Raw genomic sequence first — 121,808 nt, forward strand, 5'->3', positions numbered from 1 at the left:
AAATGCATTCACATGTAATCATAGTGTAACCTATCTTTCCCTAAAACTTTTCTTTGATCTTTACTTTCCAATTCGAGTAAGGTTGGATTTGTAGTACTTCTCTGCGCACGATCCATGCACACACATTGGCCTCACTAGACAGGCTCGTATACGTACCCCTTGGAGCATGACTATCGGCTAGCACATGCTCATGCTGCTGGAAGCCACAGAGGAAAGGAGCGCGTATAATATCATGGTGTCCACGACTGTACTAATCATAACGAAAAAGTATCCTTATGCATGTGACATATAAATGCATGAGATTCTATAGTATCAAATTATAGGTTTACATGTCATATCTTTCATGGTTAACAAACATGAATTTTAAATGTCTCATCAGCATAGTGTGAACATGCTAACATAAAATATATGGTGTGACATGTGAAAGTACATGAGTCATATAACATTCGTCATATAACACTCAGTTTAAGAAGTGAACATCTTTCTGAGTCGCAGGGGTCGGGGAAAGAATAGGAAAGACAATTTCACTGTATTTCTGACCAAGAACGGGTCCTATCACAAGAATATTTTTTTTAGTGGGACGATAGCTCTGTCACTTTAGTTTATTGCAAGATTTCATTTCAATGTAAGGTTCTGACACTTCATTTGAGTGCAAGGTTTCGGTTTGATGCAATGCTATGTACAAATAAGTGATAGATGATATGGATGATTACACGTTATGTTGCACCATATATCGATAAAACGTTGATTTTGATGAATAAAAAAATATTTTAATTAAGATATAAACATTTCACCCTAAAAAAATGAAATTTATTATGATTAATAATAGTTCCATATTAGGTATTTAAATTTTATTTTATCAAAATTCTTAGACAGGTAGAAATGCCAAAATGTGTGATTTTTGCCACTTTTAAAAACTAAGGTATACACGGTTTTCATTTAAGGAAATTTCATCCCATTATTAATTTGATTTATGTTTTGCTAATAGATTTATATTACATTTTATTTCTATTTTAATTGATAATTTTTTGAAACATGTTTTAATTATTACACCTAATATTTTTAATTATGACCTCATAATATTAAATATATCATTTCATTTAAGGAAATATATGCATAGAGAGATGTTCACGAGGTGGGACGGAGATGAAAAACATTCTCTAAAGAAATATATGCATGGAGAGATGTTCACGAGATGGGACGGAGATGAGAAACATTCTCCTTTCCAGTCCACGCTTTCTATTTCAATCTGATCGAGTACGAGACAAGAAAATCTAAAACCGTCGAAGAGACGAGATTTTATGGCAAGTTTGAAAGAAATGCAACATCCCCATTTGGGGAGAAGATTTTGATAGAATCCCATTTTAGAAGCAATTAAACGTATGCAAGCAATTATGGGAGCCCGTGGGGTCCTCTATTGCTTCTCAAATTGGAGATTTTGTGTGTGCATTGTTGAGCGGATGACATTAGCGAGAGGTATGTATGTAAGTCGGGATGTCTTTTCCTTCTTGTTTATCTTTTTGGTTTCATCTTTTTCTCGTCTTTGATCTTATGTGAGAATATTTGCTAAAATCATTTTATCTAAAGGATAGTGAGAGTTTTCTATTTATAATCAATCGAATAAGACCAAATAGATTACGAAGGAAATGAAAAGAGTAATAAACGCATACAAGATATTAGACTATAATCAAGGGTCATATATGATGCATATGGTAAATCGTACTGGAATGCTAAATATCCTGAACATTCCCGCAAGTGAGTATCGGATTTGAATAAGCGTGAAGTTTGGATCTGAAAAATTCAAAGAGAGGTCGAGTTGGTAAAGATATCAGAAACTTGGAGATGGTAGGGTTAGTTTGTCAACAACAAGAAGTTCTCAAAGGAAATGATAATCTAATTCAACATGCTTGGTCCGATTGGGAGAAATGAGATTGGAGTTCAAAAAACTACACTTTTGTTGTCATATAAGAGCATGGACTGCTGTCGAATGGGGACCTTGAGGTCATGCAGGAGTTCAAAAAAAGATGTGTAAGCCAAAGAAGTTCAGCAATAGTCGTGGCAAGAGCACGATACTCATATTCATAACTGGAGCATGAGACAACAGGTTGCTTTTTGGCACTACCTGAAACAATATTGTTACAAAGATAAATAGAATAATCAGATATAGAATGACGAGTATCAAGACAGCCAACCCAGTCAGCATTCGAATAAGCCACTATCGCACTAGGAACAGTGGATTGACGAAAGGTAAAATCAAAGTGGAGTGTGCACTTAACATAGCGAAGAATACGCTTGACAACAGAAAGTAATCTGTAGTAGGGGCATGCAAAAATTGAGTAACAGAATTAACAACATGGGCAATATCTGGGCGCGTAATAGTCAAGCAATGAAGGGTGCCAACAAGAGATTGATATAGACCATCAGGAGTGGGTGAAATTTTAAGACTAAGAAAATAACTGAAAGAGCCCAAATCTTTGGTAGCAAATTCAAAATGAAGTTTGTGAGTAAAGCCATCAAGAGATGAGTTGTTGTCATTAACAACAATGTCATCAACATAATAGACGTTCAGCGCGACTGCAAAAAAAAAAAAAAAAAAAAAAAAAAAAAAAAAAAAAAAAAAAAAAAAAAAAAAAAAAANTGAAAAAATGAGAATCAATATACTCAAGAGGTTGTTCCATGTGAACATGTCTAATAAGAGTGTCATTGAGAAAAACATTCTTGACATCAAGTTGCTAAAGAGACAATTTATTTGTGACAGCAAGAGAAAGCAAAATACGGAAGGTAGTAGCTTTGACAACCCGACTGAAAGTATTAGTGTAGTCAAGACTAGAAACCTGAATATAATCTTTGGAAACAAGACGAGCCTTGAAACGTTCGACATATCCATTAGAAAAATATTGAGTGCGAAACACTGATTTAGAGCCCACGATGTTAGTGTTGGTAGGACAAGGATGTTAGGAGTCCCTAGTTTAGTTTTTTGTTTCAAATATAGTTCTAATCTCTATGGAGTCCTATTCTTTGGGACTCTTAGGATTTTTCCGCTGATATTTTTATGTTCAACTACTTTACGTTATTTCTAGTTCATATCTTTTTATAAAGGCTATATAATGTCATGCTTAGAACTAATAAAACCGCACTTGAGATCAATTTGTTTATGTTCTCTGCTCTAACAATCTGCTGCTAAACTCATCAATTGGTATCACAGCCAGCTGGAAAGAAGTTGCAAACTTCAAATGATTGAACACTGAGAGAATGAGTGACGACAAAACATTAACAAAAATTAGAGTCAAGGATCATCAGGTAAGGCATTACCTGTACCAGGCGATTGATCGAACTGTCTTTGAACAAATCTTGGACCGTCGCACATCCAAGATTGTTTGGGACTCAATGAAGAGAAAGTTTGTTGGAAACCAAAGAGTGAAGAAATCACTCATTAATGCATTAAGAAGAGAGTTTGAGGTTCTGGAGATGAGAAAGGATGAAACCATCACTGAGTATTTTGCAAAAGTGATGCAGGTTGCTAATAAGATGAGAAGCAACAGAGAGGAAATGTCAGAAAAGAAAATTGTAGAAAAAATCCATATGCACCCTAATGACAAATTTACATACGTTGTAGTATCCACTGAAGAATCAAAAGATACTGATACTATGTTCATTGATGAGTTACAAAGTTCGTTAGTGACGCATGAAGAGAAATTTCGACGCCTCAGCAACAATGATGAAGAACAGGTGCTAAATGTTGTAGGTCGATCAAGTACAAACAACAGAGGGAGAGGAACGTACAGAGGAAGAGGGCGTGGAAGAGGGAGAATAAATTTCAATAAAGCAACTGTTGAATGTTATAAATGTCACAACTTAGGACATTTTCAGTATGAATGTCCAAAGTGGAAGAATGAAGCAAATTATGCTGAGCTTGACAAAGAAGATGTGGGGCTGCTCATGACCTATGTAGAACTTCATGGACCAAAGAGAAGTGCACCTGGTTCTTAGACTTGGGTTGCTCAAATCACATGTGTGGTAATGAAAACATGTTTTCAAGCTTAGATAAAACTTTTACTTACCGTGTCAAGCTTGGAAATAATACCAGAATGAAAGTGTCTGGGAAAGGTATTGTAAAATTGTTTTTGCAAGAAAATCGTTATACCATTGGAGAAGTATAATGGGCACCTGAACTCAAAAAAAATCTTTTGAGCGTTGGACAACTTCAAGAGAAGGGAGTAGATGTACGGTTAAAAAATGGAGCATGCAGTATTTATCATTCACAAAAGGGGAAAATAACATAATCAATTATGAGTGCAAACCCAATGTTCATTTTGCTTGCAGAGTCATCAATCACAACAACTGAAGGGAGCTGCCTCCAAGTCTCTAATACAGATCAATCAACACTTTGGCACTATCGTTTATGGTCATCTCAGCTACAAAGGCCTTCGTATTTTGAAACATAAAAACATGGTGGAAGGTTTGCCGCAAATTGTTGATCCAAGCATCACTTGCGAAGCATGTATAAAGGGCAACCAACATCGGACTCCAATTCCAAAATACAGTCAATGGAGAGCAACAAAAAAATTGGGACTTGTTCATGCTGATTTGTGTGGTCCAATTACTCTGCCTTCAAGCAGCGAGAAAAGGTATGTGTTGTGTTTTATAGATGATTTTTCTAGGAAGGCATGAATGTACTTTCTCCCAGAAAAATGAGAAACATTTTACCATTTTAAATGTCTCAAAATTATGGTGGAAAAAGAAGTTGGAATGCCCATAGCCCGAGAATAGATAGAGGAGAAGAATTCAATTCGGCAGAATTTAATGACTTTTGCAAGCAGCATGGAGTGAAGAGACAACTGACCACAGCTTATACTCCACAACAAAATGGCATAGCTGAACGCAAAAATCATACAATGATGAACATGGTAGGAGCTGTGTTAACAGAAAAGAAAGTACCAAAGAAATTCTAGCCTGAAGCTGTTATATGGGTGAATCATGTCTTAAATCGATCACCAACTCTTGCAGTAAAAGATGTGACACCAGAAGAGGCTTGGAGTGGAGTAAAACCATCAGTTGACTATTTTCGAGTTTTCGGATGTGTGAGATATGGTCATATTTCAGATGCTAAGAGGAAAAAGCTTGAAGATAAAAGTGTAAGTTGTGTTTCATTTAGAATCAGTGGTGAATCCAAAGAGTACATAATGTTTGATACTGTTGCAAACAAAATCACAGTTAGCCGCGATGTAATTTTTTATGAGGATCGTGAATGGGATTGGAAAAATTCTAAAAATGAAACTGATTTAGATGGGGGAGAAAGCATTGAAATTTCAACTGCAACTAAAGAAGACACCGAACAACACACAGGTTCAACTTCATCGATTAACTCATATGGTGAAATTGAACCTACTGCTGCACCTGCTACTGAAATCGAACCAGGTTTGGCTATAAGGGAGGGTAGAAGTCGACGTCCACCTATATGGTCAATTGATTATGTTTCTGGTGAAGGTTTGTCCGAAAAAGACGATGTTAGCATGACATTTTTTACAATTTAGATCCTGTAAAGTATGAGGAAGCAGTCAAAACTTGAAGTGGAGGAGTGCCATCATGGATGAGGAGATTAAATCCATTGAAAAAATCAGATCTAGCTACCTGCTGGTGCTAAGAAAATTGGGGTAAAATAGATTTATAAAACTAAGCTAAATAAGCTTGGAGAGGTTGACAAATACAAGACAAGATTGGTGGTAAAAGGATACACACAAGAGCATGGAATTGATTACACTAAAGTTTTTGTGTCGGTAGCTAGAATGGATACTGTGAAGATAATCATAGCTTTGCAGCTTAGAAAGGCTGGAAACTTTATCAGTTAGATGTAAAATCAGCTTTTCTACGCCGAGAATTGAAAGAAGATATCTTTGTAGCACAACCAAGAGGCTATGAAAAAAGGAGAGTGAACATATCACTATAAGCTCAACAAAGCACTCTACGAGTTAAAACAAGCACCTAAAGCATGGTTCAACCGAATCGAATTCTACTTCATCAAAGAAGGTTTTGAAAGCCGTTCTAGTGAGCATACACTCTTTTGTTTACTAGCAATGATGAAACATTATTGGGAGAATTTAAATGTTCTATGAAAAAGGAGTTTGATATGACTGATCTAGGCCACATGAGGTTCTTTCTAGGGATTGAAGTAATACAACGATCAGATGACATTTTTATATGTCAAAGGAAGTATACAGCTAAGGTTTTGAAGCGATTTGAGATAGAAAATTACAACTCTGTCTGTAATCCCATTGTTCCAAGACAAAAAATTGGTAAAGATGAAAATCGCATTAAAATGGATGCAACTTTTTTCAAATAGATAGTAGGAAGCTTGATGTATCTCATTGTCACTCGTCCTGATCTTATGTTTGTTGTTAGTCTAATAAGTCGTTTTATGGCTTGTCCAACTCAACAACATTTTGCAGTAGCAAAAAGAGGTTTGAGGTACTTGAAAAGTACAGGTAACTATGGTATATTCTACAAAAGGGGAGGAGTGAGTGAGCTGATCGATTTTACTGATAGTGACTATGCCGGCGACATAGAAGACCGCAAAAGCACTTCAGGCTATGTGTTTATGATGAGTGAAGGAGCAGTGGCTTGATCATCAAGAAAGCAACCTATAGTCACTTTATCAACCACAAACGTGGAGTTTGTTGTTGCTGTTGCATGTGCATGTCAAGCTATTTGGATGAGAAGAATACTCAAGGAGATCGGTTCTTTACAGATAGAAGGAACCAAACTCATGTGCGATAATGCTTCAACTATTAAGCTGTCAAAGAATCTAGTTCTGTTAGTGAAAGACTGAGTTATTGAATGGTTGATGAGATTATTAAATTATGAAGAGCAAGAATGCTCTATATATATACACAGAATACAAGGAGATATCTAGAAAATCTACCTAAAAATCTGGTAACAAACTAGTAAACAAATCAAAACAAAATCTAATCAAATCAAAACTAAATCAAATCAAAAACTAAATCTAACTCCTAACTATAACGGAGATTTAGTTAGATACTAACTGACAGCAATTTAAACAAATACGTGATCTTTAACACTCCTCCTTGTTTAGATGCTATGAACTCCAAGCTTTTTTTTTAACACCCATCTTGCTCCAGTTATCTTTCTGTTTAGAGGTCGATCAACCAACTACCAGATTTTATTTTTCTCGATCACCGAAAGCTCCTCCTCTAACAGGTGCATCATTAACCAAAGCATCTTGTCGTTCATCTTCAGACTCCTTTTGTCGTTCATCTTCAGACTCTTCTAATATGCTACCAAAGGTTAAATTGTTTGGTGCATTAGAAATCTGATTCATCTTCGTCAATTCTTCCCAATTTCATTGTTCATTTTCAGCAAAATGAACATCTCGGCTCACAATAACACAACTAATGTGTGGTTGAAAAACTCTGTAAGCTTTTGATATAATGCTATACCCAACAAAAATGACAGCTTATGCCTTTTTGTCAAGCTTGTCAAACTTGACCTTGTCAAGCTTATCAAACTTGACCTATGGAATGTAAGTGAAGCAAAGACACCCCAATACTCTAAGAAACTTTAAAGAATGTTTGTAACCATACCAAACTTCAAATGGTGTAAGTCCTTCACAGCTTTTGTTGAAATTCGAGTTTGCAAACACACAACAGTGTTTGCTGTTTTTTCCCACAAACGTTTTGGAAGATCCTTCTCATGAAGCATGCATCTCGTCATCTTCATTATGAATCTATTCCTCCTTTCACTGATGTTATTCTGTTGAGGAGTGTATGGTGCTGTCAATTGATGTTCAATTTCAGCCTCTTCACAAACCTGTTAAAAGTTTCTGAAGTGTACTCTTTGCCATAATCTAATCTTATAGTCTGAATCAAGCATGCACTTTCATTCTCAACTCTGGCTTTGAATTTCCAAAATACACCCGCAACTTCTGTTAGATCATCAATAAAAATAGTGTAATAAAGATTACCATTTAATGATGGTGTTCGCTGAGGACTACAAAGCTCAGTATGAACCAGCTGCAATTTTTTCGAACCTCTCCATGCCGGTTTAGGAAAGGGTTACCTATGTTGCTTCCTAAAATTACAAGTACGGCAAGGAGGCATGTCCTCATCAGTGTTAGTGAGTTCTTCTACCAGTTTCTTTGATTGCATCTGAATCAAACCTTGATGATGAAAGTGTCTAAGTCTTTTGTGCCAAATCTCAATGGTACTAACTCTGGATATAAAGGCCGTCGGATTTAGAGCAAAGTTTTCTCCTTCCATTTTGACATTGAACAAGTCTTTGCCACTAGCATCTTTGATCAAGCACTGCTTATTCTCAAACAACACTTTATAGCCTTTATCAAGTAACTGACCAACGCTTAACAGATTTTGATCAATTTTAGGTCCAAATAAAACATCTGGAATAAATTTTGTACCTTCATAGTTGTTATAGCTACTGTGCCTTTTCCCTTGACTTCCAAGTGTTCACCATTGTCAATCCTCACTCTCTTAACTTCAGTGTCTCTTAATTTCTCAAAAGACTCCTTGTCATATGTCATGCGATTTGTGCACCCACGTCAATCAACCAGCTCTCGCTTGATTCTTTGCTTGAGGAAGAAGTGACCATACACAATTGATCTTCTTCTCCTTCTTGATCAACTACCTGTGCATCTACTTCTTTCACCAGATCTTTGGCTTTGCAGATCACAGCTTCATGTCCAAGTTGATTGCATTTGGAGCAGAAGGCGTCAGGTCTTCTCCAACACTTGTATGGTGGATGACCTTTCTTCTCACAATGGCGGCAAGGTGGATAGGATTTTTTGAAACCTCCTTCTTTTGTCTTCTGATAATTGGCAGATGAATCTCCATACGTCAATTGATTTTTGAAATTTTTATTGTTTTTATACCTGCTGCTGTCTTGATGCTTAACACGTAAGGCACCTTCAATCACCCCTTCTTGCCTCATAGACCTCCTTTGCTCTTGTGCTTGTAAAGCATTCAAGAGCTCTGTAAGAGAAATCTTTGACAAGTCTTTGGTGTTCTCCAGAGTAGTAATGGTGGCTTCAAACTTCTCTGGAACAGTGACTAGCAGCTTTTCAACGATCCTTGAATCATTTAAAACAGAACCAAGCAATCTCACCTTGTTGGCAATACTGAGAAGTCTGTCAGAGTACTCTTTCACCGACTCCGACTCCTTCATCTTCTGCAACTCGAAATCCCTAATCAAATTTAGGGCTTTCATTCCACGAATCCTCTCATCTCCTTCATATTCGGCCTTGAGATAATCCCAGATTTCCTTTGCTGTTTTGAGGGACATTATTCGCATGAAGATCATTTGAGATACAGCGGCAAATAGGCAAGCTTTCGCCTTTGATTTCCTTGTCTTCTTTTCCTTGTGTAATTTGATTTGTGCTACAGTAGGATTTGCTGGAAGCGGAGGGACCTCGTAATCCTCTTCTATTGCTTCCCAAAGATCCAAGGCCTCCAAATAAGTCGTCATACGAACTGCCCACATTTGATAATTGTCTCCATCAAAGGCTGGTGGTGCAACAGCGAAAAAACTAGATTCTCCTTCCATCTTGATCTCACATATCCCTTAAGAAGATAGCTCTGATACCAATTGTTAGTGAAAGACTGAGTTATTGAATGGTTGATGAGTTTATTAAATTATGAAGAGCAAGAATGCTCTATATATATACACACACCAGTAAACAAAGAGATATCTAGAAAATCTACCTAAAAATCTGCAGAAAATCTGGTAACAAACCAGTAAACAAATCAAAACTAAATCTAATCAAATCAAAACTAAATCTAACTCCTAACTATAACTATAATAGAGATTTAGTTAGATACTAACTGACAGCAATCTAAACAAATACGTGATCTTTAACAAGTTCTACATGGTCGTTCTAAGCACATAAGCGTGAGATTTCATTTTCTTAGAGATCTTACAAAAGAAGGCACTGTCAACTTAGTGTTCTATGGTACTCGAGATCAACTTGCTGATTTGTTGACAAACCCTCTCAAGTTGGAAGCATTTCAGAAACTGCGTAAAGAGATTGGTGTATGTGATATTTCAGACTTAAACCAATTCTTGTAAAAAAAAACACTGGAATAAGTTTAAGGGAGGGAATGTTAGGAGTCACGGGTCTAGTTTTCTATTTTAAATATAGTTCTAGTTTTTAAGGAGTCCTATTCTTTGGGACTCTTAGGATGTTTATGCTGATATTTTTATGTTCAACTACTTTAAGTTATTTGTGGTTTCTATCTTTTTGTATCTTTATGTAAAGGCTATATAATGTCATGCTTAGAATTAATAAAACCGCACTTAAGATCCAATTGTTTATGTTTTCTGCTCTAACAATCTGCAGCTGAACTTATCAGAGGAACCAGAATCCAAATGTCATTTTGTTATAAAGCTCGCATTTTCTCATCCATGGCAGCAAGCTAAGCAAGATTCTTAACCGTAGATTTGAATCCTCTTGGCTCCGTGGATGCAAAAAGAGCAAAAAAAAAAAAAAAAAAAAAAAAAAANGATTTGTTGGATGACGAGTCTTGAAAATAATAGATTTGGCTTGTGTGATCACAAGATGAAAGCCCAAAAAGAAGAAGAATCAACCACAGGTTCAATAGAGGGCAGATCAGAAGCCAAGGGTGGCAAAGAGGGACCTCCAAGATAAGTATAAACCTGCATAGACTCATCCACAAGGTCAAAACAAATATCACACAGAGAGGAGTTGGATCGAGTAATGTGTGGTAAAGAAGCGGTAGGGGGAATTGATCAATATGGTAAAGACGCAATTCCAAGAAATTTGAAATATGAGAAGAGAAAATAGGTTGGGCCTGGGAGCTAGGGACAACGTGAAAGTGAGTCTCATTAAATTGAGTGTGGCGGGTGATGTATAGCCTAGAGACGGTGGGATCAAGAGAACAAAATCCTTTATGAGGAGAACTATAACCCATGAAAATGCATAGAATGTTGCAAGGAGAAAGTTTGTTAGACATATAATCACACATGGAACGATAAACACGACAACCAAATGTATGGAAATTGTCATAATGTGAAGAGTAGCCTTAGAGAAATTCAAACGGCGACTTATCTCCAAGAAGTGGAGTAGACAACGATTGAGGATATAAGTTGCGTTACACTTCCATTTGTACTACTCAGTACTCTTTATGAACTCTTCGTCTCTCGCCATTACATTTTCTTCTTCTTCTTCTTTATGCGTTTGTTCGTCTGGTTTTTGTATTGTATCTCACTCTCGTCGATGTCAGTTTGGTTCTTTGTTTTTTATTGCAAGGTCTGTGTCTCACTCTCGTCGGCGTCAGTTTGGTTCTTTATTTTCGATTGTAAGGTCTTCGACTCCTCAACTTGATGTTCAGGTTTAGATCTCTATTCTCACTCTCGACTCCTCAGCTTGTGGTTCAAGTTTGTTCAAGTTTGTATCTCTATTCACAGTCTTGTTGGCGTCAGTTGGTTCTCGATTAAGCACTCGTCCTAATTCCCTTAAGATCTTACATACTTACCCTTAATATCATAAACAAGTCTCATATAAATTTGCATAATATTTTGAGTCGGGTAGGATCTTGAACACATCTTAGAATTTTCATAAGGGTATTTTGGTCATTACCACCCCAAATCTTGGTTTAAATCCTCAACAAATTCTAATGGTCTTGTAACTTTGTACAATCCTTTTAAAACATGAAATAAGACTCCTCATCAAGTTTCATGTCATTTAGGGGTCACTTTGGTCATAAGCCAATAATACATAATTATAAGGGCATTTTAGTCATTTTACACCTACCATTGGTTTAGTCCTTATCATAATCTAATGATCACCAAATTTCATACCTAACCTTATCATGTCATATTGAGTTTTCTCCTCAAATATCACGAGCAACATAATTCATTTAGTAAGTTTATGGCTCAGGCGCTTCTTGAATTCAATACTCGTGTGGACACTAATGTTGGAAAACCTTAAATACTTAACTCAATCTTAGGGTTTTTTCTTTCAAATCCTTTGTAACATTAAGAAGAAAACGTAACAAGACCCCTTTAAAAACTGGTATCGCATAAGCATAATGAGTATCCTTAAACTGGTATCACATAAGCATATTGAGTATTCTTAAACTGGTATAACATAAGCATAATGAGTATTCTTAAATTGGTATCACATAAGCATAATGGGTATCCTTACATGTAAGTACTTACAAATCAAGCTTCATATAAGAATCTTGAAACGTTAACTACATGGCTAGGAAATCCAACGTTAAAGTACTATAACATTTAGTTCATATTACACTACTGAAATCTTCACATTCCATGCAAGGTAAAACATAGTATAACAAAACAACATTATTTATTATCTTTTGTAAGGCATACCTACCGTCGGTAGGAGATCTGTTGAAGGACCATGGAAGTATGTTGGGCCTACATTGTAGCCCGATCTACAGGATCTAAAAACCTAAGGCTCTGATACCAACTGTAACGCCCTTAATTTCATTGCCTAAATTAGTGACATCACCACATACATGTCTTTAATAACATATGCGAATATTTAAAATAAAACATTTTAAAAATGAAACCATGGACTTACAAGTCTAATTTGAAACAAGAAAATAAAAATAACATAGTATTTGAATACGAAAATGAAAAGCCACCTATCAACTACTAAATGAAAATCAATGCATACCACTGCCTTATCTTGACTTCCATGGTCATTCTAGCATTCACCGTCATCCGTGCAGAGATGCTTTACCTTTACCTGAAAAATACAAGGGTAGCATGTGGCTTGAGTATTTTACGAAATACTCGGTAAGTCATCCCACAATTGGAGTTAGTAATGCAATCACACACATAACATGATTGGAACCTATCCTTTAAAATCGTAACATGACCTTAGGCTCTTTCCAATTTCGTGCAGTGTTGGATGTGTGGTACTTCCCCACACACGGCCCACTCACCAGGCGGAATCGTATACATACTCGCTAGGCCTAACTTGGTCGGGCACAACACGCTAACATGTCACCGAAAGCCATAGGAAAGGAAAGACCCGCATAATATTATGGCGAACATAAATATTGAAGGTACGTGTCCATACTAGCATAACATAATGGGGAAGCATTCTGATGCACATGATATACATACATGCATGAGGTCTCCATGATTTTCATTCATAGCATAACATTAACATCATTCTTTTTTTTTTTTTTCTTTCATCCATGACATAGTACATATATGCATCATGTATACATGACAATCATCAAATAATCCATCACATAGCTTACATGACAACATATAACATGACGTACATAGTGTTTCATTTCATTTACTATATGGCGTAATGGATATCATATACATACATATAATAGCATCATATGTCATTACATAGAACACAATCACATAACATAAATAATATGATGCATGCAGAGCCCACGAGGCATGCGCCATCATAACAGACATTTGGATTTCAAAGGACATAATAGAACTTTCACTGAGGGGAGTGTAATGCTCCGGTACCTGTTACTCCCAAAGAGTAACTACGCAGTCGCAGCCTGAAAAATCGTCTCTCCTCAATTCCTTCATGAAACTTAAAGATGGTGTTACGGGGAAGAGCTAAAGATTAATTTCATACATTCTCGTGGATTATAGCCTAAGTTATTCACCTCCAAAGTTTGCCAAAAATTATTTTCCTCGTTGTAGCTCAACCCATAAAATTTCTATTGGACAGTCAATTCTAGAGCTATTCAAGGCTCGATTTTTTCATGAAATTTCTTCTTTATTCTTCCATCTAGCTAAAGAAATTATTTTGGAGGAACGTCTTTAAGCGTGTGGTCTTAATTTTTTATTTGTTTCCTCGGTCTACAACTCACCCAAAATACCAAATTTTCGTTTTCTTGGATAGCTTGTTTTATGGCGTATTAACTAAAGGAATGCTCAATTTTAAGAAAAATGGATTGCATATAGGAATTCAATCTTTACCCTCAATTTGAGCCCGTGGGCACCCTCCATGACTTGTTAGTCTTTGCGGTTTTCTATGGAAATGTTCCTTGAAAGTGTAGAAACCGAATGAGATTGGCCTCTCTCGGTGAATTTGCTTGTAGGCTCGGATTGAAATTTGAAGCTTAGCCTCTTCTCGTTAATGGCAGGCTAGATTGGGAATTGATATTTGAGGCTTCTTCAGCACTCGACTCCTTCATCGAACTTGTGGGTAATCTTATTTAGAAGGTGTAAGAACAAGTTTAAAGGGAAATGGTGGACTATAACTCTCAAATTTGAAAGAAGTAGAGTAGGAAACTCAAAATCTCAAAGGCTATAACTTGAAATTGGAGGCTCGAGTTAGCTCGATTCTTGTTCCAAATGAAAGCCCCTACTTCATACTTTATAGAGGGAGCTTAAACCGACGTTAAAACCTCTAGAATCATCATGAATTGAAGTTTGAGTTTTCTAGATTTTTCGTCGAGAATATCCTCTTCAGTTATCGAGCAATTTATCTCCAATTTAAATTTTAGCTGTTGGATATAATGAGGTTCGGAACATACTCAAATTTGGTGAAAATCCAAAGGTTGAAAGCTAAGATAGTGTGGATTTTCTAAAAACTGCTCACCGCCACGGATTTGATTTCCTAATCCATGGCGTTTTGGTAAATTTGTTGAAGTTCAAGGGTATTTTGGTTATTTTTCTTTAAAATCCAAATTTCTTATAAACATTATGTACGATTTGTTGATCATTTTTAGGTTCTTGAGTACCTTAATAAGAGATTAAAAATCGAGGAAGGTATTGAAATGACTTGGTTAGAGTCCTTGTTCCGGCTTGAATCTCTTTAATTCATTTCCCTTAATCCTTTAGAACTCACATGGGCGGCTTAATCTTACTTGAGTTACTTTATTCTTACTTCAGGTATTATACCGTCAAATGGATCAACTCTAAAATCTATCAATCCTTGAGCTTCCACTGCTCCGTGGTCATGGAATTCAGTTTCACCCTGAACAAGGGCTTGTGAATATCTTTCTAGTACAGATAATCTTCAACCTACACCTTCCAAAAATCAATATCGAAGCTATCAAGCTTCTCGATCCTAATTTTCAAACTTGACATCTTCACAGATCGGGGTGAATCTCTTTAACTCTAATACTAGTTGTTAAAGATCGCAGAACTTACACACTCGATCCAGATGAAGAATATGAAGAACAAAATAGAGAAGACACAGGAAGAAATATACATCGTAACACCAAGATGGAACCTAATCTAAAAAAAAAAAAAATTGTATTAAATTTTAATACGTAGAACCTGTTTTTTCTAGCTCATCCATAACTTAAATTTTGTTCTCGAAGAAGTTCTTGTTAAATGGGATGAATGGACGATAAGATCATTACCCCTATTAGAAACGGACCAAAAATAAATCACTGATCCATTACAACGCTTCGTGTATCATGTATAATTACATAAATGCCCTTGCATAATAATTTTTTCAGAAAAAAATGTAGTTTTTGACCTACTTGAAATTATGGGTTGGTTGAGTGGGTGACTCGAGCAACTTCAATAGAGTTTACAACCCAACCTAACACTCTATTTTCGCGTTTGGTTGATTGGGTTGTCGGGTTTTTTTAATTATTTAAAAAAATTATATTTATTCACAATACAAGTATATTAATAACTAAAATATCATAAAGTTCAAATATCAAACATTTACAAATATCATAAAGTTCAAATATCAAACATTTACAAGTTACAACGCATCACTAACATTAGTTATAAACGTTAAATATTTTTAAGCCTTTTAAAAGTAAATAGGGCTACCTTAAATTTTTAATCCTATTTTTGCCAAAAATATCAACCCGTAAACTGAATCGGTTCTATCAAATTTTTTCAGAATACAATCGATTTCATAGTTGATGTGGTAATAGACGCGTCCCTCTCCAACGACTTTTATAACCGTTACAAAACATGACTACACGAAGAAAAAATTGGTATATCTTTTACGGATTTGGTCGGTGTTTAAAATTAGTTTTTAGATATTATATAAAAATAAGTAAAATTTACACAAAATGAAGTGGGGTAAGCATGAGCAATAGGAGTGATTGGTTGGCCACAAAACCCTAAAAATTAAAACCTAATAACTCAATGGCATGTGATTTTCTCTTCTTTCAAAATATTTGCTTCTTTGCCATTTCTATTCTATGTGCATTGCATCTTACCTCACCCACTCCTCTTCCAAATTTTATTAAAGATTGTTGTCCCAGTTCACGGTTTGAACTAAGATTTGGAATTTGAACTCGGGTTATGATAGTCCCGACGCATCTCCACAATATGACTACATTATCTACTTGGTAAAAATTGTTTTCGACGGGAAAAGGTATTTCCACCGACCACCACAGATTATTTTAACATGTTTTATGCTCACTGAAAAAGTTTTTCGATTTTTAAACTATGATTCCTTTTTTTATAAAAAATTGACGTTTACCGTTTTTTATTTTTCACCAACAACTCTTTATCCCATATAGAAATCGAGTCAAAATTTATGAATCATAGAATAATTAGTCGATTCTTTTTACTCTTTGGATGGATCATAATTCAATTAAAAAAATTCTAGAATTACCCAATCTCTAAGATAAATAAAATTCTTTTTTTTCTTCAACTTTGCTGAAATCGGAATAGTTCTCTTTACTGTGATCCTACTGCATTTGGATGAAATTTCACCGAATCAAAAAGAAACAATTTGAATATTGAATGGGATTTTTTAATGAATCCGTTTTTACGTTATTTCGTACTATGTAATTCCTTTGTGTATTTTGTGAATGATAGTTTTCACTCTTAAAAGTTGTTCAAGTGAATAGCGGGAACATGTCGTAGAGGATGTAAGAGAATGCGGACTGTCAAATGTCAAATCCGAATTCAAAATCTTAATATGAATACGACGTTACAACTTTTAAATATATTTTTCAAACCTTATAATATCAATAATGAAACTGTTATGTTGTATACATGTTTTTGTATATGAATTATTCTTATATAATTATCATTATTTTTTTTTTGGTATAATTTAATTTAAATATGTTATCTTATTAAGATAATAATTGAATGAAGTAAATGAAAAACATTAAAATAAAAGAGAGGTCTGAATCATTCTGTATAGAATACAATTTTAAAAAAGAAAATAAATAGACAAAGAAATTCCTTAATTTTTTTTTCTTTTTTTTTTTTTTTTTTTAAATTGTTGGAGAAGATCTCATACTAGTCGGTGTATATAAAATAACATGTTATATTAGGTGTGTTTGTTCAATAAATAATTTGGTTTCTTAATGAACTAAATTAATTGTGAGAGTGGGACCCGACAACGAAACACCCTTTATATTAAGATGTTACAAATGGTATTAAAGCAAGACATCAGGCGATGTGCCAACGAGGAGGCTATTCCCCGAAGGGGTAGACACGAGGTGGTGTGCTAGTAAGGACGTTGGGCCCCAAAGAGGGGTGAATTGTGAGAGTAGAGAACAAAACACCCTTTTATAAAGGTGCGGAAACCTTTAAAGTCTTGACGGTAAGTCCGAAAGACAAATTACATCCAAAAACATCCCTAAAAAAAGAATTAGTATAAAAGAACTAAAACTTAATCCGCATTCATTCATATTCCATTGGCACAAAAATGAACAATTTGTTTGAAAAATGAAGGTATGATATGAAGACCACAAATTTGCAGCGTTTCCTAATATACAAAACTTGGGAAGTAGAGAAATTATACAATGAAATTGACCACAAAAATTGTCTGCTCAGCATCTGAAACACATGCCCGCCCCAAACTCATTCTGTACCTGGTGAAGATAATGTGAGATTCAACAGGAAACCTGCCATGATCCCAATGATCCCCACGAAGATCGCGAACGTAAACGAGAACCCAGGATCCCCCTTCCGATATTTTCGTCTCTTCAGCATCCCCTATTCCACAGTATTTCGTATCAATATACATTATTCTATCACCTACTAACTAACACCTCAATGCTAACTTGAATCAAAGTTGGTGGTGTTCTTTAACTCACCAGTTCTTGTTGTAATTGATGAGTTTGCCTTATAGCCATGTCTCTTTCATCCTTTAGACGTTGTACAGCCTGCTGATTTTGGGACAAGACGGTAAATGAGACAACAATCTATACTCGTTTTAATTTTCTTTGCCTACTCTCACGAGACAATCATCTCACGCTTCTACGTTATCAGAATAACTCATAGCATATGAATAACTAAATAGGTGATTACCAGGGTTTGACTTCATTTCCTCGACCCTTATTGACCACTAGCCAACCTATGGTGGTTTATAAGGGTGTGGAAACCTCTTCTTAGCGTTTTAAAAACTTTGAGAGGAAGTCTGAAACGGAAAGCTCAAAGAGGACAATATATGCTAGAGGTGGGCTTGGACCGTTACAAATGGTATCAAAGCCAGACATCAGTCAATATGCGAGCGAGGAGACTGAGCCCCAAGGGGGTGGACATAAGGCGATGCGCCAGCGAGAACGCTAGGCCCCGAAGGGGGGTGGATTTGGTGGGGGTCCCACATGGATTGGAGAAAGGAATGAGTGTCAGCGTCCTCGCTAGGCCCTAAAGAGGGGTGGATTGTGGATCCCACATCGATTGGAGAGGAGAACGAAACACCCTTTATAAGGGTGTGGAAACCTCTCCCTAGCAGAGACATTGTAAAAACTTTGAGGGAAAGCCCAAGAGGAAAAGCCCAAAGAGGACAATATCGGTTATCGGTAGGCTTGGGCCGTTGCATTTATACTAGTTTAAAATTTACGAGCCATAAAGGCTTTATGTCTACAAATAATCAGTAAGGCAAACAACTTATGAATATGCAGACAACTATGGACAAAGGGCATTTCAAAACAAGCATTATTTATATACGAAAGGGACAAAAAGGAGAATTTGAGCACTCACAGTGGAGTTTTGAGAATTCTTTTCATCTTCTGGGTTCCCCATAGCTGAATTAGGAAACATATAGATAACCTTAAGCTTGCATTCCTCGATTGTCCTTCCACTCTCCTTATTGAACTGAAAATAAGATCATAACACTTAAATGGAGCTTATTATAATGAAATGCTATGTTCATTCAAACGAACGAACGCCCGAGTCAAAATTCTTACAGCATCAGACGGAAGCTCATCGACATCAGTATTTGGAGGGACGATTGTACTTTGTAAGAGAAACTTATCTTTGCAATGCATATCTGCAGGATACTCTCGCTGGGCTTGGAGAGTCACTGTCGATCCACGAGCAACTTCGACGTTATTTTAACAGATAAAGATAAAGCTCGACGAATCAAGAGAAAACTCGAGGGCAAATAATGGTAAGGTTAGCAGAAAACTCCTTTATCATTGCAATAGATAAGAATAAAATGGTTATAACAATTAAGACCTCTTATGATGCAAGAATCCCAAGGCTGTACAACACCTGTGTTGGGACGCACAAAGTACTTCTTGGGCGAGGTCGTTTTGACCTATAGCACGAGTGATAGAGAAATATACATTTAAAGTTAACCAAATACAAAATATGCAAAATTCGTTCGGTAATCGATAGTCAAGGTCGATTATAACAATCAAACTATTTATTACCTTAAAGGCAACATGATGTTCTGTGTTGTTTGCAACTTTAAGATCACAAAAGCTCTGCTTTTCCAACTCAACTGATGATATTGGCCCGACGTTCATAAGTTCAAAACACAAAAAATGTTAACCAGGAAACCAGTCATATGAATACACTCATGAACAAACAAAACCACTGAATGAACATCCTTTATCGTTTCTTCGATACAATATGTTGGTGTCATAACACATTGGATATCGTAGAGCGATATTTCAAAAGATAATAGAACTACACGATAACTCCCCTAGTATTCGAGTTACTTGGAACTTGCCCTTTCGTGATACACTCGAGCCTAAACCGCTAAACAATTGCCTAGCGTTCTTCTTTCAAACTTCATCTATTTATAACCAAACACTATAACAACATCCTTAACAGCAAAGTAAGCATTCAGTCAATGATCAAACACAAAACATTGGACCATGAAAACTGTATCCAGTCTTCTTTAAGATCCATTCAACCAGCTCCAAAATGTTCATCACAAATATGATGATGCCACCAAACAATCTATCGTAACCGGTCGTCTCAAGACGACACACAAATTTTAGATCAGGGCTTAACCCTTCTTTTCATTTACAAGAGGCATATGTCTCTCTTAGAAAACGCCTCCACCTCCATGAAAATGGCTTGAAGCTAGGAGGCTTTGTCCCCTATAGCATACTACAACACTCAAATCTCAACACTCAATACAAGGAAATTGAAAATGCTACATGATTATTGAGTATTTTGGCAGATTCCAGAAAAGTTTCCTTGGAATGATAACAATAAGGACCTGAAAAACGCTCACAATCACAGAATTTCCCCACATAAATCCATACCCTAATCCTCATATAACAACGTTTTCCTCCTCCCATGACAAGAATGAGCAAAATCAATCAATTCCAAGCAAAAACAACACAAAAATTAAACGAACAACCACTGAAGATTCAAGAACATACATAAGAACAAGAAGATATAAGAAACTAAAACAAATCCGAAACATCGAAACAAAATTACATACTCTGAAACTTCAACTCATCCGGTTGAACGGAGATTAAGCGATTTCCACCTCCAGCACTCATGACGGCACAAACCGAGATCAAAAACAAAACGAAAAACAGAGTTCAACCCAGTTACCGAGTTCCACTCCAGCGGCCAATCATTAAAGAACACAACACACAAACAAAAACAAAAACAAAATCCAAAAATCCAGAAATCCAAGAACCCCGGAATGGGTGTGCCCGAAAACAGAGAGAAGGAAATAGAAGGATGAGGGAGATTTTGCGATATGAATGAGATAGAGCGAGAAAAGTTGTGGTGAAATGAATGGAGAAGAAAGGGTACGGATTGCTCGGTCCAAATTGAATCGAAAAAGAACACAGAAGAAGCTTCGAAAATTAAGGCACGGAAGAAGGATCGAGTTGGAAGATGGCCAAATAGAGAGCGAAAAAGGAGGTTTAGCGAAAGATTATTGGGCAACCTCTGCGATGCCTACCGAACAACTTCACTGAAACTAGAGAGAGAGAGAGAGAGAGAGAGAGAGAAAAAAAAAAAGTGACACGTGTCAAGAGACAATGGGAAGGAAGGGGGTTTTCGTCTACCAGACTGTAAAATGGCCCACTCACGTGCCACCTCATTCAATATGAATGTTGACGTGTCATCTCTATTTCCTTTTTATTTCTTTTTTTTAAATATTGATAAAATTATATTTTTAGTTCTTAATATATATATATATATATATATATTATTTTTTTTTTTTTTTTAGAATTAATATTTAGTTTAACCTAGATTGCTACCTCGGTGACCATGCAGCTCGATTTCCATCCTTTCGAACTCTCTCTCTTTGCCCTTTTTTCATTCATCCCGACGACACCACTGCTCGCAGCGTCTCTTCTTCATTTAACTAAGGTTTTTTTTTTTTATCTTTCCATCTCCATTTTATCTGAGTTGATTCTGTCGTTTCGAATTTTCAAACCAAATTCCTTCCAAACTCTTCTCAAATCATTCGAGTTGGCTAATACGTGTTTATTGGATCAAAAGAACCGACTAGAGAAATCAAGAATGAAATAAGGCAAAAAAAAAAAAAAAAGTCTAATACAAAGTGAAACATGAAGGAAACTCGACCACAAAGCAGGAGAGAGAAGGAAAACTTATAGACTAAAACCTAGGTTTCATGTTCGGTCTCTTAACCGACACACACCCAATGAAGCCACGATGAGGTTGACCTACACTTTCAAGTGACCCTAACCAACGCATAAAGATCCTAAATCAACTAACTCGTACTTCTTATCAGTTCCCAAACACCATTTAGTCTCAGGCGGTTGGCTTTTTGGCTCTTAATCTCAAATTAATTAATTAATATTTTGATGATAACAAACCTACCTTCAATTATTAACCATTATTAGTATTTTGTCTACCATGTAAGGTTGGAAATAACGATTTCAACGTCTATTTTGGTTCACTCAAATTAGAGATAAAACGAAGAAGTTTCAGTCAAAACAAGATACCCGACGTGATGATGTGGCGGCAAAATTGACATCAATGATCAATCAAATTCAAAACAAGATACCTGTCGTGATGATGTGGTGACAAAATTGATATCATACATTTATAACTTTGATAGAGTAACAAATGGTAGAGTTTTCAATTACATTCATAAAAGTTTTCCGTTACTTTTCAATGGAAAGAAATTATAATAATTTCATTTACATATTTGAATTATAAAATCATTTCAATTACATTTATAATGATTTCAATTAAATTTATAAAACTTTTCAACTACCGTCCTCATTTTCATTAACATTTTTTTATTATATTATTACATTTAAATATGTCATATATATACGGTTGTCATATCGATCCAACAGAGTCAACATACACCAGTAAAAAAAGTCAACCTCAACTTAGCAACTAAGGTTTATTTTTGCTCTTTCTTTTTTTTCGTTTTGACGTTACCAGTTATGTATATATATATTTTGGTATGGAAAACTTTATTCGCTTATATTATTAAAGCTTTAGAAAAAAGTATACCCATAATATGTGACCATCGTGCAAAAACCATTATAGTTATAAAAAAAAGAATATATAGATAATATAAAATTAGAAAGCTAACGAGTCATATCCACGAATCAACCACCTAACTTTTTTAAATGAAAAAAAAATTAATTCGAGACAACGAGATAAAGTGGATATAATAATTTAATTTATTATATATATATATATATTTATAATATAGATGTGAGGCATATGGGATCATAATGACTCAAAGATCTAACCCATTTACTTTAATGATTAATGTAGTTATTGAAGGGAGCAAAATTTGCTGGTTTCCCTCTCCAAAGGGATTTTTTTTTTTTTTTTTTTTTTTTTGTCTTTTTTNATCATAAAATATATACAAATAAATAAATTTCAATTATTATTTTTAAAATAATATTTTATTATTTATGACACTTTATCCATAATTTCTTTTAATAATTAAATAGTTTCTTTTCAAAACCAAAATTTTATTATTATAAAAGTATTAAAAGTAATGATCATTTGACTTTTAACAAGATTCTTTCCAAAAGTCGTCAATATATAATAATATTTTTAATTATTATTTTTTTTTTTTGTATGGTAAAATTAAAATAGAGAATGTTTCCAATAATTGAATTAATTATAAATTTTTTTTATTAAATAATAAATTTAACCCAATTTATTGAATCGTATGGAATGTTAATTCTTAAAATATCTATTTATTTATTTTAATAAGGAAAAAGAGATACGAGAAAATGGAGAATTTGGTGGCATGGCAACGAGTGGGTCTAGTCTTTGTCGAGTGTGTTCGCCTTCTTTGCTAAGTTTCAGCGTTCAACGTTGGCCTACCACCTTGAAAGTTCTCCCTTTTTTTGACCTACAATTCGAAACATTTAATAATGTTTACGGTTTAATTTAAATATAATTTTGAAAAATTATCTTTCACATGATTTATTTCTTCGTCTCGTAATTAATTATTTAATTTTGATAATTTGTTAATGGAAAAGATTAATATTTCATACGATTATCATATGCGACTCGAACATAATCCTAAGTGAGTTATAAACTCTTGTTTGTCTGCATTTATCCTTTGATTTGAATGAGTGAGAATAACCTTTGTAGCCGATTCAATATGCCTACCATTATGGAGACTTGACCGAATAAGAAATAAGAAATATAATTTTACCAGATAGAATTCACTTTTTACCATATACGATTATCATGAGCATTTTATAGCATTTGAGATGAGTTATGCTGCTAAAAAATCACCGACTCAAATAAGTTGGTGATGTGTTCAAAAACTCTAATTACCTAAAAACTCGTACAATTTGAATTAGGTTATAAATTTATTTAAATTTAATTAGTTTTCATGCACGGAGTAAAATTGAATTAGTTTCTTAACAAATGTTGTCCTCTTGAACTTTTCTCTCAGATTTCTTCTCATGATTCTTAAAACGCATCTGCTGAGGAGATGTTTTCACACCCTTATGAATAATGTTTCGTTCTCCTCCCCCAATAGATGTAGCATCTCACAAAATTCATGTATTACAATCTAATATTTAAAAACAAAAATTTGAATAAACCGACCCATTAACCCAAACCAACCCAACCTAAAAAGATTTATGGTTGAATTAGGTTGGGTTCATTATTTAAAAGTATTGTTTGGGTTAAAAAAATTTACAACTGAAAAAATTGAATTGAGTCTATAAAATGTCTCAACCAACGGACCCAAGTGATCCTCCACAAGTTTAAGACCATCTAAAAACAACACTAAGAACAAAGATAAACAAGAACTGACCTTTGATGGCGTCAAATGACATCTAGATCATGTCAATCGCCCCCAATTCTCCACGAAGCCAAAGCAAAAAAATAAAAAAAATAAAAAAAATAACTTTCCCATAATTCATCAAAAGATGCAGATAGTATATACTACGAGCATAGAAAGTAACTAAAAGGGAGGGTCTAGAAGTAAACGACTCTCCACAATGGTATGATATTGTCCACTTTGAGCATAAGCTCTTGTGGCTTTGCTTTGGGCTTCCCCAAAAGGCCTCACACCAATGGAGTTAGTATTCCTCACATGATCATTCCCTAAATTAGCCGATTCCCACCTCCAACAAAGACATCATAAGGATGCAAAGCCCAAACCTTCCTGTCTTCCAAGATTTATAGGGTAGAGCCATTGCTAATTTGTGACAAAGCAGAAAGAACTCGAGATGCCCCACAGAATCTTCATAAATTTAGAGTTCAAGAGGAGATATAACAACTGAGAAGAAGCCAAGATAATGGCATCAGCATGGCAAAGAAGCTTGGGAACATGGTGCGAGCTAGCGAATCCAAGACAATATCTTTCATTACACCCCTGCTGCTCATATATCATTAGACTACTAAATGTTAATGAAGGAGGGGAATAGCGTCAATACACAAAAATGAATTATAACAACATACAACACATCCACGTTCAATGAAAAAACAGGGAAGGGAAAAGTGTAAGGAGATGCCATTGGGGTGTTTCACTTGAAAGTAGAGAGTCTTGGTAGTTTGTCTCTCAAATAATATAACCTTGCCCTCCTCACCTTCCTGTGGCTTACCACTTTAAGTTCTTTGATGTTTGGTGAGTACCTGCAGAAGAAGTTCATCATGAGCTCAAATCCATACTTGCAGATCCAATCACACACAAGTAATCAAGCAGGTTATAATATATCAATCAGGCATCCAACTGTCATATTCTTTGCATAGCGACCCACGAGAGCTTCAAGCACAAGTTTTGAGTTGCTCGGGATATAATTTTGGATGTTTATCATTTCATAAGTTACGCGAACAACCACAGCCCACTTTTCAGCAAGCCAAGAGGGAGCTGTCAAATCTTTGGCAGGTGTTCTGATTTCATCTAACTTTGATGGATGTGGTGATTCTTCTTCTTCTTCCTATTTTTAGTTTGTTTGGTGGGGGGGCTTTACTATTATGGAAACAGGAATTTGAGAGCAACATATGTAACAAGGTTTGAGTTTCCTCAAGTCATTCAAACCAAAGCTAGTCTTGCTTGATTACTAAATCAGCACGTGAGATTGTTCTAAAGCACACTCAATTTTATGTTGAAAATGAACAAAAGATTCTGGGAATAAGTCAAGTTTTAGAACTATGAGACCTCAAAACTGTGAGATCCCACATCGGTTGGGGAGGAAAACAAAACATTCTTTATAAGGGTGTGGAAATCTCTCCCCAGCAAACGCGTTTTAAAACGCGTGGGGAAGCCCAACAGGGAAAGCCCAAAGAGAACAATATCTGCTAGCGGTGGGCTTGGGCTGTTACAAATGGTATCAAAGTCAGCACCGGGCGATGTGCTAGCGAGGAGGCTGAGCCCCGAATGGAGGTGGACACCGGGCGGTGTGCGAGGGAGGACGCAGGGCCCCAAAGGGGGTGGATCGAGGGGTCCCACATCGATTGGAGAGAGGAACGAGTGCCAACGAGAACGTTGGGCTGCGAAGCGGGGTGGATTGTGAGATCCCACATCGGTTGGGGAGGAGAACGAAACATTTTTTATAAGTGTGTGGAAACCTCTCCCTAGCAAACGCATTTTAAAAACCTTGAGGAGGAAACCTCTCCCTAGCAAACGCATTTTAAAAACCTTGAGGAGAATCTCGAAAGGAAAAGCCCAAAGAGGACAATATATGCTAGCAATGGACTTGGGCGAAATCCAGATAGTTCCAACACAACTATTTAAAAGAAATGGGAATAGAAAGATAGAGAAGCAAAATTTTGTGTAGTGCATAATGACTATATTAGCAAGTTAGAATGAAATGAAGCACATTCATATTCTATTGACTTCAAATATTAGATTGTAGAAAGAAATCAACATGAACTCAATACTTACAGTGGAAATACAATCTCCACACCTACACCAGCAATAATTCTTCGAATTCTAATCGTTGTGTGGATGCCAGCATTTTGTTTTGATATCACAATTCCTCTATAAACAGAAAGCCTACGCCTATTTTCTGGAACTTCCTGTGGTGGAAATAACATTTTTATTCAAAAGAAAGTTAAGATAAACCTTACATCTTCACAAGAGTTTAAATTATAAAGATTAACAATGAGATTTACCAGTTTAATTTCCACAATATCACCAGTTCTAATGTCTGGAATCGGCCTTTCCTTCTCTGATGCCTCAACTGCCCGCTTATTAAGTATCTACAGAAGAGAAACAATGAACAAAACTAAAACCAAATTCAAACTATCCCATCACATGTTCGACTGTCACCTGCAATCTAAAATTTCACCATTGATAGCTGAAATCTTATACTAAACTGAACTGTAATGAGCTTCTAAAAAGCACAGAATTCAAGAGAACCAGTAACAAAACTACACTTCCAGTTGCAAGAATGGATAGAACAATTACCCCCATTACATCCCCAAGCTTAACTCGAGGTTTTCTCGGCGGTTTCACCTCCTCAGGCTGAGCATCAGATTCCACTACTCCTTCTACTTCAACTTCGGGAGCTTCTTCCGCCGCTTCCGCTTCAGAATTTGCCTCAGCTCTCACAACAAAAGTCCGTTTCACCGGCCCCGCAACGGCATGGTGAAAATGGCAGCCGATTGAACTCGAGGAAAGAGTAGAAAACGAAAGCCGGTTACCATAAATTGCGGAACAAAACCCTAATTTCCTCGGCGCGCATTGGTTGGGGGTTCTCGGAATGGAAAACACGGCCTAGAAACAAGAAGAAAATTGAGAAGGAAAATGAAGTAGAGAAGGGGAGAATTGAGAGAAAGGAAAAGGCGAAAGGAGGAAGTGTACCTGAGGGAGAATCTTGGAGGCCATTGATGAAGGAGTTGGAACTTCTGAAGTGGAGAAATGGAACAGAATTAGAGATGAAGGGAGAGAATCATGGCAGGAAGAGTGTGTCTGTTGTGTTCTTCATCCAAGAAGAATTTGAAGCTGATCCCTTATCCACTGTGATACCACCATCACCATCTCTCGGGTTCAAATGATGCGGGTCGGTACTGGGTCGGGTCAGACCGGGTTGTCCACCTTAAAATGTTTTTTACCATGTCTATAATAGTTGTGAATGATATCTACTATAGCCAAATTGCTTCCTATTTTCTCTGCTACTTGATTAACACTATTTGGTGGTTTAGGTCGGACCTAGTAGTATCCCTCCCGAGTGATAGGTATTCAAGAACCTGTACATCGAACTTAACCTAGATCGGTCAAATGGGATAGCTCGTCGTTACAACATAGGTGCCCTTATCACGCCTGAAAATGTGTCAATGGTCTTCTTAATAAGGTTGCGGGTCCGTAAATCTATCTTGAGAGGGGATGAGGGACCATACAAGTAAATTTAGTAGTTGGTCGACACATGGGGTCACTCCCCTAGACTATTTGACTTTATGATTTTTGTAGAAGGGTTGCTAGTTAACCTTATTCAAGGATGTTTAGAAGGTCGCACCTACAGATCCAAATAACGATGATTCACTTATGTGGCAAATCAAGGTAGTTAAAGTTTGAGGAATAGAAAAGTTGGTTTACTCCAGGGATTAGTTACGTCGTCTAGTAGATTTATAGTGCCAAAAAAGGTGCACAATCCCAAAACCTCAATTGAGCACGAGTGAAATGAGCGATTGACTATGTCTCGACTCTATCCAATTTTTAGATCAATTCTTTAAAATCGGAATACGCAAAATCATAAAAAAGGGTAAAAAAGTAAATGTAGGTCATGAAAAAAATGTGTATACGTGGAAGTGTACAAGCATGGTAGCATGGAAAATTCAATGCACTCGTAAGTAACATTTACCCTCAAAGCGTCTCTCTTCTTCCCCATTGTATGTAATCATCTTCTTCCACCTTTCTCCCTCGCTTCAATCTCTCTTTCTCTTCTTTCTTGGAGCTATGGCGACCGCACGTGCCATGCTCGTGCTCGCCCTCTCTTTTCTTGCTCTTTCCTCCTCCGCCATTGCTCAAGGGTCCCTCCCCTGCTCCTCTTCCCGCTGCCGCCGCACCGCGTCCATCAACCCCACCTCCGGTTGCACCCCCCGCCATGTCCCCACCGGCTGCCTCACCTCCACTAATCATCTCATCTCCCCGTATGGCGGCTTCTCCGCCGTCCATGGATATGAACCCAGTCTCAGTCCCAATGCCCGACAGCCCACCATCGCTTCCAAGCCCAGGCCCAAGCGCGGGATTTTCCATATACCACGGCGGCTACAAGGCGGGTGTTGCGGCGGTGTTGGGTGGCATGGCCGTCGTCCTTACTCATTTGTGCATTCCTTTTTCTTTCCTTTACTTTCATTAGCACCACGAGTGATTTGTAGGATATGTAACAATTTATTTGTCACCATTTTAGTTTTTTTTTTTTTTTTTTTTTTTTTTTTTTTTTTTTTTTTTTTTTTTTTTTTTTTTTTTTTTTTTTTTTTTTTTTTTTTTTTTTTTTTTTTTTTTTNATGTATATGTATATGTATATGTATGTATGTATGTACGTACGAATGTACATATATGTATGTATATATATGTGGGATAAAGAACAGTAAAAAGAACAGAAAGGGCTTATCTACAACTACAACTGCTGCAGGACAACCTTCCCGTGAATGCCTTTATGTGGGGGTAATTAATCCACCCAAACTACACAAAAGCTTGAAATCTATCAGAAGATTGAATTTAATACCTGGGTTGCCCTGGAGCTGGAAGACACCCAGTTTTAAGAACAAACAATCCAATCTAGTCTGGTAAAAGAAAGATCAAGGATCCAAGGAAGAAGACATGAGAGTTCAAGTGAGATTCTACATCCACAATGCAACCACAACCAATTTCCCTGATCAAAGAACAGAGGCCAAGAATATACACTTGAAATCACTCCTCTCTCTCTCATTGAACACATACTAACATCAGTTTCATAGCTGTACAATTATCGAGTAAACTACGGTTTTAATGGTTAGTCACACGAGGATAACAAACCGACATGATGAGATGTTCGTTTTAACATAAGTAATAGAAGCAAAGTAAGCCTATCATTCAAAAGAAAGGTCACTAATGGAGACTATTTTAAAGTGACATCTTATGCCTGCATACTTACTGAGCATAGGCTTTATTGTCCTCTTGTTCAGTATACCATTCATCAAGATCACATACTTTGCTTCAAGTAGCTGACCATTCCAGTAAGGTCTCCGAAGAAACAGCTCTGTCTATATTTGTTGACCTACACAGAAGATAGATTCATAGACCATAAACAATCCTGAAAGTAACAAACACTGCTAATGACTTTGATGCTTCATATTGAACACCTAAATTCATGGTTTTTCAACGGTTCATGAACATATCCATGTAAACTTACTATGACATTCCCACTTATTTTCCTTGTAATAGAACCACCACTCAAGTCAGAGAAGAAAACGAATGTGCTCTTCGAGTGTCCTCTTAGTTCTTACTATGCCACATAAAGACTTATCTAAATCCTAAGAACATCTCATAAAAGGGTGACTTTACTAGCTGGCATGCTAGCTAAGGAGGAAAACAATTCTAAAATAGAATGATGGGTTAGTATCATACGACAACGCACACACTCGATCTAGATGAACAGGACAAAGAAAATGTAAGGAGAAATATTGATTAAAGGTTTATGACTCCAATGAACACAAACAAGAGAGAGAAAATGCAAGTAGGAAAATTGACATGAAAATAACCCTCTACTATATATATCTCATTTTTTTTCAACAAAGAGTCATTTACTATATATGACCATTTTCCATATATAGTTTTAGTAGGTATAACAATTAAATAAGCTATAGATAAGCAGCAGACTCCATAACCCAATATGATGCTATCTAAAGTAGTGTTTGTCTACTCGAGTTCTAATACCCTTTAAGCATTTTTAATTAGCTAAGTCTCAAACTGTTGTTCCTGCCCAATAAGATGCTATCTAAAGTAGTGACTGTCTACTCGAGTTCTAAGACCCTTTAAGCATTTTTAATTAGCTAAGACTCAAACTGCTGTTCCTAGATGAATACAGGAGGTTTAGATTTTTACATTCACTAATTTGATAATGAAAAGTGAGACCAGTACAAGGCTTCTTAATTATACTATCACTAAGGTCACAAGTAGTAGAATATATAAAATCTACACAAACAGAACATGCACGCATCTACCATCTTGATGGAGTAAAACATTATGAATATTTGAATAAACTCAACAAGCGGATCATTGACTGCATTGAGCAAGCTCAGAAACCCCAACAAATAAATGGCAGAAGCTAAACAGTTTACAGTCCCGATAATCACATTACCTTTATCATTTAGCTTTAAATTATACAATGAAATTCTACTTGAACAACAGAAGAATAGTAACTGTTAACCAGGGAATACTCAATTCATGTATCCTTTTACTTGCATCATACAATATCCGATCATTTAAGTTTAAGAGATACCAAGTTAACGACATGATATTAGAGAGCAATGCATTCACAGGAAAGCTCTGCAATCCAAAGTTTATATGCACACACTATCATTCGAAAATTTCTTAGCTACATAGAGACAACATGCTCAATTGATTCCAACTCCAAACTTCACAAGTACTACGCTAGGACGGTGACTAATCTTTAATTTATACTGATAAATCCTTATTCTAAAGTCCTTCAACGGTTTTCCATAAGCCATCACAACAACTTCCCCAACAATCCCCGTTCCTTCTGTTCAACACCCAACCATTTCCAATATCAAAACAACAAGCCGCATAAATGGAGACAAGGACGACAATAAGGCCATTGATTTTAAGCACTCTGATTGCTCGTGTTAATCGATAATCCATTGCAATCCCTAACGATATATTACAGGACGGGCAGCAATAACTTTGGGGAAAATATTATATTTCTTAATTCCTCGCCGTCTTTAATATCAAATAGTCGATCTTGATCTACGAGAATCTTTCACTCTAGTAATTTCAGTACCTGGATCAGAGAAGAACCAGAGAACGACGGCGCAGAAGACAACGACGACGGGAATGAAGTGGATGAAGATCTTGGCAAGCTTAAGACGGCGACGTTCTTTTTCAGCCGCGTGAGAGAACGGATTGTACGTCGGTAGGTAAAGCTCTGAGTCCAAGCCGGAACTCACACTCGAAGATCTAAAGACTGCGGATTGCGACGACGACGACGACGACGACGACGGCGAACTCAATAACACCTTATCGGAGACTCTGGAAGCACTCACCGATCTCTTCATCTTCTTCGTTTTCCAATTGCCGGAAAAATCAAGGCGAAGGGAAGACAGAAACCTCAAATGTTTGAGCTACGAGAGAGAATGCGAGCCGATGACCGAATCCCGAGTCGCAGGCCACGAGAAAATGCTTTACGTTTAAACTTCAATTAAAATTAAATTTTACTGTTAAACTTAAATTTGTTAATTTTAAAATATATATATATATATATATATATATATTTTTTTTTTTTTTACTATACAATTATATTTATTTATTTATTTACTTACTTTATTTTTATATAATTTCATAATTTTTTATTTATTTATTCTCTAATCACTTATTAAAATAATTTTAACAAAATATTTATTGAAATTGATGTTTAAATTTAATTTACGAATTAAAAATAAAAATAAAAATTTGAATCCATCAGATTTAGATTAGATTAATTATTACTTTTAATTTCACTCAAAATATTTTTAACTAGTGAAGATAAATGGAACAAGCTATTTAAGTTGTCGGGGTCGAGCTTAAACATCTCTTCAAGCTACCATCTTTAGACAGATGGAAAAACTAAAAGGTTTAATAGCATGCTTGAAGAGTTCTTATGTCATTTCATCGATGTGCAACAAAAGAATTGGGTCCAAATGCTCGACGTTGCTTAGTTTAGCTTCAATTATCAGCAAAGTTTGTCGACAGGGAAGGCCCCCTTTGAGATAGTATGTGGCAGACAGTCACTCATGTCTCATGTCATTGACTACCCTTATGTCGGGAAAAGCCCACAAGCTTATAACTTCATCAAGGAGTGGAAGCAAAACTCAAAGTGGCACGTGCATACTTAGAGAAAGTTTCGCGACGAATGAAGAATTTGGCAGACCTGAAATGCAGACCATTAGAATTTCAAGTCGGTGACCAAGTTCTGATCAAGCTGAGATTAGAGAAATTTCGATTATGAGGGAATAGGAGATCAAAGACTAGTGTGGAAGTATGAAGGACCAGCCAAAGTCATCGAAAAATTTGGGAGGACCTCATACCGTCTTCAACTACCAACATGGATGAAGATTCATCTTGTCATCCATGTCAGTAACTTGAAACCATACCATCCAGACGATGACGATCATCAACATAACGAAGTGACACCCTACTTGGTCAAGTCCGCATATTGAATCGACCAAAAGAATCATTCTCAGCCATGTAAATTAAAGGACAAGCCCTCATAGGCAGGAGTTCATAACTCATTCAAGATTAAGATCGAGTCGCATATGATCATCATATGAAATACTAATCTTCTCAATTAACGAATTTCTAAAGAGAGATTAAATATTTCTTGATCTAGTATTATACAAACTCATTGTATAAGATACCCCACTTACATGTCTCTACATGAACAATTTGGATTAAATGATTTGTAACTATTACAAAGTGGGTCGTATCAACAGTGTTACCAGTATAAGGCACCCAACCTTATCCATATACTATAGACTCTTTAAATTATTACTTAAACACGATACTCGTGTATGTCAACCACATATTCTTAAAGATTATATTAATAACTTTGGATTTTCATACTATAGATAATAATTAAATTACAAAAATTATGGTAGAAACTAAATAATTAATTTTATTTTATTGTTATTTATATATTTATTTTATTTCTTATTTATTTTTTTGATTATTTATTATCTAGCCAACTCATTAAAATAATTTTAATTATTTGTAATATATTTTTTTGAAATTGAATTATAAATTTTAATTAAAGGTCTAAAAAATGAAAAAATAAATATTTTATGAACTAATTTTTATTTTATTTTATTAAAATAAAATTGTGAATGTGATGTCCCACACTGGTTGAGGAGGAGAACAAAACGCTCTTTCTAACGATGTAGAAATCTTCCCGTAACATACGCATTTTAAAGCCTTGAGGGGAAGCCTGAAAGGGAAAGCCTAAGGAGAACAATATCTGCTAGCGGTGGATCTGAGGTATTACAAATGGTATTAGAGCCACACACTGACGATGTGTCAGCCTTCTCGCTGTTCCCTAGAAGGGGGTAGACACAAGGCGGTGTGCCTGTAAGGACACTGGGTGTCGCAATCGCACTTTTGATGACAGCGGACTTGCGATTGTGCGACACTCACTTTCCAACGACAAGTGAGCAAAGCCAATTCGTTTTTGCGTCACCTACGACCAAGCAACGTATGCTTGAGTCTCTGGCCTCGATTTTAAGAGAAGGTTTTAGAAAACGAGGGCATGGAGAGATTTTCGAAATAGAGATTTTTGAAAGAGACGTTATATAAGCAAGCAAGAGAGAAATAACAACGGCTCACAGTATATAATCTTGGGTAGGGAGAAGTTGGCAACTAGTCGTATCCTCCTATAGTACATTCTGAGGCATTTCATGTCTTACAGGCCTAGATATGATATTTCTGAAACGTCATATTTCCTAGAAATACAAAAGTAAAACACTAGAATATGAAAAGACATAAAGGGTTAGGCTTGTCATGGGCATGCGGCCATGGGCAACACGCCTTGGACGAGCATGACCGTGACATCGGGCCCCCAGGGGTGGACAGTGGTGGATCTGGGTCGTTATAGTGAATAAATGACTCGATCAACTCGAACTAACCTAATCCAAGAAATGAATATAATCTCGTCCTCGACCCTATTTAAATAATGAAAAAAAATTTCTTTGCACGCCCTCGTTCCCTAATTACATCTCTAATAAATAACTCTTAAATTACTTAAATTAAAAGCTCTATGTTATAGGATTTTGAATTAATATAAACCTTACTTGACTTAGCTTCCTTATCATTAAATATTTTGACTTGGACAAAATCGTAAATTAATAGCCAACACGTGGCAACATCCAAAAGGCTTATGCTACGTCATTACGGAATTTCTATTTTCAAATTTATTGCGCTGCAGATTTCTAGGTTCTTCAGAAACGCAAATCCAAGTCATTCTCCTTGTTCTTCTTTCACTTTCATTCAACAAATCCGTCTTCTCCGGTGAATTCCTCCGCATTCCGATCGCAACTCGCCGGGAAAATTCACGCCTCTCCAGTACTGTGGTGAATTCTCTCTGATTCCATCGATCTCCGCTTCTCATCGCCATGACTCCTGAATAGTAAGCTCGAATTCGTTTCTTCTGATGATGTTGATCTTTTGAAAATTCTTCGATTTCGATTTAGTTTTCGGAACTTCTGCGTTTTTTTTTTTTTTTTTTAATCATTAGCCTAGATCTGGTACGTGGTAGAGAGGTTGTGAGTTTTCTGCGTCTTATCTAGTTTTACCTTCTTAATTTTATTGTCTATAGTCTGGTAAGTCTGAGTATCGATGATTCGTCGTGCTCTTGGTTGATTAATTGGTGTAGATCTTTTCTATTACGAATCAGATCCATACGAGTCAATCAACTTCGGTTACGGGTGCTAGATAGCGGATGTTTCTGTGACAACGTTTGAAAATAAACAACGCGTTCTCGATCCTTATATTAAGGCTGTACCTCATCGTCGAATGAATTTCATTTTTTTTCTTTTTTAATATCTTCGAAGGTAATTCCATAATTTATGGAATTGCTTAATTAAGTCTCTCTTGTTTTGTAAATTTTGCTGAAATCGATTCAAGTCAAAGTTCCATTGTGTTTTATATCTCTGTTACTTCCTATAACCAGCGGTCACTTTGTTTTTAGTACTGAATTAAGTTTTTGGATTTACGCTCTTTGGCATCGTTTGGTCCACAACGATGGGAAACCAGTGAATAATTTGTTTGAACATAGAAGAAACTGTAACGTGTTGATCTGCTTGGCTGGGTTTCCACAGACAAGGATAGATTGTAGAAGATGCTTGCTTGTAGCATACACAAAGTGATTTAGTTCATCACCATCATCTTTCATGTTTCAACTTTTCAACCAATATATTCGCTTGAGATGTATCTCTCATGATTTATGAGAATGCCATATAATATCTGAATAACATTATTTACAATTGCTTTCACTTTTTTTGTTAAGCTCTGAGCAATTCTTGTTGGCTTCTTGCAGTGATTATTTGTTTAAGCTCTTGCTTATTGGTGACTCTGGTGTTGGAAAATCTTGTCTTCTTCTGAGGTTTGCAGTAAGTCCCCAGCGATTCTACCACCGTTTTGGTTATAATTCCCAGTTATTTTTTTTCCTTTTTTTTTTCTTTGAATTTAGTTTCAATACCTCATATTGATTCACCGTTCCAAGTCCAACCTCAATCACATGTTAGGTGGTTTTGATGTCAACTCTTTATTGTTGCAGACTTATAGTTGAACTAAGAATTACCATCTTATGTTTGCTGTAGTGTTCTGTATTCAGTTTTCTGTGTCTGGATGATGTTACAAAACGGCATTTATATGTTATTAGGCGCTGATATTTATTGGTATCTAATGTGCTGTACTTGTATTAATGGATATATTGTAGGGTTGAAATGTATTTTTAACTTTTTGATATTTTCTTGCCAAACAGGATGATTCATATTTGGATAGCTACATTAGCACCATCGGGGTTGACTTCGTAAGTAGTGATTTTCCACTCCTGGTATTTACCATTGGGTTCTTTGAAGAAATCCATTGTTCTAACACCTGTTGTGTTTCCATTGTTTTAGAAAATCCGCACAGTGGAACTCGATGGGAAGACTATTAAGCTCCAAATAGTAAGTTTAATCTCTCCTAGTTGTCTTCTTACGTAGGTACCATTTTCTTTTACTAAACTTTGGCGTTGACTATAGCAAATAAACATTACAGTAAAGGATTAGAGGTCTTAATCACATGCCTTCCAGTAAAGGTGGCTGATATGCAGCGTTGACTTTATATCTAACAAAATAAAATTTCCTTTGAAGTAATTATGAAGGTCGCATGTGTAGTTTTCTTTTATTTTCATATCCCTTCTCATGTGCTTTTAGTTGCACGTTAACAGCATTTTACTCTTTCATAATTTATATGGAAGTAACCAATTATTTACTTTTGAGATACGGTGGTCTGGGACTCTGGAAATTTTTTTTATAACCTTTTTATTCTTCTAATAAATAAATTAGTCTCGAGTTGTTCCCGAGATATGGACTTGTATAACAAATCAGATACTGGAACAGATTAATGGAGTGACAGTTTTAACTTTTAAATGCAAAATTACCTTTTTCTTGAACGTCACTAAAATTACGTGAAGCTTCTCCATTCAGCACAGTCCATTTTTGTCTTCTTTTCTTCATGTATTAAAATTTTCCATTTCCATCATCCTCGCCGTGAATTTGTATCTGCTCTAGTATGGCAAAAGATTAGTCGTACTGAAAATTCTGTCTCGCTTCTAATAGCACGTACCCTAAGAAAGAACAAGTCTATATGACACTTCTAAAGATAGAGTATAATATGTTACAGATATAATCATCAAGGTCAACCTTGAGCAATTCCTTTGCCCTGAAAGGATATCACTGCTTTATTTAATTTATATAATTTTCCTCGTCTCTGTTTCCTATCAGTACATGCAGAGAGCAAACATAACACGGATCATGACGATTAAATCCACACGGAATATTGTTGTCACAACTAAAACCACGAACTCAAACCTTCAGAATGTTATTCATCTATTTTTCTATCATAACACTTCTTGAGCCATACTTTTTCTTTGGTCTTGAAAAAAACCTATTCTAAATTTTACTGCCCAATGAACTCCGTCCTCCAAATTATGCATAACTGTTATTATATTGCTGTAAAGAGGACTAGACAAACTTTTTCTTACAATGTGCAGTGGGATACTGCTGGCCAAGAGCGTTTTAGAACAATAACCAGCAGCTACTACCGTGGTGCTCACGGCATTATTGTAAGAGCCACATACTCCCTAGAACCCCTGTATCTATCTTGTTGGTGGGATTAGTCGTGCATGTTAAATTATTCTGAATCTTGTGTAATTTTGGCAGGTTGTCTACGATGTCACAGACCAAGACAGTTTCAATAATGTCAAGCAATGGTTAAATGAAATTGATCGTTATGCAAGCGAAAACGTGAACAAGCTTCTTGTGGGCAATAAGTCTGACCTTACGGCAAACAAAGTTGTGTCCCATGAGACAGCGAAGGTATTATACTTTGTAGATTCATTCTTTATTAATTGAGTATTTACCTTTGGGCCCTGGAAAAACTTAGCGAAATGGGACTTTATGGTTTCTTATTCTAGGCATTCGCGGATGAAATTGGGATTCCCTTTATGGAAACAAGTGCTAAAAGTGCCACGAACGTTGAACAGGCCTTCATGGCCATGGCTGCTGAAATCAAGAATAGGTGAGTATGCCTAAATAATCAATATATACGTGTGTAGTTCAGGGGATGGATTTATGATCTACAGCTAAAAGCCTGCATCTTTTTCCAAATCATAAACTACAAACCGAACATAGATTAACGTCTCCATTCAATAACCATTTGGTTTTTGAAAATTAACCCTATAAATACTACTTAATCCTATGTGTTTCATGTTTATATATGTACTTTTTACATATGTTTTAAAAAATCAAGCCTAGTTTTGAAATAAACTAAAAAAGTAAGTTTCCAAAATCCTATTTTTGGTCTTGGAATTTGGCTAGAAACTCAAATCTTTCCTTAAGAAAGATGAAAGCTAGAGGAGATGAAAACATATTGTAGAGAAATTGGAAGAAAACAAGCATAGTTTTCAAAAATCGAATATTTATCCAATGGGGATTAAAGATCATGAGTTCATGAGTTCATACTTAGGTGTCCCATAAGTTTCTTGACATCATATGTTATTAGGTAATGAAGCTTTGTCCAAAGAAAAGGAACAAGGAGTGTGTTTATTAACTAACTGGCCACTTGCCCAATCCTTTCAATCAACTTGCTCTTAAAGTTAAAAAGTAAATTACGTGGAAAGCTTGTATGTTCTGACGTGCAAAACACAATTATTTATGCAGGATGGCGACTCAACCAATGAACAATGCGCGGCCGCCAACTGTGCAAATTCGAGGACAGCCTGTGAACCAAAAGTCTGGTTGCTGCTCATCTTAAAGAAAAAAGAGGAGAGATCTCTCTATGATTAGCACTGTAACCGTATGGTCTGGTCGGTCACGACGCGCATGTAAAACTCTTTGGATTAGCTTTTCTTCTAAAAAGCTTTGTTTTGTTTTCTTCTCTCCACCATTTACTTTCTTGATCAGCACTTTGTTTAAAATTCCCATTCTTTTCAATGTATTTGATTATCATAACCCAAAAAGAAAAAAAAGAAAAAAAAAAAGAAGAAACCATCTGTACAAATTAGAAAAACATTATTGGTGAATGGCACTATTTTCCCTCTTATCTTTCCCATTCCCTTGTGCCTCTTGGTGGAATTCATCAGGATCCAAACCGCTAATTTTGATGCAACATTTTACAGTGCAGATGGGCTAAACTATTAGTATTAATTCCATGGTCAAATTAGGTGGATAGTTTTAAGTTGACGAGCATTTGACAAACTCACACCATCTATTTTAAATGGGATTTGTCCCGTGGACACACGAGCAATCCAATCCAACCCGTAGGATTTCCTTTTCCTCTTCCCCTTCTGACTTTCGTAGGTCTTCTGGTAATAGGGAGATATGCAAGAACTTTGACCCATATTTTACCATTTCTTCGGAATTGTCCGCTCATAATAGCACGATGGAATTGTCCGATTATAGTCCTACGTACTGCTTCAATGGCTCGATATGAAAGACGACCAGCTCTACAACTTTGAGTGTCATATCTTCCAAAACGAAGTTGTGTATTGTCCGGTTTGCAACCCCTCCTACATCTGCCTCTACGAGATTTACTACATTTCGGACGTTTCGGATATACTTTATTTTTATTTTTATATGAAATCTGATGCGAATAGAAAGATAGTTAATGCGTTAACTAGTTGAATTATGCTTTAGTTTTACCTTTCATATAAAAACTAATCATATTTAGTTTCATATTTTACTAGTATTTTAGTTTATACTTCTACTTACTATCTCGATATTTGGGAAAGATTATGATCCAAAAATAAATGAGTCTGGAAAGATTATGATCCAAAAATAAATGAGATATTGAAGAACGGAGAAAATAAAAGGACAAAAAGAAATGATGAATTGTTAGTTTCTTTAATGAAAATGTAAATGAAAGACTTCCAGTGGAAAATCAATCCCAAAGAATGTTTGCAGAAGAACCACCTTCAATCCATTCATCTAATTTGAAAAAACGTGTGAATATCCGTCATTGAAATCTATGCGTGCTGCCCAAAAGACAACCAAAAATCTTGCTCATTTTCAGAAACAAGAAACAAGAAACAAGAAAGAAAGAAATAGGTTACCAGTAATCACCACAAGAGCAGATACCATTTCTAAAATGATGAAACCTTGTAGTGTCTCTCACAATAATCTCCCTTTTCTCAATCTCCGATATGAACTTTATTGCTCTGTGACAATCCCCACACACTCTCAAGTTTTTAAAAACTCGAATCGGAGTCCCGGGCGCTGTTTTTATCAATCCGAAAGCAATCGCCAGTTTTTCACTGTGCCATAGTAGTAGCTTCTCTTTGTGTTCTTCTTCTACATCATGCAGTACAAATTCAAGGTCTGGAACATACCCAGCCACCTTCATTTTCCCATCTAACTCATTTAGTTTGTTGTGTATTGATGTCAATTCTGGATGAATTCTGTCACCTGATCTGAATTCATGAGTTACACTCTTGATCTCGATCCAACTGTAACCCGGTATTTTAACTACATTGTGTTCTTTCATCATCTTCCTCACTTTAGCCACTCGATCCCATTTGTTCGTCGATGCGTAGATATTAGCAAGCTGTACGTATCCGGTGGCACTCTTGGGGTCAAGTTCTAACAAATTCTTGGCTGCAAATTCTGCCATATCCAGGTTTTTGTGGATTCTACAGGCACCCAAGAGAGTTCCAAAGATTGCAGCATGAGGCTTGAATGGCATCTCATTGATCATACTTACAGCTTCATCGAGCTTACCAGCTCGACCGAGAAGGTCTATTACACATGTGTAGTGGTCTGGTTTTGCTTCAATTCCAAACTCCTTCATCGACTTGAAATATCGAACCCCGAGATCAACAAATCCGGCATGGTTACAGGCTAATAGAACAGCAACGAATGTGATCCAATCTGGTTTCATTGCTCCGTGTCTCATCTCGTCGAACAAATGAAGGGCTTTTCGACCTGCACCGTGTTGAGCATAACCAGAAATCATGGCATTCCATGTAATCACATCCTTTAGTGGCATCTCTACAAACAACTTCCAGGCACTATCCAGATCTCCACACTTGCAGTACATGCTAATCAATGAAGTACAAGCAGTTATGTCTTTGGATAGTGGAGATTTACTCACCATATTATGTACTTGCCTTCCCATAGGCAAAGAAGACAAGTTGCTACAGCAAAGAAGAACACTGCTCATACTCGAAGGATTCGGCCTCGCCCGAGATTCAATCATTGCCTTGAAGAGCTTCAAACCATCCTCCGCGCGACAGTTCTCAACATAACCTGCTATCATAGAGTTCCATGTGACCAAATTCCTCACAGCCATCCTTTGAAATATCCTTTCAGCTAACTCCACCTTCCCAAACTTCATATACCCTGTAAGCATTGCAGTCTCCACAACCACGCTCTTGATAAACGCATTCTTATACAACTCCTCAGCTGCCTCCAAATCTCCATATTCCACATATCCAGAAATCATGGCACTCCATGAGACACCATTTTTCTCCGGCATTACCGAAAACAAGTCAAACGCTTCTTTCATTTGCCCATTCCGGGCAAACCCAGATATCAATGTATTCCAAGAGGCAATATCCTTGACAGGCATCGTGTTAAAGAAGGCCAAAGCAGCCTCAACACCACAGTTTCTCAAATAACAAGCCAACATGATGTTATAAGATACAGAATCTGGTTCAGGAATTTTATCAAACACTTCACGGGCTTCCTTCATTTTCCCAGCGACTTTCGTATATCCCGACAGAATTGAATTCCATGTAACCGTGGTTCTAACAGGCATTTTGTCGAACACTTTGTGGGCAGATTCTAAATCCCCAGCCCTAACAAAGTTGGTGATTGATTTATTCAACGAAACAACGTCAGAAGTGGGTTGAGCATGAACTTTTGGGGTCATGTTATTGGGGGAAACCAAATGGGTTCTTCGTGGTGAGTGGTTGGAAGAAGAAATGGGAGACCATTCTTCATTCGAATTGACATGAAGGTTCTGGATACGGCGGAATAGAGATGGGGAAAATTGGGCGTATGCCCTTGAGTTTCTAAGATTGATGATCATTTGTCATGGTTGAGATGGAAAAGTGAATATTACCATTTCCAGAGCTCAGTTTCGAGCTTTAATGGCGGATCACGGCAGAAGCTGAGGATTCAAATGTATAGCAGAACCCGTTAGAGAGAGAGAGACTGAGACACCACTCTCCCCTCCTATTTCAATTTTTCATTTCCACTAAATCACCATTTTTTTTCTATCTTTTTATGTATATATATATATATATATATATATATATATATATATATATATATATATATATTTTTTTTTTTTTTTTTTNATTAATTTTTTAATTGATAATTACTATTTTCAATATAAATTTTAATTCATAATATTATATAATTAAATAAATATTTAGATGAATTTTAAATTTTATTAAAATTATTGAATTAAAATTAAATATTTGAAAGTTTAGAATCACCTGTACTTTAATTTTTTTTTTTAAATTTGGAAAGTTTTATTTATAACATAAAATTAATTATACAAATGATTTTAATAATATATTTTAAAATAAATAAATGATAACGATAATTTAGTCTTATATATGGTTGTAAATAATTTTGCATATACTTTCTAATTAGTATGTCAATTTTCATCAATTTTAATAAAAATATCGTTAAATTGAAAAGTTACGTTAAATCATTTATAAATTAATTTAAATATATAAAACAATATGAATATTGCTGATAATTTAGGATTATTTTATATAAATTAGACTAAATAAAAATTTAAAAGAAGAAATAAGCTTTTGTTACAAAAAAAAAAAAAAAATTATTAAAAAAATACAACGGATTTGTGAAATTCAAATAAAACCAATTATCTTAATAAAAAAAATGAGATTTGTTAAAAAAAAAAAAAACAAAACAAAATTATTTCCGTTGCCGGGACTTGAACCCGGGTCTTTCGGGTGAGAGCCGAATATCCTGACCAACTAGACTACAACGGATTTGTGATTTTAATTTGAAACAAAAAAGTTAATAAATAATAAGATTTGTTAAAAACAAAAAAAAAAAACCAAAACATTTCCGTTGCCGGGATTTGAACCCGGGTCTTTCGGGTGAGAGCCGAATATCCTGACCAACTAGACTACAACGGATTCATGGATGACAAACAGTGCTTATATAAATTATTATCTTAGAGTACATAATTATTGGGTCGTGATCTAATAATTAGCATTTTATCTAACGAGTTATCTTAGGATTGCACATTAATAATTATTTTAATAATATACCCTCTTTTAAATTACTTAAGATAAAAACGCATCTTATTAATATAAGTAGTAACTATTAATTCTTTTAAACTTTTACCGATCATAATTTTGTATCGTTAGAATCACCCTCTTTTGATTCGTTCATGTACACTCTTTTATTTTAGCGTCACAAGTTCAATATTATTGAAAATATTATCTTGCTATATATTATAGATTTGAATTTAACTCATATATTATCTAGAGGTGGATGAGTTATTGACTCCGAGTCCTACTCTATTAACTTTTTTTTATGTTTGCTATGTTGCCAGTGAGTTGAATGCACGTGTAACCTCCATATGGTAAGTTAATGTTGGAATATGATAACCTATGTGAGTTAAAATAAAACATATTTAACTCTCAAATTAAAATTAGATAAACAAATATTAAAATTATAATAAAAAAATAATGCAATAAAAGAAATGTGCTGTCTAATAACTTACTTAAGTTCTATCAATCCAACTATGAGGTATTTAAATGTGTTTAATGCATTTTAATTTTGAAGCGCAGTTTTGCATAACATGTACATTAAGACCCTAACATCAACTTCGTTTGACGATCTCACATAGCTTGAATATAAATGATTAAAATTCGTTGTAGTTTTTTGGCTCTCAACCTTTTAATTGGACCTTGAGGTATGACACCAATATAAATTTCAAGGAAAATGTGAAGAAAATGTTGTTCAAATTAACACAATATGTTACAATTCACGTCAGATTAAAAAATAACCGAACTTCATTTATTATTAGATAACTACAAATTTTGAGTTAAAAATTTAGTGTTATGGTATTTCTTATTTACTATAAGGTTACATTTAGTGACTCATTTCAGCTATAAAATATGAAAGCTATAACTCTTGGGATGTTTTACGAAATCTTAAGAGTTTTAATTTCAAGAGTATATAAATCTATATATGTTGTCTTTGTAGACGAGACTTAAAAATGCAGTAAAAAGATCATTTGTTTGGTTTTTTTAGTCATTGACTAAATTTCTTTGCAATTATATATAGTTTCAATTATATATAGTTTGGATTGCATGTATGTTTAGAATCGTTCAAAATTGGTTGTTTAGAATTTGAATTTCAAACAAGTATTCTAAGATCTATTGTTTTTTATTTAATTTATTTTTTTTATGTTATCTTATTATTATTATTGTGTATTATTTCTTCTTCTACTTATTTACTTTTTTTATCGATCCTTTTACATTAAAAAAAAAAAAAAAAAAAAAAAAAAAAAAAAAAAAAAAAAAAAANAAAAAAAAAAAAAAAAAACATTTCCGTTGCCGGGACTTGAACCCGGGTCTTTCAGGTGAGAGCTGAATATCCTGACCAACTAGACTACAACGGATGTTTAAAAATCAAGTGAACCCAAACATATTAAGAAGAAATAATATTTGTTAAAAACAAAAAGAAAACGAAAATATTTCCGTTGCCGGGATTTGAACCCGGGTCTTTCGGGTGAGAGCCGAATATCCTAACCAACTAGACTACAACGGATTTTTGAGAAAGTACAGTGTAAACTATTTCAATTGTATATTAATTGTTTTCTAATAATTCAAAAATATTGTGGATGGAAGACAAAAAAATAATAATTATATATATATATAATGTTATTACACTAAAACTTGATTTATTACTTAGGTTATTGGTTCATTTCTATAATGGCTTATGTCTTGGATTGGAATCAAAATATGGAATTAGGATTCAACACCAGATGATTCTGACATTCACGTGTGTCATGATGAAAACTATTTCCACAAACTAATATGAGTTATTTTAACATGTTTTGTTCATAGTCACATATTTATCGAAAAAATTCTTAGAAGCTCACCCAACATAAAATTACTCGAAACTTCTGGATTCTTAATATTGAGTTGTAAAAGAAAGGTGTATCTTGGCATAGGTAGTAATTATAATATTTTTATTTTTTCTTAATTATAATTTATTTATTTAAGATCACTTCCATTCGACTCATTATGTGTCCTTTTTTTACTTAGTGGTCACAGTTTCAATATTATTGAATATCTTATCTCGCTTTTAGAGATAGATGGCTTCATGACTCGATTTTACTCCGATTAACTTATTTTTATGCTTACTATGTAGTCCCATCAATTATGCACAACAACACAAAATTTCTGATGATCTATAATCAAGACAATGATGGTTGCTCAATGATGACAATTCAAAATCGAGATCAAAACTGTCATCATATATGTACAAAAACACTAAAAACCTACATTAAACTTAATGTCATCCTAACTATACGGCGATGGTTTGCAATGATAATTGTAAATTGGCATTGAACCCATTGCCTTCGTACATTTACGATGATGGGTTACAACGATATAGTGTTTAACACATATTCGGTCTAATTAATGCATAAATCTAATAGTTCTTGTATAAAAGGTTTTTTTAGTTCGACTACACCCGATTATAAATTATGTCGGTCTATATAAGTTAATGTAGTTAGACTAATATTTGATTTTGGGATACGGAGAAAATAACACATTAAAATATCAAAAACATAATTTCGACATTAGGAGTAAAAAGTGTTTACAAAATTAGACATGTCTTCAACTAGAAAAAGATACTCCAAAGTTAAGGGTGTATACAAATTGAGTTGGATGCTACAAGCTTTGTTGAAGTTGTGCACGCGTGAACAAGCTTGGGCCTATGCACCATGCAAACGGGCTAGACTTTAGGAGGTTGGGTCGGATTGAGTCAAATATTTGATGGACCTTGTCTCGGGCATATTCGGGTTAAATATTGAGCAGGTTGGTTGAATCATCTCATTTTTCGTTGCATCGTTTTCACCGACATTTGTATTCTCTTTTCCTTCGATGGTCGATCGACAACGATGGTGGTCGTTTTTCAAGTGTTGGCGAGCTTATTTCTTTGAAAAACATACCAAAAAAATTAGGGGTGTACATGGTCCGGGTTGGGAGATTTTTTTGACCCAATCCAAAAGTTTGTGTTGGTTGGATTGGTAACCCAACCCAACCCGAAACTTTTCACAACCCAACCTAACCCAACCCTCTATTTTCGGATTGGGTTAGGGTTGAGTTGTCATTTTTTTTTTAAATTTTATTTACACACAATTTATAATTATTCAAAAGTTCACAAACACAAATTAATCTGTAATTATTGACAAATAATAATAATAATAATAATAATAATAATAATAAATTTAATAAAAGATAACGAGCGAAAATTATAACATATTAACATAATTCAACATTGTCATAAAATTAAAGACAATTAAATACCGACATTTTTTTAGAATTGGTTAAAATAACAAAAATACAAGGATGGATCATAAAATTAAATAAACAATAAAAATGATTAGTTTAAGAATATTGTATATAACAAAAATAAAAAATATATAAAAATATTTTAATTGAAATATACTTATTACTTTAAACTATTAGAAAAAAATGTATATAAATTGTGATGTAATGTTACAATAAATGGATAATAAATATATTATAATTTAGAATATATTTTTAAATTATATGTACATATTTGATCTAAATAATTTAAACATAAGTTATATATTATTTTATTCTAAAGTGTTTAATATCTTAAATATAAATATAAATCATAGTTTATTCTAAAATGTTTAATAACTTAAACATAGATATAAATCTATATCTATCATAAATATTGTCTTTAAATCATAATTAATAAATATTTGTATTATAGGTATAAAATATATTAATAAAACTAGTTATATGTTAGTTTTTCTAAAGGGTTTAATTAAAAATAATAAAATAATATAGAAATTGAAAATAAAAACAGACATATGTATTTGGCTAGCGTCAAACTCGGGCATGAATGCTCTGGACTCAGTACCACCCTGACAAACCCACTAAAAAAAATTATTAAAATATTTTATATATTTTAATTTGGTTTGGATCAACTCGAAGGTTTTGCCCATGAACCCAAAACCGAACCGATTCAGTTCGGGTTCAGAAAAATGAACCCAAACCTACCCGAAATGTTAATCCAACCCAACCCAACCCTTGTAGTTCGGGTTTGATTGGTCCGGATTATCGGGTTGAATGTACACCCATAAATAAAACCCTGAAAATATCATTGAAAATTTATGTTAAACCTCAAATATCTTATTTCTTTTTAATAAAAATAAATGAAACCTAAAAAAATGAGAGAAGAAAATAATAATTAAGAGTTTGTTAGTGAAAAAAGCAAAAAAGAAAATGGAGGGAGAAAAAGAGAGAAAAAAAAAATGATAGAAATAGAAATATGGGTTGGAACCCAATTTTTATGGTTTGAGTACGTGACACCTGAATAAAGATAAGGTACATGAATGAATCGAGATCATATTAGAATGAGAGTGAACCTGAGAATAGAATGACTATCATGGTTCTCCTTCATTTTCGGTGGCTCAGTCATAGAAATAGCAAAGTAGAAGTGTGAACAATTCCTAAGAATTTTCGTGAGATGCATGTGAGTGAATACAAAACATGCTAGAATGACTCATATTGGTCTGTCGGAATAGTTTCATTCTTAATAAGTGAGGAGTAGGTACGTATCGTGACCATGTCGCAGATGAATGTTGGGACCATCAAATACCGAATCTAAATTTTAAGTCTTGATTCGAATATTTGACATGAGACGTTGCATGTATAATCTAAGTTGGTCGAATTCTTAGATTTGAACACTCCTAACAATATGATTGTTAAAAACGGGAAACAATAACAAAGAAAACATGAAATAGGAACATTATAGAATCCTAAATAAATAATATAATCATTGTGTGACATTTAAAAGATTATTCGATAAACTTTTTCCCATTCAACTTAATGATAATAACAAAATTGATTTTTATTAAAGGTGTTTACTTAAATCAAGAAATAAAATTAATGGGTGGACCAATTTGAGAATCCAACTTTATACAAAGAGTAATTTCATTTCTCTTTCTAAATCATAATCATTTTGAAAAAAAAAAAAAAAAAAAAAAATAATTTTTCATGTTATATTAACATTTAATACTTTAATTTCATCCATATTCAAAATAGATAAATGCATTAATAATTTTATCATATAATAAAAAATATTATCATGGGTATTTAATAAGTTACAAACTAGGGGTGTACATTCAACCCGACAACTCGGACCAACCCAACCCAAACTATAAGGGTTAGGTTGGATTGGATTAGCATTTCGGGTAGGGTTGGATTCATTTTTCTGAACTAGAACTGAATCGGTTCGGTTTTGAGTTCATGAGCAGAACCTTCGAGTTGATCAAAGCCAAATAAAAATATATAGAATATATTAAGAATCTTTCCAATGGGTTTGCTTACTGAGTCCAGTCCAAGATGCCCGAGTTCATTTATTTTTATATATTTTTTTATTTTTGTTCATTTATTTATTTTTGTTATATACAATACCTTTAAACTAATCAATTTTATTTCATAATCTATCCTGTATTTTTGTTACTTTAACCAACTCTCAACAAATGTCAGTATTTAGTTCTCTCTAGCCTTATGACAATGTTGAACTATGTTAATAGGTTACAATTTGTTTTTTTTATGCCTTATGACAATGTTGAACTATGTTAATAGGTTACAATTTATTTTTTTTATTGTATTTTATTAAGATTTATTGGAATAGTTATAAATGGTGGATAAATAAAACTTAAAAAAAAAATTTAACAACTCAACCGGAAAATAGAGGGTTGGGTTGGGTTATGAAAAGTTTCGAGTTGGGTTGGGTTACCAATCCAACCAACCCGAACTTTGGTTGTGTAAAAAAAATTCCCAACTCGATCCAACCCAGATCATGTAGACCCTATAACAAAACATTGGTAGGAAATTTATTAAATTAAAAAAAAAACAACAACATTAGAGATAAAACTTTGTTTAAATTAAAAAATTGAGATAAAGTTATTTAATGGTTATTATATTCATCGATCAAATTTAATTAAGTTGATTTTTTGAAATTAATAAATTTAAGGAAGATTTTAAAATTAGTGTGTGAATTAGTAAAATAAATATATTATATAATTATAATTTCATATTTAAAGTTATTTTAACCATTCTTATTTTGTTTTATCTGCAGTGATTTTGAAAGTTTTTATTTGGCGACGCGTCGTCGATCAGCTACCGGAAGAACATAAATTTTGGAGGGAGAATCGTTTCCAATCTCCCCTTCTGGTTTCGACATAACAACCAATTTCTTCTACTCTTCAACCACTCTGCAATTCTGAAACCCATACTTTTTTCCTCGGAATTTCCAACTAGTTTGCCCGCCGGTTCCATTGTTTCTGGTAAGGTTAATAGGCTAGCCTTCTTTTATCGCTTTCTCTGTTTGGTTCTCCTGTCGTTGTTCATAATTTGTTCCTCTCCAACCTCACTGGGATAGAAGTTTATTCATCTTTTGTGTTTTGCTATGGAATTCTGAGTACAAGTTTTATTTGGTGGGTGTTAGTTTTCGTCTCGTTCTCTTGATTGGAGATGTTGAAGTTGGGCATAATCTAGTCTCAATCGGTGTAGAAGTGATTAAATCTGGTTGACATTTGCTAGTTTTGAATAATTACTTGTTTTGGTATGTGTTTCGTGTAAACGTTTCTACTAAAATCAGGATTAAGAACTTTCGGAGTTATCTTTAAGATCGTTCTTCTCCTTGTTGCGGGGCTCAGTAAATGGTTCATTCATTGGCTTAGGGTTGTTTTTGATTTTGATCCCTCTTTATAAGCTTGGCACAGACGCTGATTTCTTCTTTAGAAGTTGCGGATCAACTGGGTCAACGTTGTTAGTACTGATCTTCTACACATTGTATTGATCTGGATTCCTTTGAAACGCTGACCGATAGGCCTGATCTAAATTAACCAGTGCCTATGAATTAAGTTATTGGAGGAATATCATTGAAGGGAAGCAACTTTTGGGTTTTTATTTATTTTTGTAATTTAGGAGATGAATACCTCATGAAAGCCTTGGAAATTGATTATCTTATCCTCGATTGAAGTAGAATTCCACCATCTATGCAAAAGGAGTCTTGAAGCAAGGGAGTTGAAGAATCTATTTTTCTATCATATATCGTGAGAAAAGCTGTGAGAATATTTATGAAGGATCCTCTTGTGATATGAAGGTTCTTGGTTGGGAAGTCAATGGACAAAGTCTAGCAGGAAATATTGGTGAAAAAGAAACGACATAGAATTTTTGGCCGAGTGTTGCATTGTGATGGATAAATGTAACAGTCCAAGCCCACCGTTAGTAAATATTGTCCTCTTTGGGTTTTCCCTCAATATTTTTGAAATGTGTCTGCTAGGGGAGGTTTCCACACTCTTATAAAGAATGCCTCGTTCTCCTCCCCAACCGATGTGGGATCTCACAATCTACCCCCCTGTGAGGCTCAGTGTCCTCACTGGTACTCGTTCCCTTCTCTAATCAATGTGGGACCCTTAGTCTACCCCCTTTGGGGCCCAGTGTCCTTGTTGGCACACTGCCTGTTGTCCACTCTCCCTTCGGGTTTCAGCCTCCTTGTTGGCACATTGCCTGATGTCTGGCTCTGATACCATTTATAACAACCCAAGCCCACCGCTAGCAGATATTGCCCTTTTTGGGCTTTCCCTTTCGGGTTCCCTTCAAGGTTTTTTAAAACGCGTCTGCTAGGAAGAGGTTTCCACACTCTTATAAAGAATGCTTTGTTCTCCTTCCCAACTGATATGGGACCTCACAGTAAATGAAGGTATATAGATCAATCGTGAAATTAGTGTGAGGTTCTGGTTGGTCAAAAGGCGAGTCTAGGCTTACAATGTTGTGGGATGAAGGGAAGATTAAAGTGCTAGAGGTAAGTGCACATTCTCTCTCTCAGTAAAGTTACAATTGAGAGATGAGCTGGATACATGGATTAATCAACATCTATAGTTTGTTTAACCATTGAGATATGGGAGAATTATGAGAAGCATATACGGCAATAGTCAATAGGAGGTGGTGTTGAGTTGGTAATTGTAATGAAGCTATAGTCCGATTAAAAATCAAATGTGGAAGATAAACAAGAAGCATGCAACTATTTTATAATTTGATTGAAGATTTGTAGTTGCACAAAAGTCCTATTGATCAAGGGATATTTATGCGATTAAACTTAAGAGAATTTGGCGCAACCACTTACTGACACATAGTATCCTGGAATAAGGTAGCTAGATTTCTGGATGCCAGAGGGGTGCAGAAGGCGAGAATAGTTCTTGACCATTCACATTCTTTTTAGAAATTGGATCTTAAACTTGGGGGGATCTTTTTCGTATACGATGCAACACTTATGGACATTAAATGGAGAAGAGTGCAAGGATAAATCTTTGATTATTCTCAAAATTTGTATACAAATTGGATCTTTAGATCGCAGAACTTTTTCTTTCAAGATACAAAAATTTTGGACTTTGCATCCTGGTTTACAAAAAATTGAGGAGGAATATTCGGTAGCATATAACTCAGAAGAAAGACTTAGTTGAGAAAAAAATCTTTGTTTTTTTGGCCATGACCGGAGGTGGAACCAAATATTTCCACTGGATAGATGAATGGAATAGATTATGAAGTTTTAAGGACCACTTCCATAGACTTTTTGCTCAATCTTTGCAAAACAGTCTAAAACTAAGAGCGTGTGGGGTCAACGAGCTCACAATTGGCACCTTTTATTTTAGTTACCCTTTCTTGATAGAGAATTGGAAGATTGAGAGATCCTTGTGAACCTAGTTAGCAATAAGCATCTCTTTCACGTGATTGACCCAAGATTTTGGTCGATCACAGAAGCAATTCTTCTTTGATAATTACTTATTTTCCACTCTAATTGCGGTTGCCCCTCTTTCTTTACATTTTAAATGCTATTAGGAAGAAACATTTGGCCAAGAAATGCAAGGTTTGTTTAATATGGCACAAAATTTAGAACCTAGTTTTGTTTTTAGAATGATTGATCTTCTAATAATTTCTTTTTTTCTTTTTATTCAAGATTTTATAGGGACATATATACACCATTGGAAGTCTAAATAGTTGAAATAATATAGAAGTAAAGGTAAATACTTTGAATAATATAGAAGTAAGGACATAAGAGGGTCATTGTTCACCTCGAGGTATGGGCAAGCTATGTGGATTTGTCTTCCAAATGTAAGAGACAGACACGTCCTCCCACTTTAGCTAAGTTGTAATACCTAACATCTTTTTCCTATCCGAACAACTATTCTTGAAGAAAATACACATCGTGAATGTTGTCTCCTTTATTCAAGCCTATTGCATGCTAAAGACCTGACCATTGACTTTTGCAACTGCTTTGACCTTCCACTTTGATGACCCCACTCACCTAGACGTCTTCATCAATTCATTTTAGCGTCTGACAATTGAGGTTCATGAAAATCATCAACTTTCTCTCTCAAACTTCTAAATTGCTTTTGAATTGATGGATCTTGATTTGACTGATCGAAATTAGTTGTCTTTTGTGAGTTCTCACATCGTTGAAGAAGGGAACGAAACATTCCTTACAAGCGTATGAAAACCTCTTCCTAGTAGACGCATTTTAAAACCGTGAGGCTGATGGTGATATGTAACGGGCCAAAGCGGACAATATTTGCTAGTAGTGAGCTTGTGCTATTACAAATGGTATTAGAGCCAGTCACCGTGCAGTGTGCCAGCAAGGACGGTGGGCCCCCAAGGGGGGCTGGATTGTGAGATCCCACATTGGTTGGAGAGGGGAGCGAAGCATTCCTTATAAGGGTGTGGAAACCTCTTCCTAGTAGACACATTTTAAAACCGTGAGGCGAACGACTATACATAACAGGCCAAACCGGACAATATTTGCTAGCGGTCGGCTTGAGCTGTTACATCTTTGTTGTTGGCTCAACTATACCTCTACCACTACCATTTGCAGCTTTAACAAGCATCCACCATCTATTTGAATCTACGACAGCATTCCATAGACGTTCGTACGATGTAGATATTTTGTCACCATCTGCCATTCCTTAGGAACCTAAACTGTGCTTACACTAGCGTCTACCAGACTCACACCTACAACCTTCATTAGCTAACTTGCTAATAAAGATAAGATTCATCTTAATTATCTCCACACTCACTCTGTCTTCAGATTGACATTCCCAATCCCAGTGGGGTTAGAGGTTCTACCATTCCCCATCCTCACTAGGCCATGATGTCCTTCTGTGAAAGATGTTAACAAACTCCTATCTAAAACTATGTGTACAGTAGCTGCACTGTAATCTTCATTCTAATAAGTGGCTACAAGTATTTGTGTCACTATCCATGCAGACTAAGGTGGTTTGACACATCTTCACTGCTAGATTAGACCTCATCATCGTTAAGCATTCTAGGTTCTTCTTTATCCCTTGTATTGCCACTTTGATCTCAACAATATCCTTCTCCGTACCTTCCACTCTGTCCTTGAGCTGTTTGTGCGCCATCCTTTGTGTTCTCCCTGGATGAATGTGCTTTGTTTCCAAATTGTTAGGGATTTAAAGCAACACTGCTCTATTTAGAGTTATTCAATGAATAATGGGTTAATGTAGTTGATTGTATTGGTAATCAAAAACCAAAAATAGAGAAACATAGCCAAACACCCCAGCTATTCGAAAGAGCTGGGATTCTCTCCTATGGCACAATTGTCCACAAAATCTCACACCACAACCAACAACTTAAAAGCCCTAAAAAACCCCTCCTACCAAGTCCGTACAGCAGATGCACGACCCCAAACCAGTTCCCACAAAATCTTTACCCTCATTTCCCCATTTTACCCGTTGATAAGTTTGCATAATAGGAGGTCTCCTACCAACTTCATGGGAATTCGTAATCTCGGTTGATGGCCCATTTCTCTTAATGGATATTTTATATTTTTGGAACAATAACAAAAAATCTATACTTAGTTTCTTATAAAATTTAAAATCACAAAAATATAACATGCACTTTAGTGAGTACGCCTTGCTTCAGGTAGTGTTAAAAATGGGATAGGATGAGGTTGGATATCAATTTCCATCCTAAACTTTGCAAAAAAGACTTCAATCCATGTCTTTGTTACACACCTTGATTTGAGGAATAGGGTTAGGGACAGGGAATCCTTGCTTATGGATTGGCATTCTCTCTAGGGAAAAATATCCATCTATTATATATACATAACGTAACTACTTTAAGTAAAAAATAATTAAATATGATTGCTTAAAAGCTTTAAATTGCTTTTTATGAATTTGATTTGGGTGATTCGAGCCTGTAGTTGATGAAATCTCTTGTTACCAAGCTTGGTGGTACTCTTATAGCCATATTGTGTATCTTCTTGGGTGGTTTGGAAGGATGAAATCCCACAAAGGTGGTAAGTTCTTCAGAGGAACCCTTTTCCTTGGTGGTGTTAGTTCTTCAGAGGAAATCTGGAAGAAAGCGATCCCCCATAGGTGGTAAGTTTCTGCAAAAAGGGCTTAACAAAGATGTTTAGTAACTTCACTTGTTTTTACGTTCTCCTATCCCCTTTTGTGGTGGACATTCTTTTATTTTTTTTTTGACTGTGATGGAGCTTTTCTTGGCTTACCAAGTAAGCCGCCTCTCTTCTTATTTGGCTGCCTGTTTAAAAAGATGGATAGAATCCTTTAGTGTAACACCTTTCTAGCCAACCTCTGTGCTTTTGGCTGGCATTAAATCATAGGATTTTTAGGATGATGAAAGACCTTTAAAGAAAATTTGGGACCATCTTTCTTTAAGTTGGTCTAGCCCTCCTAATTTTATATATATATATACTTGTTATTATCGCATTTCTTCCATTGTAACCAATTATAAGGTCTTCTGGTAATTCTTTGGCTTGGGTTGTGGTCCCTTTTGTACATTCATCCTCTCAATGAAATTGATGTATAAAAGGAGTTGTTTAATGGGGGCGTGGTAAGAAAGAAATAGAAGAGTTTTTGTAGCTGAGGAAAAAGTTTTGGATGTTATTCGGGACAAATTGTGTTTTTGTTTCTTCTTCTTGGAATGCTACCCCAAGGTGTTCTAATCGGGAAGGTTTCTGTTGTTATTTTTTACTTTTGTAGGCATCGTAATATTCCATTCTTACGTTGAAATTTGTTATATATATATAATGATACAGCCGCTATGCGATCAGTATTGATTTGATATTTCAATATTTAATTCTGTTTAGAAACTTCAGTTTATATGATGTTTTAACACTTGTTTATTGCGGTTGTAACAGTAATAGAGATCTGGTAGATTTTTTCATCATTCTTAACAAATCTCTTGCAAAGTTCAAGATGTGCCATGATAACTTCCACGTTCATTCCTTAGAAGAGGCAACTACAGCTGAAGATAGTCTCCTAATATATTGCAAACCAGTTGAACTATATAACATTCTTCATCTTCGTTCCCTTAACAATGTAATGTGATGCATCTCCTTGTGTCAAATCGCTTTTTACTCCATACTCTATTTTCTTGCGGATCAGCTTCCTTGATGCTTTTTAATGGACAAAAATTTCTTTAGTTATTCGCAATGAATTGAAAATGTTTTTTTCTTTCAAAGAAATATAATGAATTGAATGCTTTTGTAAGTAAAATATTCACGTGCTTTAAATCATGAGGCCCTTTAGTTCGCAATGTACTTCAAAGTTCATTTTTTTCCAAAACATAATTTTACTTACTCATTTGTAACATTAACTCAATTTTATAAGTTCTGATGAAATTAATTCCTCTGTTGCAGCCTTCTTTTCTTCGACGTTGTTTGCATTACAAACTACAAGCTAGGCGAAAAAAGAGGTCAGTTATTCATTTTCATATTAAATAAAAGGAGCAACCTCTGGCAGATGGCTGTCATCTTTTTAAGTTTAGTCTGGATTCGATACTTTTTAGCCATTATTCTTTAGCTATAGGAGACCTCTAAATTTGATGACAAAGATGTTTATTTTAGTTTGAGTCCGCCTATATTACCGATGTATAGGATATTAAACATGAACTTTGTCATATTTTATATTTCATTATGTTATTTACTCAGGAGGAGATATGTTATTGACTCCGGAGGAAATATATGAAATGACTCCGTTTGGTAGTCATGTTAAGAAAAAATTTTCTATTCCAGAAAAAAAAAAAAAAATTTGATGAATAAGACTTATTTTGCCGGAAATTTTCTTAAAGCGCTTTTCTAAATGAAAGTAGCATTTTTCTGTTTTTGTGTTTCTGTTCAACTGGTTGTTCATATATGATCATTTTCTTTTGTTTTTTTTTTGAAGCATATCTGACTTAAATATGTATAATTGTACAATAATATAGAGATTAAATAGATAAACTCATAAGAACAAAGATACTTTTCCAAATAGTTTTTAGAATTTAAACAATAGAAAATAGTTTTAAGTAGTTAATCTATTAAACATTTTTTCTAAAAAGTATACTCGAATGGTCTTTTATGTTTCATCAAATGGTAAGAACAACATGTTCATGAAACATCAAAGTGGTTTCACAATAACGCCATTGGCTCATGTTTTGCATTAGGCTTACAAATGACAGCTGCAGATCTATTTGCCAACTAAATTAAATGAGAATGAAATTGTTCTTTTGTGCCCTTATCCTTTCTGGTATTTCAATGTGGGTTTCATTTAAATCCAATGGGTGCGTGATGGATATTTTTGGCCTTATGTACAGGGTGAGCACTGGAGTTGTAATTTTCAACTATAGGGACTACAACAACATAGTACGAAAAACTGAAGGTCTCTCCCTGCCTTTCTTTGTAGTGATATATTGAATTTTTTCATCTTTTAAATGCCTTTGATAGAGCTAATTTCTTGCAATAGGTTTAAACCCTATTGACATGCCATGCCTTTAGAAAGACAACTTTTTATTCATTTATGGTTTTATGTGCTGAAATAGTCGCCATAAATCTGTTGATTGTATGTTCTATGCAAGCATATAATCAATTATATTGCTATTAATTGTGTTTTTTATGTCTAATTTGTTAAAACCATTTTTTATTATTTTTGTTTAAATTTAAACTTTGGATAGATATTTTTTTTACTTTATTTATTTTATCCTCATTAATTTAAAAATATGAAATATAATGCACAAATCAAATTATACTTAAAAAAAGAATTTAAAAAAAAATTGTATATGAATGGTACATTCAACAAAAGATGAAAAATAAAATACATGGAGACAATAAAATATTGTTTTGTGAAGTCTAAATATTTTTGTAGTTACTATTTTTCTTACATACAAACCAATTGGAGAGTATCCTGACCCCCTGAACTTTTCAACTTGGAAGATGCTTGTTTCTTATTAAAATAAATAATCTTTGTTATTTGTTTTTCCTTTCCAGAAAACCATTTTTTAAAATTGTTCTATTAAGTGAGTTTTTTTTTGTTTTTTTTTTTTATTTTAATTAAAAAACTATTTAATTTTTGAAGCAGAACACCATTTTAAACATGATTTTCTAATATATCCTTGTTCTATGACCACAGCTTTCTGATGATTATTAATCATTGGAAGGTTCTCCTTTGTTAGTTTTATGGGGAGGGTTATCTCTACCCTTTTTCCTTAGACTATTCTTTGATTCTTTTGTGGAATGTACGTCTCCCCATTTCTTATGAAATTAAAAATACTAAGTCAGGACAGAGTAGTATGCAAAGAAAAGCAAGTTGCCAGCTCCACAATTTTTTACTAATTTTAAAGGTGATGCTTAATGTAATTTACATGCGTGCATGAGAATATGTGCTTACTGTAAAAATCAAGGTTTTTATTCCAAAATGGGCATTTATATTGAAATTTCCCCTTTTGCTTACGTGTGTAGCATTCATTTATTATATTTCTTCAATTGAGTTGTAAAATAAGTAATAGCTTTGAACCAAAAAAAAAAAAAAAAAAAAAAAAAAAAAAAAAAAAAAAAAAAAAAAAAAAAGAAAAAAGGAAGAAAGAAGGTAGTTAACTATACATCCTTCCATTAACTTGATGCGGCTGTTGGAACTAAAAGGACCTGTATAATTAGAGCTTACTACGTGCGTTGTATTGATTTATTAGATGTCTACAATTGAGCTATACAATAAGTAGTAGTTAGTTATAGTTTTATAGGTCGTTCCATCCACATTGATGCTGACTGTTGTAACTAAGAATAATTATAGCTAATAATATCTATAGACAATAAGTTCCATTACTTCTTGGAGAAGTATGTGTATATATATATATATGTATATTTATCTGTAAAGACTTGTAGTTTTCCTTTTAAATATAAGATAATCTAACAAAAATGTACAAGTATGTGTTGTAAATCATTTGCTGTACTGATATCTATGTAACTCCCATATTTTGATTAAGAGATGGAAGAGGTATTTATTCTTTTCATTTTTTTCGGTCACTCCTATTTTCCCAAATTCCTCTTCTCCATGGGCATATGTGAGGATGTTTCGTGATTGGATATATCATATGTTACTCATTATGATATTTTAATTGTCATTCCAAGATGATTGCAATGTTTTTGACCTTGAACCACTAATATCTACTTACAAGTCTGTCTAACACTTTTCTTTTTTGTAAAGATCTCTATCTTGTTCTTTGAACGTATAGTTTTGATCCCAATTCTCTAATCATGTAGTGACTGAAGACTTCTCATGTCCATTTTGTTTGATGCTATGCGCAAGCTTTAAGGTAGGGATTCAGACTCCATGATATTCCTTAAATGTGAAGTTAAGGTTTTTGTTTCTTGACCATTTTCTGTTTTTTTTTTTGAAGTTATTGGGTTGAAATTCATATGGAAATTTCTAAAGAAATCATTTTCATAGCAAATATGCCTTTATCTAATTTTTTTCCTTTTATTTATATGCTATTACGATTGTCTTCTTTCAATCATAATGCTAAGGGAATTTATTGGGTTGATGGCCTGGATCTATCTTGTTTCGAAAATTTAGGTGGAAAGCTTAATAATATAAATTCCTTGATATCTCTGAGAGTTTGCATTTGAGCACGCTTATTTTCCATGGAATAGTGGAATATATGTATCAAGAATGATGCCATCTGCATACGGGCATTCGGCATGAGATGGGAGGGTTTAAGAATATGGGTTTTCGGTATCTTATTCTTATGGCTTTAGATATCTGGGTATCCCTATCCCTCAGAATATCCTAAATCGGGGGGGTAGTTCATGTTCCTCAATTATGTTGGTTTCCTGAGTTACCATAACCCAGGAGTGATTGAGGTGATATTTTAACCATTCTAGAAACCTTTTACGTGCAGGTGCCGTATTTTTAACCCTTGTTTTTAAATTCTAAAGCTTCCTTTGATTACAAATGTTTTGTTTTAAAAGTTAATTTTTTAAAAAAAATTTAGCCACATAAGTTTTTAATACTAATTTTTTCATTTAAAAATTTGGTCTAGATTTCACCAACATATAAAATTTACATGATTCATTTTAATTGTATAACATAAATAGTTTTTTAAAAATTTAATAAAACTAATAAGGTAAATAATGGCCAACTGCCATTATTTGGGATACGTTTGGAATTCAAAAGTTTATAGAGGACAAATAGGTCTAAAAATGATTCTCAACTACCTCACCTTTTAATATAATAAGATATAGATAAAGATAGCCCTGAAGGGGTGACGCCATTGGCGAAGGCTTTCGGTTTTGAGTAACATCTACCCAATGGTAGCATGTTTGAATCTTTAAGTGGGTTTAATGAGGAAAATTCTTCATGTTTCTTCTTAATTTTCAAGGAGGTACATGTGTCTTTTATGATAAAGAAAGGCTAGCTAAATACCTATATATTAGGTAACAATATAATTACCTAGATATGAGGTAACAATACAGAAACCTTAGATATTAGGTAACAATGTAGATACAATTAAGGTTATGATTTACATAGATATAATTATAGTCATTCCTTCAACACTCTCCCTCGAGCTATGGAATAGATAGGATTATGTGCAATAGTGATCATACGACTTAAATGTCAAGACACGGCTTCAACGGTAGCTATGAAGGCTTTGAATAAATTTGGTCAAGGTGGAAGATGTGCTATGAAGGCTTCAAATAAGTTTTGTCAAGGTGAAAGATCAGTAGCTATGAAGACTCTGAATAAATTTAGTCAAGGTGGAAGATCGGTAGCTTGGTGGAAGATCGGTAGCTTGGTGGAAGATTGGTAACTACAAAGGCTCCAAATAAATTTGGTCAAAGTGGAAGATTGGTAGCTATGAAGGCTACCTCGATTAATCACACTTTCTTGAATAGAATGACTTTGATACCATGTTACAAGTGTAAATTATCTTACTCAAGTTTCTTCCTAATTTGTAGGGAGGTACATGTGCCTTTTATAATAAAGAAACTTAGATACTTAGATGTTAGGGAACAATACAAAATCTCCAGATATAGGTAACAATATAGATAAAATTAAGGCTAGAATTTACATAGATATAATTAAGATCATTCTTTCAATAGTTTCTACTTGTAGAATAATTTTCAAGATAAAGATAGAGATTACTTTTTTTTATCTTCTTACAATGTTGGTAAATTGATTTTGAATTTACTCAAAACAGTGATTTACGCATTATAGGACAATTACTTTGGCCCTTCAACTACCCATTTAAAATTTTAAAAGTTCTATTTGAGAATTTAAACTCTCATCTAAAATTTCTTTTATTTCACTCAGTTCAAACATTCACCAAATAATCAGAAAGCAGCATGCTATAATAGCCCTTCCCTTGTCCCAAAAGGGCGTGTAAAGTATCATTTCCTACATCAGGAGAGTCAAGATCTGTTACAAGCTAGAAACATACCACACGTTATTAAAGATAAATCTGAACTGAAACTTGAAACTTCTACTCCATTGCGTACAATCCGAATCCTCAAAATTACATTTATTCGTGGACAATATCTGGACATTGTTATCCTAATGGGCGTTTCTATAGATTACCTTCAGTCACATTTCAATTTAAAAGGAGCAGCTACCTTTATACATACATAGTTTTAGGTACTCGTGTTTCTAACTACTGTGGTTAATGAATAACTCTCCAATAATTTTGTTCTTACGATAACTTTAACTGCAAACTGACCTAACTGAATGAGCTCATTAACTGAAAATTTACAGAAATTATGCTTTACCACCAGGCATTGTGTTGTACAAATGTAGATATTCTATATTCGTACTGCTCATTTTGACATTTTTCATGAAGTTTGTTGCTGAGTTTTTTAATCAAATTATTATTATTTTGTTATATTTCCTTTGTTGTACTTGTTTGTGTTGATAATATGTATTTGTATAGCATAATTTTAGCTGGGTCATATAATTTGAAGATTTTGTTGCTTGTTTGGTGGCATACTTGATTGATCCTTTGTGCTTATCTTTTAGGGTTTGCGGTACCACTTAGGCTCTTCCCATGATATGTTCAACTTCGAATACTGGGTTGGTAATCTCCAATGTCTAGATGTTTGCTGCTTATCGAGCCATTATGCGGTTTGTGAAGAAACATTTAACGTGTAGGTTACTGAAGAATATCAGGCAGTGAATGTCTCTGTGAAAATTGATGTCTTTAGACCTGAGGTAAGAGTTTGGAATTCTTATTTTGTGGACAAATCTCTATGGCAACTTTGCTTTTCTTATTGCTATCATAACAAGGCAACTACGTCATGTTCTTTCTTTCCTCTCATCTTTTGCTCGTTTTGTCTCTTCACTCCATCTTTTAGCTCATTTCATGGCATTTTATGCTAGTTAATTAGCAATTTCATTGGATTATCGTGCCAAACCCTCCTCTTGAAGGCTGGTAGTATGTTTTTCTTTGCAGACTGTAGCAGATGGGGTGGACCCACAACTTCAAACTTTCTTCTTGTGGTATGTTTTTTAAACATCATCGTATGAATTCATCTTTTTAGTGCTTTTCCTTATTCTATTGAAATATTTGGCACTCTAATACAGCACAAGACCACGAAGGCGTAAGTTGAAGAACTCTGTTCAGAATGGGAAGTATGTGCAGTTCTTGGAGATGGACTCAGCTAGACCTTCCACAGAAGGCATGCCTAAGGGATTTATTGGGCATAACGCTGGTAATTTTTTTCCGATCCAATGTAAGAATTTTATTTTTCCTTTTTCAATCCTTTAAAGTTTACCTTTAAGATAGAGGAAAAGGGAATGATATAATTCTTTCTTATGTCCTACTAACAGAAGTGGCCAACTACTGTTATGCAATATGTTATCCGGACGTAAACTTGGCTGATCATTTGTGCTTACCTGAGGTTACATGGTGTTTTATATCTAGGAATATTTGGCTGGAGAAATAGAAGCCTCATGAAATGTGGTTCTAAAATTCTTAACAATTTTCCCCCTCGTTTAGTTAAAAAGGGATGGCAAGTATGTTTCGTATGATGTTAAAAAAAAGAAAAGAAAAGAAAAGAAAGAATACGAAGGATACTCCATCATGTTTCATTTATGTAATTATAAATTACACAAAAAGTTCATGGTCAGTTTTAACAGCAGATATTATTCTACAAATGGGAGTTGATTAAATCTTAAATTTTACTAGGGGGTTGAGGATTTTACTGTTCACTGTCCATCCAATTAAAATGAATATTAATTAATTGCATAAATTCATTGATTCCATGCTATATATCATAATTTTGAAAAGCTTATGCCATATCAATTGTAGTAAGCTATTCATTATCTTATTTCTTCGTAGATGGATTTTCTCTTCTTTCCCTTTACATTTTGTGGAAATTGAACTACACGATCACAATAATTTGCTTGGCACTTTAACTGAAATTAAGTTTGTATTTAGATGGTGTATCCTGTGAAAAAGAGGGCAGCCATTCATTCCCCATTGAGGCTTATTTGCAGAATGCACAACAAGGAGAAAATATTGGTCTTGAATGTCCTTCCTCTATGGAGTGCATTGAACATGTTGCATCCAGCTCAAATATTCCAGGTGTCTCAATGGCTATCAGTCAATCTTGTACGGGTCCTGAATGTTATAAAGTACTATCTGGAAGTGATCATTTACATCCAGCCAAAGCAAGGAAGTTAACGGTAGAACGAGACCCAAAAAAGTATGTTTACCATCTTTTCTGGCTTTATTCTTCAGATATCAAAGCTTCATTCACAAGTAGTCTAGGGCTTAGTTCTGTTCTGGTTGTTTACCTTTTTAGTTTGATTTTTTTTGTGTTTTCTGTTTTTGTTTAACTGGTTACTTATATATTAGAACCAGTTGGAAGTTGCCAACATGAGCCTAGCTCAATGGGCCAAGGCATCTATATTGCCCTTGAGAGGTTATAAGACCCCACCCCACGTCATATAACGTATTTCAAAAAATGTATTGAGCTTTAACCATGTAATTGATTTTGGATGGTGACTTCACTTAGGCTTCCTGTATTTTCTTTGACAAGAAATAAAACTTCGGGGTCTCTAATTTATACCTTTCTGTGATGGGATTTGATTGTCTTAGTAGGGACCGACAGAATTCTAGGATCCCTGCAGTTGCTTGAAAAAAAAAAAAAAAAAAAAAANTTTGATATTATTAGAGGGAAATATTTATCTATTCCATTTTAGTTGGATTGTTACAATTTAGCTTGTAGATTATATCAAGAATTATTATAATTTAGCTTAGATTATGTCAAGAACTATTATTGCCTTACTTGGCTCACCTTGTGCTTTAAAAAGTATTAATTAGAATTTCAGTACAGTGTTTAAAAATCGAATAGATTTTGGATGGGACCATGACTTAGTTCTTTGGTTTAGCAAGAGTCATGATTATTACAAATAAATTTCCTGTCGTTTGGCTTTTGACGTCTTTACACATACACTATTTCTAGTAGAGTGACTTCAGATAACTTACTCGTTTTGGATTTGTTTAGAATGCTTTAATTGGAGTGTTTGATTTCTTTTATCACTTTTTTGAATACTAAACACACAAATGACATGCTTAGGACTCACGAGACATATTGGTGACTCCAAGGACATGTTGAAAACATGTTTTGTAGAGAAAATGAGAAAATTGGTTTATATCATTTTAAATAAAAAAATTGAAACATCTATATCGAGGCTTTAAATATTTAAATTTCCATAAATTGAATAGATGATAATACAAGTCTATACCTTTAAATCTTTACCTCATATAATTCATTATATTCGAAAACATTGAAATATGTGATGTATGTAGAAGTAATTCTCAAAATATTTTTGTTATTGCATGTGTCTTTGTTGTGTATGCCTTTATATTTAGAAAATGGTGCATTGGCATTTTCATATCATATCCATGTTTGCTCTTCAACGAAATCCAAACTTCAAGTTCATCCTTGAATTCTAGAGCTCTCTATTTTTATCATCTTTGAGTCTGCCAGTTAATAAGGGTAGCCAATTTATTATGTTATTTCAGCCGCATGCTTTTGCAGAAACGGCAGTTTTACCACTCTCACAGGGTTCAGGTATGAATCTTGATTTACATTTTACTTTTTTCTTTTGTCACAACCAGTTCATGACCGACAACATTGATGTCTTTCAATGATTAAAGTTTACTTAATTAAGAATGAATTATTACATTTGATGTGGGGTGAGATGGAGGTTGGTCCTGTGCTTTTGTACTGTGTTGAGCAGAAGTGGCGGTGGCCTGGGCTGGAAATTTAAATATGCACTTTTACCGTTTATGTGATATTCCACGTTTGTGGGAAGGAGAACGAAACACCCTTTATAAGTGCGTGGAAACCTCTCTCTAGCAAATGCGTTTTAAAAACCTTGAGGAAAAGCCCGAAAGAAAAAGTTCAAAGAGGACAGTAACTGCTAGCGGTGGGCTTGGACTGTTACAGTTTAAATTAACGATCAAGTTACAGAGATGAGATCTGTAAGAAATGAAAGTGAACTTACTCTTAGAAAAATAGTCCAATCAACTTGTTAGTAAAAGGTGAAAAGTGCCTGCTCATTGCCGAGTTTGGATCATTAGTATTTTTATTTCTTTGTTTTCAGTCCTACGGTTGTATAATTTTTTAACATTTAGTAGTCAAAACAAATACAAGATGTTTATATTAGGCATATTATCAACGTGGGATTAATTTGTTCTAAATAGTTTTGGACAAGTAGTTATAGGCTCAGTACATGAACTTTCCAGGTTGCTGTTCTGTTAATTAAAAATTTGAAGTGTAGCTAGAATATTTTAGCTACATCTAAATCTAGTTTGCTTCCATCTTACCCAGCACGCTACCATGCTATTGTCAGCCTTTTTGCCTGGACTGAAATCTGTTGCTTGCTCATCTCTATCTTTTGTTTTGATATTGGAAGCCTATGGCACTAGATAAAGTATTATCCGACAAAGATAGTGAGGATGAAGTGGATGATGACATTGCAGATTTTGAAGACCGAAGGGTATGGTTTTCTTTGAACTACTAAATATTTGACTTATTCCTGCTGGGAATCTTTTAGAAGGAATTTTTTTTCGTACGAATTTTTCATCGATCGGTCGTGACCATATCGTTTCCTATACCTAATTTATCGTATCACAATATATCATATCATAAACATGTCTATTTATCACACATTTCGTACCATAACATATATCATACGGTAAACACTTCGTAGCCATATCGTTTCCGTATGCATACCCTAAATCATATCGTTTCATGAACGTATCCTAGTCATACCGAATTGATTTTTCGAACTAGCAATATTGAATATTTTGGTTCGGTATGTGATTACAATCCTATGTGCTACTCTGTTTGGACCGGTTAAATTCACTTTTTTGGAATTTGTGCAAACTTAAAATACTAACTCGAGCTGTTAATTTTCAGATGCTCGATGATTTCGTGGATGTGACCAAAGATGAAAAACGGCTTATGCATCTATGGAACTCCTTTGTTAGAAAGCAAAGGTTGTTCCTTGCCAACCTTAATTTTCTTATTTTTCATTACCTTCTTTCTCTATAATGTTTAATTCTAATTTAACATTGCACCGAACTGAGCTGCACCCTAAATAATACTTGCCTGGCGGTCTCACAATCCCTATTATAAAAAATCACATTATTTTCTGTGTACCAGGGTGCTAGCTGATGGTCACGTTCCTTGGGCATGTGAAGCATTCTCAAAACTTCACGGCAAAGAACTTGTCTCATCTCCGGCTCTCTTTTGGTAATGTTCTCGCACAATTTTAGCATATTTCCGTGGCTGGTTTAGATTCCGGCGGCATTGCATTTTGATATAGGTTGTGATGTTATTGATTATTAGTTTCTTTATTTTTGGATAAGGTGCTAAACTTACATCGAGTAAAAATGAAAAAAAAAAAAAAAAAAAAAAAAGGTATAAAAAACAACCCCATACGAAAGGAGAAAAACTAATACATAAATGGGTTTTAGTCTAGCAAAATGAGACGTAAAGGGTAACTACAAAACCGATCTCAACAACTAAAGGCCAAAAAGTGATATAAAACCTAACAAACCCAAAGATTGCCAAACTATTAAGTAATGTTGCAAGTCTAGAGATAATCTAAATACTAGGTTAACTGTTTATCTAAAGATACTAAATAACCAAAATTTAAATAATGATGTTTAGATACTATGTAACTAAATATAAATAAATATCTAGGTAACTAATTGAAAATAAATCCAATTAGGGGTAAATTAGGGAGGTCAACTATTTCTCTTATTTAATGGAATTACACACAAATATCCTTCTATCTTCTATTGTAAGCAATGGAGGTTTTTTAAATTAATCGGTTCTCCAAGAGGAGTGGGCACGAAAGAGGTGTGAAATGCCGATTGAAGTGCTCCAAGGGGATGGTATACTTTCATGGCTTCAACTAACGAATGTGCTAACAAAGATATCAATAATTTATTCAGAGCCTTCATAGCTATAATTGAAAATTTTATTCGAAGCCTTCATAGCTATCGTTGACAAATTTATTTGGAACCTTCATAAATACCATTGACAAATTTATTCGGAGCCTTCATAGCTACCATGTGCCAATTTATTTGGAGCCTTCATAGCTACCGTTTGCAAATTTATTTGGAGCCTTCATAGCTACCGATGAAGTCGTGCAATCAATATTGCACATAAACCTATCCAGTCCTATTTAGAAGTAGTTGACCTCCCTAATTTATATGTGGATTTATTTAGATTTAGTTACCTATATCTGGGATTATTATTAACATATGACTATTCAGATTTAGTTATCTAGTATCTAGGAATTTTTATTTAGATGTATTGATATTTAGATTATTTAGATTAGATTAGATTGAGATCCAGTTATCATTTCTCAGTTCTCTAAAAATTAATAAGAAAAAGAGTCATCTAATGTATACTTGCAACAATAATAATGTTCCTTCATTATTAGTTGTGTTATTGGCTCTAACAAGCCGAAAGAGAGCCTAATAATAATGTTTGCTCATTATTAGTTGTTTTGTTGGCCGATGCACTATCTTTGGTGTATAGTGTGTATATGTATGCATATAATTCAAACTTCGTTAGATGATCAACTTCCCGAAACAAGGTTACAATATCCAGTGGTTCATTTTCCATCCATTTTAAAGCGAAGCCAATCAGAATAGGAGTAGATTGTTGTTTTCTTCAAGTCCAAATCTCTTTTATGTCAATTTTAGGTATCTTAGTATCTTATAGACAACGTGCTTATTTTCTTCTATAAATTATGGTGGGAGTGGAAAGTTGTAGCCTTTGAGTAAAGAGTCAGACCCCTTGAAAGACAAGAATTTTGCAACTTCTCCTTTGCATACAAATACACTATAGTGATAGGAGTCTGGTAGATAAGTTCATAACTAATTTACAAAGCTTTCTGCAAAGCAATATTTTTTCTTTTTCCCTAACCAGGAACAATGCTTTCATTAAGAAGGAGTTAGGTTTTATGTAAGTGAGATAAATAAGCTTTCCAATTAATCTTTGACGCTGCTCTTTATTAATATTTATGTTTTTATTATTTGGATTCGGACGTGGGATGTGGGTCAACAATTGTAGGGGTAGGATTGAACCATCGACCTTTAAAATAGTAATTAGTATCTTATTTATTGAGCTGTGCTCGGATTCGCAAGGTAAGTGACCCAGAGAGTAATTTTGGGAACTTTTGATCCCTTTCCTGCTGGAATTTGAAAGCAAGTTTAATTAGAGAACTTATTGGCCTTAATGTCAGTTTAAAGCTTGAAAATTGTGTTTACCTGAAAAACCTGGAACCACAGGTCCTATTATCAGTTTATTGATTTTGCAGCCATTTGGAAGTTTGATAAGGTGCTGTGTTAGATGATTTATAAGTTCAAGACTAAACTTATTTCTCCATATATCTTCTGATATGGACATGTAGCGTATGGGTTCTTTCCTCTTTAATTTGAATCATTTGAAAATGCACTAGAAATATTTCCATTGTATGAGTATCAGTTCATCCCACTCATGATTAGAAGAGTCGCTGAACGAACCGATTTCGATTCGAGTTTTCAAATTCGGCACTCTTTAGCTAAAAAAATTCTCCTCTTGAATCACTTGGACTCAAACAATTTATATGCTTGAACATCTTTGGCTGTTGACCTCACTTAAATTTGGCAGGTGTTGGAGGTTTTTCATGATCAAACTCTGGAATCATGGCCTTCTTGATCCTTCTACCATGAACAACTGTAATTTAACTCTCGAAGTATTCAAAGATGAGAGTTTTGATGCAACGGAGAATGGGAGAAGAGAGGATGATTAACAGGCTACTTGAGTTAACATTCTTGATCTGCTTCATTAACTAATCATTTATAGGTTGGAGTTAGCTCCTTTTACATTCATTATTCATATAGGTTCCCTTCTTCACTAACCTCTATTGAATGAAGAAAGAGCCTCCCCATGTTCTTTTTCTAAATTTTTGCCACTTCCTCTACTTTATAACTCTTATTCTCTTCTACTTTTCTTTCTTAATTGAAAGATATTGCATATATTATAGGATGAAATATAAAAAATATACACCAACTTTGCTTCTAATTTAAAAATATGTTTCAAAATGTACATCGGTAAGAAAAAAATCATCAGAACGTTGAATGAAAAGACGACATATTTGGATGTTGTTGTTTTAGACTTAATCTTGACAAGTATCCTAATCACCGTCGTGTCATTTTAGGTCATTAAGGTTGATTTAAACCATAGATTTAAAACATTTATTTATTTTTAATTGGAGGAAAAGTCTATATAAATTGAGTTAAATTACAAATTCAATCCACAAACTTTTAAAATCGTGTCAAATATACCCTTAAACTTTGAGAAGCATTGATTTCAGATACCTATTCGGAATGAATCAAATTGAACCTACGGCCATTCGATTAACAGTCAACCGCTCTACCACTGAGCTACTGAGGAACAATGGTAAATTAGGTTTCAAAGAATTTAATTCTCATTCTCAACCCATAACCAATGAGTTCGAGGTTTCCTTCGTAACTCCCAGAACTTTTTTGTAGTGGCTCCGTTCCATTCTCATTCTCAACCCATAACCAATGAGTTCGAGGTTTCCTTCGTAACTCTCAGAACTTTTTTGTAGTGGCTCCGTTCCATTCTCATTCTCANCTTTTCTTTCTTAATTGAAAGATATTGCATATATTATAGGATGAAATATAAAAAATATACACCAACTTTGCTTCTAATTTAAAAATATGTTTCAAAATGTACATCGGTAAGAAAAAAATCATCAGAACGTTGAATGAAAAGACGACATATTTGGATGTTGTTGTTTTAGACTTAATCTTGACAAGTATCCTAATCACCGTCGTGTCATTTTAGGTCATTAAGGTTGATTTAAACCATAGATTTAAAACATTTATTTATTTTTAATTGGAGGAAAAGTCTATATAAATTGAGTTAAATTACAAATTCAATCCACAAACTTTTAAAATCGTGTCAAATATACCCTTAAACTTTGAGAAGCATTGATTTCAGATACCTATTCGGAATGAATCAAATTGAACCTACGGCCATTCGATTAACAGTCAACCGCTCTACCACTGAGCTACTGAGGAACAATGGTAAATTAGGTTTCAAAGAATTTAATTCTCATTCTCAACCCATAACCAATGAGTTCGAGGTTTCCTTCGTAACTCCCAGAACTTTTTTGTAGTGGCTCCGTTCCATTCTCATTCTCAACCCATAACCAATGAGTTCGAGGTTTCCTTCGTAACTCTCAGAACTTTTTTGTAGTGGCTCCGTTCCATGCCTCATTTCATAGATAATCTCAAAGTGGCTCTATTTCATTATATTCCATCCATAATCCTTCCGCATATTTTGACCAATTCAAAGTTAAAGAGACTAAATTTATAATTAAATCATAAAAATAAAATAAAAGATTAAAGAATTATGAGTTTTTGATATCCCAAATAATTAACTAAATTTATACTTAAATGTATTAAAAATTATTAGTTATGCATTTAATTCTAAAACAAAAGAAGATAAAGACTCTCTTTTTTATTAAAAATAATAATAATAATAATAATAAAAAAATAAAGATAAAGTCTCTTTTATCATATCATCTTAATCTAAAAAAAAATTTAAAAAATGATATCTCAAACTTTATTATAAATCCAAAATGATTTAATATTCCAAAACTAAAATTCAAAAATGTTTTGATCCAATCCGTTTTGTCTCATTTTCCCATATTCTCTCTCTTCGTCGCCGTCCAACGAATGGGAGCATTCAGAGTTCTGAGCAGGAAGCTCATCAACCTCAGCCGTCATTCACTGCAGAATCTTCCGATTCCGGCCAAACACCTCGCTCATCCATTTCCAGCTTCCAACTTTTCCGATGGCTTCAAGTCGTTCTCACATCCATGGCAGTATTCTCATTGCAGAACTCTTATTTTGGAGTCAGTTTCTTCTGAACCGGTCCGGCTTCACCGACTTTCCGACTCCGATTCTGGTAATTTCTGAGCTGAGGTTATGAAAACCTTTCTTCAATTTTATGTGCTTAGGTTATTTCGATTGCTGATGTTTTAGGCTTTTGTTGTGACTGTCGCGATTTTGCTAGTTTATGGTTTGGTGATTAAGTGATATTCCCTTGCATTTTGGTTTGAGAGGCGAGGAGCAATTGTGTACTTGTTGCTTAATTTAAGGGGATGATTATGCTCGTGATTAAATGATTCCTTATCCTTGTTTCGATGGGTACTTTCTTGATGATTTGATTGTCTGCAACATAACTCGTTAGAGGGTGTTTGCATTAACTTATTATACGATTTTGAGGCCAAAAATGTTCTTTAGGAGTTTAGATTCTACGGCAACAATTATCTTTTAACTAATCAAATTGATTTTAAATCATTTTTTGTAAGAAACACCCTAAAGTTGTTAAATCAATAAGTGATTGATCGAAGATCACTTTAAATTTTATGTTAATTGTCGTTGTTGAATCATTTTTAGATGTAGTGAAGCCAATTGGTATTTGTAGAATCATTTTTGGATGTAACACAACCGAATAGACTTGTGATTGAAATCATTATTCTGAAAGGTAATCAAACACCCAAAGATTTTAAGGAAAACTGTTTTTATCGAAATTGTTCTAAGAGAATATTAAATTATATAGTATGCCAAACTCACCCCAAGAATTTTTATAAATGGTTACGCACTCTTCATGCATAAACTATACAAATTCTCAGAACTTTTTCCTGAAAAGAGGGTGCTGATCAAGTGGTGTTTCACAACATTATGGAACTTTCTTTTCTTCTTCTTTTGTTTTGGTTCTTGAGTCCTTTAAAATGTTCTTTATGCTTTTACTAGGGTGGCTTAAACTTTCATGGGTTCCTTTTTTCTTCATCAATAATGCTATCTATGATCATTTCCTTTTAAGTTTCTTGACTATTTTTGGGGTTGCTTGCGTTACATTTGAACGGAAATCCACTTGGGTTTATCGATGACAGGAATTGTCGAGGTACATTTAGACAGGCCTGAGGCGAAAAATGCCATTAGCAAGGAAATGCTGAGGGGATTGCGTCACGCCTTTGAATCTGTTGACTGTGATCCATCTGTCAATGTTCTGATGATCCGCAGCACTGTCCCAAAGGTGTTTTGTGCAGGTGCCGATTTGAAGGTATTCTTGTTTTTCCAGCTGGTTTATATTGGAGCAATTTGGTACAATCTTCAACAATTTGGCTCTCTCAGTATGGCATGGTCTTTAAATTCTCCCCCCTTCAATCATTCTTTTAAGTGCAGGAGCGTAAGAATATGACAGCATCAGAAGTGCAATCCTTTGTCACCTCACTGCGGTCTGCATTCTCATTTTTAGAGGTAGATTGTTATTATATACCTACCTACTTGCTTTGAAATTCTATGATTGATTCGTATAATATTTGAACAAAGATGTCTTGTCAAGTATATAATGCATCAGTTAGATGCACATAAGTTATTATCAATATTCAGACCCCATTGAACTTTTGTGGCTGATGCTAGTATCCTTACTCATCACTTAGGATATGTTATTAGATTCTTCCATGGCTTTGAGATCTGATTCATAATGATTCCACAAATAAATATAGGCATTATACTTGATTTTTTTTTTTCCTAAATACTTCAAATGACAGTTTTTAGAGTTTTATTTAATTGTCAATGGATGGCAATGTGAGATCCGACATCGGTTGGAGATGGGAACGAAGCATATCTTATAAGGGTGTGGAAACATTTCCTTAGTAGACGCGTTTTAAAACCGTGAAGCTGACAACAATGCGTAATGGGCTAAAGCGGACAATATCTGCTAGCGTGGCCTCAGGCTATTACAAATAGTATTAGAGTCAGTCACCGGAGAGTGCGATGCACTGGTCGAAGTAGGGATAGACTCTTTCCACAGTAGATGCGTTTTAGAATCGTGAGGCTGACAGCGATACGTAACGGGCTAAAGCGGACAATATCTGTTAGCAGTGGGTTTGAGATGTTACAAATGGTATCAGAGCCAGACATCGGGCGGTGTGCTAGCGAGGAAGTTGGCTCCCAAAGGGGGTGGATTGTGAGATCCCACATCGGGAGAGGGGAACGAAGCATTCCTCATAAGGGTGTGGAAACCTCTCCCTAGTAGATGCGTTTTAAGACCGTGAAGCTGACGGTGATATGTAACGGGCCAAAACGAACAATATCTGCTAGCAGTAGGCTTGAGTTGTTATAAGCAAAGTCTACAATATGCTCACATGTTTAAGGAGCTCTATGTGTTTTTAACGTGATTAACTTAATAATTTGTCAATGTTAAGAATGCAATACTTATCTTTCTCGATCAAATCTTGTTTCAACTTTCACTTTGAAATATATTTACGTTTGTTTTCCAGGTTCTTTTGTCAGCTGACATGATCTAAATTTATTTTATACAGGCACTTCGTATTCCTACCATTTCAGTAATTGAAGGAGCAGCACTGGGTGGCGGACTTGAAATGGCGCTGGCATGTGATCTTCGGATATGTGGTAATTAGTTTATTCGATTATTTTGTAGTTAATTAAATTATTACCATAACTCTTGCTATATTGGATGGTCTAGTTATTGTAACTCAAATTGTTAAACCATAATCCAGGGGAAGATGCCAAACTCAGTTTGCCAGAAACCGGACTTGCTATCATTCCTGGGTATGTAGTAAATCCTTCCGTATCACAGATGAAGTTTGGTAGCTCACTTGAGAATAGTAGAAAGAAGCTAACATGAAAATTAAAGTTTGATGGCTCTATAACTTAGTATAAATATTAAAGTGTTGATGGTGGAAGCTGAATGATATCCTTCAATAATATTTGTAGAACCCTCATCCTATGTTAATGAACCCCTTGAACCCTTCTGTAATAGCTCAAGCCCACCGCTAGCAGATATTGTCCTCTTTGGGCTTTCCCTTCCAAGTCTCCCTTCAAGGTTTTTAAAATGCGTCTCCTAGGGAGAGGTTTCCCACCCTTATAAAGAATACTTCGTTCTTCTCCCCAACTGAAGTGGAATCTCATATCCGTATTCTCTTCTCAATTATAATATTAAAGTGTTCATATTAATATGTGGTATTAACATGAATCTTCTCCAGTATGTACGAAGAGATTACACGTGCTGAACGTGTTTTTTGCAGGGCTGGTGGGACTGCAAGGCTTCCTAGGCTGGTTGGGAAATCAATAGCAAAGGAACTTATATTTACTGGCCGTAAGGTCAGTGGCAGAGATGCTATATCTATAGGTAAGATCGCCAATATTTTTATTTTTTAGCATCATTTCAGTGTTTTGTTAAGGAGAAAAAACGTAAAAGTTCATGCTTTAGGTCTTGTAAATTACTGCGTCCCTGCTGGTGGAGCTTATGTAAAGGCACTGGAAATTGCCCGGGAGATAAATCAGAAGGTATGTAGAACATCTATATTATTAACTTTCTTACTATCATGCTGACAATTTATGTGTGTGTTACTTCCCTAATTTAGTCTTCTAATTAACATTCAATAGAAATTATGATTTTATTCGTATGATTCCACTCATTCGATGATGATCATCGGATGGATTGAGAGATTAAAGTTGTAATGGCCCAAGCCCACCGCTATCAGATATTGTCCTTTATGGGCTTTCCCTTTCGAGCTCCCCCTTAAGGTTTTTAAAACACGTATGCTAGGGAGAGGTTTCCACACTCTTATAAAGAATGTTTTGTTCTCCTCTCCAACCGATGTAAGATCTCAGAATCCACCCCCCCCCCTCCTTTGGGGCCAGCGTCCTTGTTGGCACTCGTTCCTCTCTCCAATCGATGTGGGATCTCACAATTTACCCTCCTTCGGGCCAAGCATCCTTGCTGGCACTTGTTCCTCTCTCCAATCGATGTGAGATCTNGTAAGATCTCAGAATCCACCCCCCCCCCTCCTTTGGGGCCAGCGTCCTTGTTGGCACTCGTTCCTCTCTCCAATCGATGTGGGATCTCACAATTTACCCTCCTTCGGGCCAAGCATCCTTGCTGGCACTTGTTCCTCTCTCCAATCGATGTGAGATCTCACAATCCACCTTCCTTCGGCACCTATCGTCCTTGTTGGCACTCATTCCTCTCTCCAATCGATGTGGGATCTAACAATCCACCCCTCTTCGGGACCTAGTGTCCTCGCTAACACACTGCCTAGTGTTTGGCTCTAATACCATTTGTAACGGTCCAAGCCCATCGCTAGCAGATATTGTCCTCTTTGGGCTTTCCCTTTTGGGTTTCCCTTCAAAAATTTTAAAACGAGGGAAAGTTTTCCACACACTTAAAAAGAATGTTTCGTTCTCCTCTCCAATCGATATGGGATCTCACAAAAGTTGTATCCTACTCTTAGTTTCAGACGTCGTAGAGATTAAATGAATCATATTGTGCACCTTATGTTCCATCCTTGAAATGAGCAGTGCTATAAAAAGATTCCTAAACCCACAAATTCAACACCTATTTCGTATTTGGGCACCTGAAACTTATACCTACAATCTAAATACAGTCATTTGGTTCCTAGGCCTCGAACTTCCCCTAACGTGACATCGGTTCGACATCCCGTAAATGAGTTTATCAGTGAGTTTCTGTAACTCAGATGTCGATTCAAAGATGGCACAATCTTCCCCTCCCCGCCCCGCCCCCCAAACTTTGGCCGAGTATGCCTAGTGCCAAACACCCAATTCATTGTTGAGCATTGTACTAACAGGGTCCACTAGCAATAAAGATGGCAAAGCAAGCGATCGACAAGGGGCTCGAGGTCGGTCTGGAATCAGCTATGGAAGTAGAAGAGGAGTGTTACAAAGAACTGTTGAACACGGTAGACCGATTGGAAGGATTGGCCGCCTTCGCCGAGAAGCGAAAGCCAAGGTATAGAGGAGAATAGAACTGTTGTTTCCTCAATACAATGTGGTTGCCTCTCATCTTCATTTTACTTCTTAGAACACAAGAAGAAATGCAAGCTTTGCATAAGTGTGATGCCTCATTGGAAACAAGCTTGGTTGGCATATATCAATTCTACATCAATAAATAAATTAAGTTAACAATAACCTTACCAAAACTTGAAGCATTACAATTTGATATTGTCACCTGTAGTTGATGCACAAGAAGATACAATTTGATTTGAATGCAAATGTTTTCACATAAGAGTCGATTTTGATTTGGTATGAGTTTAATAAGGGTGAAATTGAGATCGTTTGGTTGAACGTTTTGTTTAAAATATTTGAAAATAAAATGTCTCAGAATAAGATATTTAGGAATTAAATGATTCTAATTATTAAGATGTCTTAAATAAAATTTATGGTGGTGTTACTTTCAATTTTTATTACACTACCTTGGATAATCACTTATATAAAATAATTTTAATTAATAATTAATGAATTATAAATAATCAACAAATAATTAGTTATAATTATTGAAAATCAATTTTTTTTATTAGTGCAAGTTAATTTATTATAATTAACTAATTAATTATTTTTAAGATATTGTTATCGTATTGAAAATTATATAATATAAAATTGGTATAAGTTGTCCACACTTGAAATTTTGACACCAATCTTGGGCTCATGGGCTTACAATAAGCAATTTGGGCCTGGGCCTTATTCCCTGTGTTTATTAGTGGACCCGATTCAAGGCCCATTAAACGAATAACATTTACTCCAGAACGTATATATACATTGAACCAGCCGAACGTTGTGATGTGTCGCTGTTGGATTGATTTCGATCTGAAGCCCTAAACGAGCATTGAAGAAGCTTTTAGCCTTCCATTTCTGTAATTGTTGTGTACTAGAAGAAGCTCCGAAGACGACAATGGCTACCATAGACGAAAGCCCTTCGGCTAAGCGATGGCTTCCTCTTGAAGCTAACCCTGATGTTATGAACCAGGTATGATCGTTTTGTTCTAACTTCACTTCTAGATTCGAGCTCTGATTAGTGGAAAAAGAATATGGAGGGTCAGAATTGAGGAAGAATGTGGTTTTCTGTCTTGATTGTGGAGTTTTCTTCGGATGGGATATAGTTCTTTGCTGTGTCTGTACGTTTTCTTGTTGTATATCTATATGGTTTTTGTGTCTGTTTGTTCATTTATTTTTCTTAGTTGTAGAACTACGTAAAAGCTTACTGACCGATTTTATTTTTTATTTTTTTATTTTAAATGAGTTTACTGTTTTCTTTCTGGAGGTAGCGAATTTCTGCTCTGTGTGAGCGAGGAGCATTTTGTTGAAGTATGAAAAAAATTCGGAAGAAAATGTGGAGAATGTCTTTTTGTCAATTTGATTCGTTATTTTGGATATGAGTTTATGATTTCTGACTAATCGGAACTTCTTCGTTCAGTTCAAAAAGCTTATTTGACTAACCGGGATTATGTGCTTGATTCAATAGGTCTCAGGGATGTTTTAATGCATACTACATACCCTGTTAGCCAATTAAATATTTTAGCTTAGGTCACTTTCGGACTTCATATCCGTAAGGATGGTGTGCCTATGTTATTTGCTTGATAGCAACCTTTGAAGTGATCATTTTCTTTTCCTTTCCTTCAAATCTTCTTTTGCTACCCTCTCATCAGAAATAATAATAATAATAAGGTTAAAGTATGAGTTTAATCATTGAACTTCTAGATTTGTGTCGAGTAGGTCTGAACTTAATTTGATCCCTAGAGTTTCAATTTTGCATTTGAATGTTTATTCAAGTTGCAAAAACTTCCATTTTACATCTAGTTTTTTACAAACTTCTGTTTTGTAATTGCATAGTTTCTTTGGGGTCTTGGTCTTCCCGAAGATGAAGCAGAGTGCAACGATGTTTATGGCTTGGATGAAGCACTCTTGAGCATGGTGCCTAAGCCTGTACTGGCGGTTCTGTTCCTTTATCCCATAACCCAAAAGGTTTGCAGGCAAAAGTTTAGTTTTAATGACGTTTATGGCTTGGAAGAATTCCATTGGCATGTAACTAAGAAGATGATCTCTCCATTGGATAAATGTTTTAATATTTTCAGAGTGAAGAAGAGAGACTGCAGCAGGACAAAGATGCAAAGAAGGTAAGTACGAGTGCAGTGACAAGTTTGCAAGTGTATTCAAAATTACCACTATGCTGGACCTTTTAGACTACTTTTTCACCTCTATCTCAGTACATTAGGATGTTTCTGGTGTTTGTTTGTGTTTTGAAGGTTTTCTGTCTATCATAATATGTTTTACATTTTCCATCAGAAAATTGTGGAGAATGCTTTTAAGAGTGGGTGATAGATGCTAGAAACAGAAAAATGTTTCTCACAATTCATATTCACATAAATTATGGTAGTCTGACTGGTTGCAGATTTTAGCGGAGAGTCTACTTTTGGTGCATGTTATAGTTTTCTTAGGCTTAATATAAAAAATACTCTTGAGCTTTGCCGTTTATTTAAAAAATACTCCTATTTTTTCAAAAGTTATAACATTATTCTTGACCCTTGAAGTAGAATATTCATTAGATTGTTGGACAAAAAGTCTACACAGCAGAACACCGTTCTTTTCAACTTAATCTCAAGCGTCACAGTTACTGCATGTCGACTTTTCATTCAACATTCTAGTAAATTTGTACTTCAAGAGTAGTTTTGAAACATTTATGAAATGACAAGGGTAATTTTACCACTTTTTTTAAAATAAGTTCAGGGGTATTTTTGTAGTTTAGTCCTTTATTTTATTTATTTATTTATGTTAAAAGGTTTCTCATCTGTAATCCTTATTTAACAAGGTTATTTCCTTTCTGTCGCGACTCTAGGATCATAGTGATCGAGTATACTTTATGAAACAAACGGTTGGCAATGCCTGTGGAACTATTGGACTTCTTCATGCCATAGGGAACGTTACTTCAGAGATCAAGCTTTGTAAGTACTGTGATACTATCCAGTTTAATGTGGTGAAATATATTTCTTAATTGTAGTGAATATTAACACAGTTACCCAGATCAGATTGGGTAACATTATTATCCTCTCCCTTTTTCTCAGAGGCCTTTATCTTGTTCTTTTGTCGTATGTGCACTTGTAGAGTAAAGCATTGTTGACTAAGATGAGAAGAAAGCTATTTATATTCGAAGTTAAGCAGAGCACAAATTAAATATGAAAGTGAAACTAAGAGTTATTTGTCCTGCTCATTCATATGTCTGATTTGGTTACCTTGTCCAGGTTTACCACAGAGGTTTAAGTATCCAACTTCAGTCCTGTGACTGGCCATTCTCATTTTGATATAATTTGGTTGAAGTTTTATTAGTGTCTCTACTCGCCTGCTTGTTCCGGGATTCCACAGTGATTACTTTGATTTTGCTATCATATTATTTTAGTTCTCTTACATTTTTTTTTTTTAACTCCTGTGCTGTCTTTACGTTTCAAGCCGAGGGATCATTCTTGGATAGGTTCTACAAGTCTACCAGAAGCATGGACCCAATGGAGGTTCGTTCTTTTTACTATATCTGCTTCCTCTTCTCACTCCCCTCCTCCCTTCCCACCCATCACCAAAAAAAATTCAATAGAGCAAAGGGCAGATATACCTTGAAAGTGGAGGAAGAAAATATAATAATTCTCTGCCCATTCTTTGCCCAGTTGGTGTTTACCCAAGAATACTTTTCCGTTTTGCATCTAATAGTCCTATGCTGTTCACTTTGGTAGCGTGCAGTATTTCTCGAGAAAGACAGAGAAATGGAAGTTGCACATTCGGTAGCAGCTACTGCTGGAGAAACGGCGGTAAGACTCTTTTCAAATTAACTGAATTATGGTGGAGAATAAGAAGTTTTCTTGTTTTCTTTGAGCATACTAAGAATAGATAGATATACCTTCTTGAGGCTGCCTACAGCATGTAGAAATGAAGCTCCGGCACTTGATTTTTCTTTTCCAGATAAAGCTTTGATAGCTATCCTCTGCAATAGGAATTTCATATATCTACTTTCAGTGGTAAAAAAAAGCCTGCCTTTTTTTGTTACTACAGAAAGAAATGATGTTTCTGCATTTTATGGGTATAAATTTCATGTGAAAGAATAGGTGCTTTACAAGGGGAGCTGAATTTCCTACAAACGTCATGATTACCTATTTACCTTGCAACGAAACCTAGAATTTAACAATTAAAATTGTAGATGGTCAGTGAAAATGGATATATTTTTCAATAGTCGAAGACCTAACAACATAGGGGTTGGTTGTATAATGGAGGAACTGAAGATTTGAAGCTTTGGACAGTTTAAAAAATGAGGTACTGAATATGGAGAAGGAATGTTGCTGCATAACTTTTAAAAAGCTAGTTTATTTGCATGAAGGCGGGTATGAACTTTCAGCCCTTTTACTGCATGCCTCTCATTTACAGAATGAACATTTAAAAAATAGAAAATCTGTACAGGTTATTGGTTAAGGTGAGTGATGGATCGTCTGGCAGATATCTGATAACAGGTCAATAAGGGAGCTGATAAACATTAAAATTAACTCATTAGACAAATGTCCGTTAATTTCTCACTCTTTTCTCTTAATTCTGTTCTTGATTTCTAGTCTTTTTTATTTTTCAAGTAGTGTTTTTTTTTTTTTTTTTTTTTTTTTTTTTTTTTTTTTTTTTTTTTTTTTTTTTNTTTTTTTTTTTTTTTTTTTTTTTTTTTTTTTGCTCATCTTTTCTTCCATTACTGGCAGCCTCCAGAAAACGTCAATACTCACTTTATCTGCTTCACATGTGTGGATGGTATGAACGTCTCTCTCTCTCTCTCTCTTTCTCTCTCCCTTCCCTCCCCAAGGAAGAAAAAGTGCTTTCTGAATTTGGGTGATTATATTTTTAAGAAATGATGTAATCTACATTATCTTAATTGTTGCTTTATGCAGGGAAACTTTATGAGCTCGACGGGAGAAAGTCGGGACCAATATCACATGGTGTATCATCCCCTAGCAGTCTATTAGAGGTAAATACTTGTTCTGAACAAACCTCCAGGTGTTTTAGCCATTAGAAGAATCAAGTGTGAAAGCAAAATATTCTTTTTGAATCACTTTGTATGTTTGTCGACCTTCCATCTTGAATATGTTGGCCCAATTAACTGAATATTACACTTCTCTTCTCTGCATTTTGATGAAATGATTGATAAAAACACAGGATGCAGCTGAAGTCATAAAGGGCATGATCTCAAAAAATCCCGACTCCCTGAGCTTCAACGTCATTGCCGTTTCGAAGAAAGTTGGGGACACATCTTAAGGCGAACAGGTTCGATCTTACTTAGTCTTACATCAATGACCAACTCCTAGGCCTAGTTTTCGCCATTTCTATTAGGAATCATTTACAAGTAGCCACATGAATATGTATGTGAATCTGTTTTGCCTGAGACAAACAAGGTGTTCACCACTTGCATTGAACTTTCTTTTGTGGTTTTAGAATTTGCTATTTGACAATAGAAAAGTTGTGTTCATTGCTTACAAACATGCATATGGTCATATTGATTGTATAAGTGACAAATTGAACCATAAAAAGGTGAAAATGGGAATACAAATCCTGCCAAAACAGACGTAGATGACTGTTTAAGATATGTTTAACAGTATAACTATGTTTAAAAATCATGTTTGAAAAATCACTTTACACATCTTAAAGCAAGATGGAAACTAGTCAATATACGACTTGGATTCACGCTTACTCGCACCCTCTATAGCTAATATCATTATACCATCTTATGGCCTGTAAGTAGGACATACTACCTAGCTTAACTAAATCATCAATTATTTAGCTTTCCTCTTAGCTGGGTGCATATTAGAGTATATTTCTATTCAACTAACCTTCACGACGAGAATACTCAACTTAAGTTCCTGAATCAGTAAAATCTTTAGAGATTTTACCCTTATAGCTACGTTCATCAACACTACAAAGCTTGACTTTTCGTATACACGAGTTCTATAGTGTTATGGTTGATTCTCTTTACTAGTTTCTCCAAATACATTTTTCTTGAATCAATAGTTCAAAATGGCGAAAAGTCGAAAAAGTCATTTCCGTGATGTGGTACTTTTTGCATATGTGTTCTTTTAATTAAAATAATATGAAATTACAAAAATGCCCCTCTTTTGATTTTATTTCTTTTCCTTCAATCAATTTTTGTTTTAATATGTTTTCCAAATTTGGGGAATACACCTTATCCTAAACTGGAATCTCCAAACCCACTACTTCTCCCTATTCTTAGTTCTCCACCTTGTTTGTCATTAAGATATCACTTATAAAAGCTATTAATATATCACTTATAAAAAGCTATTAAATGCAAATTCATTAGGGTTCTACTCTAAATATTCAAACCAATCATAGAAATCATAATATTTAACATAAACCAAAATAAATAAAGAAAAAAAAAGTGTCAAAAAGTGGAAGATAAGAATTCAAACCATGTGGGCCCCCGAGTACCCCACAGTTCCTTCACGTGCAATGAACCTTTTACTTTTGGACCTAAATGTTGGTCGGAAATTACCTCGAAACTCAAACCCTTCTAGAAGCAATTACATAATACATATACGTACAACCAGGTGGGGCTCAGCTGATTGAAATTTATAACTCATTTTAGAACTGTTTCGTTAAATTACAAATTTAGTTGATGAACGTTTATGGTTTGTACTAGTTAAAACATTAAACTCTTAATATTGTATTTATTAAGTTTCTGAATTTAAAAAGATGTCTAATATTCGATTTTATGTTCAATAAATTTCTAAATTTTTTATTTTATGTCTAATAGAATATGGATCCCTTTGACATTATGGATCTTTTTGAGATTAAACTTGTAATTTAATTTTTTTTATATCAAAGTTAATAAAATACTATTTTCATCGTTGATCGTTTAAAAAATCTAAACAAAATAAAAGTAAAAATTTGTCCTCTTGAGAACGTCCAAAAATCAAAGTAAATATTTTAAAAGTCTAGCGAAAAAATAGAATAAAGAAATATATTTATATTATTAGTCAATGTAATAAGGGACCAATAATATTTTCATTTTATAAAAGTTGTTATTATTATTATTATTTTGAGTGCAAAATTTCAAAATTTTAGNGTGCAAAATGATAAACTTATTTATTTTTTTTATAGAAATGAGTGAAAATAGACAATTCAACATAGGATGACAACTAATTTCACTTTATTCTAAATTTTCAACCAAAATAAAGAAAAATTGTCGGAACCACTTTAATATTATTCTATTTCCAACTAAAATAAATAAACAAATAAATAAATTTGACCATAAATAATAAACTAATATATCTAATTCGAATAATATGAGTAAATATTTATGGAAAACATGGTAGGTAGACAATCTACCTCGTACTTTGTTTGTATTGTCTCTTTTATCACTCAATTTTAAAAAATATTTTTTACGTTTTTTTAATATTTAAATTTGTGTATATTTTCTCTCAATTTTAAAAAGTGTACTATATTTCTAAATTTTTAATTTTGCGACTAATAGATCCATGACGTAATTAATATTTTTACAAATTTTACAAATTATTTACGGGACCTAGAGTTTTATGGCATATAAAATTTGAATTTAAAAAAAATCAATAGAAATTGAAAATTAGTTATGGATGATATCTATTAGATGGAATGATTTTTTTATTACTGTCGTGACCATATTTTCCTATTAAAGAATAGGGTCGCCAATATAGGCATGATATATTCTTTAAAATTACATTGTCATAAAACAAGAAGGCAAACTATAAATGACGGGAATTTAAATAAATAAAACAAAGGCTTGATCTAACTTAAGGGCTACCAAACTCACATGAACGAGACTACCCTATTCATCGTCATGTTCTTTATCTGAAAAAATAAGAGTAGCACATGAATTGAGTATTTTAAGAAATAATCAATAAGTAACCTCACTGTTTGAGTCGAAAAATGCGAAAAATAAAAATTGATATGAAGGGACCTATCCTTATCAAAACTTCATGTCATGACCTTAGGCTGCTTTCAAGTTCGGACAAGGTTGAATGTGTAGTACTTTCCTACACACGATCCTCCCACGTGCACATAGACGCACCAAGCGAGCTCGTATACGTACCACTGGGTCTGGCTCGTCGGGCTAGTGCATGCTCATGCTACCGGACACCATGGAGCAAAAGGGCCTGCATAACATCATGGCAAACATAAATGTTGTAAGGTACACTGATATGAACCAAAGTATCTCAATCATGCAATATCAATGTCACGTTAGAAGAATCAAGTTTCATTTATGTAACAAAAGTTTCAAGATATTTCAAGTGGGGCGTTATTTATTCTTAGATGACTACAAATTTACGATGGACGATAATTTAAAGTTATTGTATTTCATTAATGTATTTTAAGACTTTTTATTTACAAAGTTACATTTACATCGTAGCTAATTATAGTTATAAAGTATACACAGTGGCTAACTATGGCTCTTGAAATATCTCATAAAAGGTCAAGAGTTTCATTTTGAGCCTATATAAAGTCATGTATGTTATCATCGTAAAAAAAACTTTAAAAATGTAGTAAAATGAGCATTTGTGCTTTCCTTTAGCCAATGACTAAGTTTCCTTACAATTTTATATAGTTTATGTTGCATGTAGGTAGAATCATTCAAGCTTGATATGATCGATCTTACTGTTCTGGGTCTGATAGATCCTCCATTTTCTATTCCTTCGATGGAAGGTAAAAACGAATTCCATTGTGGAGCCGTATGCACTGCACAAAGGATGCCTGTACGGTTGTTAATCCTATCTTTTTTATTCTCTGACTCATCATGATCATGCGAGATAAAGAAAACCATTTATTAAATCATCAGGGTAATGATCCATCAACCTGCTAGTTCTTTTTACGAGGGACAATTGATCCTGGAAGCGGGAGATATTTGATCAATAAGGTAATCTGAATTTTACTTTCCCTTGGAGTGATTCTTTATCATTAGGGCTAAGTGTTCCTACCTTTCATTTACGTTAGATTGCAAGTTAGAATCATTCAAGCTAGACATGATCTATCTTGCTTGTGGAGTGATACGAATCTTAAACAAGTGTTATTGTCTTGAGATATTCGATCAGTAAGGTAATCTGAATCTTACTACCCTTGTAGTGATTCCATATCATTTGGTATAAGAGTTTTGCCTTAGGTTGATTCCTTATCATACACGTTCGTACCAATCATAATAGAGAAGTAGCTTGGTGCATATGACACACAAAAATGCACGAGGTTCTCATAGCTTAAACTCATGACATGAGTTAATGATGCCAGTCAAAACTCCATTTAGTAACAACATAACGGATCTATGAATCATGCATACATAATTTCTGTCAAATCTTTAGTTCTTAACATAGTTTATATGGCGTATAGAAGTTTACACATCATAGATTATCTACATCATAAACATGATCCAGTTTATAAACATGGCATAACACAACATAGCATAACTTAACATAATTTGGCATAACATAGTATAACATAGCATAATATAGTATCTCAATCATAATTATGACATATGTAGGGGGCACGAAGCATGTGCCATCATATATGATAAAATTCGTCGAACGAACCCAACAGTAGAATCACTTACTTGATTGGCCTAAGTCAAAGTCACTATGCTCCTTTGATGTCAGCCTAAAACAACTCCTTGAAATCTAATTCTACTAAAGAGTCCCACCGTCATAACTTAGAATTCTACTTATGAAAATTGGCTCACGTCCGGTCTAAAAGAATCTAAATTTAAATTGGGTGAACAATAGTTATACTAACCTTAAACGCCTCAAAAAGTGTTGAAAACGTCTCCCAAATAATCAAACATGGTAGAAAATAGTCTAAGCATATGAAAGTCGAGCTTGTTTAGTCGAAAATGGAAACAATCGATATATTATGTATTTAAAGAAGAAATGGAAACTAATTGAACCTAAAATATTAGACATTAAAAAATTTGAAATTTGGTTAAATGATTATGAGAATATTAATAATTGAGATTTAAAAAATTAAAATGATATTTTATGTGAAGTAAAGGGATTGAAACACAATATTTAATTTAATTGTGAGCGGTTTAAACAAAACCGGTGCAAATGAAAAAAAAAAAAAAGAAAAAAGAAAAGTCAACAGTCAATGTTTTGAAAGTCAACTAAATGTGGTGGGAGACTTGACTTTATCGAGTGTATTTGTTAAAAGAGTTTTTATTTAACACGTTTTATATATTCTCCTTTCACACTAACTATCCTTTTTTTTTTTTAATAAAAAAATTAATTAAAAAAAAAAACAAACAAAACATTAATAATTATTTATTATTATTTACTTAAAATAAATGCCATCCCATTTTAGTTTGATTTCTCAATTTTAAAATATTTATTTTAATTATTAAGATATACATTTATATTAATTAAATCGATGAATTAATTTTAATTGGTTCAATTCAGTTCCAAATTAAATAATTTAATATTTGGTTAGGAGAGAAAGAAAAGAATAGAAAATTTTAATTCAAAGGGATTTTTTTTTTTTTTTTTTTTTTTTTTTTTTTTTTTTTNGGGAAATTTTATATTTTTGAAAAATCCCAAAGAAAATCTACCAATCATATACCTAAAATATGGTCTCAAAAAAAATAATTACAATAATGCTCCTTTCTCACTATTATCATTACTCATCCAATCATTGCTCGCCACTTGTGTACTTTGCCACGTCAGTTTCCACTTGTATTGCATTGGTCCCCTCCCCTAATTGTATCGACTCCGGCGCAGCTTGAGCCGTCGGCATTGTCGTGCCGTCTGTCTTCTTCCGCCTCTTAGGGGACCCACTCTCCACCGACGTACACGAAGAAGTGGGCTCCGGTGACGACCGGGACGACGACCGTTTCGACGTCACTCGAACCGGGTCGGGTTCACCAGAATTAACTCGAAGCGGGAAATTAAGAAGAGCTTTAGAGCCGCGCATCCGATAAGCGGCTCGGTCATAAGCCAACGCTGCATCCTCCGCCGTTTCAAATGTCCCAAGCCAAACCCGAGCCCCATTTTTCGCCGGATCACGAATCTCCGCCGCAAACTTCCCCCACGGCCGCTGCCTGACTCCCCGGTAATGCTTCCCCTTCGCAGGAACAACCACCGGCAACGGATCTGCCACCGCCACCGCCACCTTCGTTTCGATAACTTCCGGCGAGATGTTCACCGGCGGGAGAATCTCCGGCTCAGGCTTGACATCGGAAAAACCAAAATTGAAAGTCTCCGGCAAGGAAGATCCGAGCGAGGGAACCCAGCCGAACTGAACAGCGTCGTGGAGAACTCCGGCGAGAACCATGTCCTCGGAATCATCCTCTCTGAGAGGCAGAGCACCCCATTTTTCAGTCAAACAAGGGTACAAGCTTCCGAAACTGGAGGTCCGGCAGAAAACAGGGGCGGTGGCTCCGGCGACGGCGAAATTCCCACATCGGAGAGAATCAGAATCTACGAACAAATGGCGGCGTATGGATTCGAGAAGAACAAAATCCGATTCAGAGCTATTACTCTGTTCGTACATCATTTCTAAATTTGAACCAAAAATCAAATCTTTTTGAGATAGAGAGAAATGTAAATCTGAATGAAACTGAAGATTTGGGGATAGGAAAGCTATAAATAAGTAAAGTAGATTCATGAACTTCAACTATGTGGACTATTTTTTAAACATTAAAAAATAAAATATTATTTTAAAAAATAATAATAAATAAATAAATAAATAAATAAATAAATAAATAAATAGCGGATGTGGTTTTAAGAGGGGAAGGGGTTTCTGAGAAGCTGCAGAAAAAATGTGCAAGTTGTGTGAGGGGGAATTTAATCACGTGTGAAAATTGGGATTTGGATTAGGATGACGCCACCCCTGATTCACACGCCATTTGTCGTTTGTCGGCATGTGCGTCACCCTCTGTTTTCCACTTCCCTTTTACATCGCCGTTTAATTCCATAAAATCGCCACTTTTTTTCTTTTTTCTTTTTTTCTTTTTAGTAAAAATGGTTTACATTATTTCTTTTTTTAATCAATATATCATTAAAGATGTCTATTTAACTATTGGACTATGACAGTAGCAACCTGCCTTAAGCTAATTAGTGACAAAAGCAAGGATTATATTCTGTGTCTCTATCTCACCCATTATATATATATATATATATGTGATGTCGGTCGGGAGGAAAACAAACCACCATTTAAAAGGGTGGGGAAACATTCCCCTAGCAGACGCGTTTTAAAGTCTTGAAAGAAAGCTCGAAAAGGAAAGTCCAAAGAGGACAATATATGCTAGCGAAGGGGATAGACACGAGGCAGTGTGCCAGTAAGGACGCTGGGCCCCAAAGGGGGTGGATTTGGTGGCAGTTCCACATCAATTGGAGGAAGGAAAGAGTGCCAGCGAGGACGCTGGACCCCGAAGAACAAACCACCATTGGTTGGGGAGGAGAACAAACCACCATTTATAAGGGTGTGAAAATCTTCCCCTAGCATACACGTTTTAAAGCCTTGACGGGAAGCCCAAGAAGGATAATATTTGCTAGCGGTGGATCTGGGTTGTTACAAAAAAAAATATATATATATAATTTTTCTCCCATATTAATATTTTTTAAAAATATATACAAAAGAATAGAAAATTTTATTGGCCGAACTCAATTTGAATATAGAACTTGTTGAAAACTCAAATGAATGATAATTAACACAAATATATATATATATATATATATGTGAATAAATAAAATTCCTTTCATATTTGAGCATAATAGAAATAATTGAAAATATAATGGGAAAAGTCTCCCTCTACCTCGCCCCGTCTTTAAAGCGTGGGTCCCAAGGTGATCATACCAACTTTAATTTCCCTTTTTTTTTTTTTTTTTCTAATTTTCATATTATTACTTCTTTAATTTTATACCTAAATTTAAATATTTTTAATTCTAATTATAAACTTTGGAGATCAAAATATCAAATCATAATTGGTGAGTTATTTATTAAGCTTTTTAGATTTTATTTTGGGCCGTGTATTTAAAAAATATTAATTTAATGGGTTTTATTTTATTTTATTTTAATAATTTAAAAAAGAAATAAAATGATTTGAAAAATGATAGTGAGCATATGTGTGTGTGAATGTGGATTTTAATTTTAGGAAAATAAGATTAATAATTAATTTTAGAATGGAAAAAACTTTATAGATACATTGCTTTAAGACAACTTGACAATTTGATTCTCTCTCTTTAAAACTCATTTGTCTTGTTTGGATAAGTCTTCAATAATGTTTGGTGAACACATCTTTTCCCCACATATTATATTAATATTTATTATTATTATTATTTTAAATTTTAATTTTCATATGTTTTTTTATTTTTAAAAATACATTTTTACAATATTGTTATTTTAATCCATCTATTTTAAAATATCTAAATAAATTTTAAAATTAGTCCCACTTAATATAATATTTAAAATAAAAATTAGTTTTGGTTAATTTAGGAGTATGTGGAATCCTATATGACTAAATAGGGATGTTCAGTTAAGGTTGTCCAATTGTTTTTTATTTTTTTAAATTATTTTCAAAATTATATTTATCGACTATAAATATTATATTAATACCTCAATTTCATAAAATTCAAATATCTAGTATTTACATGTTATAACGCATAACTAAGATTGGTTATAAACGTTAAACGTTCTTAATATTTTTAAAAGTATGGTAGGGTTAGAATTTTCCAGATTTTAAAAAATTCAACCCAACCGAGACTAAAAAAAAAAATAAAACTCAACTTAACTTTTATGGTTTGGATTGGACAATCTAAGTTGGTTAGGTTATCCGGTCATATGAATACTCCTTTGACTAGACTAAATAAAGTGAGTGACCTCCCTACGTCCCGTCATATGGACAATCCAGTTTTTTGAACCGTTCAAGTGAGATGCTAAAATGAAGTGGGGGACCTCCCTCTCTAGCGGTCTAACCCACTTGTGTATTTTTTTTTTTTTTTTTTTTTTANATTACTAGGTAACTAATTTCTTTATTTACCCCTTCCCATTGATTTAGTAGAAACTCAACAATTCCTTGTAAAATATTTAAATTTCGCATTTTAAAAAAATTAATTAAAATACTATATTAATTTCGATATTTTGTACTTTTATCAAAATTTAAAAAGGAAAATTAATAGAGATTAAATATTTTTAGAAGAAAATTTTAACAATAAACTAATTATAAATCTTTTTTTAAAAATAACTAATTTTGAAGATATATTAAAAATATATAAAATAAAATAAAACATAAAATAGAAATTCAAAATAATATCTTAATATATTTTAAAAATTTTATAATATTACTCTTCAAATAATTGCGTGAGAATCTAAACAACCAAGCCCATAATATTATGGAAACAACATTTAAAAAAAATAGTTGATTTTCATCCTAATTTTAAGGTTTGAATTTCTCCTAAAAATTAAAAAAATTAAAATATAAAGTTATATATTAAAAATATGTAAATTAAAATTAAATTTAATGAAAAAAAGAGTAAAAATAATATTACGAAAATGATAAAAAAAAATATTTATCCAATTTAAATGATGTCGACTAAATGGATGAAGAAATAAAAAATAAAAAAAAATAAAAAATAAAAAAAGTAAAAGAAGCTGACCGAAGACCAAACCGGTCAGCCGTGACCTTGAAGTTTGACCGTTGAAAAATTCCGTTTTCCCATCTTCTTATTGGTGGCTTACTTGCCCGACTTGCCTTGCGCACGTGCTCCGCACCGCAATCTTTGAGTCCAATCCAAGAATTTAAATTTTTTTAATATTTCTTTTTTAAAACATTATTCTTCAAATATTAATAAAATATATATTATTTTCAGCTGCTTTATTAGGAGGTTGCAACTCACCTTCCTTTTAATTATTTTAATAATTTTATAATTTGATGGCACTATGGGTAATAATTTATTTTATTTTTTAAATGACGTTATTTTGTTACACACTATTTTAAATAATAATATATATTAACTAATTTTTATTTTAATAATAATAAAAATAATTAGAATGGAGCATGGTGCCCACTTTGTCCTTTTTATCATTTTTTTTCCACTAAAAAATTTAAAAGAAAAAATATATATAATGATGATGGTTTTGAATATTATTAAGTGGATGTCAAATTTTTATTCCATTTAAATAAATAACATAAAGTGGGTTAAATAATTTTATATGATTTCGCCGACTTCAAATTATATTAGGGATATAAGTTTTGTATTATTATTATTATTATTATTATTAAAATAAGAGTTTTAATCATTGTGTCTTTAAATTTAAAATTTTTATTTTTATTTTTATTTAATTCCTACTTGCTAAATATTATTCCAAAAAAATACTTTTAAAAAATTAAAAAAAATTAAATGTATTATTGAAACTTTTTAAAATTTTAAAATAAAGTGTAAATGTATATTTATATTTATATAGTTGACATAAAGAAAGCAATAGTGGAAGTTAAAATAAATTATAAAAATGGATGGCATGTGATGATAGGTATCTAAAAGTTGCCAACAGAGAGATGCTCGACTTTGTTTTTTATAAAAATGTTCGATGTGTGGGATTCTCGAGAGATCTGTAATAGATGATTGCTTCAATATGATTCATGTTCGGGTTTACTTTTCATGACTATTTCTTACGTTTTTTTTTTTTTTTTTATAGGATTGAATGCATAGTACTTCTCTACACGTGGTTCACGCATGCACACATGAATCCACTTGGTGGAGCTGAATATGTACCCTTTAGGCCTGATTATAGGTTCGTACACGCTCACGAAAAGTGTGTATATCATATCGTAGTGTATACTGTCCATAAGTAATATATTGGAGAAGTAATTCATGTTCGTGATGTTCAACATGCCTAAGGTCGCACATTTTAAATCTTAGTACATGAGTTATGATGCATATAATATCTCTGTACTTTTCATGACATGAATTTCCTATGAGATGTACAGGTATGTGGTATTTCATTCGTGCATATCATATATTGAACATCAAGATGTCTTAGAGGACATAACGTGTTCGTATTAATAACACGTAAATAGACCACAAGTTACGTGTTATTCATGCATCAAATAACTCATTCAACTTAGTCTATAAGCATTGCAATAGTAAGCTCACTTACTTGTTGTCCTAAGTTGAAGTTACTAAATTTTCTTTGTTTATGTTACTTTGATCTTGCTCACCGATGTCTGATTCCACCTATGACGTTCCACGACATTATACTTAGAACACATTCAAGAACTAACTTTAACCAACTCTTCTAGTTAATCTAAAATGGTAGAACGGGATTGAAAACACCAGACATAGATGTCTAAGCCGAGTCGAAGGGGAGACAAAATTCAGCTTGGAGATGTGCGTAGGAAGGTTTAGGGTTAGAGATGTTAGGTGTTGGCATGAATCAGGAGTTCGATTGAGACTAAGTTAGAGATGTCTCGGGCCTATGTGGACCCACTTGAATGGAGTGAGAAATCTCTAATTAAATCGAGAGAATTAAATAAATTAATATTCCAATATAGAATATACCTTTTCCAATATTCTAAATGGGCCTTTAAAAGGAATCAAGGCCCAAATACGAAGTTAAGTGAACCTAGAACATTCTAGAAGCCTTATCCATAACATCTTAATTAAGTGAACTAAAAGATTCTAGAAGCCTTATCCATACATTTCTCTGTCTAAGCTTCTAGAAGCTACAATGATTAAATTTAATTATTGATGGACATTGTTGGTTAGAGACATTGTCCTTATAGATCTTGTCTACCTCCCTCCTATTTATTGTTGAATGAATCAATTTGCTCTAATTTTTTTTTTTTTTTTCAAAATATGTCACCCTCAAATAGGTTGTAAAAAAAAAAAATTATTTTTTAAAATTCTGAAGCCCCTAATTCATAATTCGAATTTTGGATTGATGTCTCGAAATTCTCTTGTATTTCTATGATATGGTCACGTTACTTATTTCTCGTTTCAAAGAGTGAAAGTTATACTCACAAACAAACATAAGTCTGCTCCAGATAAATCATTTAATTTTGAAATTTCTACGTTGAGCTGTAAAAAGATGTTGTAACTTGTTGGAATAGATAATAACTTTTGTTAAGGATATTTAATACTAAATTATAGTTTATCATATATATCATATTTGATCTTTTATGATAGACAAATATCTAGATATTTGCCTTCCATTACACATAGATAGAAAACTTTCCGACCATTTAGGTGGGGGTGGTTTTAACAAATATTCTCATGGTATCAGAGTTCTTTTCGTTTAGCCACTGTGATCCTTTCTTTTCAATGATTTATGAATCCTCTACTGTTCTTCTCCACCACCACTACTGGCTTTTGATGTCATAGGGGCAGTCTTTATGGCTGTTGTAGGCGGAGTCGGTTGATTACTTTTCGACTCCACCCTTTTGACCTCCAAATCACCCTTCGCCATACTCTGTACATACTACCTCACCTTTTCCAACACAATCGGTTTTTTCTTAGCCAACATAGTCTTTTCCATTTTCTTCCCAATCTTCCCTTCATCCTTCATAGAAACCCTAACCTCAGAATCCTCATGAGCGTTCCCATCGAAAAGATACAGAATCTCAAGAAACCTATCGACTTTTTGCAAAGATTTACCTTTAGAATCTGGGCGCCGCACTGGCCTCTTCACCAACCAAGTCGCCGCTGTCCTTCTCGCCAAAATTGGCTCCTTCGCCCACTGTGGCGACTCTTCCGGCTTCAACATTGTCTTTGTCCCTTGCTTTAGGTTTCCCCCTTCTACTTCTTGGGTTAGACATATTCTCGCTGGAGCCAAGGTTGCATCGCCGCTGAGTAATGATCCCTCTTCATGGGTTAGACATATTCTCGCCGAAGTCAAGGTAGCATCATCGTTGAACGACGATCCCTCTGCAGTTTTCGACGGCCAAGAAAGTGTTTCTCTGCGCCTCCTCCGAACCAAGTCGTTGACATCTTGACGAAAAGTGTTTCTCGACATCTCTTTGAATTTTTTAGATTCAAGTTTGTTCGTTCAAATCTGACTCTCAGCTTGCGGGGGTGTTAAAGATATTTAGTACTGAATTATAGTTTACCATATATATCATATTTGATCTTTTGTCTTCCATTACGCATACGTATCTTTCCATTTATTACTATTTCCATATCCTCGTAATTTATTTGATTATAAAACGAGAACTTTCACACCATTTAGGTACGGTGATTATAGCAAATATTCTCAACTTTAGTTGTTTTAAACTTTTCTTAGCTATTCTATTCTCAAAATCGCTCTTATTTGAATACGATATCATTTCATTCATGATTTACTCGGGTATTACAAAGAGACAAGAAAGAAGTCGAACATTGAAAAGGAGAGAAATAGTTGAAATAGGCAAAAGGGTTGACTTGTTGACGAGCATGCATTAAAGTTCACCACATCCAAAAGCTATCAACTTTGTCCAATCAACCCAAGTTGGGTGCACCAATTTGGTTGTACACTACTTTTCAAAAATACTATATTTCATTTTATGACTTTTATTAATTAATTAATTAATTTTTTTAAAAAGCATATTTAGATTTTATTTGACTTTTATTAAGATGTGCTTTCACAAAATCATATATATTATTAATTTAGACATACTTATTGCTTAAACACAACAAATCTTTTTTTATTTTATTAATTTTGATGATTTCATTTTATTTTTAAAATAATGAACGTATGCATTTAGTAATAAACCGGGTCGATCTAGATTTAAATAGTCGGGTATTATTTTATTCTCTTAATAAGTCAACCAAAAATCATTCAAATTTTTATTTGAAGTAGCTCAAACTTGTAAAACAAAATCAATCTTAATTGAAAATTCTTTTAAATAACAAAATAATAATAAAAAAAAAACATTATTAAAAGCTTCAGGAGTATTTTTAAGATAAAATAGGATCGTTTCCATCCAAAACTAATTATATATATATTTTTAAAATTTTTTTTTAAGTTAAAGATATTATTAAAATTTTAAAAAAATTTAAAAATAACTTCGAGACAAAATAAAAAGTTTAAGAATATTTTTATTAATTTAACTCTTAAAACAAAATTGTTCTTGTAAAATAATATTTATTAAAGAATTTGGTGTAAAAGTCAAAATTTATTTAGTGAAATACCAATTCAAGTAAATTAAATAATAAATAATAAATAATTGCCCCTTTTGACGTCAAATCCCACTTTATTAAATTTGCATCCACATTATTGTTTGACAAAGCACTATGATTTTTTGGACTTTTTCTCAATTTTTAAATTTGAATATTTCAATTTAAAATATGAAAAGAATATATTTATATCATAGTCCTTATTTCATGCAATGTCACATTTGACAAATGTAGAATTTATTATGATATGGACATAGGGTAAAATTATAATAATCTTTTTCTTAGCTTTATTATAATTACGACTTCTTAATATTTAAATATTCAAATACTTTATTTTATTTCGTTTCATTACTTATGTAATGGTGACATATGATCCTTGTCACATTGGATGTAATACTTTATTTCATTACTAATATTGAAGATTAATTAAATGTTTATTTAATCCTAATTACATTTAATTATCTTGTTAAATAGTAAAAAAAGTGTAGATTAATATATAATTTGTGATGGGAAAAATTTCAAGGGTATTAATAATTTTTTCGTATTACTTTATTTATTGTTTTTCATATGGACTCTGTCAAATAAAATAATATATCATTTAATGACGTGTTATAAAGTATATATTGATATTAAATTAATTTTTTAATATATATTTTTACTTTGATTTAAAAATAAATATTCATCCATAAAATTTAAAATTAATTAATATCCAAAAATAGAGGATAAGGACAAAGCAAACAACAAACCATAGTCATTACCTTATCCAAATTATATTTTACAATATTATTATATTTATAAATAAAAATAACTAAAAATAACGAAAAATTATTTTTCCCATAAAAGAAGCAGAGAGATGGAAGGGAGAAGGAAACCGACTACGCTGCAAGCGAAAAGACCATTTTGCCCTTCGGCTCATTTCTTCTTGACTCAATCCAACGGACAAGATTAAAGGATGGAAGAACGAAGCTTCCACAGCGTGTCATCGAAGGCGAGACTAACAAGAGGCTCGACAAGAGTATAAATAGCCTCCCACTCCCTTCTTCCACTACCAGATCTCTCAAAACCCTAAATCTTCGCAAAATTTTCGAAACTCATTCTTCTTCTTTGCTCTCCATTTTGATTTTGTGATCTATGGAAACTGTGAATCTGGAGCAAGCTACTGCGTTGCAGAATATCAAGCTTCATCTTCTCGGCGAACTCTCTCCGTTGCCGACGAATTTGGCCTTTGATAATCTTTGCGTCTCGTCTTCGGATCGGTCGATGAGTTCCGGTGCTTCTTCTTCTTCTACCTCGAACTGTCCTCTTACAATCTCTGATTATTTCAATTCGGATGAAAATTTTGAATTCTCCTCTGATTTTATACGGTGCGAGTTGTCGATGTCGTCAAACGACGATTTCTTCGGATTCGAGATGAAACCTAACGTAATCGACCTAACCACAATGAATTCCGCGGAATCTATTGAATTCGAGACGAAACCGTTTGTTTTCAATGATTCGAGTTCTAGTTCGAGTTCGAGTTCGATTTCTCTGTATAGCAATAGTTCGTTTGAAGTTGAATCGAAGACTAATTTGATGAGTCAGGCAGCGAATTCGAATCGGAAACGAGCGAATTTGAAAATCTCGCTTCCGAATAAGACGACGCAATGGATCAATTTCGACACGGCGGAGAAGAAGAATCCGGTTGTGATACAGAGGAGTAAGGATCTTGAGGCGGAGAGGAAAGTTCACTACAGAGGCGTTCGACAGAGGCCTTGGGGAAAATTCGCGGCGGAGATTAGGGATCCGAATCGTCGTGGATCTAGAGTTTGGCTTGGAACTTTTGAGACAGCAATTGAAGCGGCGAGAGCGTACGATCGCGCTGCCTTCAAGCTTCGAGGATCGAAGGCGATTTTAAACTTTCCGTTGGAAGCGACGAACTCTTACTCGGAACCGATGGCCGCTGGAAAGCGGCAGAGGGAGGAGGAAGTGGGAGAGGTGGTTGAAGCGGTAGCGTTGAAGAAAGAGAAGGTGGAGGAGGTGAACCCGGCCTCCGTCCCCGCCGCGGACGTCGGTTACCTGAAAGATATGCCGTTAACGCCGTCAATTTGGTCGATGGTTTGGGACTGTGAAACGAAAGGAGTTTTCAATATTCCGCCGTTGTCGCCGTTATCTCCACATCCCGCGTTTGGTTTTTCACAGCTTGTAGTTGCATAAAATTGCCCCTTTCTTTTCTTTAAACCAATGAGAAATATTTGTTTATTGGTAATGTTTTCTTCCAAGAAAATTCAAATTCAAATTCCAAAAAATCCTTCTATTTTCACAAAATAAAAATAAAACAGATTAATTAATTTAATTTCATAATAATGATAAAGATCTTCTAGAATAAAATTTAATGTTGAAACAATGGATTAATTTAAATTTAATGTTAAAAATTTTCCCAAAATAAAATTATCACATAATACAAAACAAGTAGGAAGATTTCACATGTGATTATGAAATTTGACAAAAAAGAACAAAGCATGTGAAAAGAATAAAATATTAGAGAATAAAGGGTTTTTGGGAGGGGGAGTGGATAAGGGGCAAAAATGTAATTTAGACAAAATTTGACAGGTTGAATTGAGGCACAAGGCAAGCACAAGCCCAATAATTGTGGGCAAAAAGAAGCGTCAAACCCATTTGACCAAGCACACATGTTTTAATGTATGACGTCATTTATAATATCTATCTATATATATCTAATAAATTCTTGAAATTTTAGGTGAGAAACCTTTTAGAATTTTTTATTTTATTATATATATATATATATATATATTTTTGGAATTAGGTTAAAAGTGAACCAAGCAATTTCAACATATATACCATGAATTCGAGCATATATACTCTTTTCAATTTTCATTGTTTTTTTCTCGAGACATTTGTCGATTTGTCTCTATGGAATTGCTTTTCTTAAGGTTTAAGTATTTGAAAAAAAAACAAAAAATCAACTCCATAGTCAATTCTTATGAGATAGTTTAAGTATTCCGAGGTGAATATTGGATTATCTTTAAAATTCATCAAACTTAATAGTGAAAACTCTAGATTTCTATAAGTTTAAGAATATTTTTTAGAAACATAAACATCAATTTCTCGTAGATTGTTCCAAGGTGGATCTTGGATTATCCTTTCGATTGGTTATCAAACCCAATAAAAATCTTTTCTAGAACGCATCATGTGTGTGATTTATATTATGTATATAATTCATGTGTGTCATGAGAATGCTTTATGTAAGAAATATATTTTTTTTGTGTTGCATCATGTTTGTGCACTCATATTTACTGTACGTGGGATCTCATGTATGTCGTGAAAGTCATTTTCTTTTTGTTTTTTATAACTTTTAATGCACGTTTGGGACGTTTGGGAACTCTATGTACATGAATGTGATGTATATAAGGTTATACACTTATACAAATGATGTGTATCCAATGAGTCATAGGGAGGTTATACACTTATACAAATGATGTGTATCCAATGAGTCATAGGGAGTACGAAGGTCCTGCTAGCTTAGTGGTTCACATGAAAACTAACGTACATAAAACTATGTATATATACATCTCGAGGGAAAAAGTAAAGAAGTGGAACCCACTACTCTATTATAGGTTCCACCATAGTCGTGAAGTCTTAGTTATGGTTGTATGTGTTTACATTTTTTGACATTAATAATGGAGTCATTTACTAGTTATTTTTAATATTAAGCATTTTTTTCAAAAAAAAAATAAAAAATAAAATAAGGGTATCTCGGAGGGTTGATTGAAATCCGAAAGGGTTTGATTAATCAATCTTGGCAACCATAGATCTACCTAGTTTGCCTTTCCTTAGAATCGGTTGTCAAAAGCAAGCTGGGCAAAGACTTAAACTTAGTCTTTGTGAGACCAACCAATAGAATAGGTTACGGCGAGGTACGTCTCGTGATGGGTTGAGCAACACGCTTGTAGATATAAATGGGCTTGATAGGTTTTTCCAAAATAAAAGCCTAAAGAAAATAGGGGTGTACACTCAACCCCGATAACCCAAGAACCAAACCCAAACTATAAGGGTTTGGTTGGGTTGGATAGGATTTCGGGTTGAATTGAGTTTTTTTAAACTAGATCTGATACACGTTGGGTATGAGTTCGGTAATCAAGGGACCGGATCAACCCGATTATATATAGAAAGGAAAAAAAAAAGAAAAAAAAAAAAGAACAAGAGTGACCCAAGCCCAGCGCCCCTCATTTAGCCATTGCTTGTAACGTCGTCGGACGACTCGAGAATTATTCAGCAACTTTCTAGTTTCCATTTCTTTTCCATTTTCGTTTTCCATCACCTTTCGACTTTTGTTTCGTGGAGTGAGTAGTAGAGAGTTTGAGAGCATCACCTCGGGTTTGAAAGTAGAGGGTTGAGCCACCATCACCTCGAGTCTAAGAGCTCAAAGTAGAGGGTTCAACTGCCCGTTAGCTTCAATCTCATCTCGCCTCAGTCTCACCCTCGAAGTTAATATTCAGCTCTTGAGTTCTTGTTTCGGTTTAGCTCCAGCTATTGGATTCAAGTTTGTCGCTACCTAGTTGCTCAGCGTTAGCCTCAAGTACTTCAACATTAGCTCTCCTTCTAAACAACCCAAACCAAATCCGAAAATAGAGGGTTAGGTTGGGTTGTGAATCAGTTTCGAGTTGGGTTGGATTACCGACCAAATGAACCTGAACTTTTAGGTTGGTCAAAATAATTTCCTCAACCCGACCCAACCCGACCCAACCCATTTACACCAAAAGAAAATACAATAACCACGTTATTATGGATTAATAACTAAATTGTTTTGGGCTATCTCAAAATCAACCCAATAAGCTTTATGGATCAATTTAAACCCAATATAGATATTGATGATTTTATTTATAAAAATAATAATAACAATAATCTAAAGGCCTTCTCAACCGACCATATTACTAAAATAAAATAATATATATATTACATTAATTCAAATGGTTAATAATTGAAAATAAAACGATAAAAAAAAAAAAATAATAAATTGATTATTAATTTTTTAAGATCAATTATTGTCCAAATAATTTATTAAATAGTTTAAATAAGTATTAATTATTGTTGAACTAGGCTACACGTTTCTTAAATCATACGTAAATTAAAATTAGATATTGTCCGCTTTGACCTGTTACGTATCGTCGTTAGCTTCACGGTTTTAAAACGCGTCTACTGGGAGAAGTTTTTACACCCTTGTAAGAAATGTTTCGTTCCCATCTCAAACGAATGTGATATCTCACAATCCACCTCCTTTGGGCGCCTAACGTCCTCGCTCGCACACCACCAGATGTCTAACTCTTATATCATTTGTAATCGTCAAAGCCCACCGCTAGTAATATTGTCCGCTTTGACCCATTATGTATCACAGTCCGCCTCACGGTTTTAAAGCACGTTCCTCTTTCCAACTAGTGTGGGATCCCACAAAAAATATCTTCTAGCAATGGATTCCTTCCTTTATACTCTACTATCAATGACTCCAAGAAATTTTTGAACCATCAAAATAGCAATGTATAGTAGCCAACTTCATCAAACTCGGTCATGGATATCGAACATCATTTCCCACTGCCAATTTGATGTGTTCGTCTTAAAAATTAGAAATGTCTAACCTATGGGACCTCGATTCTCGTGGAAATGGGGAGATAGTGGGAAGAGATTTTTATGCGTTAGTTAAATGAGTCTCCGTCCCCATTTCCGCCCCAAGCTCCAGGTAATAACCCAGGCCCACCGCTAGCAGATATTGTTCTCTTTTTACGAGCTTCCCCTCAAGGCTTTAAAATGGGTCTGCTAGGAGAAGGTTTCCACACCCTTGTAAATGGTGGTTTGTTCTCTTCCCCAACCAATGTGGGACATCACACCCCAAATCCTCGCTTTGTAACTTCTATATGATTTTAGATGGTTAGAAATGCTATAAAGAAATCTTAATAAATAAAAATAATTTTTACAAACTTGGATTAATTTAAAAGCTATTATAGTCCCGTGTTTCTAATCAATGAAATTTTCCACAAATGAACACGAGTCTTTCCAACATATTTTTGTCTTTATGTATCTCATGAAAATTTCAAGAAAAAAACGCTAAACCATAATCAATTTTAATTTTATTTACTGTAATTAATACCATTTGTTCTAATTTTATATTAAATAAGTTAAAAGATTATGATAAATTTAATTTGTTTCGGTACACGAGCTTAATCGGGCGTGTAGACCCGAGCTAATGATGCTACAAAATCATTCTATTATTATTATTATTATTATTTTGGGAAGTTTGGAAATGGAAAACAAACAAAGGTTGACTCAATTTCATGTGTAAACGAAGTCAATGAACAATGGAAGTCAGGGTGCGCAAAGCCTTGGAAAGGAGGACTAAGGGTATTGAATATTATAGCGTAAGAAAATGGTAATGTTGAAGATAACACAACTCGGGTCGATGCCTAAACCTATGGTCGTCCCCACATTGAAACGTTCAGCCAATGTTCTTGAGATTCGTGCAATTTCGACTCAGCCCCGTTTCGATCCTCTTTCGCCCTAACCCTACAAGGAATCAACGAGAGAAGGAAGTTCGATAGGTTTCATTTAATCCCGAAGGTTCATTGGAATATTATCCATCCAATTCTGCCTCTAAATTGAGTCCGAAATAGAGCATTATCTTCTTCATTTTACGAAAAATACTCAACAAAAAAATGTTGCTGATTTGAGTTTGATTAGGTCGATCTTCGTAGATCTTGACTCTAAATTTGAATCGCAACATAAGTTAATCAGAACAATACCCACCTTATGTTTTATTTAGAAATGGTAACAATTCAAGTCCACAACCAGCAGATATTGTCCGCTTTAAGTTTTCTCTTTTGGGTTTGCCCTTTAAGTTTTTAAAACACGTGTTTTAGAGTTACACAACGGAACTAGTACTCATCCAGCCTAAAGAGGACAATATCTATCAGTGAACTTGGGCTGTTGCAAATGGTATCAAAGCCAGATATCGAATAGAGTGTCAGCAAGGACGCTGGGCTTCCACGAGGGTGGATTGTGAGATCCCACGTCGGTTCAAGAGGGGAATGAATCATTCCTTATAAGCATATGAAAACCTCTCCTTAGACGACGCTTTTTAAAATCTCGAGGGGAAGCCCAGAAGGGAAAACTTAAAAAGGACAATATCTATTAGCGGTGAGCTTAAGCTGATACAGAAACCCTTTACAAATCTCATCATCGTGAACCCATTACAACGTCGTTACAGTCAATCTTGAGTACGCTATAAATCATGCGAGAAAGGGAGTCTAAAATGAACTCAATTCAAATGGCACTTGAATTGACCATCATCAATTCTCATCCCAACTTCGACAAGAACATCATTTAAATACCAATGATAATTTAAATAAATAATAATAATAATAATAAACAAATTCATAAATTTGATTATTTATTTATTGATTTATTTATTACTATTGATCAATGGAATAATAATAATAATAATAAACAAAGTCATAAATTTAATTATTATTTTATTGTTTTTTAGTATTGACCAATGGGTGGTTAGATGCATTCAACTCTGTCGTGTCTTCTTGTCCCTTTCAACTTCAAATGTTCCACACCAAATTTCACCCATTAATTATACACTTCCCAACAACTATAGACTTTGGTCAAGTCTTCCTCAAAATTATATATATATATATATATATATATATATATATATATATATATATATATATATATATNTATATTAAAATTAATAATAAATTCGGGTTTGGTTCGGGTTAACTTAATCTAGTCTTAAGTAAATCCATGAATTCAATCCAATCCAAACTGTAAAAATTGGATTGAGTTGATCGAATGTTTCGAGCCATCAATTTTAATCAACTTTTTGAGGTATAATTTAAGGTAAATATTAAATATAAGCTTAATTTTTTTAATCTAAATTAAATAAATTTGACTGGAGAAAACTTCTTAATAACCTAAAAAAAATATTATAAAACATTAATAACGTATTGTCTAATTGAGATATGCTTTAAGTAGCCATCTAATTTGACTTAGAAGATAAATAAAATAAGGATGGTTTAAGATTGAGCTAACTCATATATTAAATATACACTAAATTTCATTTTTATTAATTTTATTTCGTAGAACTGATAAATGATAAGACATTTATTATCAGAACCGTAAGACCCCACATCAATTAGACAGAGGAACAAACGTCAGTGAGGATATTGAGCCCTGAAAGGTAGATTGTGAGATCCCACGTCGAAACATTTTTTATAAGGGTGTGGAAACCTCTTTTTAGTAAACGGTGGGCTAAAAGGAAAAGCTCAAAGAGGGCAATATTTACTAGCGGTGGGTATGAGCGGATAGAAGAAAGTAAGGACTAAACGGGTAATTTACGATAAAAATTTATATAAACTTAACCGCTAAGTCAAGCCAAGGTGAGAAAAGAAAATTGGTAATTTTGTTGTTCCTCAAAAGAAGAAAAAAGAGCAATCCCCATCAGTCTATATAAGCTCCCAAAGACTCTCCCTTTCTCTTTACCTCTCCACCATGGAAATCTCAGCCCTCTTCTTCATCATCTTCTTCCTCCTCTCACCCATCTCCATTAAAGCTCAAACAACAACGACAACTCATTGCAGCCATGGCAGCCCATCAATCCATCTCCCTTTCACCTTCAACCTTTCATGTTCATCAAACACAACAAGAATCCACTTCAAATCCTATGATTCTCTATCAATCAAATCCATTTCCTACGACCAAAAACGACTCGATCTTATAGACCTCAATGGTTGCGTTCATGGCGCGTTTCTCAAACTAAACCTCACCCTAACCCCATTTCGATACTTCTACGTCGTTCGAGATTACAAATACCTCAATTGCACGTCGAAATTGTCGTCGCCGTCGCCACCGATACCGTGCTTGAGCCGACCTCGAGATTACTATGTATATGTGGTGAGGGAAATGGAAGAAACACCAAGGTTTTGCAAGGAAGTGAAGAAAGTGAAGATCCCATTTGAGTATAGCCCTTATCTTGATGATGGTTCTTTTGGACTTTCATTAAGTTGGGGACCTAATGAAAGAGGGTGTCTTTATAAAGCACCTAATTATGAAGGTAACATTCCATTCTTTCCTTCTTTAGCTCACTAACTAAAAAGAACAAAAAGGAAAAGAATCTTTTTTTTTTTTCTTTTCTTTTCTTTAATTTAATTCAATTAACTTTTCATTTTTTTTCATTAATTGCTTGTATTTGGGGTTCTTTTTCTTAATACCCTTTTAAAAAAAAATTAAACTTTGGGTTTTATTGCATTTTAGCCCTTCAAAAATTTGAAATTATTTTATTTCGGTTCGTAAATTTTTTAGTTTGTTTCGTGTAGGTTCATATTTTTTATTATATCTTTTTTTTTAAAGTTAAAAAAAAAAAGATTAATCATTTTGAATTATTAGGTTCGGATAAATTACTAACCTTAAAATAATAGAAAAATAAATAAATAATTTTTAAAATTAAAGAGTTAAATTAAATAGATATTTTGAAATAATAACGACTTTTATAAAAATTTGTATCTTGTGTGTGTATATATATATATATATATGTGTGTGTGTATGTATATATAATGGTAAAATAATAGAAAAAATAAATAATCAGTTTTTAAAATTAAAGAGTTCAATTAAAATAGATATTTGGAAATTAAGAACGACTTTTATAAAAATTTGTAGACTTATATATATATATATATATATAGTGATAAAATAATAGATAGAAAAAATAAATAATCAATTTTTAAAATTAAAATAGATTTTTTGAAATTAAGAAACGACTTTTATAAAAATTTGTAGACTTAAATAGACATTTTAAAATAATTCAAAAGATTAAGCTTTTTTTTATTATTATTAAAAAATTGTTTTTCCCTTAATTTTTTGTCTTTTTTTTTAATTTATTTATTATTTTTTTTTTTTTTATCTGTTAATGAATATAAGAATAATTTATAAATTATTGTGAGGTCATAAATAAAAATTATTTCTTAAAAACCCCTTCACTAAAATAAATTGACCAAGTAGTCCCCAGAGAATAATTTCAAATGACCCCTACAAATTTCTTTTTTTTAAATAAATACCCACTTTTTGTAAAGTAAACTGTTAATGATGTCACTTGCAATCATATCCTTTGCTAATTGTTTTATTTATTTATTTATTTATTAAAATGTTATAAATAAATAAAAACTGAGTTTGAATATTCAAAGTCCTTATTGTTTAATGCAATATTAATAATTGGGTCAAAGGTTCATTGATTTTAACCTTTAAACTTCATTTTCTAGAATAATTATATAAAAATAAATAAATATTTTTAGTCCATCATTTAATGTTCATATTCCTATTGAGTCACCAAATTAAAATAATAATAATAATTTATATCTCCAAAGAATGTTTTGCTTCAATTTTAAATAAACTTAGCTTTATCCTATGTTTATATAACCTATTTTTAAAATAATTATAATATTATGAAAATGAAAATTAACTTTATTTTAATTTGTATTTTTTATTTTATTTTTTTGTGCAGTACTCGGAGTTATCTTACTTGTAGCTATAGTGGTAATATCATCGATGGTGATCATAAAGATTTGTCACTCAAAAAAACAAAAAATTTTGAAGGAAGAAGCTCAGAAAAAGGTGTTTGAGCATTCGTATGAAGCACTAAGGCCTGGATCAGATGAAGTTTCTGTTTGAGGTTTTGATCGAAAATATACGTTTTCACGAGTTGAACTATGTTTAAATTGGATTGTAAATTTTTTTAAAGTTATTATTAATACTAATTTTGTTTAGTTTTATGTGAAGGATGTGACATGAAATTGGTTTTAAAATGTTTTAAACCAAAGTAATTAAGTTATTTAAAATATTTAGGAGAGTTATTGTTTAAAATTTAATTTAAGCGAATTATATTTAATATATGGGTGAAACGGTTAGTACCATGTTTAAAAAATATTCATGAACCATGTTTAAAAAATATTCATGAACCTCAAAGGTAACATTAATATCGATAGATTTTGTAAACAGTTTCATCTATATATTAACCATAATAAAATTTTCAACTTTTTTTATAATTGTTAACTGTATTAATACTACTTTCAAAAGTTCATACATGTTGAAATAAATAAATATGGGAAGTGAGGACATACGTATATACATATAAAGTAGGTGTATGGAGCCGCTAGTCATACACGGTAGCTAGCGGCCTCCACAGTGAAAAGGATGAACGAAGGGGTATGAGAACTTACAGAGGAAACCCCGATCCGTTTAGGATTTCGGCAGATTTGGACGTCTAAAGTAGTTTAAAAGCAAGGAGGGGCGAGGTAGAGAAGAAGAGAACCTGAGGGAGAAAACCAAGACCCCCATTGCCATTGGAAATTCGATACTTACAAACGATTAAAGCTCATGTCACTGAGGGAGGAGAACTTCGACGGTAAGCTTATGGGTCTTTTCGAATTCCCCATCGATCTCTTTCTGAAAACCCTAACGAAAGCTTCACAATCTCTACATGGTTAGATTGCACCGAGAGTTCTCGGTGGTTCGTGGAGGAAAAGAAACCAAGAGGGGGAAGGAAGAATCGAATAAGGAAACAAATCAAGTAAGTTTCAATTGACGTACCATAAAACTTATTAGTCTTAAAGCACCACGGAGAGCAACAATAATCCACAAACTGTCTAATTGACACCAACGAGTAAACTCACCTCGTACTTAAGATCCCATAAATCTTTGAGTCGAAGATTCAAATCTTTACCTTCGTCGAAAGTAAAAAAGTTAGTTAAGCATAATTAATTAAGAGCCTTGTAATCAACATCTTTAATATCAATCAGATCATTGCTTTGTTTGAGATTTTGGAACTGGGCCATATTAGCCAATGGGCACCCAATAAATGCCCACAACGGCACCACCACGCCTTTTTAACCATCAACCATAACTCACTAAATGCGATCAAATTCCCAATTCCCAAGTCTTGTTTTCAGACGACATTGTGTGAAAACCGCTCCCAAAAATCTTGGGGAGAAGACAAGGATGAATCTCACACGCCATTGCTGGATTCTCAAGCTCTCACCCATTTCTATAAATTTCTCCATGTTATCTCAAGTTCTTCCCCACCAATCCCCATGGATTCTCCTTCTTCAATGCCCTTTTTCTCCTTCATTCTCGTTTTCGCTGCGATTCCGGTTTCTCTTTCACTGCCCTTCGTTGTTCTCCATGGTAACATCTAATCTGGCTCTGTTCTTATTTGCCTCTGTTTTTCGATTTACTCTCTGATGGGGTTTTTGAATTGTTCTTGTCTTCTGGGTTGATCGTGGTGAATCAATGGGATTTTGAGCTAGTTTCTTTGTTGGGTTTACTTTGATTTGTGGCATTTGTATGTCTTTGAACTTTCGTGTGCTTGAAGTAACTCTGAAACTCTGTGGGGGATGGTTGGTTTAGGTAAGTTGGATTGCCTTCTCTATGAGGGGAGCTTCCATGGATATGAGTTTGTTCCCAGAACTCAACAATTGATATCAATGTTTGCATAAGAAACATGCTCATTGTACTGAGGAAAAAGGGTAAGTGTTACCAAACCAATGAAGATAGATAGTGGTCTGGTGTCTGCCAAACGCCCTTTGTCGCTACGTCTATCATTGTCACTTCACCTCCGATCACACTAAAATGCACATTGTGAGAGATAAGGTAACAAGAAAGCACATTGTGAGAGATTGTCATCTTGAATGCTCTAGGCATGGCCATTGTCAAGTGCTAGGTGCTCAACCTACCTCGATCACCCTCAGATCATCGCCAATTGTTTAAAATTCATTGAAGATGCAAATATAGTCTGTGAGATCCCACATCGGTTGGGGAGGAGAACGAAGCATTCTTTATAAGGGTGTGGAAACCTCTCTCTGGTAGATGCGTTTTAAAACTTTGAGAGGAAGTCCGAAAGGAAAAGCCTGAAGAAGACAATATTTGTCCATATTAATTGTTAGTGTAAGAATATTCAAGGATAACATCATCGGCATTTGAATTGTAAATCTGAAAATAAAACTACGTTAACTTAGATTTAAAGTGGATAATATCATAACATCGTACCAGTGTCTTAAAAAGCATACTAAGACGCAAATCCTACACCTTGCTTCAAAAAAGGGAGGCTCCAACCATTGCAAAAGGCTTGTAGGGCTAATAAAAACACTATAATTAGCTCCACTGTGCCTGCATACCAGAGATTAATAGCATATAGTTCTTATATTTCATACCATACTTGAAGGGCTCTATTGTTTTTGTTTGTGATGGAGTTCTGTTTTGTGGTCATGGCAGGCATAGGAAATCAGTGCTCAAGTCAAGGGCTTAAAAACTTCACTGAATCACTGAGTAACTATTCTGGTGTTGAAGGATATTGCGTGTATGTTCAAATGATTTAATCAATTCAAAGCAATTTTATATTTAGATAGTCATCCCTAATCCCTAATCCAACCTTAATGAGCTCGTTTTTCTATTGATTTTGCTGCAAATTTCTGTAATTAAAGTTTCTTTTTTGATGAAGAACAATGGGTTTTTTTTATAAATTCTAATTTCACCAGTGAAGTCGGGAATGGAGTGTTGGATTCTTGGTTTATGCCCCTTGAGAAACAGGTAAGACCTTTTCTTTTTTTCCGTATCGAATATTGAAAAGTAATAGTACTCATTCTAACCAAGTTTTCTCATGCTTTCAGGCTGGAATTGTTTGTGAGAAGGTGCAAAAATCCTCATGGCTACGTTATTCACCTCATCTCTCAAGTATCTTACTGTTTGAATTTCCAATGCAGGTGAAGAAAATGGAGGAACTGAAAAAAGGTTACAGTATAGTTGGTCTCTCCCAGGTAATCAATCATTAAACTTGGATCCAAACTAGAAGATTTTGCAAGAGACTATTATGAACTTGTGTTTGGCTGAACAGGGAAACTTGATTGGCCGAGGAGTTGTTGAGTTTTGTGATGGAGCACCACCAGTGAGAACCTATTTAAGATCTTTTCTAACTCTGTTATTGTCTCAAATATCTCCTCACTGTTCATGTCTATGTCTAAAGGTCAAGAACTTCATATCTTTAGCAGGCCCTCATGCTGGCATTGCTTCTGTTCCTCTCTGTGGTGTAAGTTCTAAGTTCTGAATTTGCCTTTCATCTTCAGTTTCTAGATTTTTGTTACATCTAAGCTATGTTAATAGCCATTTTCAATGATTTTTGGTTTCTGCAGTCTGCCATTTTCTGTCGCTTTGCAGACGAACTAATCAAGTCGGAGATCTACAGTGATTATGTTCAAGTACAACACACCTATAGCTTCTTTTTTTTTACCTCTTTTTCGCTTCGATCCCTCAGCTCTAAACATGTTTTTCCCTCTCTGTTGGTTGTCACAGGATCATCTAGCCCCCAGTGGTTTTCTCAAATTACCAAACGTGAGCACTAGTTTCTAAAGCTTCATATTTGATGCTGAAATTTTGCTTTTTGCCACTACACTTTGATGTTCTTGTTTCCATTTGGACATTGTTTCTCACTACAAAAATGACACATTAGCTTTTCCTTCCAGGCTATCCCAAAATATTTGGCGAAATGCAAGTTTCTTCCTAAGCTCAACAATGAACTCCCACAAGCGAGAAACTCAACCTATAAGCAACGATTCAGTAGCCTACAAAACTTGGTGCTAATTATGGTAGGTTTGGAAGGCTTTACATTCATGACAATTGACATCTTGCAGTTCTTTGAGAAATCAGCAAATCGATATCGCCTACTCTTATTTAATCAGTATTTGTTTGTCCAGTTCGAGCACGACACGGTTTTGGTCCCCAGAGAAACCTCCTGGTTTGGTTACTACAAAGATGGGGCTTTTAATTCAACTATACCTCCACAAGAGGTATCAAGCTAACTCACATGGCAACCGTTTGACTATACTACATCTGGTCTTTCTAAACCTGTAGAATATGAAAAAAAAACTATTATCGACCCACCACAAACTGAACTAATGGCATCGAAAACATCTAACATCTATAGTGCTTATGACAATCTATGTATATATATGCCAATGTAATCACTTCTGCTGATTTCTGCAGACAAAACTTTACATTGAAGACTGGATTGGATTGAAAACCTTGGATAAGGCAGGGAGAGTGAAGTACATAAGCGTTGCTGGAGAGCATGTTAAAATTTCCAACAGTGACATGAGAAAATATGTGGTACCCTACTTGCAAGGATAAAGAATCAGTCAGATGGATGTGGGAAAGTCAGTGACCACCAGTATTGATTAAATTAAGAGTAAAGAAAAGAATAAGATAATTCACAAAACCAAGCTCTCTGAATCCTAATTTACCATGTAAGCCTATTTTTACAAATATATATGGAAAAAATGGAAGTATATATCCTACGTATTCCAAGAGACGAGTCAGAATTCAATGAAAAAAGTCGAATTCATGAAACATAAGAATTGCATTAACATGTTCAGGATGAATACATATTGGACATGATAATCTCACTTATAGGTACATGATATTAACAATTTCAAATCTGCCCGATACATATTTCACTATATTTTAGCATATATAAGAGGTAAGTACAGAAAACTTGTGACCTCTGAGTTGGTTTAATAGACATGGATGTCCACACTGAACCCTTCCAAATGAGCAGCACTGAGTGAACAGCCCTTCCCAACACCTAGATCATCTCCTGAAATTTTCTTGCTATGGTGTTTTTCTCGATAGCTGAGCCACAAACAGGAGATTCTTGTGAGGGCTGCCTGACCAGCAACACGAACCCTGCAGACCACATTTAAATCTGCCCAGATATCGCCCATTTCACTTTGGCTGATACTTGAGTCATATCCTTCAAGATCAGATCCTTTTACAACAACTACAGAACTATCATCAAATGTGATAAGATCGTGTGATGAGCCAGATGCTTCCTTTCCTAGGTCATCTATGTGGCAGAAGGAAACATCCCTCTGAACAATCATGTGGTAGAATTCCAGAACAGCCTGCAATTAAAAACCGGCGATTAACATGCATGTACTAAAAGAATGTCAAAGTGGGGTATGAAATATGGCATGCAGCCAGAAGCTGTAATGCAGCACCATTCAGGTCAAAATTTGGCCCAAACTGACAATATTGGCTTAAAATATTAACACCCCCAACCCCCGAAGTTAACAAGCGACGATGTAGAAAGGTGAATAAATAAATAGCAGATAACTCAATACACTTGAAACCAAACCACAGACACAATGAGATGAGCTCAAAAAGTGGAAGGTTATTCCTTCATACGAACGCTGTACTATTTAGAATTTTTTTTTCATGAGAAACTGAGCTGTCATTGAGAATGATGAAAGAATGTACATGGACACACAAAAAACAAGTCCGAGTCCACATCTCCCAGAAAGGAAAGAACCATTTAGAATTTAAAATCAGGCAGACAGGATTGCAGCAATACCTGCCACTGTGATGATGCTAGAAGCACCCTTGGCCTGATTGACTTCACGTGTTTGTAAGCTTCATCTGGCGTCATTTGCTTGTATTGCACCTGTACACCACCACAAAGCCTCAGAAAACCGAAGGCTCTTTGATTTTAAAACTTAAGAATTAAGGTTATTTTATTAGCATTCAAAAACTTACCAAATAGCAGATAACAACAGTTGTGCTACGCCCTCGTCCAGCTTTACAATGAACATATGTAGTCTGTCCGTGCGATGCATTTTCTTTGATAACAGCATAAAATGAAATTATTCACCCATAAACAGTTTGATTGATACCATAAACTTGAAGGTTCACATTCTCATTTAATAAACATGGACGACTACCTTTTCCCAAACTATAAAATAAAAATGAGCATCCTGAGGATGGAAGCAGAATGAATTTAGTATAAGATACGTACTGTGGATGAAATTTGTAGCAATGCAAATGTCACTCAATAAAGGTGCAAAGCAATAGTCTCTAGTTGGAATGGTCAGATGATCAATGTCATAATCCTGCAACAGTAAAAGGGCAAAACTCATTCTCAAATCAACTTAAGGCACAGGTAGGCTAAGGGAAAATAGCTACAATAATCAAGTTAAGAAATAATATCAGGTCACTAAATATCAGCTGAAACAACCTCATCAACTTGAATTTTCCATTGCAGACCAAATTCAAACATGGAAAGAAATGTACAGAAGACCATAATTCACTACGAAGAGCACATATCAAAATGATAGCAGCAATCCTACAGGTAGTATGGATATAGCATTGGAAGTCTCTCAAAGCCTTTTTGTAAGTCCTTCCGATATCTTGTTGGTCTGCCAATGTGGAAGAGAGGTGGGAGGATTTTAGATTGATGAAGCAAACGTGGGTTTATAACAGAGATGCTGAGGAAAATACTTGCTTACAGAGATATACGAATGAGGTTAAACATGCTCAAAGTTTGAAAGATTGAAATAGGAGAGTATTTGGAGATTGATGCAATTAAAAACAGGAGATATAAATAAAGTGACATTTTTGGATAGTTTGGATGAGAATAAGCCCCAAGTCTAGAGTGAACTTGCCTATAGAGATTAGGTTTATTTACATAGGATGGCCAGTCCGAAAAGAAGGATGCTTTCGAGTAACCATTCACGTTGGAAGAAAAAGGCGTTACTGGACTCAATCTTACCCTTTCAAGGAGCTTTTGTTGTCAGTAGACAAATTTTGAAAGTGTACAACCACGTGGATTTGGATTTCTTGAAATTTTTTCGTTGGAGGAAAGGTTTCGGTCACAAATGAAGAACATAGACTGGAAACACTCTTGTACTCACTAACTTTCCAGTTTTAGCTAATTGTAGTACAAGAGGGTTCCTATTATGGGTATTACGTGAGTAGATCCTTTTTCCATTCTTTTTTATTCTTGTGGTTGGTATTCTTAGTAGTTCAACTTCAAGGAGTATGAAGAAAGGTGTAAATGAAGACAATCTATCCCAGTGAGGAAACTGAACAATAAAATTAGAGATAGGGAATCTTGTTATTGTAAGTATAGACTACATCCAAACAAACGGGATACCAAATTAGCTTCTAGCAGCACATTTTGAGATTCATGGAAGGTAATTTCCTCCTACCTCCCTAACTTTACTCTTTACCAGTGTTTTTAGAAATCCCACTGAGGCAAGTGCCTTGGGTCTCAGCCCCTGCTCCTTGCTTTAAGTTTAAGGAAGAAAACCTAGAATATCCTTCAAAACTAATCATCTTTCCTTGGAATGTGGAATAAAAGCTCTATTTTCTTAAACTTTTCATCATCCTATTATTTGTAAGACTATTATTTTTCATAGCTTTTTTTTTTGTGCCTCGGACAACAAGCGCAACCAGAGGGTTATTGTGCTTTAGTGTGAGCATAGGAAAGCATTGCACTTAACACAACTATAAAGAATATAACAGAATGCATTGAGCACAAGACAAGCAAATTCAAAAGATACCTACACGATATAGAGTTGAAGGAACCAAAGTCTCATATGGCTCATTTAGTGTTATCACTCCTCCAACGCCAACCTCCTTCAAACGGGGAACATCGGCAGGGAATGGAACAGCACCTAACAATATAAACTGAAAAAAAAAGAATGCTCTCGGATAATCATGGATCCATTTATCATCTGGTGTGGGAAGAAATTGACAAGATCAAAAATATATATACCTCATCGACCCTGTCCCACCAACGAAACTCCGTCTGAAGCTTATTTCTGAAAACATTGTAAAGCAAAGTCGGGTAGAAAAGAACACGAGCCCCAACTCCAACAACGATCCTTTTAACATCAGACCTAATAACGCTCTGGTCCACCAAATTACTTACAATAGCACCTGAATTTCCCTCTTCCCCACTCTGCAACTCCCCTTCCTTCAACTCCTCAATATGCATATCCTCAAATTAAAAAACCCCAAAAAAATCAACTACAATAAACCGAATAGCCAAAGAACACCAATAATCCCCAACACATAAACAAACCAACAATCCCCACCCGTTTGCCCTAAATAGAAAAATTCTCAACCCACACGCGTGATTTGATTATACACCAGCGACCAAAATCCCCCATCGCGAAAACCTAACATTCATTCCTAAACCAAACTCCAGAAAGATCACGAAGGAGAAATGCGAAAAACGAAATTCTCACAGAATTCGCCACCCTCCCTGGAAGCCAGAAATCAAGAACAGGACCGGCGGAGATGGAAACTGCAACTGATCAACACGAAGGACAATCGATTTGGGGAAGAACGAAATTGGGGGGAAAACGACGGAATATTTCGACAACAGAACCCTAGAATTTGGTTAGGGATTGAAAAGCTACCATGGATTGGATTCTACTCCAACCATTTGCTTAACATTCTCTGAAACCGATTAATGAGAGAGAGAGAGACAGAGAGGAAGTCTGGCAAATGCTCGTAGAAGAATCGACGAATTGGTTCATAATGTAATGTTAAAGTAACGTGACGGTCAGAAATATTGTGTTGCAGCGCATTGGTTTACAGCCACGTGTATGCTGGTCGTTTTGCATTCATGAAAATAAAACTCACAGTGCGTCACTTTAAAATTTCTCCCGGTTGAATGGCAATATTAATAATGAATACCGTACGAACCAATGGAATGAAGGCAATCAGTTTGGATGGATTTCTTTGATAATTTGTGTTTAGAATTAAATATGCTATTATTATCCTGAAAATTATTTTTTATTATTTATTTGTTTTTTAAAATTTATAATATTAATTAAAAATCTAAATTAATAATTTATTGCTTTAAATATTTCAATTAAATAATCATATCAATTTATCTAAAAATGTTTATAACGAGAAAATTCATATTTTTTAAAATAATTAAATATGTCGATCACCATAGAAATACATGTAGTTCACGTAACCCTTGATTACGATAAACAATTATTTATTAACTTAATATTTGATTAACCCTAATACATTTTTACATTAAAAAAACACCATAATACTTTTTATTTTATTTACAATTTTTAATTACCAATTTTATCTTAATTATAGTGTATTTCACTTTATAACTACCATGCTTCTAACATTGGGCCACATTAGTTGGCCCAATGTCAAAGCCCAAGAGCCCATGTTAGTGTTTTGGGTTAATGTCTAGTCCACATTGAAATACTGAAAGCCCAGCCCATATTTTTACCCATTTTTTAAATTAATTTTAAATTAATTTCAATTTAACCCAGCTCAACCATAAATTTTATTAGGTTGAGTTAATTCCGGTTGTTCGAGTTATTTATTCAAATTTTTGTTTTAATAAAAGTAAAATATTATTTCATAAAATATATATTTATTTATTTTTAAATATGTAATTAAAATTTAAATTTTAATTAAAATATTGAGTGAATATATTATAAATATATATATATATATATATATATATATATATATATATATAAATATATAAATAGATATATGTATATATAATTATATTGTAAAAAATTAATTTTAAAAATTAAGAATAAATTCAAGTTTGTTCGATTCAACTCAATCTAGTTTTAGAGAAACATACGACCAATCAAATTACAAAAAAAAAAAAAAAATCATTTATTTGAACCCAACTTAATTCAAGTAAATTTATAACTCAACCCAAATCGTATGAGTTGGGCTGAATTGATCAGATTTTTCAGTCATCGAATTTTTTTGAATTAATCTATGACGTAACGCGTAGGCAATGCATGCCATAAGAATAAAATATGGGAAGAAATGAGAATAATAATTAAATGTCATTTTCAATTGATTGAATAAATTCGGATGAAAGAGTTCTCTCTTATCACCAATGGCTATCAAACTCAAATCCAATGGAACTTATAGAATATATTATTCTTTGATTCTTTGTCCATTGAGAGGAGGAATTCTTTTCCTCATTGGCCTATATTTCAATTCAATATTGTGCTAAACAAAAAGAATATAAACCTTAACTTTATCTACAATGTTTTTTATCCCGAGCTACTCAAGTAGATGAGAAAAAGTGCTCGTGTGCTAGCTCTCTCGTTTGATTTGTTCAATTGAGTTGAAGAACTTACGAATTAATGACGTTGAGTTGAACGGGTAGTCATCACGATTTTGAGAAAATAAGAGGAAATGAGTTCCGTCTATGGTGTCACCCATGTCAACTGTATATAGTAAGATCAAATGATTGTCTACGGAGATTAGTTAAAGGTGAACATATCTATTTTGTAGAACAGAATTCTGAGATCCAACATCGGTTAGAGAAGGAAATAAAATATTCTTTATAAGGGTGTGGAAACCTCTCCCTAGCAGACGCGTTTTTAAAAACTTTGAAGGGAAACCCGAAAAGAAAAGCCCAAATAAGACAATATCTACTGGCGGTGGGCTTGAGCTGTTACAAATGGTATTATAGCCAGACATCGAGCGGTGTGCCAACGAGGATGTAGGGCACTGAAGGGGTGTGTGTGAGGTGGGCTTGAGTTGCTACAGATGGTATTAGAGCTAGACATGGGGGCGGTGGAGGATGTAGGGCACCGAAGGGGGGTGTGTGAGGTGGGCTTGGGTTGTTACAAATGGTATTAGAGCTAGACACCGAGTGGTGGACGATGCAGGGCACCGAAGGGGGGGGCGTGAGGTGGGCTTAGGTTGTTACAAATGGTATTAGAGCCAGACACCGAGTGGTGGAGGATGCAACGCACCAAAGGGGGTGTGTGAGGTGGGCTTGGGTTGTTACAAATGATATTAGAGCCAGACACCGAGCGGTGGAGGATGTAGGGCACTGAAGGGGGGTGTGTGAGGTGGGTTTGGGTTGTTACAAATGGTATTAGAGTTAGACACCGAGCGGTGGAGGATTCAACGCATCGAAGGGGTGTGTGTGAGGTGGGCTTGGATTGTTACAAATGGTATTAGAGCCAGACACTGGACGGTGTGCCACCAAAGATGTAGGGCCCTAAAGGGGGGCTGTGAGATCTCACATCGATTGGAGAGAGGAAAGAAACATTCTTTACAAGGCTGTGGAAACCACTCACTAGCAGACGCATTTTAAAAACCTTGAGAGGATCTCGAAAGGAAAAGTCCAGAACAGTATCTATTAAGGGTGGACTTGAACTCTTACAACGTGACTTCGGAACTAAGAAACCCACAAACTAATATACCCTAATAGAATCTAAGCATGTTCGTTCTTTTGATCTTCACATACGTGGTTCAATTTAATCCAAAAGACATGCGATCAAACGGATGAGTTCAACTACTTCAATATAAAACGAATTTAAACCACTCTCGAAATCAAATAATTTATAAACCAATCCACCCTAATTGAATCGACTCAATTTCTTCCATATATATTTGATTTAAATTGATTTGAATATAATAATCGTATTTGTAACAGCTTATTTCAAATAACTCATGAACCGATCTACCCTAACCAAACTAGAACTTTCGAACTATTTTGAATCAAATTAGTCGAATATATCGAACCGATGGAGACCGCATAGGAAGAAGAGTCTGCGTGGTCTTTAAGAGAGGCTGAGTAAGACAGACAACATGATCCTAAAGTTTTAATTTTAATTTTCTTTAAAAAAAAAATTAAAATTAAAATTTAGAATAATTTTTTAATTTTAAATATTGAGCTTCCACTAAAAAGCTAGCGTAAGCAGTCCAAAAGAAGAATCCTGATAATTTCTGTGCAGCCCATTTGCCCCCTCCCTTTTCCTCTATTGCCATTTTTACCCCTATTTTTACTTTCCGATTATAACCTCCTTTTTTTCCAATTATTATTTCATTACTCTATGAATTTGTTTTATTTTTATTTTTCTTAAAAACTATGGTTGATTACTTAAAAGCCCATGTTTTTCATGAGTAGATTTGTCCTCCTCCAAATGCCTAGTTCAAGGTTAAAATAGACATTTCGCCTATATTTGTTTGAATTAAATTAAAATTTTAATTTAATTATTATTTCATTATCCCTATGAATTTGTTTCATTTTTATTTTTCTTAAGAACTATGGTTGATTACTTAAAAGTCCATGTTTTTCATGAGCAGATTTGTCCTTTCAAAGACATAGTTCAAAATTAAAATGGACATTTAGCCGTTTGAATTAAATTAAAATTTTAGTTTATAAACTATTTAATGTGTAATGAATTTTTAAATTTTAAAAATGATAATTTGATCTATAAAATCTCTATTTATATATAATGTTTTTTTAAATTAACAAAGTTATTAATAAAAATTATTTTAAATAAATTTTGAATAAAAAATAAAAAAAATTTATAGATCCATTAAATAATTTTTAAATTTTAGAATTTTTTCAGTAACAGGTAAATTAAAATTTGTAATTTATCTATTTATTATTATAACAAAAAAAAAAAAATGGGGAGAGAATAATAAAATAATAAAGGGAAGGGTATATTGGTCAATTGGTAAGGAACCGTTAAAAAGTGGTTCGAAAAGAAAAGCTTCAAATTGTTCTTTGTTCCTTCTCCAAACTCTTTCCCCTTCTCTGCAACTCTCTCTCTCTCTCTCTCTATCTCTATCTTTTTTCTTCGCCATTAAGTCTTCATCTTCATCTTCTTCATCCCTTCTCTGCAACTCCATTACCCTCCGTTCATCGAACTCCAAGAAGAATAAGAATCTCTTTCTCCATCCTTCTTCAATGGCGGAATCAGACGTTCATGCCAAACCCTCGAATCTCGCGGCGGGGCAAAATCAGCCTACTCCAAGTAAGTTCCATAGCCATATCTTGTACAAAGTTTTAACGGCCATTTTCTTTCTGGTGATTCTCCCTTTAGTCCCCTCCCAAGCCCCTGAGTTCATTAATCAAACGTTACTCACCAGAAGCTGGGAGCTTCTGCACCTTCTTTTCGTTGGAATCGCTGTTTCTTATGGCCTCTTTAGTCGAAGAACTGATGAGATAGAGGATGAAATTAGTGTCTCTAGATTTGATAATGTTCAATCTTATGTTTCTCGATTGCTTCATGTTTCGTCTGTTTTTGATGATGAGCCTGGAACTCCGTCTGCTAATGATGAATCGGTGTCTTCACCTGATGAAAATAAGGTTCAAACATGGAGTAATCGGTATTTTAGAAATGAATCTGTCGTTGTTGCTGAAGAACGTCCTGTTGTTAATGAGCAGAGAGTTAGGAGTGAGAAACCTCTGCTTCTTCCTGTTCGTAGCTTGAAATCTCGTGTTGTTGTGGACGATGAGTATAAAACCATTTCTGGATCTAAGCGGAGAGTGAGTTCGAGAAGATCTTTGAGTATGCCTATGAGGAGTTCGAATGAGGAGTTGAATGAGAAAATCGTTCTTCCTTCCCCAGTTCCATGGCGCTCGAGATCGGAGAGGAAGGAGGTGCAAGAAGAAGCCGATAACCTTCCTATGTATTCTCCTGCTGCTCCCATGGAGGAATCTGAATCGAGTTGGATCGATTCTCGATCGTCAAGACCTCCAACTTCAAGGTCTTCTCGAGCCAGTGCCATTAGCACTCAGAAACTATCTCCCTCTCCATCTCCTAGGAAACCATCTCCTTCTCCTACTGTGTCACCTGAATTACAGGCCAAGAGTGCTGAGGATTTGGTGAGGAAGAAGAACTTTTATTCATCTCCTCCACCTCCGCCTCCGCCTCCGCCTCCGCCCCCACCAACTGTTCGAAGAATATCCTCAATGAAACCGAACTCTTGGCTGCATGAAAGTGATGTATCTCATCAAAATGATTTGAGACGAAGCCTTACTACCAAACCTAGAAGATACATTCGTGATACAGGAGATGAAATCGATCTGATGATGGATGCTAATTCAAGTGCTGAAGTTCTGCCTAGAAATTATGTAGATGGTCAATCAATGGGGAAATCTGTTAGAACAATCAGACCAGGAGAAGTTGTGAATGAGCCACCAAGAAGAGGGAGAGAATTTGGAGGAACTGATCAATTGAAGGGGAAGATGGAACAGAATCCCCATGCACAAGAATTTGAAGAAAACCCCATAGAGTTTCCAGATGAAGATAAAGAAAACCTAGTTGAAAAACTAGCCATGGAAGCAGGCGACGACATGGAAAACGAAGAAGAAGAAGACGATGTAGTGGGGCAGTTTATCCGGGAAGATAACGGAGAACCTTTCAATGTGAAAAGGAGAGATTTCAATGAAACAAGTTGTGAAGAAGCAGGCTCTAGCAATATGGCTAATGACGGAGGACCAGATGTAGATAAAAAGGCTGATGAGTTCATAGCCAAATTCAGAGAGCAAATCAGGCTTCAAAGAATCGAATTGATCAAGAAATCAAGTGGACAAATTGGTAGGAACACTTCAAGGCAAGCTTGAAGTTTGAAACATGTTCAGTAAGTTCATCAAAATTTGAACTTCAAATCCTTCAACTGACGTTTATAGGGTACTTTTCTAACTCCTTTTTTTGTTTTTCTTCTCCCCTTTTCTTTGTTTTTACATGATTTTCCTCTTTGATCATCAAGTTCAAATGCTGGAAAGTGTTTCTTCTTCTCCAAAATCACGCCCTCTGGATATATGACAGATGCTGTAATTGTAATTCAGCAGGCATCTGCCATTAGTGTTTGTTGATCTGCAGCTGAAATACACAACGCTAATAATCAGTTTAGTTGTATGTCATGTGTTTTGAGAGCTTATCATCTATTAAATGAGATGGATTAAGTTGTTTCTCTGGATTAACTATTTCCTTCATAGAACATTTCGGCTTCAAAGTTATATCGTGTTGAAGATTGTTGAGAGGAAATTCGACGTTACCTACTTAAGGGAATGATCATGGGTTTATAACTAAGAAATACACTTTTATTGGTACGAGAACTTCTGGAAAAACAAAAAACAAAGCTATGGAGCTTATGATCAAAGTAGATAATATTATGTCATTGTGGAGGGTAGTAATTCTTAACATATTGGACAGCATCGTCAATTATACTTTCTTTTTCATATTTTCGAATATTTTGGATTCATATTTTCGAATATTTTGGGTCCAAATTAGTGTCGAATTAAGATGCTCATGAACCACAGCTGGGAGCTTATTAAAAATCGAATAAAGCAGCTAAAATTTGACCAAGGCTGCGTTTGAAAATGCTTCTTTTGGTGCGTCTTTTATCTTATTAATTTTTTTATATCAAATATAAATTTAACTAAAAATTTAAAATTAAATAGATAAAACACTGTTCTAAGCAATGACGATAGGAAAAAAAAAATATATATCTTTTGGTGTGTCAGTTAATTTTCTATATATATAATTTGATGATTTAAGAGTACTTTTTAAATCTTTCCCTTTTAAATCCATTGGTTGAGCCTAAAGACTATTAAAGGCCAAGTTCATGTGTCTTAAAAAAAAAAAAAAAAAATTTGAAATGGGTGTAGCTATAGACAATACGTCATCGACAAGCATGATTGGAACATCCGACATGCGGCTATAGATAAAATGTCTTGGACAAATATGACCGTGACATCAAACATGCAGTCATATTTAGACCTAAATCGATCCGACCTTCCTATAATCTTGAGTTTCACAAGTTTTCTATAGATTTTAAATAATTTTTTCATTAAATCTCTTCAACCCACCAAGCTTTTATACACGAATATTTGCTACAAATTCAAGTGTCTATAATTTCAAGAGAGTTCAAATTCATATATTCTTTCAAATATTGTGCCAATTTTTCTTCAGTTTTACATTAATGACAAACCAGTGGACTACCC

The 121,808-nt window shown here is 34.3% G+C and overlaps 14 protein-coding genes and 4 non-coding genes across 26 annotated transcripts; 8 read left to right on the top strand and 10 right to left on the bottom strand.

Moving 5' to 3' along the window:
• Window positions 1-17,587: 17,587 nt before the first annotated feature.
• On the bottom strand, window positions 17,588-21,117 carry LOC111801197 (vesicle-associated protein 2-1-like). 2 transcript variants are annotated; one of them, XM_023685203.1, is made up of 7 exons: window positions 20,621-21,116; window positions 19,593-19,663; window positions 19,396-19,477; window positions 19,125-19,240; window positions 18,919-19,032; window positions 18,030-18,101; window positions 17,588-17,928 (listed from the first exon to the last, which is right to left on the bottom strand). In XM_023685203.1, exons 1-7 carry the CDS (start codon window positions 20,679-20,681, stop codon window positions 17,794-17,796), a joined length of 651 nt encoding a protein of 216 aa, XP_023540971.1. In that variant the 5' UTR covers window positions 20,682-21,116; the 3' UTR covers window positions 17,588-17,793. The 2 variants fall into 2 exon arrangements, with proteins under 2 accessions (XP_023540971.1, XP_023540972.1); XM_023685204.1 differs by having other exon boundaries at window positions 17,794-17,928; window positions 18,030-18,098; window positions 20,621-21,117.
• Window positions 21,118-24,881: 3,764 nt separating this feature from the next.
• LOC111801217 (50S ribosomal protein L19-1, chloroplastic) lies at window positions 24,882-27,570 on the bottom strand. The gene is made up of 5 exons (XM_023685244.1): window positions 27,410-27,570; window positions 27,014-27,322; window positions 26,719-26,805; window positions 26,489-26,622; window positions 24,882-25,236 (listed from the first exon to the last, which is right to left on the bottom strand). The coding sequence occupies exons 1-5, from the start codon at window positions 27,431-27,433 to the stop codon at window positions 25,128-25,130; spliced, it is 663 nt and encodes a 220-aa protein (XP_023541012.1). The 5' UTR covers window positions 27,434-27,570; the 3' UTR covers window positions 24,882-25,127.
• Window positions 27,571-28,408: 838 nt separating this feature from the next.
• On the bottom strand, window positions 28,409-28,801 carry LOC111800116 (glycine-rich cell wall structural protein 1.0-like). The gene has a single exon (XM_023683702.1). It carries the CDS (start codon window positions 28,799-28,801, stop codon window positions 28,409-28,411), a length of 393 nt encoding a protein of 130 aa, XP_023539470.1.
• A 5,904-nt stretch (window positions 28,802-34,705) lies between these two features.
• Window positions 34,706-39,106, top strand: LOC111801043 (GTP-binding protein YPTM2-like). Its single transcript, XM_023685008.1, has 8 exons — window positions 34,706-34,919; window positions 35,829-35,901; window positions 36,276-36,323; window positions 36,415-36,462; window positions 37,551-37,622; window positions 37,720-37,875; window positions 37,974-38,077; window positions 38,719-39,106. The coding sequence occupies exons 1-8, from the start codon at window positions 34,906-34,908 to the stop codon at window positions 38,810-38,812; spliced, it is 609 nt and encodes a 202-aa protein (XP_023540776.1). The 5' UTR covers window positions 34,706-34,905; the 3' UTR covers window positions 38,813-39,106.
• Window positions 39,107-39,960: 854 nt separating this feature from the next.
• On the bottom strand, window positions 39,961-42,248 carry LOC111799738 (pentatricopeptide repeat-containing protein At4g16835, mitochondrial). Of its 2 annotated transcripts, XM_023683196.1 has the most exons (2): window positions 41,500-42,248; window positions 39,961-41,421 (listed from the first exon to the last, which is right to left on the bottom strand). In XM_023683196.1, the coding sequence occupies exons 1-2, from the start codon at window positions 42,083-42,085 to the stop codon at window positions 40,106-40,108; spliced, it is 1,902 nt and encodes a 633-aa protein (XP_023538964.1). In that variant the 5' UTR covers window positions 42,086-42,248; the 3' UTR covers window positions 39,961-40,105. The 2 variants fall into 2 exon arrangements, with proteins under 2 accessions (XP_023538964.1, XP_023538963.1); XM_023683195.1 differs by having other exon boundaries at window positions 39,961-42,248.
• A 701-nt stretch (window positions 42,249-42,949) lies between these two features.
• On the bottom strand, window positions 42,950-43,022 carry TRNAE-CUC. Its single transcript has one exon. It is a non-coding gene; the product is annotated as a tRNA-Glu (tRNA).
• Window positions 43,023-43,099: 77 nt separating this feature from the next.
• TRNAE-CUC lies at window positions 43,100-43,172 on the bottom strand. The gene has a single exon. It is a non-coding gene; the product is annotated as a tRNA-Glu (tRNA).
• A 1,423-nt stretch (window positions 43,173-44,595) lies between these two features.
• TRNAE-CUC lies at window positions 44,596-44,668 on the bottom strand. The gene has a single exon. It is a non-coding gene; the product is annotated as a tRNA-Glu (tRNA).
• Window positions 44,669-44,744: 76 nt separating this feature from the next.
• TRNAE-CUC lies at window positions 44,745-44,817 on the bottom strand. The gene has a single exon. It is a non-coding gene; the product is annotated as a tRNA-Glu (tRNA).
• Window positions 44,818-49,397: 4,580 nt separating this feature from the next.
• On the top strand, window positions 49,398-69,131 carry LOC111801089 (polycomb group protein EMBRYONIC FLOWER 2-like). Of its 3 annotated transcripts, none has more exons than XM_023685069.1 (15): window positions 49,398-49,609; window positions 55,504-55,684; window positions 56,005-56,060; window positions 56,940-57,004; window positions 58,879-58,931; window positions 61,628-61,681; window positions 61,760-61,819; window positions 62,061-62,107; window positions 62,192-62,340; window positions 63,048-63,315; window positions 64,641-64,689; window positions 65,537-65,620; window positions 66,043-66,122; window positions 66,289-66,378; window positions 68,794-69,128. In XM_023685069.1, the coding sequence occupies exons 2-15, from the start codon at window positions 55,562-55,564 to the stop codon at window positions 68,933-68,935; spliced, it is 1,320 nt and encodes a 439-aa protein (XP_023540837.1). In that variant the 5' UTR covers window positions 49,398-49,609; window positions 55,504-55,561; the 3' UTR covers window positions 68,936-69,128. The 3 variants fall into 3 exon arrangements, with proteins under 3 accessions (XP_023540837.1, XP_023540835.1, XP_023540836.1); XM_023685067.1 differs by lacking the exon at window positions 49,398-49,609 and adding an exon at window positions 53,087-54,721 and having other exon boundaries at window positions 68,794-69,131; XM_023685068.1 differs by lacking the exon at window positions 49,398-49,609 and adding an exon at window positions 53,091-54,721 and having other exon boundaries at window positions 62,192-62,319.
• A 1,681-nt stretch (window positions 69,132-70,812) lies between these two features.
• LOC111801090 (probable enoyl-CoA hydratase 2, mitochondrial) lies at window positions 70,813-76,189 on the top strand. 2 transcript variants are annotated; one of them, XM_023685070.1, is made up of 8 exons: window positions 70,813-71,124; window positions 72,116-72,285; window positions 72,408-72,482; window positions 73,550-73,640; window positions 73,748-73,799; window positions 74,234-74,379; window positions 74,461-74,537; window positions 75,839-76,189. In XM_023685070.1, exons 1-8 carry the CDS (start codon window positions 70,893-70,895, stop codon window positions 76,013-76,015), a joined length of 1,020 nt encoding a protein of 339 aa, XP_023540838.1. In that variant the 5' UTR covers window positions 70,813-70,892; the 3' UTR covers window positions 76,016-76,189. The 2 variants fall into 2 exon arrangements, with proteins under 2 accessions (XP_023540838.1, XP_023540839.1); XM_023685071.1 differs by having other exon boundaries at window positions 70,814-71,124; window positions 74,276-74,379.
• A 637-nt stretch (window positions 76,190-76,826) lies between these two features.
• On the top strand, window positions 76,827-81,535 carry LOC111801092 (ubiquitin carboxyl-terminal hydrolase 3-like). The gene is made up of 9 exons (XM_023685073.1): window positions 76,827-77,013; window positions 77,877-78,008; window positions 78,119-78,160; window positions 78,880-78,985; window positions 79,488-79,546; window positions 79,763-79,837; window positions 80,762-80,810; window positions 80,948-81,024; window positions 81,213-81,535. The coding sequence occupies exons 1-9, from the start codon at window positions 76,939-76,941 to the stop codon at window positions 81,309-81,311; spliced, it is 714 nt and encodes a 237-aa protein (XP_023540841.1). The 5' UTR covers window positions 76,827-76,938; the 3' UTR covers window positions 81,312-81,535.
• Window positions 81,536-86,609: 5,074 nt separating this feature from the next.
• Window positions 86,610-87,656, bottom strand: LOC111801091 (ethylene-responsive transcription factor 2-like). Its single transcript, XM_023685072.1, has one exon. The coding sequence runs from the start codon at window positions 87,570-87,572 to the stop codon at window positions 86,709-86,711; it is 864 nt and encodes a 287-aa protein (XP_023540840.1). The 5' UTR covers window positions 87,573-87,656; the 3' UTR covers window positions 86,610-86,708.
• Window positions 87,657-96,205: 8,549 nt separating this feature from the next.
• On the top strand, window positions 96,206-97,412 carry LOC111799659 (ethylene-responsive transcription factor 5-like). The gene has a single exon (XM_023683089.1). It carries the CDS (start codon window positions 96,299-96,301, stop codon window positions 97,358-97,360), a length of 1,062 nt encoding a protein of 353 aa, XP_023538857.1. The 5' UTR covers window positions 96,206-96,298; the 3' UTR covers window positions 97,361-97,412.
• Window positions 97,413-103,498: 6,086 nt separating this feature from the next.
• On the top strand, window positions 103,499-105,990 carry LOC111800580. 2 transcript variants are annotated; one of them, XM_023684334.1, is made up of 2 exons: window positions 103,499-104,274; window positions 105,724-105,990. In XM_023684334.1, exons 1-2 carry the CDS (start codon window positions 103,712-103,714, stop codon window positions 105,881-105,883), a joined length of 723 nt encoding a protein of 240 aa, XP_023540102.1. In that variant the 5' UTR covers window positions 103,499-103,711; the 3' UTR covers window positions 105,884-105,990. The 2 variants fall into 2 exon arrangements, with proteins under 2 accessions (XP_023540102.1, XP_023540101.1); XM_023684333.1 differs by having other exon boundaries at window positions 103,500-104,273; window positions 105,717-105,990.
• Window positions 105,991-106,340: 350 nt separating this feature from the next.
• LOC111800139 (palmitoyl-protein thioesterase 1-like) lies at window positions 106,341-110,568 on the top strand. 2 transcript variants are annotated; one of them, XM_023683727.1, is made up of 12 exons: window positions 106,341-106,616; window positions 106,700-107,395; window positions 108,482-108,566; window positions 108,745-108,796; window positions 108,877-109,023; window positions 109,101-109,151; window positions 109,230-109,292; window positions 109,396-109,461; window positions 109,556-109,594; window positions 109,726-109,848; window positions 109,957-110,049; window positions 110,246-110,568. In XM_023683727.1, exons 2-12 carry the CDS (start codon window positions 107,302-107,304, stop codon window positions 110,387-110,389), a joined length of 957 nt encoding a protein of 318 aa, XP_023539495.1. In that variant the 5' UTR covers window positions 106,341-106,616; window positions 106,700-107,301; the 3' UTR covers window positions 110,390-110,568. The 2 variants fall into 2 exon arrangements, with proteins under 2 accessions (XP_023539495.1, XP_023539496.1); XM_023683728.1 differs by having other exon boundaries at window positions 106,344-107,395; window positions 108,877-108,897; window positions 108,970-109,023.
• A 12-nt stretch (window positions 110,569-110,580) lies between these two features.
• Window positions 110,581-114,579, bottom strand: LOC111800138 (putative dual specificity protein phosphatase DSP8). Its single transcript, XM_023683726.1, has 6 exons — window positions 113,814-114,579; window positions 113,603-113,725; window positions 112,053-112,146; window positions 111,794-111,876; window positions 111,612-111,701; window positions 110,581-111,162 (listed from the first exon to the last, which is right to left on the bottom strand). Exons 1-6 carry the CDS (start codon window positions 114,033-114,035, stop codon window positions 110,773-110,775), a joined length of 1,002 nt encoding a protein of 333 aa, XP_023539494.1. The 5' UTR covers window positions 114,036-114,579; the 3' UTR covers window positions 110,581-110,772.
• A 4,004-nt stretch (window positions 114,580-118,583) lies between these two features.
• On the top strand, window positions 118,584-120,804 carry LOC111801152 (uncharacterized protein DDB_G0284459-like). Of its 2 annotated transcripts, none has more exons than XR_002816089.1 (2): window positions 118,584-120,492; window positions 120,572-120,804. XR_002816089.1 is itself a non-coding variant. In XM_023685144.1 (2 exons), the coding sequence occupies exon 1, from the start codon at window positions 118,764-118,766 to the stop codon at window positions 120,423-120,425; it is 1,662 nt and encodes a 553-aa protein (XP_023540912.1). In that variant the 5' UTR covers window positions 118,585-118,763; the 3' UTR covers window positions 120,426-120,442; window positions 120,572-120,804. The 2 variants fall into 2 exon arrangements, 1 of the variants encoding a protein (XP_023540912.1); XM_023685144.1 differs by having other exon boundaries at window positions 118,585-120,442.
• The last annotated feature ends 1,004 nt before the right edge of the window (window positions 120,805-121,808 follow it).

The sequence above is a fragment of the Cucurbita pepo genome, chromosome LG08 (assembly GCF_002806865.2).
Source record: "Cucurbita pepo subsp. pepo cultivar mu-cu-16 chromosome LG08, ASM280686v2, whole genome shotgun sequence".
In the NCBI taxonomy this organism is placed as follows: Eukaryota; Viridiplantae; Streptophyta; class Magnoliopsida; order Cucurbitales; family Cucurbitaceae; genus Cucurbita; species Cucurbita pepo.

Excerpts from the sequence above, each read along its gene's own strand:
- LOC111801197 (XM_023685203.1), bottom strand. The coding sequence starts at position 20,681 with ATGAGTGCTGGAGGTGGAAATCGCTTAATCTCCGTTCAACCGGATGAG. Across the intron at positions 19,241-19,395 it reads GGATTCTTGCATCATAAGAG|TGACTCTCCAAGCCCAGCGA; the intron begins GTCTTAATTGTT and ends GTGGATCGACAG. Across the intron at positions 17,929-18,029 it reads ATCAATTACAACAAGAACTG|GGGATGCTGAAGAGACGAAA; the intron begins GTGAGTTAAAGA and ends ACTGTGGAATAG.
- LOC111801217 (XM_023685244.1), bottom strand. The coding sequence starts at position 27,433 with ATGGCCTCCAAGATTCTCCCTCAG. Across the intron at positions 27,323-27,409 it reads CCTCCAAGATTCTCCCTCAG|GCCGTGTTTTCCATTCCGAG; the intron begins GTACACTTCCTC and ends TCTTGTTTCTAG. Across the intron at positions 26,623-26,718 it reads ATATTGTGGAAATTAAACTG|GAAGTTCCAGAAAATAGGCG; the intron begins GTAAATCTCATT and ends TTTCCACCACAG.
- LOC111800116 (XM_023683702.1), bottom strand. The coding sequence starts at position 28,801 with ATGGAAAATCCCGCGCTTGGGCCTGGGCTTGGAAGCGATGGTGGGCTG.
- LOC111801043 (XM_023685008.1), top strand. Across the intron at positions 36,463-37,550 it reads AGACTATTAAGCTCCAAATA|TGGGATACTGCTGGCCAAGA; the intron begins GTAAGTTTAATC and ends TACAATGTGCAG. Across the intron at positions 38,078-38,718 it reads GCTGCTGAAATCAAGAATAG|GATGGCGACTCAACCAATGA; the intron begins GTGAGTATGCCT and ends TTATTTATGCAG.
- LOC111799738 (XM_023683195.1), bottom strand. The coding sequence starts at position 42,085 with ATGATCATCAATCTTAGAAACTCAAGGGCATACGCCCAATTTTCCCCA.
- LOC111801089 (XM_023685067.1), top strand. The coding sequence starts at position 54,621 with ATGAAATCCCACAAAGGTGGTAAGTTCTTCAGAGGAACCCTTTTCCTT. Across the intron at positions 54,722-55,503 it reads AAAGCGATCCCCCATAGGTG|TAATAGAGATCTGGTAGATT; the intron begins GTAAGTTTCTGC and ends CGGTTGTAACAG. Across the intron at positions 57,005-58,878 it reads CATAGTACGAAAAACTGAAG|TGACTGAAGACTTCTCATGT; the intron begins GTCTCTCCCTGC and ends CTAATCATGTAG.
- LOC111801090 (XM_023685070.1), top strand. The coding sequence starts at position 70,893 with ATGGGAGCATTCAGAGTTCTGAGCAGGAAGCTCATCAACCTCAGCCGT. Across the intron at positions 73,800-74,233 it reads GGACTTGCTATCATTCCTGG|TATGTACGAAGAGATTACAC; the intron begins GTATGTAGTAAA and ends AATCTTCTCCAG. Across the intron at positions 74,538-75,838 it reads CCCGGGAGATAAATCAGAAG|GGTCCACTAGCAATAAAGAT; the intron begins GTATGTAGAACA and ends TTGTACTAACAG.
- LOC111801092 (XM_023685073.1), top strand. The coding sequence starts at position 76,939 with ATGGCTACCATAGACGAAAGCCCTTCGGCTAAGCGATGGCTTCCTCTT. Across the intron at positions 78,986-79,487 it reads TACTTCAGAGATCAAGCTTT|CCGAGGGATCATTCTTGGAT; the intron begins GTAAGTACTGTG and ends TTACGTTTCAAG. Across the intron at positions 81,025-81,212 it reads CCCCTAGCAGTCTATTAGAG|GATGCAGCTGAAGTCATAAA; the intron begins GTAAATACTTGT and ends ATAAAAACACAG.
- LOC111801091 (XM_023685072.1), bottom strand. The coding sequence starts at position 87,572 with ATGATGTACGAACAGAGTAATAGCTCTGAATCGGATTTTGTTCTTCTC.
- LOC111799659 (XM_023683089.1), top strand. The coding sequence starts at position 96,299 with ATGGAAACTGTGAATCTGGAGCAAGCTACTGCGTTGCAGAATATCAAG.
- LOC111800580 (XM_023684333.1), top strand. The coding sequence starts at position 103,712 with ATGGAAATCTCAGCCCTCTTCTTCATCATCTTCTTCCTCCTCTCACCC. Across the intron at positions 104,274-105,716 it reads TAAAGCACCTAATTATGAAG|TACTCGGAGTTATCTTACTT; the intron begins GTAACATTCCAT and ends TTTTTTGTGCAG.
- LOC111800139 (XM_023683727.1), top strand. The coding sequence starts at position 107,302 with ATGGATTCTCCTTCTTCAATGCCCTTTTTCTCCTTCATTCTCGTTTTC. Across the intron at positions 108,797-108,876 it reads TTATGCCCCTTGAGAAACAG|GCTGGAATTGTTTGTGAGAA; the intron begins GTAAGACCTTTT and ends TCATGCTTTCAG. Across the intron at positions 109,024-109,100 it reads GTATAGTTGGTCTCTCCCAG|GGAAACTTGATTGGCCGAGG; the intron begins GTAATCAATCAT and ends TTGGCTGAACAG.
- LOC111800138 (XM_023683726.1), bottom strand. The coding sequence starts at position 114,035 with ATGCATATTGAGGAGTTGAAGGAAGGGGAGTTGCAGAGTGGGGAAGAG. Across the intron at positions 113,726-113,813 it reads GGTGGGACAGGGTCGATGAG|TTTATATTGTTAGGTGCTGT; the intron begins GTATATATATTT and ends TTTTTTTTTCAG. Across the intron at positions 111,702-111,793 it reads CTGTTGTTATCTGCTATTTG|GTGCAATACAAGCAAATGAC; the intron begins GTAAGTTTTTGA and ends GGTGGTGTACAG.
- LOC111801152 (XM_023685144.1), top strand. The coding sequence starts at position 118,764 with ATGGCGGAATCAGACGTTCATGCCAAACCCTCGAATCTCGCGGCGGGG.